Source organism: Ranitomeya variabilis, chromosome 2 (genome assembly GCF_051348905.1).
Source record: "Ranitomeya variabilis isolate aRanVar5 chromosome 2, aRanVar5.hap1, whole genome shotgun sequence".
Lineage (NCBI taxonomy): Eukaryota > Metazoa > Chordata > Amphibia > Anura > Dendrobatidae > Ranitomeya > Ranitomeya variabilis.
In genome coordinates this window covers 997,064,228-997,208,406 of record NC_135233.1, presented here as the reverse complement: position 1 = coordinate 997,208,406, position 144,179 = coordinate 997,064,228, and the positions used below count along the sequence as shown (strand labels likewise).

The 144,179-nt window shown below is 44.9% G+C and overlaps 1 protein-coding gene and 1 long non-coding RNA gene across 3 annotated transcripts; one reads left to right on the top strand and one right to left on the bottom strand.

Moving 5' to 3' along the window:
* Positions 1-62,718: 62,718 nt before the first annotated feature.
* On the bottom strand, positions 62,719-133,831 carry LOC143810104 (uncharacterized). Its single transcript, XM_077293002.1, has 5 exons — positions 133,760-133,831; positions 133,102-133,346; positions 76,480-76,527; positions 76,176-76,232; positions 62,719-63,013 (listed from the first exon to the last, which is right to left on the bottom strand). The coding sequence occupies exons 1-5, from the start codon at positions 133,796-133,798 to the stop codon at positions 62,830-62,832; spliced, it is 573 nt and encodes a 190-aa protein (XP_077149117.1). The 5' UTR covers positions 133,799-133,831; the 3' UTR covers positions 62,719-62,829.
* Positions 133,832-133,994: 163 nt separating this feature from the next.
* Positions 133,995-139,011, top strand: LOC143810103 (uncharacterized). Of its 2 annotated transcripts, XR_013222651.1 has the most exons (4): positions 133,995-134,171; positions 134,982-135,730; positions 135,819-135,982; positions 138,543-139,011. It is a non-coding gene; the product is annotated as an uncharacterized LOC143810103 (long non-coding RNA). The 2 variants fall into 2 exon arrangements; XR_013222650.1 differs by having other exon boundaries at positions 134,982-135,982.
* Positions 139,012-144,179: the final 5,168 nt, after the last annotated feature.

The following is a 144,179-nucleotide window of genomic DNA, read 5'->3' as shown; positions in this document are numbered from 1 at the left end:
GCACCCGGTACCGGGCCTCTGTGTCTCGGTTCTGGGGTTGTCACGGTGGCTAGGCCCGGTCCGTGACCCTGCTGAGGGGCGTCCAGTGAAAGTTGCCAATGTGCAGATGTTGTGGTGTGGTGTAGGTCGCGGTGAATAACGAGGACACCAGGTTGCAGTCTCTTTACCTCTTTACTGAAGGCTTCAGGATCCTCAGTCCGGAATACGGTCAACCGGGCTACCTGAGTCCGGCCGGTCCGATGGCACCTCCAGAGTTCCCTTTGCAGGTGGAAATCTGTGCCTACCTTCTAGCGCTTGTGTGTTGCAGTCCTTCCCTGCTGTGCTTACGGGATAGTCCTCACAACTGTTGTGTCTGTTTCTGAAGTTCCCTCACAACTCGATTATCATGTTCTTCTTCGTCCCCCAGATGATATGGCTAGGACGCACCCGTATGACGGGTAGGCTCGGAGGTCTTCCGGGACCCTAGAGTCGCCCCTCTCAAAATGTTGCCCCCTGTGTCTGCTTAGGTGATGTTGGGTGAGACAGCCCGCCTATAACTGACTGTCCTGCCGTAGGTTTGAAGTAAGGCCTGGAGCTCAATACTTCCTCGGCATTTCCGGCCACCGGCTGCGCGCCTCAGTAGGATGTTGCCTCATCTTACAGCACGACTCCTACTGGTGTTTCTCCATGTTGCGTTGATCTCGTTTCTCACTCAGCACAATAAACCTCGCTTCTTGTCCTTTCTTGGGGTACCGCCGCAATCAAGTGCAGGCGCGGTCCTGTAACGTTCTTTCTGTTCGCTAGGCCTCTGTCAGGATCCCACCCCTGACAGGGACCCCACTGAATCTTCCCCTGCAACACCCTCTGGCACAGGATGTTGCCTGGTTCCAACCCAGTCAGCTTCTCTCTAACTTCCTATCTAACCCCCAGTTTTACCAGACTGTGAGGAGTGGCCTAATACATAGCACCCTTAGCTCCCCCTGGAGGCCAGACCGTGAAGTGTATTGGTGTCTGTGATACCTGGTCAGGTGAACTCCTTCAGTGCCATCAGACGTACCATAGTCCCCCTTAGCGGCGGAGCATCAGTACTGCAACGACCAGGACTCTGGGGCGCTGCAGAGGAACCTTTAGAAAAGGTTTGAAGTTTTCTGTCTGGGAGGCCTGGTAGCAAATTACAGACCCACATTAACGGTATGACTCCCCTCACCTTGTGCCGCCCTCTAACAGATGAGAGTTATAAAGCCACAATCCTTCTATCGGAGTGTCATTAGTGTCATTGCTGGTTTGGTTGGGAAGTGATCGATGCCTTTCGATTAAATGGATGAAGTGGGAGCTTGTAGGATAAGTATATATTCTGGTCTGGGGTCTAAATTAAGTTGGGGGTCTGTTATATAAGCCACGCCCTTCATAAACGCTATTCATATTTTTTATGATCCCTATTGCTCTTGTATCACTGTGTCAAGAGTTATTGGTTGGAATCTTTGCACCCTCGTCATACAGAATTGAATAGGTCATGGCATTATTTTTTCTATATTTGGATTTTGCCAGAAAATTCCTATTTGTGCCACTGCAAGAACCTGGAGGCATATACTGTAGAGGAACAGAACTGCCTAAAACACTACACTGCTGTCATTTTGGAGCATTTGTTCTTTCTAATTGCAAAGTAGCCTGAAAAACAATACAATGCAAATCTCTACAAAATCGTATTAGAGATTATAAATGTATTACAATACTAGATTCTTGTTATTTTGCCCAGATTCATCAATTTTTCATTATTTTTCAGTTAATCATCCCATTATCTGCATTATCTGTATTCCCTGAATACTGAATGAATTATACACTGTGTGACTTACTGAATATAGATAGTGGAGATATAATATGTCCATGTCGGAGAACAGAACCAAATGACAAACCACCCTCCCCCCAAATGAAAGGGAACAGAGAAAGGTATAAATATACTGTGTAGTCCCTGCTGAGATGGTCACCACTGCACAACGCTGTATACACAATTATTTGATTTAATAAATCTCTAATGCACCATATTTTTTTATTGCAAAATTTTAGCATTTAAAACACACACATTAACCCCTTCATGTCACAGAATGCCACAGACTGTTTTTACCTTCCTGACCAGGCCAAATGTTTCAATTCTGACCAGTGTCAATTTATGTGGTAATAAATCTGGAATGATTCTACATACAGTGGGTACGTAAAGTATTCAGACCCCTTTAAATTCTGAGCTTTCCTTCACCCCCCACATCCGATCATTGGCTTGCTCTTCTTATCTGCATCTCAAAAACATTTCTAGAATTCGCCCTTTTCTTACTTTCGACTCTGCAAAAACTCTTACTGTTTCACTCATTCATTCTCATTTGGACTATTGTAACTTTCTCCTAAATGGCCTCCCTCTTACCAAACTCTCCCCACTCCAATCTGTCCTGAATGCTGCAGACAGGATTATATTCCTCACCAACCGTTACACTGATGCCTCTACCCTGTGCCAGTCATTACACTGGTTACCCATTCACTCCAGAATCCAGTACAAAACTATTACCCTCATTCACAAAGCACTCCATGGCTCAGCACCACCCTACATCTCCTCCCTGGTCTCAGTCTACCACCCTACCTGTATCCTCTCCGTAATGACCTGAGATTAACATCCTCAATAATCAGAACCTCCCACTCCCGTCTCCAAGACTTTTCACGTGCTGCGCCAATTCTTTGGAATGCACTACCCAGGAAAATACGATTAATCCCCAATCCCCACAGTTTTACGTGTGCCCTAAAAACTTATTTGTTCAGACTGGCCTACCGACTCAACGCATTAACCTAATTATCCCTGTGTGGCCCATTAAAAAAAAAAAAAAAAAAACTTAAACCATAATCAGGTTCCTCACATCATGTTCTCATACACTTTATGCAGTTAATAGCCTCTGTGTCTGTATTGCTACATACTTAGGCTGATAACTGGTTCATGCAGCGTTACATGAACACTCGATCCTTACACTATGGCTGGTCCAAATAACTAAAGCAATTGTAACCATCCACCTCTCGTGTCTCCCCCTTTTTCCTCATAGTTTGTAAGCAGGACCCTCACTCCTCTTGGTATCTATTTTGAACTGTGATTTCTGTTATGCTGTAATGTCTATTGTCTGTACAAATCCCCTCTATAATTTGTAAAGCGCTGCGGAATATGTTGGCGCTATATAAATAAAAATTATTATTATTATTGTTAAATTTGACACTCTTTGCTTCATTGCAGCCATTTGGTAAATTAAAAAAAACATTTTTTTCTCACTAATGTACACCCTGCAACCGATCTTGACTGAAAAAAACTGAAATGTAGAAATTTTAGCAAATTTAATAAAAAAGAAAAACTGAAATATCACATGATCATAAGTATTCAGACCCTTTGCTCACACACTCATATTTACGTCACATGCTGTCCATTTCCTTGTGATCCTCCTTGAGATGGTTCTACTCCTTCATTGGAGTCCAGCTGTGTTTAAGTAAACTGATAGGACTTGATTTGGAAAGGCGCACACCTGTCTATATAAGACCTCACAGTGCATGTCAGACCAAATGAGAATCATGAGGTCAAAGGAACTGGCCACGGAGCTCAGAAGAGTTGTGGCAAGGCACAGATGTGGCCAAGGTTACAACAGAATTCCTGCAGTACTCAAGGTTCCTAAGAGCACAGTGGCCTCCATAATCCATAAATGGAAGAAGTTTCGGACCACAAGAAGTCTTCCTATACCTGACCGCTTTATTTTTTGGTTCATTTTATTTTTATTTTCATTATTTTTCTCTACTTCTTTCCATTTTCATATTTTTTCTTTTTTCTTCTTTTATTCATTTTTTTCATTTTTCTATTTTTTCTATTTTTTCTATTATTTCCTTCTAATTCACAATCCTTCAATTTTCATATTGTTCCTTTTCATGCCATTATTACCTATTTTTCAATTTTTTATTTTTATTTTTCCACATCCCTTCTCTCATTGTTCCCCCTTTATTTTATTTTCCAATTTTCATTTTTATTTTATTTTTTTTTTAATTTCTCTCTATATTTTCTCGATTTACATTTATTATTATTATTATTTATATTTATTTTTATGTTTATTTTTATTTTCACCTTTATTTTCATAGTTATTTTTCACCTATTTGTTCCTTCCCACTGGATTATCTGTTCCATATCGTCTCTATTCCATTCGTTCCTTTAATTTCATTCATTGTCCCTTTACTTTCATTCAATCTATTTCTCCAGCCCTGATCTCTTCTCCCATACATCATGTAAGCTCTATCTTGACCTCTCCACTGTTTATTCAAGCCTCTCTGCCCATGTCCACCTTTTTCTTGCACTGCTCCCCCAACCCCAACGCGCTTATGCTGACACTACCGTTCCTTTGTGTCGGCCACTCAGCACGGCGCAAGTGCCCGCCAATCTATACACTGCGTAGATGAATCGCCCGCTAGGGCCGTGTGGTACCCGATACCGGGTCCGGTGTACACAGGGGGATGTCACGGTGGCGACCCTGTCCGTGGCCCTGGGCGCCCATGTAAAAGGGAAATTGAATAAAGTTTATGCTCATGACGCCACCTGTGGTGTTCGGTCAGTGGGGACCGATGCCGCTTTAAGGGGTCCTCTGGGGTGATGTTATGGGAGTTAGATGGTATAACTTCCCACAGGTGAAGTATATCCCCAGGGCTCCCGGTGTGTAGATGGAAGATTGTGAATGGTGCAATAAAGAACAAGGACACAGGTTTGCAGTCGCTTTACCTGGTTTAATGAAGACGTCAGGCAGCCACAGTCCAGGGTACCAGATCACAGGGCAGGCAGGGTCCGGCCAGCTTGGAAGCGAATCCAGAGTTCCCCTGTACCAGGTGGAGATGAAAGCCTTCCTCTAGCGCGGTGGTGTTGTAGTCCCTTACTGCATATGGCTTCTGATAAGGTCCTCACAGTTCTCCTCTGTCCCCCATATAGGACACAAACCCGTATGACAGGTGACTCGGGCCGTTTTATAGGGTCTCTATCATGACCCGGGCTCTGTTTGTCACTGTGCCTGCTGGGTATTAGGGCAGACAGGTAACTTGCAGTTCAGCTGTCCTGCCAGTCTCTGCTATAAGTCTTAGAGTCCCTTACAACCTTGGTGATCCGGCTACCGGTGATCTGCGCTTCAGAGGGAGATAGTTAATTCACAGCTGTCCTCCCCTGATATCACTCTCCTGTGCTTCGCTCTCCTGCACGCTCACTGAACAATGTTCTTTCCTTTTGTATATCTCTTTCTCCTGGGGTTGTAGTACTTCAGACTACAGAGCCCCTTCAATCCTTCTGACACTCTATGTCGGTCTGCACTCTTCTCTGTTACTCACTTTCTGACCGTTTTCCCTCCAAATCAAATGTTGTGTGCATTGTGATTAAATGATAAAGAGATATCATTAATCACTCCAAGCGTAACATCACTCTCCCCATGAGGAAAGCAATGTCACTGTGATGACCAGGACCCTGGGCACCACACGCCCCCCCTCCGTTAAATCCAGTACTCCCGGACTGGGAAAAGAAAATAACAGTTACAGGTTAGATAAAAGACATACAAATTTTTGAATGCTTGTAAACAGGTGGAACAAGTTAATTACTGTAAACTGGAGCTTCCCTTTATAGGAGGAATTGATGCTTGAACGTTACAGAACATATTTACAAGTTATCCATACCTATTACAACTGACTGTGAAATGCAATTACCCTCTAAGGGTATACTATCTTTAAGGCTTTAAAGTGCAAAACAAACATTATCTTTATTTTCTTCAAAGTCCAGAACTTTTCCTACAAATGGCAACTACCCCTACGGGTATACTGTATCAGATTCGCTTAATTAAAAAGTGCAACATTAGACATACTATAATCTTCCACACTTTCTGCACATAACACTGTCATGTAGAATACAGTTTTAACTAACTTCACTGACACTATCAGATACTATAATTTTATTAAAGTGCAACGAATTAACATTCCCTTTAAGGGTGCAAACTGTTGTGAATTCCGTTCTCGGACTCCCTCCTGTGGTCATGAATGGTACTTTGGTTAGTTCTGCTCTTGGACTCCCTCTGGTGGCTTTGAGCGGAACTGCTGGTCACTGAGGTTGGCTTTGTCAGCTGCTCTCGTTTATTGCTATGCTGGCTTCCCTATTTAACTCCACTCAGATCGTTACTTCATGCCAGCTGTCAATGTTTCAGTATTGGTTCAGATCTCTCTTGGACTTCTCTGAGGACCTGTCTACTCCAGCAGAAGCTAAGTCTTTGCTAGTTCATTTGTTGTTACTGCTTCCTGAATATATTTCTTAGTACTGCTAATTTCCAGTCCAGCTTGCTATCGTGATATTCCCTTGCTAGCTGGAAGCTCTGGGGGTGCAGAGTGGCACCTCCACACCGTGAGTCGGTGCGGGGAGTCTTTTTGCTTACTCTGCGAGGTTTTTTGTAGTCTTTTGTGCTGACCGCATAGTTCCCTTTTCTATCCTCTGACTATTTAGTGAAGTCTGGCCTCCCTTTGCTAAAACCTGTTTCATTCCTGTGTTTGTGACTTTCCTCTTAACTCACAGTCAATATATGTGGGGGGCTGCCTTTACCTTTGGGGAATTTCTCTGAGGCAAGGTTAGGCTTCTATTTCTATCTTTAGGGGTAGTTAGCTCTTAGGCTGTGAAGAGGCGTCTAGGGAGAGTTAGGTACGCTCCACGGCTATTTCTAGTGTGTGTGATAGGAGTAGGGTTTGCGGTCAGCAGAGTTCCCACTTCCCAGAGCTTGTTCCGATTTTGAGTTTACTCATCAGGTCATTCCGGGTGCTCCTAACCACCAGGTCCATAACAGTACAGCTGGCCATAAAGTGTTAATGCATCTCAAAAGAGGGATAAGAGAAGTTCTGAACCCATTTTTTTTTCTTTGCAGTGTGTTTTGTCTCTCTTTTCCCCTTAACCTCTGGGTGGTTCAGGACTCAGGTGTAGATATGGATATTCAAGGTCTGTCCTCTTGTGTGGATCATCTCACTGCAAGGGTACAAAGCATTCAAGATTATGTAGTTCAGAATCCGATGTTAGAGCCTAGAATTCCAATTCCTGATTTGTTTTCTGGGGATAGATCTAAGTTTCTGAATTTCAAAAATAATTGTAAACTGTTTCTTGCTTTGAAACCCCGCTCCTCTGGTGACCCCATTCAGCAAGTAAAAATTATTATTTCTTTGTTGCGTGGCGACCCTCAAGACTGGGCATTCTCCCTTGCGCCAGGAGATCCTGCATTGCTTAATGTAGATGCGTTTTTTCTGGCGCTTGGATTGCTTTATGACGAACCGAATTCAGTGGATCAGGCTGAGAAAATCTTGCTAGCTTTGTGTCAGGGTCAGGATGAAGCGGAGATATATTGTCAGAAGTTTAGAAAATGGTCTGTGCTTACTCAATGGAATGAGTGTGCCCTGGCAGCAATTTTTAGAAAGGGTCTTTCTGAAGCCCTTAAGGATGTTATGGTGGGATTCCCCACGCCTGCTGGTCTGAATGAATCAATGTCCTTGGCCATCCAAATTGATCTGCGTTTGCGTGAGCGCAAAATTGTGCACCATTTGGCGGTGTCCTCTGAGCAGAGGCCTGAGCTTATGCAATGTGATAGAACTTTGACCAGAACTGAACGGCAAGAACACAGACGTCAGAATAGGCTGTGTTTTTACTGTGGTGACCCCACTCATGCTATCTCTGATTTCACCAAGCGCACTAAGCGGTTCGCTAGGTCAATCACCATTGGTACTGTACAGCCTAAATTTCTTTTGTCTGTTACTCTGATTTGCTCTTTGTCATCCTACTCGGTTATGGCATTTGTGGATTCAGGCGCTGCCCTGAATTTGATGGACTTGGAGTTTGCCAGGCGCTGTGGTTTTTTCTTGGAGCCTTTGCAGTATCCTATTCCATTAAGGGGAATTGATGCCACGCCGTTGGCCAAGAATAAACCTCAGTACTGGACTCAGTTGACCATGTGCATGGCTCCTGCACATCAGGAAGATATTCGCTTTTTGGTGTTGCATAATTTGCATGATGTGGTCGTGTTGGGTTTGCCATGGCTACAGGTTCATAATCCAGTATTGGATTGGAAATCAATGTCTGTGTCTAGTTGGGGTTGTCAAGGGGTACATGGCGATGTTCCATTGGTGTCAATTTCTGCTTCCACTCCTTCTGAAGTCCCTGAGTTTCTGTCGGATTACCAGGATGTATTTGATGAGCCCAAATCCAGTGTCCTACCCCCTCATAGGGATTGTGATTGTTCTATAAATTTGATTCCTGGTAGTAAGTTTCCTAAGGGCCGACTTTTCAATTTATCTGTGCCAGAGCACACCGCTATGCGGAGTTATATAAAGGAGTCCTTGGAGAAAGGGCATATTCGCCCATCTGTTGTGAATTTGCTTTTTGCTCCCTCTAGTGGTTACTAGTTTTTTGACTCTGGTTTTTCTGTATTTCCTTTTATCCGCACCTGGGTCGTTAGTTAGGGGTGTTGCTATATAAGCTCCCTGGACCTTCAGTTCAATGCCTGGCAACGTAGTTATCAGAGCTAGTCTGCTGTGCTCTTGTCTACTGATCCTGGTTCCAGTTATATCAGCTAAGTCTGCCTTTTGCTTTTTGCTATTTGTTTTGGTTTTGTATTTTTGTCCAGCTTGTTCCATATCTATATCCTGACCTTTGCTGGAAGCTCTAGGGGGCTGGTGTTCTCCCCCCGGACCGTTAGACGGTTCGGGGGTTCTTGAATTTCCAGTGTGGATTTTGATAGGGTTTTTGTTGACCATATAAGTTACCTTTCTTTATTCTGCTATCAGTAAGCGGGCCTCTCTGTGCTAAACCTGGTTCATTTCTGTGTTTGTCATTTCCTCTTACCTCACCGTCATTATTTGTGGGGGGCTTCTATCCAGCTTTGGGGTCCCCTTCTCTGGAGGCAAGAAAGGTCTTTGTTTTCCTCTACTAGGGGTAGCTAGATTCTCCGGCTGGCGCGTGTCATCTAGAATCAACGTAGGAATGATCCCCGGCTACTTCTAGTGTTGGCGTTAGGAGTAGATATATGGTCAACCCAGTTACCACTGCCCTATGAGCTGGATTTTTGTATTCTGCAGACTTCCACGTTCCTCTGAGACCCTCGCCATTGGGGTCATAACAGTTTGCCAGGCCAGTATTAAATGTTTAATGCATTGCAGAAGAGGGATTATAAGAAAGAAGATTCTGAGTTTTTTTTTTTTTTTTCTTCTTCCCCTTTACCTCAGAGTGGCTATGCTTGCTGCAGACATGAATGTCCAGACCTTGATTACAAGTGTGGACCAGCTGGCTACTCGTGTGCAGGGCATACAAGACTATGTTATCAGAAATCCTAGGTCAGAACCTAAAATACCGATTCCTGAACTGTTTTCCGGAGACAGGTTTAAGTTTAGGAATTTCGTGAATAATTGTAAATTGTTTTTGTCCCTGAGACCCTGTTCATCTGGAGATTCTGCTCAGCAAGTAAAAATTGTTATTTCGTTCTTACGGGGCGACCCTCAGGATTGGGCTTTTTCGCTGGCGCCAGGAGATCCGGCATTGGCTGATCTTGATGCGTTTTTTCTGGCGCTCGGTTTACTTTATGAGGAACCCAATCTTGAGATTCAGGCAGAAAAGGCCTTGCTGGCTATGTCTCAGGGGCAGGACGAGGCTGAAGTGTATTGCCAAAAATTTCGGAAATGGTCCGTGCTGACACATTGGAACGAGTGTGCACTGGCCGCTAATTTTAGAAATGGCCTTTCTGAAGCCATTAAGAATGTTATGGTGGGTTTTCCCATTCCCACAGGTCTGAATGATACTATGGCACTGGCTATTCAAATTGACCGGCGGTTGCGGGAGCGCAAAACCGCAAATTCCCTCATGGTGTTGTCTGAACAGACACCTAATTCGGTGCAATGTGATAGAAAAACCGCAAATTCTCTCATGGTGTTGTCTGAACAGACACCTGATTTAATGCAATGTGATAGAATCCTGACTAGAAATGAGCGGAAAATTCATAGACGCCAGAATGGCTTGTGCTACTACTGTGGTGATTCTACACATGTTATCTCAGCATGCTCTAAACGTATAGCTAAGGTTGTTAGTCCTGTCGCCATTGGTAATTTGCAACCTAAATTTATTCTGTCTGTAACTTTGATTTGCTCACTGTCATCTTATCCTGTCATGGCGTTTGTAGATTCAGGTGCTGCCCTGAGTCTCATGGATCTCTCATTTGCTAAGCGCTGTGGTTTTACTCTTGAACCATTAGAAAATCCTATTCCTCTTAGGGGTATTGATGCTACACCATTGGCAGCAAATAAACCGCAGTATTGGACACAGGTTACCATGTGCATGACTCCTGAACACCGCGAGGTGATACGTTTCCTGGTTTTACATAAAATGCATGATTTGGTTGTTTTAGGGCTGCCATGGTTACAGACCCATAATCCAGTCCTGGACTGGAAGGCTATGTCAGTCTCAAGTTGGGGCTGTCGTGGTATTCATGGGGATTCCCTGCCTGTGTCTATTGCTTCTTCTACGCCTTCGGAAGTTCCGGAGTATTTGTCTGATTATCAGGATGTCTTCAGTGAGTCCAGTGCACTGCCTCCTCATAGGGACTGTGACTGTGCTATAGATTTGATCCCGGGCAGTAAATTTCCTAAGGGAAGACTGTTTAATCTGTCGGTACCTGAACATACCGCTATGCGTTCATATATCAAGGAGTCTCTGGAGAAAGGACATATTCGTCCGTCTTCTTCCCCTCTTGGTGCGGGATTCTTTTTTGTGGCAAAAAAGGACGGATCTTTGAGACCTTGTATTGATTATCGGCTTTTGAATAAGATCACTGTCAAATTTCAGTATCCTTTACCGCTGTTGTCTGACTTGTTTGCCCGGATTAAGGGTGCCAAGTGGTTCACCAAGATAGACCTTCGTGGTGCGTACAACCTTGTGCGCATTAAGCAAGGTGATGAATGGAAAACCGCATTCAATACGCCCGAAGGTCATTTTGAGTACTTAGTGATGCCTTTTGGGCTCTCCAATGCGCCTTCAGTTTTTCAGTCCTTTATGCATGACATTTTCCGGAAGTATCTGGATAAATTTTTGATTGTTTATCTGGATGATATTTTGGTTTTTTCTGATAATTGGGATTCGCATGTGGAGCAGGTCAGGTTGGTCTTTAAAATTTTGCGTGAAAATTCTTTGTTTGTCAAGGGCTCAAAGTGTCTCTTTGGTGTACAGAAGGTTCCCTTTTTGGGGTTCATTTTTTCCCCTTCTGCTGTGGAGATGGACCCAGTCAAGGTCCGAGCCATTCTTGATTGGACTCAGCCCTCGTCAGTTAAGAGTCTTCAGAAGTTCTTGGGCTTCGCTAACTTCTACCGTCGTTTTATCGCTAATTTTTCTAGCATTGTGAAACCTTTGACGGATATGACCAAGAAGGGCTCCGATGTAGCTAACTGGGCTCCTGCTGCCGTGGAGGCTTTCCAGGAGTTGAAACGCCGGTTTACTTCGGCGCCTGTTTTGTGCCAGCCTGACGTCTCACTTCCCTTTCAGGTTGAGGTGGATGCTTCGGAGATTGGGGCAGGGGCCGTTTTGTCGCAGAGAGGCCCTGGTTGCTCTGTTATGAAACCTTGTGCCTTTTTCTCTAGGAAGTTTTCGCCTGCCGAGCGAAATTATGATGTGGGCAATCGGGAGTTGTTGGCCATGAAATGGGCATTTGAGGAGTGGCGTCATTGGCTCGAGGGTGCTAAGCATCGTGTGGTGGTCTTGACTGATCACAAAAATCTGATGTATCTCGAGTCTGCTAAACGCCTTAATCCGAGACAGGCCCGCTGGTCATTGTTTTTCTCCCGCTTTGATTTTGTTGTCTCGTATTTACCAGGTTCAAAGAATGTGAAGGCCGATGCTCTTTCTAGGAGCTTTGTGCCTGATGCTCCTGGAGTCACTGATCCTGTTGGTATTCTTAAAGATGGAGTTATCTTGTCAGCTATTTCTCCGGATCTGCGACGTGTGTTGCAGAGATTTCAGGCTGATAGGCCTGAGTCTTGTCCACCTGACAGACTGTTTGTCCCGGATAAGTGGACCAGCAGAGTCATTTCCGAGGTTCATTCCTCGGTGTTGGCAGGTCACCCGAGAATTTTTGGCACCAGAGATCTGGTGGCCAGGTCCTTTTGGTGGCCTTCCTTGTCAAGGGATGTGCGGTCATTTGTGCAGTCCTGTGGGACTTGTGCTCGAGCTAAGCCTTGCTGTTCTCGTGCCAGCGGTTTGCTCTTGCCCTTGCCTGTCCCGAAGAGACCTTGGACACATATCTCCATGGATTTCATTTCTGATCTTCCGCTATCTCAGGGCATGTCCGTTATCTGGGTGATATGTGATCGCTTTTCCAAGATGGTCCATTTGGTTCCTTTGCCTAAGCTGCCTTCCTCTTCCGATCTGGTTCCTGTGTTTTTCCAGAACGTGGTTCGTTTGCACGGCATCCCTGAGAATATTGTGTCAGACAGAGGATCCCAGTTCGTTTCCAGGTTCTGGCGATCCTTTTGTAGTAGGATGGGCATTGATTTGTCGTTTTCGTCTGCTTTCCATCCTCAGACTAATGGACAGACGGAGCGAACCAATCAGACTTTGGAGGCTTATTTGAGGTGTTTTGTCTCTGCTGATCAGGACGATTGGGTGACATTCTTGCCGTTGGCTGAGTTTGCCCTTAATAATCGGGCTAGTTCCGCCACCTTGGTTTCGCCTTTTTTCTGCAACTCTGGTTTCCATCCTCGCTTTTCTTCGGGTCATGTGGAGCCTTCTGACTGTCCTGGGGTGGATTCTGTGGTGGATAGGTTGCAGCAGATCTGGAATCATGTGGTGGACAACTTGAAGTTGTCACAGGAGAAGGCTCAGCGCTTTGCCAACCGCCGTCGCGGTGTGGGTCCCCGACTACGCGTTGGGGATTTGGTATGGCTTTCTTCCCGCTTTGTTCCTATGAAGGTCTCCTCTCCCAAATTTAAACCTCGTTTTATTGGGCCTTACAAGATATTGGAAATCCTTAATCCTGTATCTTTTCGTCTGGATCTTCCTGTGTCGTTTGCTATTCACAATGTATTTCATAGGTCCTTGTTGCGGCGGTACATTGTGCCTGTAGTTCCTTCTGCTGAGCCTCCTGCTCCGGTGTTGGTTGAGGGCGAGTTGGAGTACGTGGTGGAGAAGATCTTGGATTCTCGCCTCTCCAGGCGGAGGCTTCAGTACCTGGTCAAGTGGAAGGGCTATGGTCAGGAGGATAATTCCTGGGTGGTCGCCTCTGATGTTCATGCGGCCGATTTAGTTCGTGCCTTTCATGCCGCTCATCCTGATCGCCCTGGTGGTCGTGGTGAGGGTTCGGTGACCCCTCACTAAGGGGGGGGTACTGTTGTGAATTTGCTTTTTGCTCCCTCTAGTGGTTACTAGTTTTTTGACTCTGGTTTTTCTGTCTTTCCTTTTATCCGCACCTGGGTCGTTAGTTAGGGGTGTTGCTATATAAGCTCCCTGGACCTTCAGTTCAATGCCTGGCAACGTAGTTATCAGAGCTAGTCTGCTGTGCTCTTGTCTACTGATCCTGGTTCCAGTTATATCAGCTAAGTCTGCCTTTTGCTTTTTGCTATTTGTTTTGGTTTTGTATTTTTGTCCAGCTTGTTCCATATCTATATCCTGACCTTTGCTGGAAGCTCTAGGGGGCTGGTGTTCTCCCCCCGGACCGTTAGACGGTTCGGGGGTTCTTGAATTTCCAGTGTGGATTTTGATAGGGTTTTTGTTGACCATATAAGTTACCTTTCTTTATTCTGCTATCAGTAAGCGGGCCTCTCTGTGCTAAACCTGGTTCATTTCTGTGTTTGTCATTTCCTCTTACCTCACCGTCATTATTTGTGGGGGGCTTCTATCCAGCTTTGGGGTCCCCTTCTCTGGAGGCAAGAAAGGTCTTTGTTTTCCTCTACTAGGGGTAGCTAGATTCTCCGGCTGGCGCGTGTCATCTAGAATCAACGTAGGAATGATCCCCGGCTACTTCTAGTGTTGGCGTTAGGAGTAGATATATGGTCAACCCAGTTACCACTGCCCTATGAGCTGGATTTTTGTATTCTGCAGACTTCCACGTTCCTCTGAGACCCTCGCCATTGGGGTCATAACACCCGTCTTCATCACCGTTGGGAGCAGGGTTCTTTTTTGTGGCCAAGAAGGATGGTTCTCTGAGACCCTGTATAGATTACCGCCTTCTCAATAAAATCACAGTCAAATTTCAGTACCCTTTGCCTCTGCTGTCTGATTTGTTTGCTCGGATTAAGGGGGCTAGTTGGTTCACCAAGATAGATCTTCGAGGGGTGTATAACCTTGTGCGTATTAAACAGGGCGATGAATGGAAAACAGCATTTAATACGCCCGAGGGCCATTTTGAGTACCTGGTAATGCCATTCGGGCTTTCAAATGCTCCATCTGTGTTTCAGTCCTTTATGCATGACATCTTCCGAAAGTATCTGGATAGATTCATGATTGTATATTTGGATGATATTTTGGTCTTTTCGGATGATTGGGAGTCTCATGTGAAACAGGTCAGAATGGTATTCCAGGTCCTTTGTGCTAATTCCTTGTTTGTGAAGGGGTCTAAATGTCTCTTCGGAGTTCAGAAGGTTTCCTTTTTGGGCTTCATTTTTTCCCCTTCTACTATCGAGATGGACCCTGTTAAAGTTCAGGCCATTTATGATTGGACTCAACCTACATCTGTGAAGAGCCTCCAGAAATTCCTGGGCTTTGCTAATTTTTACCGTCGCTTCATCGCTAATTTTTCTAGTGTGGTTAAACCCTTAAGCCCCGAGGGTGGTTTGCACGTTAATGACCAGGCCAATTTTTACAATTCTGACCACTGTCCCTTTATGAGGTTATAACTCTGGAACGCTTCAACGGATCTTGGCGATTCTGACACTGTTTTCTCGTGACATATTGTACTTCATGTTAGTCATAAAATTTCTTCGATATAACTTGCGTTTATTTGTGAAAAAAACGAATATTTGGCGAAAATTTGGAAAATTTCGCAATTTTCCAACTTTGAATTTTTATGCCCTTAAATCACAGACATATGTCACACAATATACTTAATAAATAACATTTCCCACATATCTACTTTACATTAGCACAATTTTGGAACCAAAATTTTTTTTTGTGACGGAGTTATAAGGGTTAAAAGTTGACCAGCAATTTCTCATTTTTACAACACCATTTTTTTTTAGGGACCACATCTCATTTGAAGTCATTTTGACGGGTCTATATGATAGAAAATACCCAAGTGTGACACCATTCTAAAAACTGCACCCCTCAAGGTACTCAAAACCACTTTCAAGAAGTTTATTAACCCTTCAGGTGTTTCACAGGAATTTTTGGAATGTTTAAATAAAAATGAACATTTAACTTTTTTTCACACAAAATTTATTTCAGCTCCAATTTGTTTTATTTTACCAAGGGTAACAGGAGAAAATAGACCCCAAAAGTTGTTGTACAATTTGTCCTGAGTACGCTGATACCCCATATGTGGGGGTAAACCACAGTTTGGGCGCATGGCAGAGCTTGGAAGCAAAGGAGCGCCATTTGACTTTTCAATGCAAAATTGACTGGAATTGAGATGGGACGCCATGTTGCATTTGGAGAGCCCCTGATGTGCCTAAACATTGAAACCCCTAACAAGTGACACCATTTTGGAAAGTAGACCCCCTAAGGAACTTATCTAGATGTGTGGTGAGCACTAGTGTTGAGCATTCCGATACTGCAAGTATCGGGTATCGGCCGATACTTGCTGTATCGGAATTCCGATACCGAGATCCGATATTTTTGTGATATCGGGTATCGGTATCGAAACAACATTAATGTAAAAATGTGTAAAAGAGAGAATTAAAATAAAAAATATTGCTATACTCACCTCTCCGACGCAGCCTGCACCTTACCGAGGGAAGCGGCAGCGTTCTTTGTTTAAAATTCGCGCTTTTCTTTCCTTTACGTGAGTCCCGGCTTGTGATTGGTTGCGTGCCGCCCATGTGACCGGGACGCAACCAATCACAGCAAGCCGTGACGTAATTTCAGGTCCTTCAGGATTTTAAAATTACGTTCCGGCGTTGTGATTGGTTGCGTCGCAGTCACATGGGCGACGCAACCAATCACAGCAAGCCGTGACGTAATTTCAGGTCCTTAAGGATTTTAAAATTACGTCCCGGCTTTGTGATTGGTTGCGTCGCAGTCACATGGGAGACGCAACCAATCACAAGCCGTGACGTCACGGGAGGCTGGACACGCGCGCATTTTAAAATGGGCGCGTGTCCAGCCTCCCGTGACGTCCCGGCTTGTGATTGGTTGCGCCGCGGTCAACCAATCACAAGCCGGGAGGCTGGACACGCGCCCATTTTAAAATTTTAAAATGCGCGCGTGTCCAGCCTCCCGGCTTGTGATTGGTTGACCGCGGCGCAACCAATCACAAGCCGGGACGTCACGGGAGGCTGGACACGCGCCCATTTTAAAATTTTAAAATGCGCGCGTGTCCAGCCTCCCGGCTTGTGATTGGTTGACCGCGGCGCAACCAATCACAAGCCGGGACGTCACGGGAGGCTGGACACGCGCCCATTTTAAAAAGCGCACGTGTCCAGCCTCCCATGACGTCACGGCTTGTGATTGGTTAATGGCGGCCATGTTGCCGGGACGCGGACCAATCACAGCAAGCCGTGACGTAATTTCGTCACCGCTTGCTGTGATTGGTCCGCGTCCCGGCAACATGGCCGCCCTGACCAATCACAAGCCGGGACTTCACGTAACCAAGTAAAAGCGCGAATTTTAAACAAACAACGCTGCCGGTTCCCTCGCTGAGGTCCAGGCTGCGTCGGAGGGTGAGTATAGCGATATTTTTTATTTTAATTCTTTCTTTTACACATTTATATGGATCCCAGGGCCTGAAGGAGAGTTTCCTCTCCTTCAGACCCTGGGAACCATCAGGAATACCGTCCGATACTTGAGTCCCATTGACTTGTATTGGTATCGGGTATCGGTATCGGATTGGATCCGATACTTTGCCGGTATCGGCCGATACTTTCCGATACCGATACTTTCAAGTATCGGACGGTATCGCTCAACACTAGTGAGCACTTTGACCCAACAAGTGCTTTACAGAAGTTTATAATGCAGAGCCGTAAAAATAAAAAATCATATTTTTTCACAAAAATGATCTTTTCACCCCCAATTTTTTATTTTCCCAAGGGTGAGAGAAGAAATTGGACCCCAAAAATTGTTGTGCAATTTGTCCTGAGTACGCTGATACCCCATATGTGGGTGTAAACCATTGTTTGGGCGCAGGGCAGAGCTCGGAAGGGAAGGAGCGCCATTTGACTTTTCAATGCAAAATTGACTGGAATTGAGATGGGACGCCATGTTGCATTTAGAGAGCCCTTGATGTGCCTAAACATTGAAACCCCTAACAAGTGACACCATTTTGGAAAGTAGACCGCCTAAGGAACTTATCTAGATGTGTGGTGAGCACTTTGACCCAACAAGTGCTTTACAGAAGTTTATAATGCAGAGCCGTAAAAATAAAAAATCATATTTTTTCACAAAAATGATCTTTTCACCCCCAATTTTTTATTTTCCCAAGGGTAAGAGAAGAAATTGGACCCCAAAAATTGTTGTGCAATTTGTCCTGAGTACACTGATACCCCATATGTGGGTGTAAACCATTGTTTGGGCGCAGGGCAGAGCTCAGAAGGGAAGGAGCGCCATTTGACTTTTCAATGCAAAATTGACTGGAATTGAGATGGGACGCCATGTTGCGTTTGGAGAGCCCCTAATGTGCCTAAACATTGAAACCCCCCACGAGTGACACCATTTTGGAAAGTAGACCCCTTAAGGAACTTATCTAGATGTGTGTTGAGCACTTTGACCCAACAAGTGCTTCACAGAAGTTTATAATGCAGAGCCGTAAAAATAAAAAATCATATTTTTTCACAAAAATGATCTTTTCACCCCCATTTTTTTATTTCCCCAAGGTTAAGAGAAGAAATTAGACCACAAAAGTTGTTGTGCAATTTGTTCTGAGTACGACGATACCCCATATGTGGGTGTAAACAATTGTTTGGGCGCATAGCAGAGCTCAGAAGGGAAGAAGCGCTATTTTACTTTTCAATGCAAAATTGACTGGAATTAAGATGGGATGCCATGTTGCGTTTGGAGAGCCCCTGATGTGCCTAAACATTAAACCCCCCCACAAGTGACACCATTTTGGAAAGTAGACCCCCTAAGGAACTTATCTAGATGTGTTTTGAGAGCTTTGAACCCCCAAGTGTTTCACTACAGTTTATAACGCAGAGCCGTGAAAATAAAAATTATTATTTTTTTTCACAAAAATGATTTTTTAGCCCCCAGTTTTGTATTTTCACAAGGGTATCAGGATAAATTGGACCCCAAAAGTTGTTGTCCAATTTGTCTGGAGTACGCTGATACCCCATTTGTGGGGGGGGGACCACAGTTTGGGCGCATGACAGAGCTCGGAAGGGAAGGAGCGCCATTTGGAATGCAGACTTAAATGGATTGGTCAGCAGGCGTCACGTTGCATTTGCAGAGCCCCTGATGTACCCAAACAGTACAAACCCCCCACAAGTGACCCCATATTGGAAACTAGACCCCCCAAGGAACTTATCTAGATGTGTTGTGAGAACTTTGAACCCCCAAGTGTTTCACTACAGTTTATAACGCAGAGCCGTGAAAATAATTTTTTTTTTTTTTCACAAAAATGAAATTTAGCCCCCAGTTTTGTATTTTCACAAGGGTATCAGGATAAATTGGACCCTAAAAGTTGTTGTCCAATTTGTCCTGAGTACGCTGATACCCCCTATGTGGGGGGGAACCACTGTTTGGGCGCATGACAGAGCTCGGAAGGGAAGGAGCGCCATTTGGAATGCAGACTTAAATGGATTGGTCTGCAGGCGTCACGTTGCATTTGCAGAGCCCCTGATGTACCCAAACAGTACAAACCCCCCACAAGTGACCCCATATTGGAAACTAGACCCCCCAAGGAACTTATCTAGATGTGTTGTGAGAACTTTGAACCCCCAAGTGTTTCACTACAGTTTACAACGCAGAGTGTTGTGAAATTGGATTCTGGGCTCCCCCGGTGGCCACTTGTGGAATTGTACTTGTGTGCATCATCCCCTCTGTTCACCTGCTCCTATCAGGATGTGGGAGTCGCTATATAACCTTGCTCCTCTGTCAGTTTCATGCCGGTCAACAATGTAATCAGAAGCCTTCTGTGCATGTTCCTGCTACTAGACAACTCCTAGCTAAGTTGGACTTTTGTCCTTGTGTGTTTTTGCATTTTGTTCCTGTTCACAGCTGCTGTTTCGTTACTGTGTCTGGAAAGCTCTTGTGAGCGGAAATTGCCACTCTGGTGTTATGAGTTAATGCTAGAGTCTTAAAGTAATTTCTGGATGGTGTTTTGATAGGGTTTTCTGCTGACCATGAAAGTGCCCTTTCTGTCTTCATGCTATCTAGTAAGCGGACCTCGATTTTGCTAAACCTATTTTCATACTACGTTTGTCATTTCATCTAAAATCACCGCCAATATATGTGGGGGCCTCTGTCTGCCTTTTGGGAAAATTTCTCTAGAGGTGAGCCAGGACTGTCTTTTCCTCTGCTAGGATTAGGTAGTTCTCCGGCTGGCGCTGGGCATCTAGGGATAAAAAACGTAGGCATGCTACCCGGCCACTTCTAGTTGTGCGGCAGGTTTAGTTCATGGTCAGTATAGTTTCCATCTTCCAAGAGCTAGTTCTCATATATGCTGGGCTATGTTCTCTCGCCATTGAGAATCATGACAGCAGAGCCGTGAAAATAATTTTTTTTTTTTTCTTCACAAAAATGAAATTTAGCCCCCAGTTTTGTATTTTCACAAGGGTATCAGGATAAATTGGACCCTAAAAGTTGTTGTCCAATTTGTCCTGAGTACGCTGATACCCCCTATGTGGGGGGGAACCACTGTTTGGGCGCATGACAGAGCTCGGAAGGGAAGGAGCGCCATTTGGAATGCAGACTTAAATGGATTGGTCTGCAGGCGTCACGTTGCATTTGCAGAGCCCCTGATGTACCCAAACAGTACAAACCCCCCACAAGTGACCCCATATTGGAAACTAGACCCCCCAAGGAACTTATCTAGATGTGTTGTGAGAACTTTGAACCCCCAAGTGTTTCACTACAGTTTACAACGCAGAGCCGTGAAAATATATATATTTTTTTTTCTTCACAAAAATGAAATTTAGCCCCCAGTTTTGTATTTTCACAAGGGTATCAGGATAAATTGGACCCTAAAAGTTGTTGTCCAATTTGTCCTGAGTACGCTGATACCCCCTATGTGGGGGGGAACCACTGTTTGGGCGCATGACAGAGCTCGGAAGGGAAGGAGCGCCATTTGGAATTCAGACTTAAATGGATTGGTCTGCAGGCGTCACGTTGCATTTGCAGAGCCCCTGATGTACCCAAACAGTACAAACCCCCCACAAGTGACCCCATATTGGAAACTAGACCTCCCAAGGAACTTATCTAGATGTGTTGTGAGAACTTTGAACCCCCAAGTGTTTCACTACAGTTTACAACGCAGAGTGTTGTGAAATTGGATTCTGGGCTCCCCCGGTGGCCACTTGTGGAATTGTACTTGTGTGCATCATCCCCTCTGTTCACCTGCTCCTATCAGGATGTGGGAGTCGCTATATAACCTTGCTCCTCTGTCAGTTTCATGCCGGTCAACAATGTAATCAGAAGCCTTCTGTGCATGTTCCTGCTACTAGACAACTCCTAGCTAAGTTGGACTTTTGTCCTTGTGTGTTTTTGCATTTTGTTCCTGTTCACAGCTGCTGTTTCGTTACTGTGTCTGGAAAGCTCTTGTGAGCGGAAATTGCCACTCTGGTGTTATGAGTTAATGCTAGAGTCTTAAAGTAATTTCTGGATGGTGTTTTGATAGGGTTTTCTGCTGACCATGAAAGTGCCCTTTCTGTCTTCATGCTATCTAGTAAGCGGACCTCGATTTTGCTAAACCTATTTTCATACTACGTTTGTCATTTCATCTAAAATCACCGCCAATATATGTGGGGGCCTCTGTCTGCCTTTTGGGAAAATTTCTCTAGAGGTGAGCCAGGACTGTCTTTTCCTCTGCTAGGATTAGGTAGTTCTCCGGCTGGCGCTGGGCATCTAGGGATAAAAAACGTAGGCATGCTACCCGGCCACTTCTAGTTGTGCGGCAGGTTTAGTTCATGGTCAGTATAGTTTCCATCTTCCAAGAGCTAGTTCTCATATATGCTGGGCTATGTTCTCTCGCCATTGAGAATCATGACAGTTTGACCGGCCCAAAAAAGGGTTAAATTACTGGCTGAGAAAGGAGAGAAAAAAGAAGTCTGCTACAATTTTTTTTTTTTTTTTTTTTTTTTCCCTCTAGTTCTGAGTGTGCTCTTAATTGAATCACTTGCTAGTTTGCCTATGCTGCAGCCTTCCTCTCTTTCTCTCCTTCTAATCCTTGAATGGCTCTGTGTTCACCTGTTTCAAATGGATCTTCAGAGTGTAGCTACAGGTTTGAATAATCTCGCCACAAAGGTACAAAATTTGCAAGATTTTGTTGTTCATGCACCTATGTCTGAGCCTAGAATTCCTTTGCCTGAATTCTTCTCGGGGAATAGATCTCACTTTCAAAATTTTAAAAATAATTGCAAATTGTTTTTGTCCCTGAAGTCTCGCTCTGCCGGAGACCCTGCACAGCAGGTCAGGATTGTAATTTCCTTGCTCCGGGGCGACCCTCAGGACTGGGCTTTTGCATTGGCACCAGGGGATCCTGCGTTGCTCAATGTGGATGCGTTTTTTCTGGCCTTGGGGTTGCTTTATGAGGAACCTCATTTAGAGCTTCAGGCGGAAAAGGCCTTGATGTCCTTGTCTCAGGGGCAAGATGAAGCTGAAATATACTGCCAAAAATTCCGCAAATGGTCTGTGCTTACTCAGTGGAATGAGTGCGCCCTGGCGGCGATTTTCAGAGAAGGTCTCTCTGATGCCATTAAGGATGTTATGGTGGGGTTCCCTGTGCCTGCGAGTCTGAATGAGTCCATGACGATGGCTATTCAGATCGATAGGCGTCTGCGGGAGCGCAAACCTGTGCACCATTTGGCGGTGTCTACTGAGAAAACGCCAGAAAATATGCAATGTGATAGAATTCTGTCCAGAAGCGAGCGGCAGAATTTTAGACGAAAAAATGGGTTGTGCTTCTATTGTGGTGATTCAACTCATGTTATATCAGCATGCTTTAAGCGTACTAAGAAGCCTGACAAGTCTGTTTCAATTAGCACTTTACAGTCTAAGTTTATTCTATCTGTGACCCTGATTTGTTCTTTGTCATCTATTACCGCGGACGCCTATGTCGACTCTGGCGCTGCTTTGAGTCTTATGGATTGGTCCTTTGCCAAACGCTGTGGGTATGATTTGGAGCCATTGGAGGCTCCGATACCTCTGAAAGGGATTGACTCCACCCCATTGGCTAGTAATAAACCACAATACTGGACACAAGTGACTATGCGTGTTAATCTGGATCACCAGGAGGTTATTCGCTTTCTGGTGCTGTATAATCTACATGATGTTTTGGTGCTGGGATTGCCATGGCTGCAATCTCATAACCCAGTCCTCGACTGGAGAGCTATGTCTGTGTTAAGCTGGGGATGTAAAGGAACTCATGGGGACGTACCTTTGGTTTCCATTTCATCATCTATTCCCTCTGAGATTCCTGAATTCTTGTCTGACTTTCGTGACGTTTTTGAAGAACCCAAGGTTGGTTCACTACCTCCGCACCGGGAGTGCGATTGTGCCATAGACTTGATCCCGGGTAGTAAATACCCTAAGGGTCGTTTATTTAATCTGTCTGTGCCTGAACACGCGGCTATGCGAGAATATATAAAGGAGTCCTTGGAAAAGGGACATATTCGTCCTTCGTCATCTCCCTTAGGAGCCGGTTTTTTCTTTGTGTCTAAGAAAGACGGCTCTTTGAGGCCGTGTTTTGATTATCGACTTTTGAATAAAATCACGGTTAAATATCAATATCCGTTACCACTGCTTACTGATTTGTTTGCTCGTATAAAGGGGGCCAAGTGGTTCTCTAAGATTGATCTCCGTGGGGCGTATAATTTGGTGCGAATCAAGCAGGGGGATGAGTGGAAAACCGCATTTAATACGCCCGAGGGCCATTTTGAGTATTTGGTGATGCCTTTTGGTCTTTCAAATGCCCCTTCAGTCTTCCAGTCCTTTATGCATGACATTTTCCGCGATTATTTGGATAAATTTATGATTGTGTATCTGGATGATATTCTGATTTTTTCGGATGACTGGGACTCTCATGTCCAGCAGGTCAGGAGGGTTTTTCAGGTTTTGCGGTCTAATTCCTTGTGTGTGAAGGGTTCTAAGTGTGTTTTTGGGGTTCAAAAGATTTCCTTCTTGGGATACATTTTTTCCCCCTCTTCCATCGAGATGGATCCTGTCAAGGTTCAGGCTATTGGTGATTGGACGCAACCCTCTTCTCTTAAGAGTCTTCAGAAATTTTTGGGCTTTGCTAACTTTTATCGTCGATTTATTGCTGGTTTTTCTGATGTTGTAAAACCATTGACTGATTTGACTAAGAAGGGTGCTGATGTTGCTGATTGGTCCCCTGATGCTGTGGAGGCCTTTCGGGAGCTCAAGCGCCGCTTTTCTTCCGCCCCAGTGTTGCGTCAGCCTGATGTTGCTCTTCCTTTTCAGGTTGAGGTCGACGCTTCTGAAATCGGAGCTGGGGCGGTGTTGTCGCAGAGAAGTTCCGACTGCTCCGTGATGAGACCTTGTGCCTTTTTTTCCCGTAAATTTTCGCCCGCCGAGCGGAATTATGATATTGGGAATCGGGAGCTTTTGGCCATGAAGTGGGCTTTTGAGGAGTGGCGTCACTGGCTTGAGGGGGCCAGACATCAGGTGGTGGTATTGACTGACCACAAAAATTTAATTTACCTTGAGTCTGCCAGGCGCCTGAATCCTAGACAGGCGCGCTGGTCGTTGTTTTTCTCTCGGTTTAATTTTGTGGTGTCTTACCTACCGGGTTCTAAGAATGTTAAGGCGGATGCCCTTTCTAGGAGTTTTGAGCCTGACTCCCCTGGTAATTCTGAGCCCACAGGTATCCTTAAAGATGGAGTGATATTGTCTGCCGTTTCTCCAGACCTGCGGCGGGCCTTGCAGGAGTTTCAGGCGGATAGACCTGATCGTTGCCCACCTGGTAGACTGTTTGTTCCTGATGATTGGACCAGTAGAGTCATCTCTGAGGTTCATTCTTCTGCGTTGGCAGGTCATCCTGGAATCTTTGGTACCAGGGATTTGGTGGCAAGGTCCTTCTGGTGGCCTTCCCTGTCACGAGATGTGCGAGGCTTTGTGCAGTCTTGTGACGTTTGTGCTCGGGCCAAGCCTTGTTGTTCTCGGGCTAGTGGATTGTTGTTACCCTTGCCTATCCCGAAGAGGCCTTGGACGCACATCTCGATGGATTTTATTTCGGATCTGCCTGTTTCTCAGAAGATGTCTGTCATCTGGGTGGTGTGTGACCGTTTCTCTAAGATGGTCCATCTGGTTCCCTTGCCTAAGTTGCCTTCTTCTTCCGAGTTGGTTCCTCTGTTTTTTCAAAATGTTGTTCGTTTGCATGGTATTCCGGAGAATATCGTTTCTGACAGAGGGACCCAATTCGTGTCTAGATTTTGGCGGGCATTCTGTGCTAGGATGGGCATAGATTTGTCTTTTTCGTCTGCTTTCCATCCTCAGACTAATGGCCAGACCGAGCGGACTAATCAGACCTTGGAGACATATTTGAGGTGTTTTGTATCTGCGGATCAGGATGATTGGGTTGCTTTTTTGTCTTTGGCGGAGTTCGCCCTCAATAATCGGGCCAGCTCTGCCACCTTGGTGTCCCCGTTTTTCTGTAATTCGAGGTTTCATCCTCGATTTTCCTCCGGTCAAGTGGAATCTTCGGATTGTCCTGGAGTGGATGCTGTGGTGGAGAGGTTGCATCAGATTTGGGGGCAGGTGGTGGACAATTTGAAGTTGTCCCAGGAGAAGACTCAGCTTTTTGCCAACCGCCGTCGTCGTGTTGGTCCTCGGCTTTGTGTTGGGGACTTGGTGTGGTTGTCTTCTCGTTTTGTCCCTATGAGGGTTTCTTCTCCTAAGTTTAAGCCTCGGTTCATCGGCCCGTACAAGATATTGGAGATTCTTAACCCTGTGTCCTTCCGTTTGGACCTCCCTGCATCCTTTTCGATTCATAATGTTTTTCATCGGTCATTGTTGCGCAGGTATGAGGTACCGGCTGTGCCTTCCGTTGAGCCTCCTGCTCCGGTGTTGGTTGAGGGTGAGTTGGAGTACGTTGTGGAAAAGATCTTAGACTCTCGTGTTTCCAGACGGAAACTCCAGTATCTGGTCAAATGGAAGGGATACGGTCAGGAGGATAATTCTTGGGTCACTGCCTCTGATGTTCATGCCTCCGATCTTGTCTGTGCCTTTCATAGGGCTCATCCTGATCGCCCTGGTGGTTCTGGTGAGGGTTCGGTGCCCCCTCCTTGAGGGGGGGGTACTGTTGTGAAATTGGATTCTGGGCTCCCCCGGTGGCCACTTGTGGAATTGTACTTGTGTGCATCATCCCCTCTGTTCACCTGCTCCTATCAGGATGTGGGAGTCGCTATATAACCTTGCTCCTCTGTCAGTTTCATGCCGGTCAACAATGTAATCAGAAGCCTTCTGTGCATGTTCCTGCTACTAGACAACTCCTAGCTAAGTTGGACTTTTGTCCTTGTGTGTTTTTGCATTTTGTTCCTGTTCACAGCTGCTGTTTCGTTACTGTGTCTGGAAAGCTCTTGTGAGCGGAAATTGCCACTCTGGTGTTATGAGTTAATGCTAGAGTCTTAAAGTAATTTCTGGATGGTGTTTTGATAGGGTTTTCTGCTGACCATGAAAGTGCCCTTTCTGTCTTCATGCTATCTAGTAAGCGGACCTCGATTTTGCTAAACCTATTTTCATACTACGTTTGTCATTTCATCTAAAATCACCGCCAATATATGTGGGGGCCTCTGTCTGCCTTTTGGGAAAATTTCTCTAGAGGTGAGCCAGGACTGTCTTTTCCTCTGCTAGGATTAGGTAGTTCTCCGGCTGGCGCTGGGCATCTAGGGATAAAAAACGTAGGCATGCTACCCGGCCACTTCTAGTTGTGCGGCAGGTTTAGTTCATGGTCAGTATAGTTTCCATCTTCCAAGAGCTAGTTCTCATATATGCTGGGCTATGTTCTCTCGCCATTGAGAATCATGACAGCAGAGCCGTGAAAATAATTTTTTTTTTTTTCTTCACAAAAATGAAATTTAGCCCCCAGTTTTGTATTTTCACAAGGGTATCAGGATAAATTGGACCCTAAAAGTTGTTGTCCAATTTGTCCTGAGTACGCTGATACCCCCTATGTGGGGGGGAACCACTGTTTGGGCGCATGACAGAGCTCGGAAGGGAAGGAGCGCCATTTGGAATGCAGACTTAAATGGATTGGTCTGCAGGCGTCACGTTGCATTTGCAGAGCCCCTGATGTACCCAAACAGTACAAACCCCCAACAAGTGACCCCATATTGGAAACTAGACCCCCCAAGGAACTTATCTAGATGTGTTGTGAGAACTTTGAACCCCCAAGTGTTTCACTACAGTTTACAACGCAGAGCCGTGAAAATATATATATTTTTTTTTCTTCACAAAAATGAAATTTAGCCCCCAGTTTTGTATTTTCACAAGGGTATCAGGATAAATTGGACCCTAAAAGTTGTTGTCCAATTTGTCCTGAGTACGCTGATACCCCCTATGTGGGGGGGAACCACTGTTTGGGCGCATGACAGAGCTCGGAAGGGAAGGAGCGCCATTTGGAATTCAGACTTAAATGGATTGGTCTGCAGGCGTCACGTTGCATTTGCAGAGCCCCTGATGTACCCAAACAGTACAAACCCCCCACAAGTGACCCCATATTGGAAACTAGACCTCCCAAGGAACTTATCTAGATGTGTTGTGAGAACTTTGAACCCCCAAGTGTTTCACTACAGTTTACAACGCAGAGCCGTGAAAATAAAACATATTTTTTTTCCCACAAAAATGATTTTTAGCCCCCCAAATTTTTATTTTCCCAAGGATAACAAGAGAACTTGGACCCCAGAAGTTGTTGTTCAATTTGTCCCTAGTACGCTGATACCCCATATGTTGGGGTAAACCCCTTTTTGGACGCACGGGAGAGCTCGGAAGGGAAGGAGCACTGTTTTACTTTTTCAACGCAGAATTGGCTGGAATTGAGATTGGACGCTATGTCGCGTTTGGAGAGCCCGTGATGTGCCTGAACAGTGGAAACTCCCCAATTCTACCTGAAACCCTACCCCTAACCTCACCCCTAACCGTTTACTGAACATTTTCTGACAGTCATAAGTGCCACGTATATAAGTGCCACGTATATAAGTGCCACGTATATAAGTGCCACGTATTTAAGAGCCACGTATTTAAGTGCCACGTATTTAAGTGCCACGTATTTAAGTGCCACGATATTTCAGTGCCACGATATATCAGTGCCACGATATTTCAGTGCCACGTATTTCAGTGCCACGTATTTCAGGCACTGAAAAATACGTGGCACGTAAATACGTGGCACGTAAATACGTGGCACTGAAATACGTGGCACTTAAATACGTGGCACTTAAATACGTGGCACTTAAATACGTGGCACTTAAATACGTGGCACTTATATACGTGGCCACTGAAATATCGTGGCACTTATATACGTATATACGTATATAAACGTATATTTCAGTGCCACGTATTTCAGTGCCACGTATTTCAGGTTAGGGGTAGGGTTAGGGGTAGGGTTAGGGTTTTTTTCTTGTTTTCTTGTGTTTTTCTATAAAAACGCATGCGTTTTACCGCGTTTACATGCATTTTTTCACACATGCGGTTTTTTTTAAAAAACGCATGCAGATAAAAACGCAAGTGTGAAACCAGACTAAAAGACGCTTTTTATAGCAAAAAAGTTTTTGCGTCTCCACATTTTGAGACCTATAATTTTTCCACATTTTGGTCCACAGAGTCATGTGAGGTCTTGTTTTTTGCGGGACGAGTTGACGTTTTTATTGGTAACATTTTCGGACACGTGACCATTTTTTATCACTTTTTATTCTGATTTTTGTGAGGCAGAATAACCAAAAACCAGCTATTCATGAATTTCTTTTGGGAGAGGCGTTTATACCGTTCTGCGCTTGGTAAAATTGATAAAGCAGTTTTATTCTTCAGGTCAGTACGATTACAGCGATACCTCATTTATATCATTTTTTTATGTTTTGACGCTTTTATACGATAAAAACTATTTTATAGAAAAAATAATTATTTTGGCATCGCTTTATTCTGAGGACTATAACTTTTTTATTGATGATGCTGTATGGCGGCTCGTTTTTTGCGGGACAAGATGACGTTTTCAGCGGTACTATGGATATTTATATCAGTCTTTTTGATCGCGTGTTATTCCACTTTTTGTTCGGCGGTATGGTAATAAAGCGTTGTTTTTTGCCTCGTTTTTTTTTTTTTTTTCCTTACGGTGTTTACTGAAGGGGTTAACTAGTGGGCCAGTTTTATAGGTTGGGTCGTTACGGACGCGGCGATACTAAATATGTGTACTTTTATTGTTTTTGTTTGTTTTTTTTAGATAAAGAAATGTATTTATGGGAATAATATTTTTTTTTTTATTATTATTTATTTAGGATTTTTTTTATTTTTTTTTACACATGTGGAATTTTTTTTTTTTACTTTTTTACTTTGTCCCAGGGGGGGACATCACAGATCGCAGATCTGATAGTGTGCACAGCACTCTATCAGATCCGCGATCATACTTTCATCGGAGCAGGCTGCAGCTTTCATCTGCAGCCTGCTCCGATCCGGAAGTGCTCCCTGCAGGACCCGGATACAACCCCTTGGCCATTTTGGATCCGGGGCCTGCAGGGAGAAGACGTTCGGTACGAGGTGAGTACATCACCTTGTACCGATCGTCTCACGGAAGCACGCAGGGAGCCCCCTCCCTGCGCGATGCTTCCCTGTACTGCCGGTGCACCGCGATCATGTTTGATCGCGGTGTGCCGGGGGTTAATGTGCCGGGGGCGGTCCGTGACCGCTCCTGGCACATAGTGCCGGATGTCAGCTGCGATATGCAGCCGACACCCGGCCGCGATCGGCCGCGCTCCCCCCGTGAGCGCGGCCGATCGCGTATGACGTACTATCCCGTCACCGGGAATTAAGGCCCACCCCACCTCGACGGTATAGTACGTCATACGGGCTTAAGGGGTTAAACCTTTGACTGATTTGACAAAGAAAGGTGCTGATGTGGTGAATTGGTCCTCTGCGGCCGTTGAGGCTTTTCAGGAGCTGAAACGTTGTTTTTCTTCGGCCCCTGTGTTGCGTCAGCCAGATGTTTCGCTCCCTTTTCAGGTCGAGGTTGATGCTTCTGAGATTGGAGCAGGGGCTGTTTTGTCTCAAAGAAGCTCTGATGGCTCTGTGATGAAGCCATGTGCCTTCTTTTCTAGAAAGTTTTCGCCTGCTGAGTGTAATTATGATGTTGGCAATCGGGAGCTGCTAGCTATGAAGTGGGCATTCGAGGAGTGGCGACATTGGCTTGAGGGAGCCAAGCACCGCGTGGTGGTCTTGACGGATCACAAAAATCTGACTTATCTCGAGTTTGCCAAGCGGTTGAATCCTAGACAGGCTCGATGGTCGCTGTTTTTCTCCCGTTTCGATTTTGTGGTCTCATACCTTCCAGGTTCTAAGAATGTGAAGGCGGATGCCCTTTCTAGGAGTTTTGTGCCTGATTCTCCGGGAGTCCCTGAGCCGGCTGGTATTCTCAAAGAGGGGGTAATTCTGTCTGCCATCTCCCCTGATTTGCGGCGGGTGCTGCAGTAGTTTCAGGCTGATAGACCTGACCGTTGTCTAGCGGAGAAACTGTTTGTCCCTGATAGATGGACTAGCAGAGTTATTTCTGAGGTTCATTGCTCAGTGTTGGCTGGTCATCCTGGGATTTTTGGGACCAGAGATTTGGTGGCTAGGTCCTTTTGGTGGCCTTCCTTGTCGCGGGATGTGCGTTCTTTTGTGCAGTCCTGTGGGACTTGTGCTCGGGCTAAGCCCTGCTGTTCTCATGCCAGTGGGTTGCTTTTGCCCTTGCCGGTCCCGAAAAGGCCTTGGATGCATGTTTCCATGGATTTTATTTAAGATCTTCCTGTCTCTCAAAGGATGTCTGTCATCTGGGTGGTTTGTGATCGCTTTTCTAAGATGGTCCATTTGGTACCCTTGCCTAAATTACCTTCCTCCTCTGATTTGGTGCCATTATTTTTTCAACATGTGGTTCGTTTGCATGGCATTCCGGAGAACATTGTGTCGGACAGAGGTTCCCAGTTTGTCTCTAGGTTTTGGCGGTCCTTTTGAGCTAAGATGGGCATTGATTTGTCTTTTTCTTCGGCTTTCCATCCTCAAACAAATGGCCAAACCGAATGAACCAACCAGACTTTGGAAACCTATCTGAGATGCTTTGTTTCTGCTGATCAGGATGATTGGGTGACCTTCTTGCCATTGGCTGAGTTCGCCCTTAATAATCGGGCTAGTTTGGCTACTTTGGTTTCGCCTTTTTTTTGCAATTCTGGTTTTCATCCTCGTTTTTCTTCGGGGCAGGTTGAGCCTTCTGACTGTCCTGGTGTGGATTCTGTGGTGGACAGGTTGCAGCAAATTTCGACTCACGAAGTGGACAATCTGACGTTGTCCCAGGAGAAGGCTCAACGTTTCGCTAACCGCCGTCGTTGTGTTGGTCCCCGACTTCGTGTTGGGGATTTGGTTTGGTTGTCTTCTCGTTATGTTCCTATGAAGGTTTCTTCTCCTAAGTTTAAGCCTCGTTTCATTGGTCCTTATAAGATTTCTGAAATTCTCAACCCTGTGTTATTTCGTTTGGTCCTTCCAGCTTCTTTTGCCATCCATAATGTGTTCCATAGGTCGTTGTTGCGGAGGTACGTGGCACCTATGGTTCCCTCCGTTGATCCTCCTGCTCCGGTGTTGGTTGAGGGGGAGTTGGAGTATGTGGTGAAAAAAATTTTGGATTCTCGTATTTCGAGACGGAAGCTTCAGTACCTGGTTAAGTGGAAGGACTATGGTCAGGAGGATAATTCCTGGGTTGTTGCCTCCGATGTCCACGCTGCCGATTTAGTTCATGCCTTTCATTTGGCTCGTCCTGATCGGCCTTGGGGCCCTGGTGAGGGTTCGGTGACCCCTCCTCAAGGGGGGGGTACTGTTGTGAATTCTGTTCTCGGACTCCCTCCTGTGGTCATGAATGGTACTTTGGTTAGTTCTGCTCTTGGACTCCCTCTGGTGGCTTTGAGCGGAACTGCTGGTCACTGAGGTTGGCTTTGTCAGCTGCTCTCGTTTATTGCTATGCTGGCTTCCCTATTTAACTCCACTCAGATCGTTACTTCATGCCAGCTGTCAATGTTTCAGTATTGGTTCAGATCTCTCTTGGACTTCTCTGAGGACCTGTCTACTCCAGCAGAAGCTAAGTCTTTGCTAGTTCATTTGTTGTTACTGCTTCCTGAATATATTTCTTAGTACTGCTAATTTCCAGTCCAGCTTGCTATCATGATATTCCCTTGCTAGCTGGAAGCTCTGGGGGTGCAGAGTGGCACCTCCACACCGTGAGTCGGTGCGGGGAGTCTTTTTGCTTACTCTGCGTAGTTTTTTGTAGTCTTTTGTGCTGACCGCATAGTTCCCTTTTCTATCCTCTGACTATTTAGTGAAGTCTGGCCTCCCTTTGCTAAAACCTGTTTCATTCCTGTGTTTGTGACTTTCCTCTTAACTCACAGTCAATATATGTGGGGGGCTGCCTTTACCTTTGGGGAATTTCTCTGAGGCAAGGTTAGGCTTCTATTTCTATCTTTAGGGGTAGTTAGCTCTTAGGCTGTGAAGAGGCGTCTAGGGAGAGTTAGGTACGCTCCACGGCTATTTCTAGTGTGTGTGATAGGAGTAGGGTTTGCGGTCAGCAGAGTTCCCACTTCCCAGAGCTTGTTCCGATTTTGAGTTTACTCATCAGGTCATTCCGGGTGCTCCTAACCACCAGGTCCATAACAGTACAGCTGGCCATAAAGTGTTAATGCATCTCAAAAGAGGGATAAGAGAAGTTCTGAACCCATTTTTTTTTCTTTGCAGTGTGTTTTGTCTCTCTTTTCCCCTTAACCTCTGGGTGGTTCAGGACTCAGGTGTAGATATGGATATTCAAGGTCTGTCCTCTTGTGTGGATCATCTCACTGCAAGGGTACAAAGCATTCAAGATTATGTAGTTCAGAATCCGATGTTAGAGCCTAGAATTCCAATTCCTGATTTGTTTTCTGGGGATAGATCTAAGTTTCTGAATTTCAAAAATAATTGTAAACTGTTTCTTGCTTTGAAACCCCGCTCCTCTGGTGACCCCATTCAGCAAGTAAAAATTATTATTTCTTTGTTGCGTGGCGACCCTCAAGACTGGGCATTCTCCCTTGCGCCAGGAGATCCTGCATTGCTTAATGTAGATGCGTTTTTTCTGGCGCTTGGATTGCTTTATGACGAACCGAATTCAGTGGATCAGGCTGAGAAAATCTTGCTAGCTTTGTGTCAGGGTCAGGATGAAGCGGAGATATATTGTCAGAAGTTTAGAAAATGGTCTGTGCTTACTCAATGGAATGAGTGTGCCCTGGCAGCAATTTTTAGAAAGGGTCTTTCTGAAGCCCTTAAGGATGTTATGGTGGGATTCCCCACGCCTGCTGGTCTGAATGAATCAATGTCCTTGGCCATCCAAATTGATCGGCGTTTGCGTGAGCGCAAAATTGTGCACCATTTGGCGGTGTCCTCTGAGCAGAGGCCTGAGCTTATGCAATGTGATAGAACTTTGACCAGAACTGAACGGCAAGAACACAGACGTCAGAATAGGCTGTGTTTTTACTGTGGTGACCCCACTCATGCTATCTCTGATTTCCCTAAGCGCACTAAGCGGTTCGCTAGGTCAATCACCATTGGTACTGTACAGCCTAAATTTCTTTTGTCTGTTACTCTGATTTGCTCTTTGTCATCCTACTCGGTTATGGCATTTGTGGATTCAGGCGCTGCCCTGAATTTAATGGACTTGGAGTTTGCCAGGCGCTGTGGTTTTTTCTTGGAGCCTTTGCAGTATCCTATTCCATTAAGGAGAATTGATGCCATGCCGTTGGCCAAGAATAAACCTCAGTACTGGACTCAGTTGACCATGTGCATGGCTCCTGCACATCAGGAAGATATTCGCTTTTTGGTGTTGCATAATTTGCATGATGTGGTCGTGTTGGGTTTGCCATGGCTACAGGTTCATAATCCAGTATTGGATTGGAAATCAATGTCTGTGTCTAGTTGGGGTTGTCAAGGGGTACATGGCGATGTTCCATTGGTGTCAATTTCTGCTTCCACTCCTTCTGAAGTCCCTGAGTTTCTGTCGGATTACCAGGATGTATTTGATGAGCCCAAATCCAGTGTCCTACCCCCTCATAGGGATTGTGATTGTTCTATAAATTTGATTCCTGGTAGTAAGTTTCCTAAGGGCCGACTTTTCAATTTATCTGTGCCAGAGCACGCCGCTATGCGGAGTTATATAAAGGAGTCCTTGGAGAAAGGGCATATTCGCCCGTCTTCATCACCGTTGGGAGCAGGGTTCTTTTTTGTGGCCAAGAAGGATGGTTCTCTGAGACCCTGTATAGATTACCGCCTTCTCAATAAAATCACGGTCAAATTTCAGTACCCTTTGCCTCTGCTGTCTGATTTGTTTGCTCGGATTAAGGGGGCTAGTTGGTTCACCAAGATAGATCTTCGAGGGGCGTATAACCTTGTGCGTATTAAACAGGGCGATGAATGGAAAACAGCATTTAATACGCCCGAGGGCCATTTTGAGTACCTGGTAATGCCATTCGGGCTTTCAAATGCTCCATCTGTGTTTCAGTCCTTTATGCATGACATCTTCCGAAAGTATCTGGATAGATTCATGATTGTATATTTGGATGATATTTTGGTCTTTTCGGATGATTGGGAGTCTCATGTGAAACAGGTCAGAATGGTATTCCAGGTCCTTTGTGCTAATTCCTTGTTTGTGAAGGGGTCTAAATGTCTCTTCGGAGTTCAGAAGGTTTCCTTTTTGGGCTTCATTTTTTCCCCTTCTACTATGGAGATGGACCCTGTTAAAGTTCAGGCCATTTATGATTGGACTCAACCTACATCTGTGAAGAGCCTCCAGAAATTCCTGGGCTTTGCTAATTTTTACCGTCGCTTCATCGCTAATTTTTCTAGTGTGGTTAAACCTTTGACTGATTTGACAAAGAAAGGTGCTGATGTGGTGAATTGGTCCTCTGCGGCCGTTGAGGCTTTTCAGGAGCTGAAACGTTGTTTTTCTTCGGCCTCTGTGTTGCGTCAGCCAGATGTTTCGCTCCCTTTTCAGGTCGAGGTTGATGCTTCTGAGATTGGAGCAGGGGCTGTTTTGTCTCAAAGAAGCTCTGATGGCTCTGTGATGAAGCCATGTGCCTTCTTTTCTAGAAAGTTTTCGCCTGCTGAGTGTAATTATGATGTTGGCAATCGGGAGCTGCTAGCTATGAAGTGGGCATTCGAGGAGTGGCGACATTGGCTTGAGGGAGCCAAGCACCGCGTGGTGGTCTTGACGGATCACAAAAATCTGACTTATCTCGAGTTTGCCAAGCGGTTGAATCCTAGACAGGCTCGATGGTCGCTGTTTTTCTCCCGTTTCGATTTTGTGGTCTCATACCTTCCAGGTTCTAAGAATGTGAAGGCGGATGCCCTTTCTAGGAGTTTTGTGCCTGATTCTCCGGGAGTCCCTGAGCCGGCTGGTATTCTCAAAGAGGGGGTAATTCTGTCTGCCATCTCCCCTGATTTGCGGCGGGTGCTGCAGGAGTTTCAGGCTGATAGACCTGACCGTTGTCTAGCGGAGAAACTGTTTGTCCCTGATAGATGGACTAGCAGAGTTATTTCTGAGGTTCATTGCTCAGTGTTGGCTGGTCATCCTGGGATTTTTGGGACCAGAGATTTGGTGGCTAGGTCCTTTTGGTGGCCTTCCTTGTCACGGGATGTGCGTTCTTTTGTGCAGTCCTGTGGGACTTGTGCTCGGGCTAAGCCCTGCTGTTCTCATGCCAGTGGGTTGCTTTTGCCCTTGCCGGTCCCGAAAAGGCCTTGGATGCATGTTTCCATGGATTTTATTTAAGATCTTCCTGTCTCTCAAAGGATGTCTGTCATCTGGGTGGTTTGTGATCGCTTTTCTAAGATGGTCCATTTGGTACCCTTGCCTAAATTACCTTCCTCCTCTGATTTGGTGCCATTATTTTTTCAACATGTGGTTCGTTTGCATGGCATTCCGGAGAACATTGTGTCGGACAGAGGTTCCCAGTTTGTCTCTAGGTTTTGGCGGTCCTTTTGAGCTAAGATGGGCATTGATTTGTCTTTTTCTTCGGCTTTCCATCCTCAAACAAATGGCCAAACCGAATGAACCAACCAGACTTTGGAAACCTATCTGAGATGCTTTGTTTCTGCTGATCAGGATGATTGGGTGACCTTCTTGCCATTGGCTGAGTTCGCCCTTAATAATCGGGCTAGTTCGGCTACTTTGGTTTCGCCTTTTTTTTGCAATTCTGGTTTTCATCCTCGTTTTTCTTCGGGGCAGGTTGAGCCTTCTGACTGTCCTGGTGTGGATTCTGTGGTGGACAGGTTGCAGCAAATTTCGACTCACGTAGTGGACAATCTGACGTTGTCCCAGGAGAAGGCTCAACGTTTCGCTAACCGCCGTCGTTGTGTTGGTCCCCGACTTCGTGTTGGGGATTTGGTTTGGTTGTCTTCTCGTTATGTTCCTATGAAGGTTTCTTCTCCTAAGTTTAAGCCTCGTTTCATTGGTCCTTATAAGATTTCTGAAATTCTCAACCCTGTGTTATTTCGTTTGGTCCTTCCAGCTTCTTTTGCCATCCATAATGTGTTCCATAGGTCGTTGTTGCGGAGGTACGTGGCACCTATGGTTCCCTCCGTTGATCCTCCTGCTCCGGTGTTGGTTGAGGGGGAGTTGGAGTATGTGGTGAAAAAAATTTTGGATTCTCGTATTTCGAGACGGAAGCTTCAGTACCTGGTTAAGTGGAAGGACTATGGTCAGGAGGATAATTCCTGGGTTGTTGCCTCCAATGTCCACGCTGCCGATTTAGTTCATGCCTTTCATTTGGCTCGTCCTGATCGGCCTTGGGGCCCTGGTGAGGGTTCGGTGACCCCTCCTCAAGGGGGGGTACTGTTGTGAATTCCGTTCTCGGACTCCCTCCTGTGGTCATGAATGGTACTTTGGTTAGTTCTGCTCTTGGACTCCCTCTGGTGGCTTTGAGCGGAACTGCTGGTCACTGAGGTTGGCTTTGTCAGCTGCTCTCGTTTATTGCTATGCTGGCTTCCCTATTTAACTCCACTCAGATCGTTACTTCATGCCAGCTGTCAATGTTTCAGTATTGGTTCAGATCTCTCTTGGACTTCTCTGAGGACCTGTCTACTCCAGCAGAAGCTAAGTCTTTGCTAGTTCATTTGTTGTTACTGCTTCCTGAATATATTTCTTAGTACTGCTAATTTCCAGTCCAGCTTGCTATCATGATATTCCCTTGCTAGCTGGAAGCTCTGGGGGTGCAGAGTGGCACCTCCACACCGTGAGTCGGTGCGGGGAGTCTTTTTGCTTACTCTGCGTAGTTTTTTGTAGTCTTTTGTGCTGACCGCATAGTTCCCTTTTCTATCCTCTGACTATTTAGTGAAGTCTGGCCTCCCTTTGCTAAAACCTGTTTCATTCCTGTGTTTGTGACTTTCCTCTTAACTCACAGTCAATATATGTGGGGGGCTGCCTTTACCTTTGGGGAATTTCTCTGAGGCAAGGTTAGGCTTCTATTTCTATCTTTAAGGGTAGTTAGCTCTTAGGCTGTGAAGAGGCGTCTAGGGAGAGTTAGGTACGCTCCACGGCTATTTCTAGTGTGTGTGATAGGAGTAGGGTTTGCGGTCAGCAGAGTTCCCACTTCCCAGAGCTTGTTCCGATTTTGAGTTTACTCATCATTCCGGGTGCTCCTAACCACCAGGTCCATAATAGCAAACGTTTTTCAAGTCATTAGTATTTTTATCATTTTCTCTAAATAGAGTAAATATTATGGCTACCCTAAAGTGCAACACATTTAACTTTTTTGTACTGAGGTAGCATATTTAAAGGTGCAATTTATCATTTAAGTCAATGTTCAAGTCTATCAATAACATTTTTGAACAGCAGCAACGATGCGAGGGACCCATTATCAATCCCCAACGTAGGTGGTGGGCTACAAGGCATGTATCCAGACCCGGAATCATGCCGCGCCAAACAGGTTTTTTCTTCAGGTCTCTGTAGAACAAGGCAACTTTCACAGCAATATTAGAAGCAGTCTCTTTAAAGCTTCATTGTAAAACCAGTAGGAAGCACCTAAATAGGCCAACTATGTACAATGGAAAGATTTTGGATCACTCACTGTTCATGATGTCACTGTCTTTAAACTAATGATCCCTTTAAACAATTGAACTTCTTAGTGCAAAAATCATGGTCAGGTAAAACAAAACTTTTAAACAGTTAACTTTTAACTATTTGCAGTCACCTTCTTATTTACTTTGATTGTCTCCAAGGCAATATTTGGCATTGGTTGCTTCCTGGCCTGGGAAGATCTTGAGTTAGGGTACCGTCACACAGTGCCATTTTCATCGCTACGACGGCACGATTCGTGACGTTGCAGCGTCGTATGATTATCGCTCCAGCGTCGTAGACTGCGGTCACACGTTGCAATACACGGCGCTGGAGCGATAATTTCATGACGTATTTGCGATGTAGAAGCCATTGGTTACTGTGCGCACATCGTATACAACCTGTGTCACACGATGCAATCATGCCGCCACAGCGGGACACTTGACAACGAAAGAAAGTTTCAAACGATCTGCTACGACGTACGATTCTCAGCGGGGTTCCGGATCGCAGTAGCGTGTCAGACACTACGATATCGTAACGATATTGCTAGAACGTCACGAATCGTGCCGTCGTAGCGATGAAAATGGCACTGTGTGACGGTACCCTTAATGTTAGCTCCAAGTAAACATCATGTGTTTGATCCTCATGTATAGTCAAGTCATGTCCTGCAATTAGGGTTTGCGTAGCATGGGTGTGCGTAATAATTGGTGAGGTTGCCACGGCTGTTTCAGTGGTGGTTATTGTGCACACTGTTGTTTTAGTGATGGCTTTAGAGGCTAGTGTCACAGTAGGAGTAGTAGTGGTGGTGGCTACTTTGGCACTAGGTTGTGCTGTTGATATTTTTGGTCTGATTTCCTTTACTTTTGAAACCGTCTCTGAGTTTAATGACGTTTAAGGTGTACCACCGTCTGGGGTAAGTCACTGTGTCGCCAGGATACAGGTCCCTGTCCGGGTGTCCTTCTCTGAGGTAAGACTCAGCATCTCTCCTGTTAATGAACACTTCCGCATACAAACCTGGCTCCTTAAGAACCCCCAGCCTCTTTTCAGTTTAAAGTTAAAATATCCTGATAAGAACAAAGTGACCCTTTAGAGAAAAGCCTAACAATTAGGCTTACGTGACCATATGCCCCGGAGAGTGAGTACGAAGTGCAGCTAGGATCACACAACCAACGCGTTTTGGAGACGCCTGTCTCCTTCCTCAGGGAAGCCTGAGGAAGGAGACAGGCGTCTCCGAAACGCGTTGGTTCTGTGATCCTAGCTGCACTTCGTACTCACTCACTCTCCAGGGCATACGGTCACGTGACACACCACGTCACTCAGGTCCTGCGCACCGTTTGTACTCAACGCCGCTAGCACACGCGGCATCGGCTCTGCAGGATCCCATCTTCACCCGGAGCTACTGTATGGTGGCTTGCCGCCGGCCGGGGCAGCCACCAGTTTACACCATTTCTACTCACCAGAAAGCCTTTGGAAAAGGTCCTACGTCCCAGACTTCTCAGAAACGTAACGGAGGTAAGAAAAATCTTCCAAGTGCCTCCATAAACTTTCTTGCAGTGTACACACCGCGAGCTCTTGGACAATGGACCCTAATTGTTAGGCTTTTCTCTAAAGGGTCACTTTGTTCTTATCAGGATATTTTAACTTTGTCCTTCTGGTTCCGCTAGTTTTTTCCAGCGCATACCTATATATACCTTGTGTATATAGATAAGCATATGTAGCGCCCCCACTGCCGCAGGGCCGAGGGGGATACCCGGTACCGGGCCTGTGAGTCTCTGCTCTGGGGTTGTCACGGCGGCTAGGCCCGGTCCGTGACCCTGCCGAGGGGCGCACAGTGAAACGATGTGTCGGATGTCGGTAGTAGTGCAGTGCAGTAAATAACGAGGACACCAGGTTGCAGTCTCTTTACCTCTTTACTGAAGATCTCTGAGTCCACAGTCCAGAATACGGTTCACCAGGCTGCGCAAGTCCGGCCGGTCCGATGGCACCTCCAGAGTTCTCCTCACAGGTGGAAATCGGTGCCTTCCTTCTAGCGCTATGTGTTGTGGTCCTTCCCTGCTGTGCTTACGGAAAGTCCCCACAACTGTTGTGTCTGTTTCTTAAGTTCCCTCACAACTCGATTAAATGATGTTCTTCTAATCCTCCGTCCCTCCCTGATGTTCTGGTTGGGACGGCACCCGTTTGACGGGTAGGCTCGGAGCTCTTCCGGGACCCTAGAGTCGCCCCTCTCCACAAGTTGCCCCCCAAGACTGCATAGGTGATTTGAGTTAGACAGCCCACCTTAGACTGACTGTCCTGACGCTGTTTAGAGTATTGCTTGAAGCTGAATGTTATGATACTCCCTCGGCGTTCCGGCCACCGGTAGTGCGCCTCAGTAGGATGTTGCTCCGGTCTTACAGCACGACTCCTACTGGTATTTCTCCTTTGCGTGATCTCGTTTCTCACTCAGCAAAATCTATCTCTCTTCTAATCCTTTCTTGGGCACCGCCGCTACCCGGAGCAGGCACGGTCCCGTTACGTTCGTTCAAGTTGCCAAGCCTCTGTCAGGATCCCACCCCTGACAGAGACCCTACTGTATCTTCCCCCACAACACCCTCTGCCACAAGGTGTTGCCTGGTTCCAACCCAGTCAGCTTTCTGATCTAACTTCCTGCCTGACCCCCAGTTTACCCACTATGGTGGGGAGTGGCCTAATGAATAGCACCCTTAGCTCCCCCCGGAGGCCCAGCTGTGAAATGTATTGGTGTCTGTGATACCTGATCAGATGAACTCCTTCAGTGCCATCAGACGCACCATAGCTCCCCGTAGTGGCGGAGCCACAGTACTGCAACGACCAGGACTCTGGGGCGCTGCACTCCCCCCTGGTTAAACACAGTACTCCGGGACTGGGAAGAAAACAACAATACAAGTTAGCAAAAAGACATACAGTTTTGTTGAGTGTAATAACAATAAGTATACTTGAACAGGCTTCCCTTTATGGGAGGTAAGGACACTTGAACGTTACAAACATGGTTAAATATCATAGCAACATGCTATAAATAACTCTTCTTACCCAACCGGGTATTCTACTAAGTGCAAAATTGTTGAACAATAATTTAACACTGCCTTTAAGGACATACACTCTAAATCCACTAAAGACCTTCTTATAATCATATTATAAGGCAATTTAACTTTTTCATTCTCCTACTTTATATCTGCAGGACCGCCTGTCCTATCGGCACCAGACCTTCTGCCTCTCCTTTCAGTTACAGGACTGCCCCGTTCAGCCAGGGCCTACTGCCTTTTCAACTACTATACACAGTATAGAACATAACATTACTTTCAGTTTAAGAGCACTGAGCCATCTCTTCATGACTCCTATGAGGACTCAGGGTTTACCTTCTATCCTAATTATCTATCAACGTTATCAACCATTTTCTTTATATAACATCAAACCTTCTCATTACCTTCTTCACTAACATGCATGCTGGACACCACGTCTATCCCTACGGGCCCACTGCATCCTTCTTCTATCTTTCACTTTTTCTTCTCAGAGAACATCATCAGTATTTCTTCACAATTTAACTAGTCAAATACATATAACTTATTCATGTAAACATTATCATCACTTCCTTTCGTCAAAACATTATTGCTATTTGTCTTAAAGCAATATCACCATTTACGTGCACAAATGAACATCCCCTTTAAGAGGGGACCAAGTCTCTATGAGGTAGCATATCTTCTCAAGCTACCAGTCCATACTCAGCAAAGGTTCCAGTGTGGTATCTTCACAAAGAGTCCTTTTTGAAGTAAAACCAGTAGGGAGCGCCTTTAATAAGGTGCAAACTATGTACAAAAAGTTCGGATCATGCACTGTTCATGATTTCAGCAGTTCTTTTCAACTAACAACTTGTGCAGAACTTTGGAAAAACAAACAAAAAACAAAAACAATAGGGATCCCGGGTCAACAGAAGGATCCCCTTAAGAGTTAACCCTGAACGGGTTTAGCAGAACAACAGGAAAACAGCAACTATTTACATATCTAAAGCAGTCATGCTTACTCGTGCTTCGGGGAAGGTGGTTTCCTCCCGGGCCTCACCAGACCAACGGGTCGTCCTGCCGGTTCAAGGATCGGGTCCCGCCCCAACAATGACAGTATCCCTCGCCGGGATGTTCTTTTCACCGAGGCTCCGGCACACCCCCAAGGTACATGGTGGGTCCGGGTTCCCCGCTGTTCTTCAGGGCCAGGTTCTGCGGCTTTTTCAGTAGGAGATTCATCCTCTGCTGTTCTGGCAGCGGCTTGGAGTGCGACGCACCGCTGAACGCCCCGCGCCATCCAGCCAGCCTCTCCCGTAGCCCTCCTCCATCTGGTATAAGTTACCGCATCACCTGGCTCCAGGTCGCGAGGGAACCTTCCTTCACAGGGCTCCACCTCCTCCCGGTCCACGTGGACTTGTAGCGGCTCCCCAATCTCCTGTATAACCCCACGTCCATGTCGGGGGTTGAAGGAGACCACTACACCCCAGTGGGACAAGTGGGCCTCCGCAACGGTGGTTAAATCAACCTGGGTTGCCGGTTGTGGTCGGGCTCGCCATGCAGCCATCAAGCGCCGCAGGTGTTCGGCCTCGGGCATGAGCTTCAGGCCCGGTATCTGCAGCGCACCTTCAGCCACGACCGGGTTGGGAGGAGCAGGGGACACGGGAGACAAGCAGACCTCCGTGGGCTGGCCCAGCCGAGCGATCATGCGGGCATCGGCCTCCAAGCGGGCAGCAATCCGTCAGGCCTCGGCCGCGGCCATACACTCTTCCGACAGCGGCCGGGGAGGTCGGCCCATCGTTGGCTCTGCAATGGTCAGCTCCCGTAGCGACGGCGTACCCTGGGCCACATCGGGCTGTCCGGCCTCTCTCTGAGTCCGATCATTCCCCTGCGGTGCTGCCGGCGTCGCCATCTTTATCTCCTCTCCAATGTCTTCTTCCCGCGGTCTCTTTCGTGGGCGGCCCCGTCTCCATGGTCTCCACCCTCCAAACAGGATCAGGAGGCGGACCTCGGCTGTTGATGGACACGTCCGCAGGACACAGAAATATTTAGACTGGGCGGCCATTGTTGTTCGCGCTCTCCAGCTTGCCTCCGCCTACTCCACTCCCCTCCTCTTCTCCTGCGCTCTCCTCAGTGCTGCAATGGCGGCGGGTTTTTGGCGGCAAATGGCGCAGCACACAGTCTCTCAATAAAGTACAGTCTAAGCACAGTAAATCACAGTTCCAAGGCACACATGACCTGATTCTCCAGGCTTAAGTAGATCCTGTTCGTGACGCCAAGTTGTAGCGCCCCCACTGCCGCAGGGCCGAGGGGGATACCCGGTACCGGGCCTGTGAGTCTCTGCTCTGGGGTTGTCACGGCGGCTAGGCCCGGTCCGTGACCCTGCCGAGGGGCGCACAGTGAAACGATGTGTCGGATGTCGGTAGTGGTGCAGTGCAGTAAATAACGAGGACACCAGGTTGCAGTCTCTTTACCTCTTTACTGAAGATCTCTGAGTCCACAGTCCAGAATACGGTTCACCAGGCTGCGCAAGTCCGGCCGGTCCCATGGCACCTCCAGAGTTCTCCTCACAGGTGGAAATCGGTGCCTTCCTTCTAGCGCTATGTGTTGTGGTCCTTCCCTGCTGTGCTTACGGAAAGTCCCCACAACAGTTGTGTCTGTTTCTTAAGTTCCCTCACAACTCGATTAAATGATGTTCTTCTAATCCTCCGTCCCTCCCTGATGTTCTGGTTGGGACGGCACCCGTTTGACGGGTAGGCTCGGAGCTCTTCCGGGACCCTAGAGTCGCCCCTCTCCACAAGTTGCCCCCCAAGACTGCATAGGTGATTTGAGTTAGACAGCCCGCCTTAGACTGACTGTCCTGCCGCTGTTTAGAGTATTGCTTGAAGCTGAATGTTATGATACTCCCTCAGCGTTCCGGCCACCGGTAGTGTGCCTCAGTAGGATGTTGCTCTGGTCTTACAGCACGACTCCTACTGGTATTTCTCCTTTGCGTGATCTCGTTTCTCACTCAGCACAATCTATCTCTCTTCTAATCCTTTCTTGGGCACCGCCGCTACCCGGAGCAGGCACGGTCCCATTACGTTCGTTCAAGTTGCCAAGCCTCTGTCAGGATCCCACCCCTGACAGAGACCCTACTGTATCTTCCCCCACAACACCCTCTGCCATAAGGTGTTGCCTGGTTCCAACCCAGTCAGCTTTCTGATCTAACTTCCTGCCTGACCCCCAGTTTACCCACTATGGTGGGGAGTGGCCTAATGAATAGCACCCTTAGCTCCCCCCGGAGGCCCAGCTGTGAAATGTATTGGTGTCTGTGATACCTGATCAGATGAACTCCTTCAGTGCCATCAGACGCACCATAGCTCCCCGTAGTGGCGGAGCCACAGTACTGCAACGACCAGGACTCTGGGGCGCTGCACATATATTCTGTTTTTTATACTTTTTACAAACTTATTGTGGAGGTTTGTCGGTAGTGCTGCAGGAATCTATAATAGCGGTGACACTTTGCGTCGCCATCACATACGTTTTTACACAGACTCTTTTCAGTTTAAATGCCACTACAGTGCCCTGCCTCAGCGGGGCCTCGTATGTTTGTCCTTGCTTGCCTGAGCATATATACCTTTCATCAAAGGCTTTGCGTCCAGCCTGGTATTCCTTGTCCTTTTCCTCCCACTTATAGGCGAGCTGCTGTTGGTACTCCTCCCAGCTAAGGACTTCCATGACCTCTCCTTCTTTCCTTTCTGTCTCAGGAAACCACATTAGATCTGTCCCAGGGTTCACCCAGCGGTATATAGTCTTTTTGGCGTATACTGGTGGTCTGGATCGCCCGGGGCCCTCATGTGGCTTTCCATCCCCATGGCCTGGTCCCATTCCCCTGGGATCTGAATCCGTCTGGATCCATAATGTGGTGGTGCAGCTAGCGGGCCCACTAGGAGTTCCTCGGCTACCGGGGCAGGGTCAGTCTCCTTACCTGCTGCTGTGGTGTCTCCGGTGCCAGTCTCCTCCGCTGGAATCAGGGGCCGTCAAATGGGACGCTGCTCCTGCAGTTTCACTCCCAGCGCAGCCTTCCACCTGGTCTCAGCGCTCAGCTGCTTCCGCAGGAGTTGGTCGCTCAGCTCCTCCACTTCAGCTTGAAGGAACTTCGGGACTGCTGGTGACAGCTTGCCGCGGCTTCCCTCCTGGTGGCTGGGGGAGTCCTTAGCTTCCACCCCACACTCCGGGTCTGGGCTGCTTGCCATGTCATCCTCCACATTCCTTGCTGCGTCCTCGTCCCTTTCCCGCTCTCTCCTGCGGGGGCAGAGCCTCTTCTTTCTCTTTCTCCCACCATTCAGGATCAAGAGGAGGATCTCAGTTGCTGATGAGCATGTCCGCATGGTACAGAAGTATTTGGAGTGGGCGGCCATTATTTTTGCGCCGTGCAATTATTTCCTGTCCACGATGGCGCACTTTCCTTTTCCAGTGCTCCTCGTGGCATTATAATGGTGGCAGTTTTGGCGGCAATCCACAATTAACAGTCTCTCAGCACAACACAGTCTTTTGGCGCACATGACCCGATTCTCAGGGTCGGCCCATCCTGTTCATGACGCCAAGATGAGTCTGCCGCAAGGGCGTGGGGTACCCGGTACCGGGTCCAGTGTTCACAGGGGGATGTCATGGTGGCGACCCTGTCCGTGGCCCTGGGCGCCCATGTAAAAGGGAAATTGAATAAAGTTTATGTTCATGACGCCACCTGTGGTGTTCGGTCAGTGGGGACCTACGCTGATTTAAGGGGTCCTCTGGGTTGATGTTACGGCAGCTAGATGGTATAACTTCCCACAGGTGAATTATATCCCCAGGGCTCCCGGTGTGTAGATGGAAGGTGGTGAATGGTGCAGTAAAAACAAGGACACAGGTTTGCAGTTGCTTTACCTGGTTTACTGAAGACTTCAGGTAGCCACAGTCCAGGGTACCAGATCACAAGGACAGGCAGGGTCCGGCCAGCTTGGAAGCGAATCCAGAGTTCCCCTTTACCAGGTGGAGATGAAAGCCTTCCTCTAATGCGGTGGTGTTGGAGTCCCTTACTGCATATGGCTTATGTTCTTTCCTACTGTATATCTCTTTCTCCAGGGGTGTAGTACTTCAGACTACAGAGCCCCTTCAGACCTTCTGACACTCTTCTCTGTAACTTACTTTTTGACCCTTTTCCCTCCAAATCAGAATTTATATAGGGAAGCCACCCATAAACAGGGTGTTAGCTCGCCCTTCTGGTCTGGAGTGTGAACATGTGTGCATTGTGATTACCTGATAAAGAGATATCCTTCATCTCTTCCAAGCGTAACATCACTCTCCCCATTAGGAAAGCAATGTTACTGTGACGACCAGGACCCTGGGGCGCCACACAGGCACCCGCCATCACTAGGCAACTTACGGCACATGTGCCTGCCCATCCAAAAACTGCGCAGGCGCCCACCGTCTCTGGACAAACGTCAGCAACTACAGCCTCTTCTCCCTCACACTGCACAGGCGCCTGCGTCCCAAGCCTCTTATTCATACCGCTCGCGCATGCCTCCTCCTACTTCCTTGCCTTTCCTTCATTAACCCACTGACTACCAATGTGTGCGCACGTCACCACAGGCACTGCTACAGTCTTCCCAGGTGTGCTCCCGCAGTTTAGTGCCCGATCACGCACTGTGATAGTACCTCTGCCTTACTTTTCCTCCCCTCTATAAACCTTTTTCTGCAACATTCTCAGGGACATACCCCTTCTGTGCCATACCGAACCCCTATGTGTATTCCTTATAGGTATGTCCCCCACTCTTCCCCATGTTGTGGATTGCATTTGCGCCTTCTCTCTACAACCTGTACTGGGAAACCTTTCAGATTTCTTCTCCGTTTTTTTCCTCTTTTTTCCTCTAAAGGTTAGTTATGTTTACACTTCCCAACTACTTATGGTCTGAATTTACCATATGGAGTTTTGAATTTATGTCCTCTGCCAGCCTCCCTGTTCGTTCTCCCGTAATACTGAGTGTATTCTGCTAAATTATATTCTGCACTCTGTTATGCCGCTATTACGAATCCTTTTGGGCCTGGTTTATATGAACTTCTGTATATATTTCTGTATATATTTTTGTACATATGCCACAACCCCAAAAAATTTTTGTATCCTCTTTCACATGTCTGTGCATAGCTCGTCATCCCCATGCTGGGATGGGCAAAGCAATTTCTTGTATTTATTATTTCTTTTACTCTGCCTCTAATTTTTATGTATACTTGCTTTCTAGTGAGGTTTGATAAAGACCCATCACGGGGTCAAAACGTTACCTACCTTAAACCTACTACGGAGACCTTCTTTAAACTTCCTTAATAATGTGGTGACTTGAATAAACTTTTACTCTTGTTATGCATTCAAAAATCCAAAATCTGAGTGCGACTGTTTTATTAAAAACATACCAGGACAGGATAGGGGGAGCCACATATCAGGACATGGGGAGCTACATATCAGGACATGGGGAGCCACATACTAGGCCAGGATGGGTGGAGCCACATACCAGGCCAAGACGGGTGGAGCCACGCATAGCAGGACAGGGATGAGGGGACAATGCATACCCGGCTCATGTGCATGAAAATGAAGGTATCCAGCTCAGGAAATAAAATCAAAAGTCTTTATTTGGACAAATTTAAAAAATAAGCTGCTTGACAAACCAGTGCATACTGGAAGAAGGAATGTCTTGAATAACTGGATGCGTTTCGAAAATGTATAATGCTCTTAGTCCTCAGTAACTGACTCAGGACTTTTGATTTTATTTCCTGAGCTGGATACCTTCATTTTCATGCACAACTACCTGGCGTCAAGCACAGACGTTTCCTTGCTCGGATCAAATTTCTCATGGTCTGTGAGAATACCATCACAAGGGTGAGCTGAATCATTTTCTTTTTTCTATACCCGGCTCATACTCAAGTCAATAAGCTTACCCAGTTTTCCGTGGCAAAAGTAGGTGCCTTGGCTTATACTCGGGTCGGCTTATTCTTGAGTATATACGGTAAATGGGATAGGTATACTTTCAGATAATTGTCCTATATCATTGACCAGGATTATCTCTGAGGAATGAAACTATGCATAGCTCCCAACCGTCCCTCATTGTGCGGGACTGTCCCGGTTTTAATGCTTTTCCCCGCTGTCCCACACGGGACACTACTTCCCCGCAGACAACAGAAGCAGCCGTCACACGCCCCCTTGTGTTAGGCCACGCCCCTTCCCCATGTTCCTGACTGAGTCTAGTGCCCCCCGGGCCGGTCACTTAGCAGCGATTTGGGCTGCTGGTGGCCGGTGCTGTTCTCTATGTCCTGGCAGCTGTATCACAGTGGAGCAGACACGCCCCCTCCTGCTCCCTGTGCGCGGGCGTCCTGAAGAGGGAAGGGAACATGGCTGCATCTACCTGCAGGAGAGGAGCTGGTGTACGGCTCAGACATCAGTGAGTATTCAGCTCTCTGTATGGTGAGGAGGCGGACGCTGCTGCTCACCTCCCGCTAAGTCCAGGGCCGTGTCCCTCTATAGTATTAGTGGCCGCTGTGCTGATGCTCACAGATTTATTGCAGGAGTCTGAACTTTCACGGTCACCCTGTCAGTGCCAGGTCATCGGCTCCAGGGTCACCAGACTGCAGGAAAGTTCAGTCTCCTGCAATAAATATCCCTATACTGATAGTGACCAAAGACTCTATACAGAACCCAGCACTGGAGTGATCAGTGAGCCTGAACCTGGTGACTGGACATCACATGCTGTATACATGGTCCTGTATATATACAATGCATGTATGTCCAGGGCCAGGTGCAGGATTGATCCATCCAGTGTATATAATATTGTGTGCCCATAGTATACAACTATCAGGGGCGTAAGTACCGTGGTCGCAGCTGCGACGGGGCCTGGAGCACTCTGAGCTACAAAATGGGTCACCGGCCCCTCATATCCTCTGCACAGGCCTTCGTGCGCACTCTCTCTGTACCCGCGCTGACCAAGGCCATGGCGGCTGTTGTGAATTCCGTCTGGGCTCCCTATGGTGGCCTTTAGTGATACTGCGGGTCTGGAGCTGGGCTCAGCTGCCTCATTTCCTGCTATGCTGGTTCCTATTTAATTCCACCTGGACCTTTACTTGTTGCCTGCTGTCGTTGTATTCAGTACTGGTTCTGACCTCTCCTGGATTTTCCTGGTGACCTGTCTATTTCTGAGAAGCTAAGTCTTGCTAGTTCTTTTTGCTCATTGTTTCCTTGAAAATCTTTCTCAGTATATGATGTGTTCAGTCCAGCTTGCTTATATTTGATTTTTCGCTTGCTGGAAGCTCTGGGGAGCAGAGTGCGCCCCTCACATCGTGAGTCGGTGTGGGGGTTCTTGTACTTTCTGCGTGGATAGTTTTTGATAGTTTTGTACCGACTGCACAGATCCCTGCTATCTTCTGTCTATTTAGTGTTAGCGGGCCTCATTTGCTTAAACCTGTTTTTCATTCCTACGTTTGTATTTTCCCCTTAACTCACCGTTATTATTTGTGGGGGGCTGCCTAAACTTTGGGGTTATTTCTCTGAGGCAAGTGAGGCTTTGCTTTCTCTCTAGGGGTAGCCAGTTTCTCAGGCTGTGAAGAGGCGTCTAGGTTTTTAGGTAACGCTCCACGGCTGCCTTTAGTGTGTGTGGATAGGATCAGGATTGCGGTCGGTATAGTTCCCACATCCCCGGAGCTTGTCCTATTATTCAGGTTTACCTATCAGGTCAGTTTGGTGATCCTACCACCGGATCATAACAGTACAGCAGACCTATAAAGAGTTAATGCATCGCAAAAGAGGGATAAGAGAAATCCTGAGTTCCTTTTTTTTTTTTTTCCTCTGCAGTGTGTCTAGCCTCTCTCCTCCCCTTAATCTCTGGGTGGTTCAGAATTCAGCTGCAGCTATGGACCTTCAGAGTCTGTCTTCTAGTGTGGATCATCTCACTGCTAGGGTACAAGGCATTCAGGATTATGTAGTCCGCAGTCCTATGTCAGAGCCTAAGATACCTATTCCTGAGCTGTTCTCCGGAGACAGATCTAGGTTTTTGAACTTTAAAAATAATTGCAAATTATTCCTTTCTCTGAGACCTCGTTCCTCTGGTGATCCGGTTCAGCAAGTTAAAATTATTATTTCTTTGTTGCGTGGTGACCCTCAAGATTGGGCATTCTCTCTGGCGCCGGGAGATTCTGCATTGCAAAATGTGGATGCGTTTTTTCTGGCGCTTGGATTGCTTTATGAGGAACCTAATCTGGTAGACCAAGCAGAAAAGGTTTTGCTGGCTCTCTCCCAGGGTCAGGATGAAGCAGAGGTTTTCTGTCAGAAGTTTAGGAAATGGTCTGTGCTCACTCAATGGAATGAGTGTGCCCTGGCAGCGATTTTCAGAAAGGGTCTTTCTGAAGCCATTAAGGATGTTATGGTGGGGTTCCCCACGCCTGCGGGTCTGAATGAGTCAATGTCTTTGGCCATTCAGATTGATCGGCGCTTACGGGAGCGCAAACCAGTGCACCATCTGGCGGTATTTTCTGAGCAGAAGCCTGAGTCTATGCAATGTGACAGGATTCTGACCAGAATTGAACGGCAAAATCACAGACGTCAGAATGGGTTGTGCTTTTACTGTGGTGATTCTGCTCATGTTATCTCAGATTGTTCTAAGCGCATAAAAAACTTTGCTAAGTCTGTCACCATTGGTACTGTACAGCCTGAATTCATTTTGTCTGTTACTTTGTTTTGCTCTCTGTCATCCTACTCAGTTATGGCTTTTGTGGATTCGGGTGCTGCCCTGAATTTGATGGATTTGTCTTTTGCCAGGCGCTGTGGTTTTATCTTGGAGCCTTTGCAATTCCCTATTCCACTAAAGGGAGTTGATGCCACGCCATTGGCCAAGAATAAACCTAAGTACTGGAATCAAGTGACCATGTGCATGACTCCTGCACATCAGGAGGTGATTCGCTTTCTTGTGTTACATAATTTGCATGATGTTGTCGTGTTAGGTCTGCCATGGTTGCAGGCTCATAATCCAGTCCTGGATTGGAAAGCAATGTCTGTGTCAAGTTGGGGTTGCCAGGGGATTCATGGCGATGCTCCTTTGGTGTCTATTGCTTCTTCTACTCCTTCTGAAGTCCCTGAATTTTTGTCGGACTACCAGGATGTATTTGATGAGCCCAAGTCCAGTGCCCTACCTCCTCATAGGGATTGTGATTGTGCCATAAATTTGATTCCTGGTAGTAAGTTCCCTAAGGGACGACTTTTTAATTTGTCTGTACCAGAACATGCCGCTATGCGGAGTTATATCAAGGAGTCTTTGGAGAAGGGGCATATTCGCCCGTCCTCGTCCCCTTTGGGTGCGGGGTTCTTTTTTGTGGCCAAGAAGGATGGTTCTCTAAGACCCTGTATAGATTATCGCCTTCTAAATAAAATCACGGTCAAATTTCAGTATCCTTTGCCACTGTTGTCCGATCTGTTTGCTCGGATTAGGGGGGCCAGTTGGTTCACCAAGATAGATCTTCGTAGAGCGTATAATCTTGTGCGTATAAAGCAGGGCGATGAATGGAAAACAGCATTCAATACGCCCGAAGGCCATTTTGAGTACTTGGCGATGCCTTTTGGGCTTTCTAATGCCCCTTCTGTGTTTCAGTCCTTCATGCACGATATCTTCCGAGAATATCTGGATAGATTTATGATTGTGTACCTAGACGATATTTTGGTCTTTTCTGATGATTGGGAATCTCATGTGAAGCAGGTCAGGATGGTATTTCAGGTCCTGCGAGCCAATGCCTTGTTTGTGAAGGGCTCTAAATGTCTCTTCGGAGTCCAGAAGGTTTCCTTTTTGGGCTTTATTTTTTCTCCTTCTACCATTGAGATGGATCCAGTCAAGGTCCAGGCTATTTATGACTGGACTCAACCTACATCGGTAAAGAGTCTTCAGAAGTTCTTGGGTTTTGCAAATTTTTACCGTCGCTTCATCACTAATTTTTCCAGTGTGGTTAAACCTTTGACGGATTTGACCAAAAAGGGTTCTGATGTGACGAATTGGTCTCCTGCGGCCGTGGAGGCCTTTCAGGAGCTCAAACGTCAGTTCTCTTCGGCTCCTGTCTTGCGTCAGCCGGATGTCTCTCTGCCCTTTCAGGTCGAGGTTGATGCTTCTGAGATTGGAGCTGGGGCTGTCTTGTCTCAGAGAAGCTCTGATGGCTCTGTGATGAGGCCATGTGCTTTCTTTTCAAGAAAGTTTTCGCCTGCCGAGCGGAATTATGATGTTGGTAATCGGGAGTTGTTGGCAATGAAGTGGGCATTTGAGGAGTGGCGACATTGACTTGAGGGAGCCAAACATCGTGTGGTGGTCTTGACGGATCACAAGAATTTGACTTATCTCAAGTCTGCTAAACGGCTAAATCCTAGACAGGCTTGGTGGTCGCTGTTTTTCTCCCGTTTCGATTTCGTGGTTTCATACCTTCCTGGTTCGAAGAACGTGAAGGCTGATGCTCTTTCTAGGAGCTTTGTGCCTGACTCTCTGGGAGTTTCTGAACCGGCTGGTGTCCTCAGAGAGGGGGTGATTTTGTCTGCCATCTCCCCTGATTTACAACGGGTACTGCAGGAATTTCAGGCCAATAGACCTGACCGTTGTCCACCGGAGAGACTGTTTGTCCCGGATAGATGGACCAGTAGAGTCATTTCCGAGGTTCATTCGTCGGTGTTGGCGGGTCATCCTGGGATTTTTGGTACCAGGGATTTGGTGGCTAGGTCCTTTTGGTGGCCTTCCTTGTCGCGGGATGTGCGTTCCTTTGTGCAGTCCTGTGGGATTTGTGCTCGGGCCAAGCCTTGCTGTTCTCGTGCCAGTGGATTGCTTTTGCCTTTGCCTGTCCCGAAGAGGCCCTGGACGCATATTTCCATGGATTTTATTTCGGATCTTCCAGTCTCTCAGAAGATGTCTGTTATCTAGGTGGTTTGTGATCGTTTTTCTAAAATGGTCCATTTGGTGCCCTTGCCTAAGCTGCCTTCCTCCTCCGATTTGGTTCCACTGTTTTTTCAGAATGTGGTTCGTTTGCATGGTATTCCTGAGAATATTGTGTCTGACAGAGGATCCCAGTTTGTGTCCAGATTTTGGCGGTCCTTTTGTGCTAAGATGGGCATTGAATTATCTTTTTCATCGGCTTTCCATCCTCAGACGAATGGTCAAACCGAACGAACTAATCAGACCTTGGAGACTTATCTGAGATGTTTTGTTTCTGCGGATCAGGATGATTGGGTGACTTTTTTGCCATTGGCTGAGTTCGCCCTCAATAATCGGGCTAGTTCTGCTACTTTGGTTTCGCCTTTTTATTGCAATTCTGGTTTTCATCCTCGTTTTTCCTCGGGTCAGGTTGAGCCTTCTGACTGTCCTGGGGTGGATTCTGTGGTGGATAGGTTGCAGCAGATTTGGAACCACGTGGTGGACAATTTGACGTTGTCACAAGAGAAGGCTCAGCGATTTGCTAACTGCCGTCGCTGTGTGGGTCCCCGACTTCGTGTGGGGGATTTGGTATGGTTGTCTTCTCGTTATGTTCCGATGAAGGTTTCCTCTCGTAAGTTCAAGCCTCGTTTCATCGGTCCTTATAGGATTTTGGAAATCCTCAACCCTGTGTCTTTTCGTTTGGACCTCCCAGCATCATTTGCCATTCACAATGTGTTCCATTGGTCATTGTTGCAGAGATATGTGGTGTCTGTGGTTCCTTCTGTTGACCCTCCTGCTCCGGTCTTGGTCAAGGGAGAATTAGAGTATGTGGTGGAGAAGATCTTGGATTCTCGTGTTTCGAGACGGAAGCTTCAGTACTTAGTTAAATGGAAGGGCTATGGTCAGGATAATTCCTGGGTTGTCGCCTCTGATGTCCATGCGGCCGATTTGGTTCGTGCCTTTCATTCGGCTCATCCTGATCGGCCTGGGGGCTCTGGTGAGGGTTCGGTGACCCCTCCTCAAGGGGGGGTACTGTTGTGAATTCCGTCTGGGCTCCCTCTGGTGGCCTTTAGTGATACTGCGGGTCTGGAGCTGGGCTCAGCTGCCTCATTTCCTGCTATGCTGGTTCCTATTTAATTCCACCTGGACCTTTACTTGTTGCCTGCTGTCGTATTCAGTACTGGTTCTGACCTCTCCTGGATTTTTCTGGTGACCTGTCTATTTCTGAGAAGCTAAGTCTTGCTAGTTCTTTTTGCTCATTGTTTCCTTGAAAATCTTTCTCAGTATATGATGTGTTCAGTCCAGCTTGCTTATATTTGATTTTTCGCTTGCTGGAAGCTCTGGGGAGCAGAGTGCGCCCCTCACATTGTGAGTCGGTGTGGGGGTTCTTGTACTTTCTGCGTGGATAGTTTTTGATAGTTTTGTACCGACCGCACAGATCCCTGCTATCTTCTGTCTATTTAGTGTTAGCGGGCCTCATTTGCTTAAACCTGTTTTTCATTCCTACGTTTGTATTTTCCCCTTAACTCACCGTTATTATTTGTGGGGGGCTGCCTAAACTTTGGGGTTATTTCTCTGAGGCAAGTAAGGCTTTGCTTTCTCTCTAGGGGTAGCCAGTTTCTCAGGCTGTGAAGAGGCGTCTAGGTTTTTAGGTAACGCTCCACGGCTGCCTTTAGTGTGTGTGAATAGGATCAGGATTGCGGTCGGTATAGTTCCCACATCCCCGGAGCTTGTCCTATTATTCAGGTTTACCTATCAGGTCAGTTTGGTGATCCTACCACCGGATCATAACAGGCGGCCCACATGACCGCAGCCCTCATTCGTGCTTGCGCGTATAGCTGCGGCCTTTGTCAGTGAGGGAAAACAGGAAAGCGCACGCACCTGGGCCTGTGCAGAAGTTTGAAAAGGCCGCCACTACGTGCACAGATGCCCGAGCCTCACTGTGTCTGACGTTGGCCAGAACCAGTGTCAGAGAACGGCGCTCTCCTCACCAATCCCCGGCCGGCATCCGCTCCATGTCCATTATATAGGTGATACTGCAACTGATGTGTATATACGTTATATAGGTGATACTGCTGTATATATATATATATATATACTGGAACTATACACTGCAATCACAGTATCACCTATATAAAGGTCCTTCTCAAAAAATTAGCATATAGTGTTAAATTTCATTATTTACCATAATGTAATGATTACAATTAAACTTTCATATATTATAGATTCATTATCCACCAACTGAAATTTGTCAGGTCTTTTATTGTTTTAATACTGATGATTTTGGCATACAACTCCTGATAACCCAAAAAACCTGTCTCAATAAATTAGCATATCAAGAAAAGGTTCTCTAAATGACCTATTACCCTAATCTACTGAATCAACTAATTAACTCTAAACACATGCAAAAGATACCTGAGGCTTTTAAAAACTCCCTGCCTGGTTCATTACTCAAAACCCCCATCATGGGTAAGACTAGCGACCTGACAGATGTCAAGAAGGCCATCATTGACACCCTCAAGCAAGAGGGTAAGACCCAGAAAGAAATTTCTCAACAAATAGGCTGTTCCCAGAGTGCTGTATCAAGGCACCTCAATGGTAAGTCTTTTGGAAGGAAACAATGTGGCAGAAAACGCTGTACAACGAGAAGATGTGACCGGACCCTGAGGAAGATTGTGGAGAAGGACCGATTCCAGACCTTGGGGAACCTGAGGAAGCAGTGGACTGAGTCTGGTGTGGAAACATCCAGAGCCACCGTGCACAGGCGTGTGCAGGAAATGGGCTAAAGGTGCCGCATTCCCCAGGTAAAGCCACTTTTGAACCATAAACAGCGGCAGAAGCGCCTGACCTGGGCTACAGAGAAGCAGCACTGGACTGTTGCTAAGTGGTCCCAAGTACTTTTTTCTGATGAAAGCAAATTTTGCATGTCATTCGGAAATCAAGGTGCCAGAGTCTGGAGGAAGACTGGGGAGAAGGAAATGCCAAAATGCCTGAAGTCCAGTGTCAAGTACCCACAGTCAGTGATGGTGTGGGGTGCCATGTCAGCTGCTGGTGTTGGTCCACTGTGTTTCATCAAGGGCAGGGTCAATGCAGCTAGCTATCAGGAGATTTTGGAGCACTTCATGCTTCCATCGGCTGAAATGCTTTATGGAGATGAAGATTTCATTTTTCAGCACGACCTGGCACCTGCTCACAGTGCCAAAACCACTGGTAAATGGTTTACTGACCATGGTATTACTGTGCTCAATTGGCCTGCCAACTCTCCTGACCTGAACCCCATAGAGAATCTGTGGGATATTGTGAAGAGAAAGTTGAGAGACGCAAGACCCAACACTCTGGATGAGCTTAAGGCCGCTATTGAAGCATCCTGGGCCTCCATAACATCTCAGCAGTGTCACAGGCTGATTGCCTCCATGCCACGCCGCATTGAAGCAGTCATTTCTGCCAAAGGATTCCCGACCAAGTATTGAGTGCATAACTGAACATTATTATTTGATGGTTTTTTTTGTTTGTTATTAAAAAACACTTTTATTTGATTGGACGGGTGAAATATGCTAATTTATTGAGACAGGTTTTTTGGGTTATCAGGAGTTGTATGCCAAAATCATCAGTATTAAAGGGAACCTATCACCCCGTTTTTTAAAGATTAGATAAAAATAGTGTGAAATAGGGGCAGAGCTGGGCTTTACATTACTGCCTTTTTGGTGCCTTTACACCTCCGTTAGGCTGCCGAAATACCTTTGTGAAGTGGCCGTTTTGTCCTGTCACTCAAGTTGGTCAGGTCGGATGGGCGTGGTCACAGCGCTGTTTCTCCCCCAGATCAGGCTCATCATTACGTTGGTGGCGTAGTGGTGTGCGCATGCCCAAGGTCCCGAATCCTGCACAGGGGTGTGAAAATAGCAGCGATGTCCGTTATTCCATTGGTGGTCGGTGGGCGCGGCCATCTTGCTTTGGCCGCGCGTGCGCAGAAGCGGCGCTCTGCTGGCCGCGGCCTCAGGAAAATGGCCGCGGGCATCCGCGCGTGCGCAGATGGCTATCGCGGCGGCCATTTTCGTGAAGCCGAGATGCGAACTCTGCTTCACGAAAATGGCCGCCGCGATAGCCATCTGCGCACGCGCGGATGCCCGCGGCCATTTTCCTGAAGCTGCGGCCAGCAGAGCGCCGCTTCTGCGCACGCGCGGCCAAAGCAAGATGGCCGCGCCCACCGACCACCAATGGAATAACGGACATCGCTGTTATTTTCACACCCCTGTGCAGGATTCGGGACCTTGGACATGCGCACACCACTACGCCACCAACGTAATGATGAGCCTGATCTGGGGGAGAAACAGCGCTGTGACCACGCCCATCCGACCTGACCAACTTGAGTGACAGGACAAAACGGCCACTTCACAAAGGTATTTCGGCAGCCTAACGGGGGTGTAAAGGCACCAAAAAGGCAGTAATGTAAAGCCCAGCTCTGCCCCTATTTCACACTATTTTTATCTAATCTTTAAAAAACGGGGTGATAGGTTCCCTTTAAAACAATAAAAGACCTGACAAATTTCAGTTGGTGGATAATGAATCTATAATATATGAAAGTTTAATTGTAATCATTACATTATGGTAAATAATGAAATTTAACACTATATGCTAATTTTTTGAGAAGGACCTGTACTGCGTCCGCTGTGTATAGCCCATATAGGCCAGCCGCAGTGTATATGTGTGTATATGTATGTATGTATGTATATATACACACACACACACTCTCTGTAGCTGGCCTATATGGGCTATACACAGCGGACGCAGTATATTACACACAGTGGTATAACGTACATACCGCAGTCTCACCTATATAATGTATGTGTGAGTGTATGAGTATGTGTGTCTATGTATGTGTGTGTGTGTAAGTATGTGTGTATATTATACACATACATACACACACACACACACACACACACACACACCTCTCTGATTAATCGTGAAAAAAGTGCGGACTCTTTATTGGCCCAAATGGCAATGTTTCGGATCAATAAAAGACCATTTCCCTGATATGGAACTGAAATGTTGCCACATGGGCTAATAAAGAGTCCACTGCTTTAAGGGATTGTCTCCCACTAGGACAACTTCGTCTTAAACTAAAGCCTATACTCACCTCCTGTGCCAGCGCCGTTCCTACAGCGGCTGTGATGTGTTGTGACACGTGATGCCCAGCGCCAATGAGCGCTGGTGTCACTGTCTCTGCCTTCAGACAAACTGAACATGAAGAGGAAGTCCAGGATGACTGTGTACAAGGTGTATGGAGTGGAGCTGTGTGTGTGTATGAGGTGTATGGAGCGGAGCTGAATGTGTACAAGGTGTATGGAGCGGAGCTGTGTGTGTATGAGGTGTATGGAGCGGAGCTGAATGTGTACGAGGTGTATGGAGCTGAGCTGAATGTGTACGAGGTGTACAGAGCGGAGCCGTGTGTGTATGAGGTGTATGGAGCGGAGCTGTGTGTGTGAGGTGTATGGAGTGGAGCTAAATGTGTACGAGGTGTATGGAGCGGAGCTGAATGTGTACGAGGTGTACGGAGCGGAGCTGATTGTGTACGAGGTGTACGGAGCGGAGCCGTGTGTGTATGAGGTGTATGGAGCAGAGCCGTGTGTGTATGAGGTGCATGGAGCGGAGCCATGTGTACGGAGTGGAGCCGTGTGTGCAAAGTGTACGGAGCGCAGCTTCGTGTGTAGGAGTAGCTATGTGTGGCCATTATACGGTATGAATGTGCAGCCAATATACAGTATGGAGCAACATGTGCGGTCATTATACAGTATGGAGCATCATGTGGGGCTATTATACAGTATGGAGCATCATGTGCAGCCAGTATTCAGTATGGAGCATTATGTGCAGCCAATATATAGTATGGAGCATCATGGGCTGTCATTATACAGTATGGAGCATCATGTGCAGCCAATATACAGTATGGAGCATCATGTGTGGTCATTATACAGTATGGAGCATCATGTGCGGTCATTATACAGTATGGAGCATCATGTGCAGTCATTATACAGTATGGAGCATCATGTGCAGTCATTATACAGTATGGAGCATCATGTGCGATCATTATACAGTATGGAGCATCATGTGGGGCCATTATACAGTATGGAGCATCATGTGGGGCCATTATACAGTATGGAGCATCTCCTCTAAATACTGTGACAGAGTCACTGGCACAGTGCATGAAGGGAGATATGTGTCACTGCGAATACTACAGTCAGTGATGTAGAACAAGATTGTTTTTGCTCCAGCACACTAAGTGATGAGAGGGTTAATCTTAAAGTTACAAAGGGTGAGTACCCGTACAGTGGGAGAGAGGGTGCTCACCGTATCACCTCTTGTAGAGCCAACACCGGCATGTGTACTAGCAGGACCTACGGTGCTGTCACGATCACGTGATCATCACATGGCCCTGGTTAAATACCTGGGCATGAGACAGTCTGGGTGGTGAATTAGGAGGGCAAACACTCCCACATGGCTCCAGGAGGAGCAGAGAACATTTCCAGGTGTCTGCACGTGGAACCTATAGAGAAAGGACCCGGATGAACGTTGTTTTGTTTTCCACTAAGCCAGGAAGGCTCGGCTTTTGTTTTTCTGAACCCTGCCTTGGTCTATGCTGACTTTAATAAAGCAGCAGGAGTTTCACTATCAAAGTGTTCCTGTGTCTACCTGGAGGAGATCCCCCTCACAATACCTATGTGTATATTCCATATATGAATAGGGTTTATATAATCACATAATAGGGTTATATAATCACATAAGCGCAAATGGCAAACAGAATGCATCCTTTAGCTACCTGCCTATTCATAACTAAAACATATTTTTCTGATGGGTCAGAGGTATTTCTGGAGCGCCCCCACTGCCGCAGGGCCGAAGGGGTACCCGATACCGGGCCTCTCTGTCTCGGTTCTGGGATTGTCACAGTGGTTAGACCCGGTCCGTGACCCTGCTGAGGGGCGTCCAGTGAAAGTGTAGAGTGATGATGGTGTGGTGCAGATCGCGATGAATAACGAGGACACCAGGTTGCAGTCTCTTTACCTCTTTACTGAAGGTCTCGAGGTACTCAATCCAGAGCACTGTTAACAGGGCTGGCTGAGACCGGCCGGTCCGAAGGCACATCCGGAGTTCCCTTAACAGGTGGGAATCAGTGTCTACCTTCTAGCGTCTGTGTGTTGTAGTCCTTCCCTGCTGAGCACCCCGGGATAGTCCACTCCTCACAACTTCTGTGTCTGTCTCTGATGTTCGTTCTCTCCGTCCCCCAGATGATATGGTAGGACGCACCCGTATGACGGGGTAGGCCTGGAGTTCTTCCGGGACCCTAGAGTCGCCCCTCTCCCACAGCTGCCTCCGTTGTCTGCTTAGGTGTTTAAGTGAGACAGCCAACCTATAATTGGCTGTCCTGCTGTGGTTTGCAGTAATGCTTAGAGTCTCTTACTTGCTCGGCGTTCCGGCCACCGACTGTTTGCGCCTCAGAAGGATGTTGCCTCAATCTTACAGCATGACTCCTTCTGGTCCTATCGTCTCTTTTCTGTATTTCTGTTTCTCACTTCTTGTCCTTTCTTAGGAATCTGCCAGGATCCCATCCCTAACAGGTCCTCTCTCTAGCTCTTCCCAGTTACTTCTCCCTGTCTTCCTGTCCAACCCCCAGTTTTACCAGAGTGTGAGGAGTGGCCTACTAGATAGAACCACTCCCCCTGGTGGCCGGAGTGTGAAGTGTAGTGTGTGTGATACCTGGTCAAGTGAACTCCTTTAGTGCAGTCAGACGTAACATCACTCCCCTTAGTGGCAGAGCGACATTACTGCAACAACCAGGACTCTGGGGCGCTGCATTTCCACAATGTGGAAAGGGGAAAATGTATCTACAGTCTTAAGGTGAGCAGAGAAAACAGGCTTTCAGAAAAGTAAAGCAAATTAAGTGGAAATAATTTTAGGATAGAACTTGCCCATCTACTGTGTTTGATAGCTATACTGATATATGATCTAATGAAGACAACATAACCTTGGATAAACACAGACCTCACATCCAGCCTATTTTACTGGGAGAAAAACTGAAACATGGAACAGTGTGCCAACTGCATATCTAGGGAATGAATAAATGAATGAATGCAGACTGTATTTTTAACTAAAGGTGGCAACAAATATATAAAATATTTTATTCCACAGTAAAGATGTATTTAAATCAATGATAATTTAACCCCCTCATGTCTCTTTCTAACATGAGAAAATATATATCCACAGTTTTGCACATCTACTATATAATTGTGTAAGAGTACTTCCGTCTGTCCTTCTGTCTGTCACCGTTATTCGTTCGCTGATTGGTCTCGGCAGCTGCCTGTCATGGCTGCCGCGACCAATCAGCGACGCGCGCAGTCCAGAAAAAAATGGCCGCTTACTCCCCGCACTCACTGCCGGCGCCCGCATACACCGCTCACACAGGGTTAATGCCGGCGGTAACGGACCGCGTTATGCCGCGGGTAACGCACTCCGTTACCGCTGCTATTAACCCTGTGTGTCCCCAACTTTGTACTATTGACGCTGCCTATGCGGCATCAATAGTACAAAATGTAATGTTAAAAATAATAAATAAAAAAAAAAAACCTGCTATACTCACCCTCCGCCGCCTTTCTCGCTCCTCGCCACGCTCCCCGGACCGCTCCATTACAAGCGTCAGCTTGCGGTGCGGTCCCGTCCCAGGGCTGGTGTGCAGCAAGGACCTGCCGTGACGTCATGGTCATGTGACCGCGACGTCTTCATAGGTCCTGCTCCCACCAGCCCTGGCACTTGCAATGGAACTCGGCTTCAGGAAAATGGCCGCCGCGATCTCGATCTGCGCACGCGCAGCATCCAGCGGCCATTTTCCTGAAGCCGACCACTACCATCTGCACAGGATCCCAGGAAGAGAAGAGGCAGGACGCAGAGGAGCAGCGACAAGAATGGTGAGTATGATACACTACAAGGGGCCCTCGGATCGTTAGGTGAGTATGTTTATTTTTTATTTTTTGGCCCTATACGTGCCTCGGTAATATACTACGTCACTGGGCAATATCCTACGTGGCTCTGCTGTATACTACAAGGCTGGGCAATATACTACGTGGCTGGGCAATATACTACAAGGCTGGGCAATATACTACAAAGCTGTGCAATATACTATGTGGCTCTGTGCAATATACTACGTAGCTGCGCAATATCCTACGTCGCTGTGCTGTATACTATGTAGCTGGGCAATATACTACGTGGCTGGGCAATATACTACGTGACTGGGCAATATACTACGTAAATGGGCAATATACTACGTGGACATGCATACTCTAGAATACCCGATGCGTTAGAATCGGGCCACCATCTAGTAATATATTGTTTAGAATGAAGAAGGAAACATAAAAATCAAGTAATTATTACCTGTTATGTGAATGATATATGACTAATATCACAATTCAATATTAAAGATCACTGAATTTTTATATTTTGTTTGTGGACTTTAATTTCTTGAATCCTTCTTTTATCGCTTTGTTTCTAATGCTGTAGATTACTGGATTTAATATAGGAGAAAGATAAGTAAAGGTCATTACAAATATCTTGTCCTTATCCAATGAGTAGTCTGTATTAGGTCGGAAATAAATGAATCCAAGGCATCCGTATTCCACTACGACCACAGTGATGTGGGATGAACAGGTGGAGAAGGCCTTCCTTCGGCCTTCCGTGGTTTGGATTTTCATAATGGCTGAAATGATGTACATATATGATGTGATCAAGAATAAAAATGGGATGGTGAACAATCCTAGCCCAAAAAGGTATGTGGTGACTTCTGCTGCCCTGTGACCTTGTACATCGGTACAAGTTAGAAGCAAAACCTGGCCTACATCACAGTAAAAATGAGCAATTTCTGGTTTTCTGCAAAACGGAAGCTTGAAGACTGAATAAACCACTATACTAGCCAAGATGACACTAGTTATGAAAGCCATGACAAGAAGCATGGCACATGTAACCCAGCTCATTACAATTTTATAACGTAGAGGGTTACTTATAGCCACATAGCGGTCGTAAGCCATAGCTGTAATTATTAAGATTTGCATTGCTCCAAAGATAATGGTACAGGACATTTGAGTGGCACAACTGAGAAATGTAATAATGGGTCTACTCCCTAACAAATTGCACAGAGTTTGCGGAATTATCGTTGTAATTTGACATATGTCGAGACAAGACAAGGTAAAAACAAAAAAGTACATTGGTGTGTGGAGCCGAGCGTCAAATTTTATAATCAAAATCATTAAAATATTCACACAAATAATAAGTAAATAGATGATCAGGAAAATTATGGCAAGAAGGATGGGGAATCTGGTGGATTTTGTAAACGAGAGAAAGATAAATTCCGTCACTGATGTATAGTTTGGCCTTTCCATGTGGTCCTTTATGATGAAATTCCGTGTGACTGTGGAAACCAAAATTATGTTTAGCATTTTAATTTTGCATGCAAAAAAATGACAATAAAAATAAGACATTTTGTTTTGTCAAATATTTATGCTGACACAAAACTTTTTCAGCACATGTAGAAGAAGAAAGCACAGAGGGGCACAAGAAGGGCAAAAGAAAAAGAAAAATGTTGGGTTTCAGAAAAAGTAGATAGTAAACCTCAGAATAATACAAAGTTGACAAAGATTCTTGTTCCCATTCAGCTGGAGAAATCAGAAGAACCCCAAAGCTTAAGCTCCTGCATAAGTACAAGGCTGAGCACAAAGCCAAGATCAGGTAGGGAATCTACTTATAAGGAACAAGTAGGAAAAGGAGCCAGATTTGTCCACATTATGAGTACCGTATATACTCGAGTATAAACCGACCCGAGTATAAGCCGACCCCCCTAATTTTGCCACAAAAAACTGGGAAAACTTATTGACTCGAGTATAAGCCTAGGGTGGAAAATGCAGCAGCTACCGGTGAATTTCAAAAATAAAAATAGATGCTCCATACCGTTCATTATGGCCCCATAGCTGTGCCATCTAGTGCTCTGCACCGTTCATTATTGCCCCATAGCTGTACCATAGAAAGCTGTGCCATATAGTGCTCTGCACCGTTCATTATTGCCCCATAGCTGTGCCATATAGTGCTCTGCACCGTTCATTATTGCCCCATAGCTGTGCCATATAGTGCTCTGCACCGTTCATTATTGCCCCATAGCTGTGCCATATAGTGCTCTGCACCGTTCATTATTGCCCCATAGCTGTGCCATATAGTGCTCTGCACCGTTCATTATTGCCCCATAGATGTACCATAGAAAGCTGTGCCATTGCTGCTGCTGCAATAAAAAAAAAATGACATACTCACCTCTCTTGCTTGCAGCTCCTCAGCGTCCCGTCCCGGCGTCTCTCTGCACTGACTGATCAGGCAGAGGGCGGCGTGCACACTATATGCGTCATCGCGCCCTCTGACCTGCACAGTCAGTGCGGAGAGACGCCAGGAAGATGGAGCGGCGCCCGGCGTGTGGAACGCGGACAGGTGAATATGTAATACTTACCTGCTCCCGTCGTCCAGCTCCTTCCCCCGGACAGCTGGTCTTCGGTGCCGCAGCCTCTTCCTCTATCAGCGGTCACTGTTACCGCTCATTAGAGAAATGAATATGCGGCTCCACCCCTATGGGAGTGAAGTCCATATTCATTTCTCTAATGAGCGGTCCCACGTGACCGCTGAACAGGGGAAGAGCTGCGGCACCCGGAGACCGTGGGACTGCAGGGACAGCGCCAGGAGCCCCGGAAGCAGGTAAGTATGCCTCAGCGCCCTCTCCCCCACACCCGCCGACCCTGCCGCCGACCGTGACTCGAGTATAAGCCGAGAGGGGCACTTTCAGCCCAAAAATTTGGGCTGAAAATCTCGGCTTATACTCAAGTATATACGGTATATAGGGGCCACAACTAGGGTCATTATAAGTGTATGGCGGCAAAAACAGAGGATATTATTAATGTATGGGATGACAAAGGGGGACGTTTTTGCGTTTTCGTTTTTCGCTCTCCTCCTTTCCAGAGCCATAACTTTTTTATTTTTCCCTCAATATGGCCATTTTAGGGCTTGTTTTATGCGGGACAAGTTGTACTTTTGAACATCATTGGTTTTACCATGTCGTGTGCTAGAAAATGGGAAAGAAATTCCAAGTGCGGTGAAATTGCAAAAAAAGTGCAGTCCCACACTTGTTTTTTGTTTGCCTTTTTTGCTAGGTTCACTAAATGCTAAAACTGACCTGCCATTTTGATTCTCCAGGTCATTATGAGTTCATAGACTCTAAACATGTCTAGGTTATGCTTTCTCTAAGGCTACTTTCACACTAGCGTCGGGAACAACCCGTCGCTGTGCGTCGGGTCGACGTTCCCGACGCTAGCGTGGTCTCCGCCGCACAACGGGGGCAGCGGATGCATTTTTCCCACGCATCCGCTGCCCCATTGTGAGGTGCGGGGAAGTGCGGGGAGGTGGGGGCGGAGTTCCGGCCGCGCATGCGCGGTCGGAAAAAGCGGACCGTCGGGAGCAAAAAACGTTACATGTAACGTTTTTTTCTCCCGACGGTCCGCTACCACACGCCCAAGTGTCGCAAAACGGACGCAACGTTTGGCAATGCGTCGCAAATGCGTCGCTAATGTTAGTCTATGACGAAAAAACGTATCCAGCAAGAACTTTTGCTGGATGCGTATTTTCGGCAAAACGACGCATTTGCGACGTATTGCAGTTAACGCTAGTGTGAAAGTAGCCTAAGTGGTAAAAAAAAAATCCAAACTTTTTTTAAAAAGAAAAAAAAAAATTGCCATTTTCCGATACCTGTAGTGTCTCAATTTTTCATGATCTGGGGTCGGGTGAGGGCTTATTTTTTGCTTCCCAAGCTGCCGTTTTTAATGATACCATATTGGTGCAGAAACTGCAGATACGTCCATTTGGTCGCCAGTTATTGCATTTTAATGCAATGTCGTGGTGACCAAAAAAACGTAATTCTTTCGAATTATTTTCTCGCTACACCGTTTAGCGATCAGGTTAATCCTTTTTTTATTGATAGTTTGGGCGATTCTGAACGCGATGATACCAAATAGGTGTAGGTTTGATTTTTTTTTTATTGGTTAATTTTGAGTGGGGCGAAAGGGGGGTGATTTAAACTTTTATATATATATATATATTTTTTTTTTTATATTTTTTAAAACTTTGTTTTTTTTACTTTTGCCATGCTTCAATAGCCTCCATGCTCAGATCGCTCCTATGTAGCAGAATTACTGCATTGCTATGAGCGCTGACCACAGGGTGGCGCTCACAGCAATCTGGCATCAACAACCATAGAGGTCTTCAGCAGACCTCTGGTTGTTATGCCAAGCACCGATGACCCCCAATCACGTGTTGGGGGTCTGCGGTGCGTGCATTTCCAGCCGAATGGCCGGAAGCGCTTGTTAAATACTGCTGTCAGAGTTTGACAGCGGCATTTAACTAGTTAATAGGCGTGGGTGTATCGCGATTCCACCTGCGCCTATTACAGGCACATGCCAGCTGTTCAAAACAGTGAAACATGGTGGTGGCAGCATCATGCTATGGGGGTGTTTTTCAGCTGCAGGGACAGGACGACTGGTTGTCATTGAAGGAAACATGAATGCGGCCAAATACAGAGATATCCTGGATGAAAACCTCTTCCAGCGTGCTCTGGACCTCAGACTTGGCCGAAGGTTCACCTTCCAACAAGACAATGACCCTAAGCACACAGCTAAAATAACAAAGGAGTGGCTTCAGAACAACTCTGTGACCATTCTTGACTGGCCCAGCCAGAGCCCTGACCTAAACCCAATTGAGCATCTCTGGAGAGACCTGAAAATGGCTGTCCACCAACGTTCACCATCCAACCTGACGGAACTGGAGAGGATCTGCAAGGAAGAATGGCAGGGGATCCCCAAATCCAGGTGTGAAAAACTTGTTGCATCATTCCCAAGAAGACTCATGGCTGTAATAGCTCAAAAGGGTGCTTCTACTCAAAACTGAGCAAAGGGTCTGAATACTTATGACCATGTGATATTTCAGTTTTTCTTTTTTAATAAATTTGCAAAAATTACTACATTTCTGGGTTATTTTTTTCAGTCACGATGGGGTGCAGAGTGTACATTAATGAGAAAAAAAATGAAATTTGGCTGCAATAAAACAAAAAGTGAAAAATGTAAGGGGGTCTGTTCCCGCCTCTGCATGGGGGAAATCTCGGGCCATCTCTGCTATGGTCTTCCATTCTTCTCCTGCCGCAATGGAGCCTGCTCAGCAGAGACGTCGGCCCCAGCGTCTCGCTCAGTCTGACTCTGTGCAAAGGGTTACTGCTGCTTTTTCAGCTTCTGCCATTGAAGCCAGTGCTGGGCAGCGGCGAGCAGACGCTTTTGGGACTAAGTCCTGCTTTTCTACTTCTGAGCATGCCCAGGGTAAGATCTCTCAATGGAGATCGATGGTCACATGCTTGGATATTGCAACAAAGCCCATTTGTTCTCCAGGAAGGTCCTAAAGGTGCTCAGGCTCTGTGGCAGCCTCTCAATGGTCCTTCTAGGAAGGTCTTGTACTTGCTGCAGCTAAATAAGGTTCGCATGGCCGCACGGCCATGCGCTAGTATCAATGCATGTTATGAGTTTTGCGCCAATGTGGTCACGCTTGTGTGGATTCAGGGACCCGGCTGAAATAAGCCACTTAGAACACCGGCACCTCCGGTGAGGAGATTGTGTGTATGGTTTCAGGGCCCCGGCTGAAATAAGCCACCTAGAATTAGTGTTGAGCATTCCGATACCGCAAGTATCGGGTATCGGCCGATATTTGCGGTATCGGAATTCCGATACCGAGCTCCGATATTTTTGCGATATCGGGAATCGGGATCGGGATGCATATTTATGTGTAAAATAAAGAATAAAAATAAAAAATAGGGATATACTCACCCTCTGACGCGCCCTGGTTGTAACCGCTGCAACCGGCAGCCTCCGTTCCTAAGAATGAGCAAGTGAAGAACCTGCGATGACGTCACGGTCTTGTGATTGGTCGCGTGAGCGGTCACATGAGCGGTCACGCGACCAATCACAAGCCGCCACGTCATCGAAGGTCCTTCACTCGCTCATTCTTTGGAACGGAGGCTGCCGGTTGCAGCGGTTACAACCAGGGCGCGTCAGAGGGTGAGTATATCCCTATTTTTTATTTTTATTCTTTATTTTGCACATGAATATGGATCCCAGGGCCTGAAGGAGAGTTTCCTCTCCTTCAGACCCTGGGAACCATCCAGGATCACTTCCGATATTTGTGTCCCATTGACTTGTATTGGTATCGGGTATCGGTATCGGCGATATCCGATATTTTTCGGGTATCGGCCGATACAATCCGATACCGATACTGTCAAAAATCGGAAGGTATCGCTCAACACTGGAAAAGGAGAAGATCCAGCTCAACGATGCAGTGAAAAATCCATAACTTTATTTCACTTCCAAAAATATAGTGTAAGGATAAAACATCAGCACACAGTTAAAAACCAAGATCAACGCGTTTCTGGTGGCTAAGCACCCTTAATCATGATCATCATGACTATATTTTTGGAAGTGAAATAAAGTTATGGATTTTTCACTGCATCGTTGAGCTGCATCTTCTCCTTTTCCTGTTCGTTCACGCCCTGACACAGCGGTTCCGTGCTCCGAGCTTTTGGGAATGTCGACATGGTGAGCTGGATTTTGTTTTTTCATCGCTCAACACTACCTAGAATACCGGCTCCTCCGGTGAGGAGATTGTATGCTTGCTTCCTTGACTGCATGACCATAAGCTGCTATCTGCTCAGCAGTTACTGTGTATTCCTGTGGAGTCTAACAGGACACAGTCCTTTCTTTATAGCGACTCTGTGAAGCATCAGAGATTGCTTCTACCGCCATATAGTGCCGCCATTTGCCAGCAGCAGGTTCTTTTCCTGCACGGTGGACCCCGGCCTGCGAATGCACCAAATATCATCTCTATATTTACTCGGTGCGTTCCGCCAGCCCTAACAGGGTCTGAAGACTTTACGTACCCATTCCGTACCGATTTTTTTTATTGTCTTATTTTGAATGGGGCGAAAGGGGGGGTGATTTAAACTTTTATTTTTTTTTCATATATTTTAAAACATTTTTTTTGCTTTTGCCATGCTTCAATAGCCTCCATGGGAGGCTAGAATCTGGCACAACTTGATCGGCTCTGCTACATAGGAGCGAAGCATAGATCGCTCCTCTGTAGGAAAATTACAGTATTGCCATGAGCGCCGACCACAGGGTGTTGCTCACAGCAATCCGGCATCAACAACCATAGAGGTCTCAAGGAGACCTCTGGTTGTCATGCCGACACATCGCTGACCACCCGATCACATGACGGGGGTCAGCGATGCTCGCATTCCCAGCCCGATGGCCGGAAGCACTAGTTAAATGCCGCTGTCAGCTTTTGACAGCGGCATTTAGTTAATAGCGGCGGGTAGATAGCGATTCCACCCGCCGCTATTGCGCACACATGTCAGCTGTTCAAAACAGCTGACATGTCGCGGCTTTGATGTGGGCTCACTGCCGGATTCCACATGAAAGGGGGAGATACGACATGCGCCGTACTAGTGCGGCACAGGTCGCAAAGGGGTTAAACTCTACAGGAGAGAAAGAGAGGACCATGCTTATCATTACAGGTGACACTCTACAGGAAAGAGAGAGAGGACCCCACTGAGCATAACAGCTGACACTCTACAGGAGAGAGAGAGAACCCCACTCATTAAAATAACTAACGCTCTACAAGAGAGAGAGAGGACCCTACTCATCATAACATTTGACACTCTACAAGAGAGGGAGAGAGGACCACACTGAGCATAACAGCTGACACTGTACAGGAGGGAGCGAGAGGACATCTCCGAGCACATCAGCTGACACTGTACAGCAGAGAGAGAGAGGACCCCGTAGAGCATAAGAGCTTACTCTGTACAGAAGAGAGAGTTTCAGGCTGCAGTCAGATGGACGTAGATTCTCTAGTGCGAGAGAATAGGGACGATTATGTTAATGATAGTCAGCTCAAACTCTGTCAGAGTCTGAGTCGAGTGTCACATTAGTGTGATCCAATTCTCTTGCATGCGAGAATCATATCACAGGTACGGAGAAGACAAATAACTTAATTTCTCCTTCTTCTCCATTGTCTGGGTCCTCAAAGGTTGGACTGTACTCGGAGGACATTCCGGAGCCACTCACAGCATGCTGAGATTTTTTTCTCATCCCAAATCAACATAAGAAAAAAATAGATTTGCACTGCCCCATAAGTTTTTATTCCAAACTGTGAATCGAATTTCAAAATGTTAAAATTTGCGTGAAATGAAGAATTCCAGGAAGTTCAACTCAAACTCGATTCTGGCTCTTTTATAATAGTGTTATTGGTATTATTTGTCTTTACATACTGGTTTTGCTTAGTAACAGTGTGTTGATAATATATAATGGTTGTATTATTTGGTAACTGTAAGAATATATTATTTACAGCTTTATTATCAGAAGTAAAAAAAAAATATTGTGTCCCTAATTCTAGCAGATATCAACAATGCCGATTCCAGAAATACCTGTCTGCAATTTTGTATACATCTGTGCACACATCTTATCAGTTGCGTAACAGTAGAAGATGGGTGACAATTACTTATGTGTTATGAACTGGTGGCCTAGGAGCAGCATAAGACGTACTCTGGAGAAGGTGGTACCTGTACTGACCGCAGACCCTGAACTTAACACCGCAACTAGAAGTAGCCGTGGAATGTACCTTTCACTCCCTAGACATCTCGACACAGCCGGAGGACTAATTACCCCTAGAGATAGAAAGGGGAAAACTATCTTGCCTCAGAGAAAATCCCCCAAAAGGATAGACAGCCCCCCACAAATATTGACTGTGAGAAGAGAGGGAAATAACAAACGCAGACTGAAATCAGGATATAGCAAAGGAGGCCAATTCTAGCTAAATAGGAAGGATAGGACAGAGTACTATGCGGTCAGTATTAAAACACTAGAAAATATCCACCACAGAAAATACAAAAAACTCCACATCTAACTAAAGGCATGGAGGGTATATCTGCATCTCCAGAGATACCAGCTTGGCTAAGCAAATCCTTATACAGACCAAGCTGGACAAGACAAAACATGGAAAGTAACTAGAATGATCAGGCCCACAGCATGTGGACTGCAGAAAACAAAGCCAGCACTTATCTTTGTTGACATGAACAGCAAGCAAGAGAGACCAGGCAGGGAAGTGAATCCTCCAGGAAACAATGGACAACTGGCACTAACCAAAGGGTCAAGCAAGACTAAATAGCCCAGTCAGAAATGCACTAAGTGGACACACCTGATAACTGCTGCGATCCAAAGACAGCAGCACTACCACTTATAACCACCGGAGGGAGCCCAAGAGCAGAATTCACAACAGTACCCCCCCCCTTGAAGAGGGGTCACCGAACCCTCCCCAGAGCCCCCAGGCCGATCAGGACGAGCCAGATGAAAGGCCCGAACCAAATCAGTAGCATGGACATCCGAGGCAAAAACCCAAGAATTATCCTCCTGGCCGTAACCCTTCCATTTGACAAGATACTGAAGTTTCCGTCTCGAAAAATGAGAATCCAAAATCTTCTCAACCACATACTCCAACTCCCCATCAACCAACACCGGGGCAGGAGGATCAACAGAGGGAACAACAGGCACCACATATTTCCGCAGCAAAGATCTATGAAAAACATTATGGATGGAAAAAGAGGCCGGAAGGGCCAAACGAAAAGACACCGGATTGACAATCTCAGAAATCCTATAAGGACCAATAAACCGAGGCTTAAACTTAGGGGAAGAAACCTTCATAGGAACATGACGGGAAGACAACCAAACCAAATCCCCAACCCGAAGCCGGGAACCAACACACCGACGACGGTTAGCAAAACGCTGAGCCTCCTCCTGAGACAACACCAAATTGTCCACCACATGAGCCCAAATCTGCTGCAACCTGTCAACCACAGAGTCCACCCCAGGACAATCAGAAGGCTCTACCTGCCCTGAAGAAAAACGAGGATGAAAACCAGAATTACAAAAGAAGGGTGAAACCAAGGTAGCAGAACTAGCCCGATTATTAAGGGCAAACTCGGCCAATGGCAAGAAGGCCACCCAATCGTCCTGATCAGCAGACACAAAGCATCTCAAATAAGTTTCCAAGGTCTGATTAGTTCGCTCGGTTTGGCCATTTGTCTGAGGATGAAACACGGAAGAAAAAAACAAATCAATACCCAGTCTAGCACAAAAGGCACGCCAAAACCTAGAAACAAACTGAGACCCTCTGTCGGACACAATATTCTCCGGAATGCCATGCAAACGAACCACATGCTGAAAAAACAACGGAACCAAATCAGAAGAGGAAGGCAATTTAGGCAAAGGTACCAAATGAACCATCTCAGAAAACCGGTCACAAACCACCCAGATAACCGACATCCTCTGGGAAACTGGAAGATCTGAAATAAAATCCATAGAAATATGCGTCCAAGGCCTCTCAGGGACCGGCAAAGGCAAAAGCAACCCACTAGCGTGGGAACAGCAAGGCTTGGCCCGCGCACAAGTCCCACAGGACTGCACAAATGAACGCACATCCCGTGACAAAGAAGGCCACCAAAAGGACCTACCAACCAAATCTCTGGTACCAAAAATCCCAGGATGGCCAGCCAACACAGAACAATGAATCTCAGAAATCACTTTACTAGTCCATCTGTCAGGAACAAACAATTTCCCCACTGGACAGCGATCAGGCTTATCGGTCTGAAACTCCTGAAGAGCCCGACGTAAATCAGGGGAGATGGCAGAAAGAATCACCCCTTCCTTCAGAATGCCGACCGGCTCAAGGACCCCAGGAGAATAAGGCAAAAAGCTCCTAGAGAGGGCATCCGCCTTAACATTCTTAGAACCCGGAAGGAAAGAGACAACAAATTCAAAACGAGAGAAAAACAGGGACCATCGGGCCTGTCTAAGATTCAGCCGTCTGGCAGACTCGAGGTAAATCAGATTCTTATGATCAGTCAAGACCACAATACGGTGCTTGGCCCCCTCAAGCCAATGACACCACTCCTCAAATGCCCACTTCATAGCCAACAACTCACGATTGCCGACATCATAATTGCGTTCCGCAGGCGAAAACTTTCGAGAAAAGAAGGCACACGGTTTCAACAAGGAACCATCAGAATTCCTCTGAGACAAAACGGCCCCTGCCCCAATCTCAGAAGCGTCAACCTCAACCTGAAATGGAAGGGAGACATCCAGCTGACGCAACACAGGGGCAGAAGTAAATCGGCATTTAAGCTCCTGAAAGGCAGAAACAGCCGCAGAGGACCAATTCGCCACATCAGCGCCCTTCTTCGTCAAATCGGTCAGGGGTTTAACCACACTGGAGAAGTTGGCAATAAAGCAGCGATAAAAATTAGCAAAGCCCAAAAATTTCTGAAGGCTCTTCACAGAAGTGGGCTGGATCCAATCATGAATGGCATGAACCTTAACCGGATCCATTTCTATAGATGAGGGAGAAAAAATGAAGCCCAAAAAAGAAACCTTCTGTACTCCAAAAAGGCACTTAGACCCCTTCACGAACAAAGCATTCTCACGAAGGATCTGAAATACCATCCTGACTTGTTTCACATGAGACTCCCAATCATCTGAAAAAATCAAAATATCATCCAAATATACAATCATAAATTTATCAAGATAATTCCGAAATATATCATGCATGAAGGACTGAAACACAGATGGGGCATTAGAGAGCCTCACAAGGTATTCAAAATGGCCTTCGGGCGTATTAAACGCAGTTTTCCATTCGTCACCCTGCTTAATACGAACAAGATTATATGCCCCTCGAAGGTTAATCTTAGTAAACCAACTAGCCCCCTTAATCCTAGCAAACAAATCAGAAAGCAAAGGCAAAGGGTATTGGAATTTGACCGTGATCTTATTCAAGAGGCGATAATCAATACAGGGTCTCAAGGAGCCATCCTTCTTGGCAACAAAAAAAAAAAACCTGCTCCCAATGGTGAAGAAGATGGCCGAATATGCCCCTTCTCCAAAGATTCCTTTACATAGCTCCGCATGGCGGTATGTTCTGGCACAGACAGGTTAAAAAGTCGGCCCTTAGGAAACTTACAACCTGGAATCAAGTCGATAGCACAATCACAGTCCCTATGCGGTGGAAGGGAACTGGACTTGGGGTCATCAAATACATCCTGGAAATCTGACAAAAACTCAGGAATTTCAGAAGAGGGGGAGGAGGTAATTGACATCAAAGGAACGTCACCATGAACCCCATGACAACCCCAACTAGTCACAGACATAGATTTCCAATCTAATACCGGATTATGCACCTGTAACCATGGGAAACCCAGCACAATAGCATCATGCAAATTATGCAACACCAGAAAACGACAATCTTCCTGATGAGCTGGAGCCATACACATGGTCAGCTGTGTCCAAAACTAAGGTTTATTTTTTGCCAGCGGTGTAGCATCAATGCCCCTCAAAGGAATAGGATTCTGCAAAGGCTGCAAAGGAAACCCACAACATCTGGCAAATTCTAAGTCCATTAAGTTTAAAGCGGCGCCTGAATCCACAAATGCCATGACAGAAAATGAAGATAATGAGCAGATCAGGGTCACAGATAACAGAAATTTAGCTTGTACAGTACTGATGGTAACAGAACTAGCGATTCTCTTAGTACGCTTAGGGCAATCAGAAATAACATGAGCAGAAACCGCCGCAGTAAAAACAACCCATTCTGACATCTGAATCCTTGTCGTTCCGCTCTAGACACAATCCTATCACATTGCATAGGCTCAGGACTCAGCTCGGAAGACAATGCCACAGCGCGAACAACTCTGCGCTCGCGTAAGCGCCGATCAATCTGAATGGCCAAAGACATAGAATCACTCAGACCAGCAGGCGTGGGAAACCCCACCATAACATCTTTAACAGATTCCGAAAGACCCTTTCTGAAAATTGCAGCCAAGGCATCCTCATTCCACTTAGTCAGCACAGACCATTTTCTAAATTTCTGGCAATATAATTCTGCCGCTTCTTGACCCTGAGACAGGGCCAACAAGGTCTTCTCAGCATGATCCACTGAATTAGGTTCATCATACAATAACCCTAACGCTTGAAAAAAGGTGTCTACATTAAGCAAAGCAGGATTTCCAGCTTCCAGGGAAAACGCCCAATCCTGAGGGTCACCGCGCAGCAGAGAAATGACTATTTTAACCTGCTGGATGGGATCACCAGAGGAACGGGGTTTCAGAGCTAAAGACAGTTTACAGTTATTTTTAAAGCTCAGAAATTTGGACCTGTCTCCAGAAAACAAATCAGGAGTTGGAATTCTAGGCTCTAAAACCGGAGTCTGAACGATATAATTGGAAATACCCTGTACTCTAGCAGCAAGCTGATCCACACGAGAAGCCAATCCCTGAACGTCCATATCAGCGCCAAACTCCTGAACCACCCAGAGGTAAAGAGGAAAGAAGAGGCACAACAGACTACAGAAAAAAAAAGGCTCAGCACTTTCCTTTCCTTCTTCTGAGATGCAATTAACTCATTGTTGGCCAGTTGTACTGTTATGAACTGGTGGCCTAGGAGCAGCATAAGATGTACTCTGGAGAAGGTGGTACCTGTACTGACCGCAGACCCTGAACTTAACACCGCAACTAGAAGTAGCCGTGGAATGTACCTTTCACTCCCTAGACATCTCGACACAGCCGGAGGACTAATTACCCCTAGAGATAGAAAGGGGAAAACTATCTTGCCTCAGAGAAAATCCCCCAAAAGGATAGACAGCCCCCCACAAATATTGACTGTGAGAAGAGAGGGAAATAACATACGCAGACTGAAATCAGGATTTAGCAAAGGAGGCTAATTCTAGCTAAATAGGAAGGATAGGACAGAGTACTATGCGGTCAGTATTAAAACACTAGAAAATATCCACCACAGAAAATACAAAAAACTCCACATCTAACTAAAGGCATGGAGGGTATATCTGCATCTCCAGAGATACCAGCTTGGCTAAACAAATCCTTATACAGACCAAGCTGGACAAGACAAAACATGGAAAGTAACTAGAACGATCAGGCCCACTGCTTGTGGACTGCAGAAAACAAAGCCAGCACTTATCTTTGTTGACATGAACAGCAAGCAAGAGAGACCAGGCAGGGAAGTGAACACACCTGATAACTGCTGCGTTCCAAAGACAGCAGCACTACCACTTATAACCACTGGAGGGAGCCCAAGAGCAAAATTCACAACACTTATGGCAGTGAATAATGCATCTATAGTAGTTGCCACCCAGGCGCTAAGTGGAACATAAATCAACCTTGTTATGTAGACTGAAAGCCAAATTGCGGCCTCTGTATTCATACTCTGCCCATGAACTTTTGTCATTTCTTTCCAGAATTTCATTTTTAAATGTATATTTTCAGCCTTATTTTCAAAATGCATGTTGTCACCTATATAAGAACTAGATAATGCAATCTCTGTAGGTGTAATCCATAGATGACACCTTGAATTTTTAGAATTATTAATTTTAGCAAGCTGGAGATTGTTACTCACCACAATGCGTAGTATTTAGATAACTTCTTATCCAGACACAGATACGGACAGAAGAGACTTGTAAAATATGAAAGTGTAGACAAGTAAAGTAAATTGTTGCTCCAAATTTCAATCATATGGAAACGCTATTTCTACTAAAATTATTAGAATTATTGTTTAATATCAGTTCCCCATCAAAGATTCTGAGTTAAATAATGCTACATGATGATGAAAATTCTTCTAGAAAAGATATAAGTCGTCATTTCTTGTATAATCAAAAAATTAAAAAGTTAACTGGGCAAATCTTATGTCCTAATAAGCGTACCGTTCATCAACTCTGAGTTTAAATTGCAAGAGATTTCTTCTCTGTAATCTGTGTAATAAATGAAGAACGTAATCAATAATTGCTTATATACATCCAGTATATGACGTATTCTCATTTAAGTATGAAGCAAAACTTGGCCACTGAACTCTATGACTATAGCTAAGGCTACGTTTTCATTGACCGCTGAATTTATCAGATGATTCTCATCCACAAACGTAACTGTCTCCGCGTGCAGGTCTGTGCGCTCGTTATTATATACAGTTTTATAGAGCAAAAAAGTAGTATGCATAGACAGCTTGGGATCACCTAATAATTTTGTTAAGCAACAAAAAAAACACTTGAAGACATGATTAAAAATATTTAAAAAGCCAATGAAGGCGTGCAAAAATAAAGCTAACACCTATCCTCATCTGCTCATCGATAGATACCAACAAGACCGCAGAGAACATTAATGAAAATGATGTAATATCATGATTAATTTATTATTGCAAATATTAGTTACCATTACTGTTAGGGTTGGCAGAACGCACCGATTATAAATATATGTAATACTAGGTGCGTTCGCAGCCCGGGGTCCACCGTGAAGGAGATGAACCTGCTGCTAGCAATTGGCGGCACTATATGGCGGTATAAGCGAACTCTGTTACTTCACAGAATCGATAACATAGGAAAACGCTGTGCCCTGTTAACCTCACAGAGGATCACAGCTACCTAACTGAGCAGAAAGCAAACAGTGGTCATGCAGTCAGCATAACACACAAACAACTCGTCTTCGGTGGAGCCGGAATTCTAGTGGCTATATACCAGCCCTGAATTCAAACACACAAAACTCCTCACTGAGGTGCCGGTATTCTAGGGGCTTATTCCAGCCAACCCTGACCACATGCAGACATGACCACAAAGTAGCAAAGCTCATGACATAGGTTGAAACTAGCGCATGGCGTGCGGCCATGCGAACCTTTTATAGCTGCAGCAGACAAGGACGTTCCTAGGCGTCCAATAGAAGCTGCTACAGAACCTGAGCGTGTGACCCCCAGACCTCCAATGGAAGGTCGTCCCTTGGGCATGCTCAGAAGAGGAAAAGCCGGACTTGGTCCCAGAAGCATCTGCTCGCTGAAGAATAGTGCTAGTTACAATGGCTTAACCTGGAAGATCAGTAGTAACCAAGTGTACATTGTCTGCCTGAGCCAGACGCTGAGATTGACGCCTCCACTGAGCAGGCTCCACTGCAGCTGGAGAAGAATGGGAGACCGCAGCGGAGGTGGCTCGCGATTCCCCCTGTGCAGTGGCGGGAACTCGACACCTAACAATTACTAATGCCTATACAAATAGCCAAATTCTTGATAAATTTGAATGATGTTAAAAATGGTAATCGATACCAAACTGTACCGAAATCCCAATGGTAATGAAATGAATAAGGTTTCCTTGGACACAGGCTACCAATGACAGGGGTGAATCAATGCCCAGCATTCAAATGTGTAGTAAAGAGCTGTCCACAATAGATAGTACAATAGAAACAATAAGAGTGCTGAGCACAAATACAAACCTAGTCGCTGGCACAATACACCGGCCTGCAATTAATAAATCATATCATACTGTCTTATGGATAAGTCAAAAATAAAGATGAGGGTTACCTCCACGTGTATAGCCACCTGCCAAGTGGCTTCCTCAGGGAAAATTGTGATGCTGAGTCACTTCTCACAGCCAAGCTGTGAGATGGGATAGTCAAGGAGTCAGAGGTCAAAAGCCAGGAGGGTATGTTATAAACAGAAGGAAAAGACAAAAGCGTCACGTTTCGAGGTCAGAATATCAAGAGGATAGCGGATCAAAGCAAAAGGGGCTAAACAGACAGATGGTCAGAACAAGGTCCAAGGTCAGGCAACGAAAGATCCATAAACAAAACAGAGACACCACATAATGCAATGCACAGAGAGACATCACCCAGTAGTTGAATGTACATCTGGCAGAGGTCTGGGAGTAATAGACAAGTTAAGTAGCATGGCAATCACCTGGGACAATGAATACCTGGAGATAGCCAGCGCCTCCCAGTCTCAGATTGGATGGCAGAGCTGTCAGACAACACATTGACAGCTCAGCACGCTTCTGCAGCAGACTGGATGACTGAGTTGTCAATCACAGGACTGACAGCTTCAGCACGCCCCTGTACCAGATTGGACAGCTGAGTTGTCAGCAACTGCATCCCAGACACACTGAGGGGTGGAACAGCGACTGGAAGAATGACTTTTAGTCAAAAAGTGTCCATATTATATACATTATTCATGAATGAATAAGTATTACCAGGTGTATACAGTATACTGACTAACCTCTCTAAGACAAACTCAGCTCTTACGGTGTATGCGCCAACAAACATCATGTCATTCCGGCAAATACAGATGTCACCGCTGCACAGGCATGAGCCCGTCACCGCTCCATCCACCACACAGGTGGAAGTACATCTTCTTAACACAGGTGTTTCATTGATCTAGCGCATGCATGTAAAATACACCATGTTTCGACTGCGGCAAGGGTGCCGAAACTTTTGCATTGGCCAATTTTCCTTTTTGTAATTTTTAAAATGTAAAATATGAATTATATATATGTACATATATATATATATATATATATATATATATATATATATATATATATATATATATATATATATATATATATATATCTGTGTGAAAAAGTGTTTGCCATCTTTCCAATTTCCAATTCTTTTGAAAGCTTTTTACAGTTGAATGTTTCTAATCACCAAACAATTTTAGATATTAGACAAAGATAACACAAGCAAACACAAAATGCAGTTTTAAAATGAAGGCCTTTATTATTAAGGGAAAAAAAAATAAAAAACCTACAGGGCCATGTATGAAAAAGTGATTGCCCCTCCTTAAAACATAAATTAATTGTGGTTTTTCACATCTTTGGGAAGCTGAGTTCAAATTCCCTAGCCACACGGAGACCAGATTACTGCCACACCTGTTCTCAAGCAAGAAATCATTTAATATGAACTGCCTGACAAAGTGAAGTAGCCCAAAAGGTCCTCAACAGCTAGACATCATGCCGTGATCCAAAGAAATTATGAAACAAATGAGAAACAAAGTAAGTGAGATCTATTAGTCTGGAAAAGGTTATAAAGCCATTTCTAAAGCGTTTGGACTCAAGCAAACCACAGTGACAGCCATTATCCACAAATGGTAAAAACATGGAACAGTGGTGAACATTCCCAGGAGTGGCTGGCTGACCAAAATTACCCCAAGAGCGCAGCGACAACTCATCCAAGAGGTCGCAAAAGATCCCAAAACAATATTAAAAGAACTGCAGGCGGCTTGGCACAGTTCCAAGATGAAAACCACTACTGAGCAGAAAGAAAATAAGGGCTTGTCTCAATTTTGTTAGAAATCATTTTGGGAGAATACTCAGTGGACTAACGAGACAAAAGTTGAACTGTTTGGAAGCTGTATTTCCCATTACATCTGTCTTAGACGTAACACAGCATTTTAAAAAAGGAACATCATACCAACAGTAAAATATGGTGGTGGTAATGTGATGGTCTGGGACTGTTTTACTGCTTCAGGACCTGTAAGACTTGCTGTGGTAAATGGAACCATGAATTTTGCTGTCTGCCAAAATAATCCTGAAGGAGAATGTCCGACCATCTGTTCGAGACCTCAAGCTGAAGCGCACTTGGCTTATGCAGCAGGACAATGATTCAAAACACACCAGGCAGTCCATCTCTGAATGGCTTAAGAAAAACAAAATTAAGCCTTTGGAGTGGCCTGGTCAAAGTCAGGAGAGAGAAAAAAAACCTATACAGACATTACAGCAGGAGATCGCAAATGTTTCCTTCTTTGAAGTAAAACATTGTTTAAAAACAGGACATGAAATGTTTTACCTCACAAGAAGAATCAGCTGCGATCCTGTGCTGTCCTGTCTGTATAATTCTTTGCTTCCCCCGTGCCCAGGAGCTGTGGTATGATCAGACCATGTTCCTGCATGGTCAGACACAGACATTACACAGTACACAGCAAGGGAACATTTATTTGCTTTCTCTATCCATATTTTATAGGATGTTTAGGGGGCACCTAGAATAAAGAGGACATAAAGTTTCATAATAAATATAGTTTGACTAAAAAAAGCACTCTTAAAGTTGTTTTTAGAAAAAAAATGCTCCTAGGGTACACTTTCCGACATGTCAGCTCACCTGATTTTACAAAAAGTCACCCTTTTTTCAGTTTTCTCATCCGGTTACTCTATGAGATATTGCTTTCACCCTGCTCTCAGAAAAGGGTGCCGGACCCACATTTACAACAATAGTAATAAATATAGCAATTACATTTATAATAATAAAGGCCAGTGCAGGACACCAAAAGTGCAGGGAGGAACCTTTAGAAAAGGTTTGAAGTTTTCTGTCTGGGAGGTCTGGTAGCAAATTACAGACCCACATTAACGATCTGACTCCCCTCACCTTGTGCCGCCCTCTAATAGATGAGAGTTATAAAGCCACATTCCTTCTATCGTAGTGTCATTAGCGTCATTGCTGGTTTGGCTGGGAAGTGACAGATGCCTTTGGATTAAATGGATGAAGTGGGAGCTTGTAGGATAAGTATATATTATGGTCTGGGGTCTAAATTAAGTTGGGGGTCTGTTATATAAGCCTTTGCCTTCATAAACGCTATTCATATTTTTTATGATCCCTATTGGTCTTGTATCACTGTGTCAAGAGTTAATGTTTGGAATCTTTGCACCCTCGTCATACAGAATTGAATAGGTCATGGCATTATTTTTTCTATATTTGGATTTTGCCAGAAAATTCCTATTTGTGCCACTGCAAGAACCTGGAGGCATATACTGTAGAGGAACATAAATGCCTAAAACACTACACTGCTGTCATTTTGGAGCATTTGTTCTTTCTAATTGCAAAGTAGCCTGAAAAACAATACATTGCAAATCTCTACAAAATCGTATTAGAGATTATAAATGTATTACAATACTAGATTCTTGTTATTTTGCCCAGATTCATCAATTTTTCATTATTTTTCAGTTAATCATCCCATTATCTGCATTATCTGTATTCCCTGAATACTGAATGAATTATACACTGTGTGACTTACTGAACATAGATAGTGGAGATATAATATGTCCATGTCGGAGAACAGAACCAAATGATAAACCACCCTCCCCCCAAATGAAAAGTGAACAGAGAAAGGTATAAATATACTCTGTAGTCCCTGCTGAGATGGTCACTAGGGTTGAGCGACTTTCATTTTTTTAAGATCGAGTAGGGTTTTGGGAAACCCGATTTTGTCCAGAGTCGAGTCGAGTGCAGTCGGCCGATTATCGCTAAAAGTCGGGGATCGACCGAAACACGAAACCCAATGCAAGTCAATGGGGAAGCATAGTCGGCAGTGAGTGGAGGCCAGGAAAACACCTACAGTGCCCATTTTAATGCCAAAAACATCCATTCTTGTTTCTGAAGCTTGCCAATCTTAATTAACTGTATAATAATAGTTGGGCATAGGGAATTGGGGGAAAGTTGTGGGGGGAGTAGGGCTGGCTCAAGTTTTTCGTGGGCCCAGGAAATGCGGACTACGTCACGGCGGTGTTGCAGGGAAAGGTAAGTATTTAAAAGTTGCAAGTGCTGTGATCCTGAGCAAGCAGGGGGGGCCCACTCGTTCGCATTGCCACTGGCACAGGGCCCCTCAAAGTACGGCGGTGTGTTTGCATGGCGGGGGCGCCTCCCACCAGCAGCGACACTTTTGCGTACTCTGAGGGGCCCTGTGCCAGTGACGTCGCCAACGAGTATGCCCCCCCACCTGATGAAGGAACCTGCACTTTCATCTGCACCTTCCTCTTTGTCCCTGTGTAAGGTGGTATAACATGCGGGAAGGGGAACCTTACTTTCAGCAGGGACAGATTCTGGCTGTGTAGAGTACAAGGGGAATGTAGTGGTCTAGGTCAATGTACCAGCAGACTCATTTAGCAGTGGCTGGGCAATGGGCAGGATGAGGAGGAAACAGATATAGGGCCAAAGAATAAAGTAGGCTACATGCAGTTCAAAATTGGTAACAGGACTAAACAGGCGGCATTGCTTTGTTCAGTGGAGTAGCAAACCCAAGAGCAGCAGACACTGTTTCAAGGGCCTAACCACACTAGTAGGCCAAATGCAGTTTAATATCTGATAGTATAGGGCGAAAGCCAGAATGTGGAAGCTCAGCTTTGTTCAGTTGAGGACAACACCAGGGAGGGGCAGACACCTTTAGTAGGCCGGAAAAGCCTATTGCATTTTTTAAAATGGTAATTTGGAGCAGAAGGTTGAAGCTCAGCTTTATTTAGTTGAGGGCAACACCAGGGAGGGGCAGAAGCCGTTAGTAGGCCCTAACCACCATTTTTTTTTTTTTTAAAACCACATAATGAGAGCCGGAAGGTTGAAGCTCAGCTTTATTTAGTTGAGGACAACACCAGGGAGGGGCAGAAGCCGTTAGTAGGCCCTAACCACCATTTTTTTTTTTAAAACCACATAATGAGAGCCGGAAGGTTGAAGCTCAGCTTTATTTAGTTGAGGACAACACCAGGGAGGGGCAGAAGCCGTTAGTAGGCCCTAACCACCATTTTTTTTTTTAAAACCACATAATGAGAGCCGGAAGGTTGAAGCTCAGCTTTATTTAGTTGAGGACAACACCAGGGAGGGGCAGAAGCCGTTAGTAGGCCCTAACCACCATTTTTTTTTTTTTTAAAACCACTTAATGAGAGCCGGAAGGTTGAAGCTCAGCTTTATTTAGTTGAGGACAACACCAGGGAGGGGCAGAAGCCGTTAGTAGGCCCTAACCACCATTTTTTTTTTTTTTAAAACCACTTAATGAGAGCCGGAAGGTTGAAGCTCAGCTTTATTTAGTTGAGGGCAACACCAGGGAGGGGCAGAAGCCGTTAGTAGGCCCTAACCACCATTTTTTTTTTAAAACCACATAATGAGAGCCGGAAGGTTGAAGCTCAGCTTTATTTAGTTGAGGACAACACCAGGGAGGGGCAGAAGCCGTTAGTAGGCCCTAACCACCATTTTTTTTTTTTTTAAAACCACTTAATGAGAGCCGGAAGGTTGAAGCTCAGCTTTATTTAGTTGAGGACAACACCAGGGAGGGGCAGAAGCCGTTAGTAGGCCCTAACCACCATTTTTTTTTTTAAAACCACATAATGAGAGCCGGAAGGTTGAAGCTCAGCTTTATTTAGTTGAGGGCAACACCAGGGAGGGGCAGAAGCCGTTAGTAGGCCCTAACCACCATTTTTTTTTTAAAACCACATAATGAGAGCCGGAAGGTTGAAGCTCAGCTTTATTTAGTTGAGGACAACACCAGGGAGGGGCAGAAGCCGTTAGTAGGCCCTAACCACCATTTTTTTTTTAAAACCACTTAATGAGAGCCGGAAGGTTGAAGCTCAGCTTTATTTAGTTGAGGACAACACCAGGGAGGGGCAGAAGCCGTTAGTAGGCCCTAACCACCATTTTTTTTTTTTTTAAAACCACATAATGAGAGCCGGAAGGTTGAAGCTCAGCTTTATTTAGTTGAGGGCAACACCAGGGAGGGGCAGAAGCCGTTAGTAGGCCCTAACCACCATTTTTTTTTTAAACCACATAATGAGAGCCGGAAGGTTGAAGCTCAGCTTTATTTAGTTGAGGACAACACCAGGGAGGGGCAGAAGCCGTTAGTAGGCCCTAACCACCATTTTTTTTTTTAAAACCACATAATGAGAGCCGGAAGGTTGAAGCTCAGCTTTATTTAGTTGAGGGCAACACCAGGGAGGGGCAGAAGCCGTTAGTAGGCCCTAACCAAAGTTGAAGGCCAAATGCAGTTTAATTTCTGATACTATAGGCCGAAAGCCAGAAGGTGGAAGTTCCGATTTAGACAGTGGAGGACAATTTGAATTAGGGACTGCAGACAGACTTAGTAGGCTGTCCCCTGTGGACCATGCATCCACCACATTAACCCATTGCGCCGTAATGGACACGTAATCTTCCGTGGCCATGCCTACAGGTCCATGCGTCTGTTGTCAGGTGCACCTTTGTACTCACAGATTGCCAGAGTGCATGGACAATGCGGTCTTCTACATGCTGGTGGAGGGTTGGGATGGCTTTTCTCGCAAAAGAAGTGTCGACTGGTTAGCTTGTAGCGTGGTACAGCGTAGTCCATCATGGCCTTATTAATAGTAAATAAAATATATAACTAGGCTCTATGAACTTTTAAATAGGTTCCAGGGGTACACGGGCAGCATTGGTGTGGTCAGTGGAGGAGTATTGCAAGTAGGGGCTGCAGACAGGCTATCAAAGGCCTAAAATAACAAACAGTAGGCAGTCATGGCAGTTTTACATCGGTTACATGGATACACAGGCAGGCACTCCAGGCAGCATTGTGCTCAGTGGAGGAGTATTGCAAGTAGGGGCCGCAGACAGGCTATCAAAGGCCTAAAATAACAAACAGTAGGCAGTCATGGCAGTTTTACATCGGTTACATGGATACACAGGCAGGCACTCCAGGCAGCATTGTGGTCAGTGGAGGAGTATTGCAAGTAGGGGCCGCAGACAGGCTATCAAAGGCCTAAAATAACAAACAGTAGGCAGTCATGGCAGTTTTACATCGGTTACATGGATACACAGGCAGCTAGGTGGTGAGTGGAGGAGTATTTAAAGTAAGGACCGCAGACAGGCTATCAAAGGCCTAACATAACAAACAATAGGCTCATGGCAGTTTTACAGCGGTTACATGGATACACGGGCAGGCAGCTTGGTGGTGAGTGGAGGAGTATTTAAAGTATGGACCGCAGACAGGCTTCGAAGGCCTAACACAATAAAATGGGCTGGCTGTAGGCACTTTAAAATTGGTTCCAGGGGTACACGGGCAGCAGTGGTCTGGTCAGTGGAGGCCTAGTGGAAGTATGGACCGCAGACAGGCTTCGAAGGCCTAACACAATAAAATGGGCTGGCTGTAGGCACTTTAAAATTGGTTCCAGGGGTACACGGGCAGCAGTGGTCTGGTCAGTGGAGGCCTAGTGGAAGTATGGACCGCAGACAGGCTTCGAAGGCCTAACACAATAAAATGGGCTGGCTGTAGGCACTTTAAAATTGGTTCCAGGGGTACACGGGCAGCAGTGGTCTGGTCAGTGGAGGACTAGTGGAAGTATGGACCGCAGACAGGCTTCGAAGGCCTAACACAATAAAATGGGCTGGCTGTAGGCACTTTAAAATTGGTTCCAGGGGTACACGGGCAGCAGTGGTCTGGTCAGTGGAGGCCTAGTGGAAGTATGGACCGCAGACAGGCTTCGAAGGCCTAACACAATAAAATGGGCTGGCTGTAGGCACTTTAAAATTGGTTCCAGGGGTACACGGGCAGCAGTGGTCTGGTCAGTGGAGGACTAGTGGAAGTATGGACCGCAGACAGGCTTCGAAGGCCTAACACAATAAAATGGGCTGGCTGTAGGCACTTTAAAATTGGTTCCAGGGGTACACGGGCAGCAGTGGTCTGGTCAGTGGAGGACTAGTGGAAGGAGGGAGCGCAGAAAGGCTTCAAAGGCCTAACATAACAAACAATAGGCTCATGGCAGTTTTACAGCGGTTACATGGATACACGGGCAGGCAGCTTGGTGGTCAGTGGAGGAGTAGGGACCGCAGACAGGCTATCAAAGGCCTAAAATAACAAACAATAGGCTCATGGCAGTTTTACAGCGGTTACATGGATACACGGGCAGGCAGCTTGGTGCTGAGTGGAGGAGTAGTGCAAGGAGTGTCTGTCCCAGTACTCCCAAAATATAAATAGATGTTAATGTCTCGCAAAACAACCAAAACAAAAAAAAAGATGGCATACTTAGGTACAGGGGTGGGCTCATCTGCTGTGTTTCTGACATAGTAATTTGGCAGTAACTATTTAATGGTGCCAATATAGGACACAGACACAGACTACTTTAAGTTGCATCATAGATGTCTACAAATTTGTATTGTCAGTGCCAGACATTGAATGATGTCAGCGAATAGACTAAAGATTGGTGGAGCTGTGCGACATAATTTTGCACGTAGTAGAGCCCAGTTTGAGCTGGGGTAGGGGGGAACTCTCTTGAGGCCGGCGGGACCGCCCCAGGGCCACTCATGTTACAACGGTGTGTCTGACGTTGGGTGCGCACCACCACCGCCAGAGACACTACATTGTACTATGAGGGACCCAGTAGCAATGCCGTCAACCAAAAGCGAGCACACCCACCTCTTCAGACAAACAGCAGTCTCACGGGTGCTTGCGCCAAGTCGCGATACCACGGCCCCGTGTGGGGAGTTTGGCCATTTAGGGAGGTGTAAACATGTCGTATGCTGTACAATCTGCAGCAGCAAATTAGACATTAGAAAAGTAATTCACAGGCAAGAGCTTTTCATAGGAAAGCTAGGTGTCGGCCGGGCAAGGTGGGGCAAAAGATTTTGAAATCCAGTTGTGGTTCATTTTAATGAATGTTAGATCGTCAACATTTTGGGTAGCCAGACGAGTCCTTTTTTCGGTTAATATTGACCCTGCAGCACTGAATACTCTTTCTGATAGGACACTTGCTGCCGGGCAAGCAAGCTCCTGCAATGCATATTCTGCCAATTCTGGCCAGGTGTCTAATTTGGAGGCCCAGTAATCAAATGGGAATGACGGTTGAGGGAGAACATCGATAAGGGATGAAAAATAGTTAGTAACCATACTGGACAAATGTTGTCTCCTGTCACTTTCAATTGATGCAGCAGTACCTGTCCTGTCTGCGGTCATAGCAAAATCACTCCACAACCTGGTCAGAAAACCCCTCTGTCCAACGCCACTTCTGATGTGTGCACCCCTAACACTCCTAGTCTGCTGCCCCCTGGAGCTCGTGTGAGAACGATCACGTGCGCTGTGTGCTGGGAATGCCTGAAGCAAACGGTCAACAAGAGTTGATTGTTTGGTTGCTAATATTAGTTCCAAGTTCTCATGTGGCATAATATTTTGCAATTTGCCTTTATAGCGTGGATCAAGGAGGCAGGCCAACCAGTAATCGTCATCGTTCATCATTTTCGTAATGCGTGTGTCCCTTTGTAGGATACGTAAGGCATAATCCGCCATGTGGGCCAAAGTTCCACTTGTCAAATCTCCGGTTGTGATTGGTTGAGGGGCAGTTGCAGGCAAATCTACGTCACTTGTGTCCCTCAAAAAACCAGAACCCGGCCGTGACACGCAACCAATTTCCTGTGCCCCCGTGAAAGTTTCCGCATTAAAAATATACTCATCCCCATCATCCTCCTCGTCCTCCACCTCCTCTTCACCCGCTACCTCGTCCTGTACACTGCCCTGACCAGACAATGGCTGACTGTCATCAAGGCTTCCCTCTTCCTCTGGTGCAGACGCCTGCTCCTTTATGTGCGTCAAACTTTGCATCAGCAGACGCATTAGGGGGATGCTCATGCTTATTACGGCGTTGTCTGCACTAACCAGCCGTGTGCATTCCTCAAAACACTGAAGGACTTGACACATGTCTTGTATCTTCGACCACTGCACACCTGACAACTCCATGTCTGCCATCCTACTGCCTGCCCGTGTATCCTCCCACAAATAAATAACAGCACGCCTCTGTTCGCACAGTCTCTGAAGCATGTGCAGTGTTGAGTTCCACCTTGTTGCAACGTCTATGATTAGGCGATGCTGGGGAAGGTTCAAAGACCGCTGATAGGTCTGCATACGGCTGGCGTGTACAGGCGAACGTCGGATATGTGAGCAAAGTGCACGCACTTTGAGGAGCAGGTCGGAGAACCCAGGATAAGTTTTCAATAAGCACTGCACCACCAGGTTTAAGGTGTGAGCCAGGCAAGGAATGTGTTTCAGTTGGGAAAGGGAGATGGCAGCCATGAAATTCCTTCCGTTATCACTCACTACCTTGCCTGCCTCAAGATCTACTGTGCCCAGCCACGACTGCGTTTCTTGTTGCAAGAACTCGGACAGAACTTCCGCGGTGTGTCTGTTGTCGCCCAAACACTTCATAGCCAATACAGCCTGCTGACGCTTGGCAGTAGCTGGCCCATAATGGGACAACTGGTGTGCAACAGTGTCATCTGCCGATGGAGTGGTTGGCCGACTGCGTTCTGTGGAAGAGCTGTAGCTTCTGCAGGAGGACGAGGAGGAGGAGGAGGGGGTGCGAACGCCTACAGCCAACTGTTTCCTAGACCGTGGGCTAGGCACAACTGTCCCTAAATTGATGTCGCCTGTGGACCCTGCATCCACCACATTCACCCAGTGTGCCGTGATGGACACATAACGTCCCTGGCCATGCCTACTGGTCCATGCATCTGTAGTCAGGTGCACCTTTGTACTCACAGATTGCCTGAGTGCATGGACGATGCGCTGTTTAACATGCTGGTGCAGGGCTGGGATGGCTTTTCTGGAAAAAAAGTGTCGACTGGGTAGCTCGTATCGTGGTTCAGCGTACTCCATCAGGGCTTTGAAAGCTTCGCTTTCAACTAACCGGTAGGGCATCATCTCTAACGAGATTAGTCTAGCTATGTGGGCGTTAAAACCCTGTGTACGCGGATGCGAGGATAAGTACTTCCTTTTTCTAACCAGAGTCTCATGTAGGGTGAGCTGGACTGGAGAGCTGTAGATCGTGGAACTTTCGGGTGTGCCGGTGGACATGGCAGACTGAGAGACGGTTGGAGACGGTATTGTTTCCGCCGGTGCCCTACATGCAATATTTCCTCCTACAAAACTGGTGATTCCCTGACCCTGACTGCTTTTGGCTGGCAAAGAAACCTGCACAGATACTGCCGGTGGTGCGGAAAATGGTGGCCTTACAGTGACGGAAGGGATGTTGCGTTGCTGACTAGCTTCATTGGCCGAGGGTGCTACAACCTTGAGGGACGTTTGGTAGTTAGTCCAGGCTTGAGAATGCATGGTGGTTAAGTGTCTATGCATGCAACTAGTATTTAGACTTTTCAGATTCTGACCTCTGCTTAAGCTAGTTGAACATTTTTGACAGATGACTTTGCGCTGATCAGTTGGATGTTGTTTAAAAAAATGCCAGACTGCACTCTTCCTAGACTCTGATCCCTTTTCAGGGATTGCAGACTGAGCTTTAACCGGATGGCAACGCTGTGCTCCAACAGGTTTTGGCTTTGACACGCGTTTTGGTCCAGATACGGGCCCGGCAGATGGAACCTGTTGCGATGTTGATGCCTGCTGCGGCCCCTCCTCCACCTCCGCTTCTGAACTACTGCCGCCTGCACCCTGTTCCCCCAATGGCTGCCAATCGGGGTCAATAACTGGGTCATCTATTACCTCCTCTTCGAGCTCGTGTGCAACTTCGTCTGTGTCACTGTGTCGGTCGGTGGTATAGCGTTCGTGGCGGGGCAACATAGTCTCATCAGGGTCTGATTGTGGATCTGTACCCTGAGAGGGCAATGTGGTGGTCTGAGTCAAAGGAGCAGCATAGTACTCTGGCTGTGGCTGTGCATCAGTGCACTCCATGTCAGAATATACTTGTAATGGGCATGGCCTGTTAAATGTTTCACTTTCTAAGCCAGGGACGGTATGTGTAAAGAGCTCCATGGAGTGACCCGTTGTGTCGCCTGCTGCATCCTTCTCTCTTGTTGTAGTTTTTGCTGAGGAGGACAAGGAAGCGACTTGTCCCTGACCGTGAACATCCACAAGCGACGCGCTGCTTTTACATTTACCAGTTTCGGAAGAGGAGGCAAAAGAGCTAGAGGCTGAGTCTGCAATGTAAGCCAAAACTTGCTGTTGCTGCTCCGCCTTTAAAAGCGGTTTTCCTACTCCCAGAAAAGAGAGCGTTCGAGGCCTTGTGTAGCCTGACGACGAAACTGGCTCCACAGCTCCAGACTTAGGTGGAATATTTTTATCCCCACGACCACCTGATGCTCCACTACCACTACCATCATTACCAGCTGACAATGAACGCCCACGACGACCTCTTGCACCAGACTTCCTCATTGTTTTAAAATCTTAACCAAAGTAACTTTATTTGTTGCTATCAAACAACTTACACGGTGAGCTATAACTTCAGTATGATTTCAATATCCCTTAACAGGTTGGTGAGACCACAAGGAAAATCAGGCACAATGTTACACACTCTGTTTTCTGTGGCACAAAATCACAGAGATGACACACACGCAGGACTGTCACTCAAGCACTAATGTCAATATTAATCTCCCACCTAATTTATTTATTTTTTTTTCTCAGGGAGACTTTAGAAACCAAATAATATTAAAAAAAAAAAAAAAAAAGGCTTTCTATGGCCCACAATTAGAGAGAGAGAGGTGGCACAACCAGGAGTCAAGACTGGCGCACAAGCTGAAAGGGCAATATTACTCTCCCACTGTTTTTTATGTTTTTTTTGTTTTTTTCAGGGAGACTTTAGAAACCAAATAATATTAAAAAAACCAAAAAAAAAAAAGGCTTTCTATGGCCCACTGAATGAGAGGGAGAGAGGTGGCACACCCAGGAGTCAAGACTGGCACACAAGCTGAAAGGGCAATATTACTCTCCCACTGTTTTTTTATGTATTTTTTGTTTTTTCAGGGAGACTTTAGAAACCCAATAATATTTAAAAAAAAAAATAAATAGGCTTTCTATGGCCCACTGAATGAGAGGGAGAGAGGTGGCACACCCAGGAGTCAAGACTGGCACACAAGCTGAAAGGGCAATATTACTCTCCCACTGTTTTTTTAGGTTTTTTTTTTTTTTTCAGGGAGAATTAGAAACCAAATAATATTAAAAAAAAAAAAAAAATAGGCTTTCTATGGCCCACTGAATGAAAGGGAGAGAGGTGGCACACCCAGGAGTCAAGACTGGCACACAAGCTGAAAGGGCAATATTACTCTCCCACTGTTTTTTTATGTATTTTTTGTTTTTTCAGGGAGACTTTAGAAACCCAATAATATTTAAAAAAAAAAATAAATAGGCTTTCTATGGCCCACTGAATGAGAGGGAGAGAGGTGGCACACCCAGGAGTCAAGACTGGCACACAAGCTGAAAGGGCAATATTACTCTCCCACTGTTTTTTAGGTTTTTTTTTTTTTTCAGGGAGACTTTAGAAACCAAATAATATTAAAAAAAAAAAAAAAAAAAAAAAAATAGGCTTGCTATAGCCCACTGAATGAGAGATAGCACACACAGCAGTGGCACACAAGCCCTGACTGAGGCCAATATTTTTCTCCCACTGATTGATGTAGTGTTTTTGTGTTGAGGTAGAATTTAGAACACAAATCACGGAAAAAATAAATAGGCTTTCTATGGCCCACTGAATGAAAGGGAGAGAGGTGGCACACCCAGGAGTCAAGACTGGCACACAAGCTGAAAGGGCAATATTACTCTCCCACTGTTTTTTTATGTATTTTTTGTTTTTTTCAGGGAGACTTTAGAAACCCAATAATATTTAAAAAAAAAATAAATAGGCTTTCTATGGCCCACTGAATGAGAGGGAGAGAGGTGGCACACCCAGGAGTCAAGACTGGCACACAAGCTGAAAGGGCAATATTACTCTCCCACTGTTTTTTTAGGTTTTTTTTGTTTTTTCAGGGAGACTTTAGAAACCCAATAATATTTAAAAAAAAAAATAAATAGGCTTTCTATGGCCCACTGAATGAGAGGGAGAGAGGTGGCACACCCAGGAGTCAAGACTGGCACACAAGCTGAAAGGGCAATATTACTCTCCCACTGTTTTTTTATGTATTTTTTGTTTTTTCAGGGAGACTTTAGAAACCCAATAATATTTAAAAAAAAAAATAAATAGGCTTTCTATGGCCCACTGAATGAGAGGGAGAGAGGTGGCACACCCAGGAGTCAAGACTGGCACACAAGCTGAAAGGGCAATATTACTCTCCCACTGTTTTTTTAGGTTTTTTTTTTTTTTCAGGGAGACTTTTGAAACCAAATAATATTAAAAAAAAAAAAAAAAAAAAAATATAGGCTTGCTATAGCCCACTGAATGAGAGATAGCGCACACACAGCAGTGGCACACAAGCCCTGACTGAGGCCAATATTTTTCTCCCACTGATTGATGTAGTGTTTCTGTGTTGAGGTAGATTTTAGAACACAAATCACGGAAAAAATAAATAGGCTTTCTATGGCCCACTCAGTGAGAGATGGCACACACAGGGATGGCACTGTAGCAGAAATGCCAATCTTAATCTCCCACAAAAAAAAAACAAAAAAAAAAAAAAAACTGTCCTACAATTACTATCTCCCTGCAGTAATGTAAGCCAGGTATGGCAGGCAGCAATAGGAGTGGACTGATGCACAAATTAAATAAAAAGTGTGGACAAACAAAAAAGATAGCTGTGCAGAAAGGAAGGAACAAGAGGATATGTGCTTTGAAAAAAGCAGTTGGTTTCCACAGTGGCGTACACACAGCAATACAGCTATCACGGAGCCTTCTAGGGCAGCCCAATGAGCTACAGCGCTGAGGGGAAAAAAAAAAAAAAATAGCTTCCACTGTTCCTGCACACCGAAGGTGGTGTTGGACAGTGGAAATCGCTGCAGCACAAGCGGTTTGGTGGTTAGTGGACCCTGCCTAACGCTCTCCCTGCTTCTGATGAAGCGGCAGCAACCTGTCCCTAAGCTCAGATCAGCAGCAGTAAGATGGCGGTCGGCGGGAACGCCCCTTTATAGCCCCTGTGACGCCGCAGACAGCAAGCCAATCACTGCAATGCCCTTCTCTAAGATGGTGGGGACCAGGATCTATGTCATCACGCTGCCCACACTCTGCGTTCACCTTCATTGGCTGAGAAATGGCGCTTTTCGCGTCATTGAAACGCGACTTTGGCGCGAAAGTCGCGTACCGCATGGCCGACAAGCACAGGGGTCGGATCGGGTTTCATGAGACGCCGACTTAGCCAAAAGTCGGCGACTTTTGAAAATGATCGACCCGTTTCGCTCAACCCTAATGGTCACCACTGCACAAAGCTGTATACACAATTATTTGATTTAATAAATCTCTAATGCACCATATTTTTTTTTTGCTAAATTTTAGCATTTAAAACACATACATTAACCCCTTCATGCCACAGAATGCCACAGGCTGTTTTCACCTTCCTGACCAGGCCAAATGTTTCAATTCTGACCAGTGTCAATTTATGTGGTAATAACTCTGGAATGATTCTACATACAGTGGGTACGAAAGTATTCAGACCCCCTTAAATTTGACACTCTTTGTTTCAATGCAGCCATTTGGTAAATTAAAAAACAATCATTTTTTTCTCAGTAATGTACACTCTGCAACCCATTTTGACTGAAAAAAAACTGAAATGTAGAAAGTTTTGCAAATGTAATAAAAAAGAAAAACTGAAATGTCACATGGTCATAAGTATTAAGATCCTTTGCTCAGACGCTCCTATTTAAGTCACATACTGTCCATTCCCTTGTGATCCTCCTTGAGATGGTTCTACTCCTTCATTGGAGTCCAGCTGTCTTTAGTCTTTAATTAAACCGATAGGACTTGATTTGGAAAGGCGCACACCTGTCTATATAAGAACTCACAGCTCACAGTGCATGTCAGACCAAATGAGAATCATGAGGTCAAAGGAACTGGCCAAGGAGCTCAGAAACAGAACTGTGGGAAGGCACAGATCTGACCAAGGTTACAACAGAATTTCTGCTGTAGGCAAGGTTCCTAAGAGCACAGTGGCCTCCATAATCCTTAAATGGAAGAAGTTTGGGACCACCAGAAGTCTTCCTAGACCTGGCTGTCCAGCCAAACTGAGCACTCGTGGGAGAAGAGCCTTGGTGAGAGAGGTAAAGAAGAACCCCAAGATCACGGTGGCTGAGCTCCAGAGATGCAGTAGGGAGATGGGAGAAAGTTCCACAAAGTCAACTATCACTGCAGCCCTCCACCAGTCAGGCCTTTATGGCAGTGTGGCCCGACTGAAGCCTCTCCTCAGTGCAAGACATATACAGGTCCTTCTCAAAAAATTAGCATATAGTGTTAAATTTCATTATTTACCATAATGTAATGATTACAATTAAACTTTCATATATTATAGATTCGTTATCCACCAACTGAAATTTGTCAGGTTTTTTATTGTTTTAATACTGATGATTTTGGCATACAACTCCTGATAACCCAAAAAACCTGTCTCAATAAATTAACATATCAAGAAAAGGTTCTCTAAACGACCTATTACCCTAATCTTCTGAATCAACTAATTAACTCTAAACACATGCAAAAGATACCTGAGGCTTTTAAAAACTCCCTGCCTGGTTCATTACTCAAAACCCCCATCATGGGTAAGACTAGCGACCTGACAGATGTCAAGAAGGCCATCATTGACACCCTCAAGCAAGAGGGTAAGACCCAGAAAGAAATTTCTCAACAAATAGGCTGTTCCCAGAGTGCTGTATCAAGGCACCTCAATGGTAAGTCTGTTGGAAGGCAAAAATGTGGCAGAAAACGCTGTACAACGAGAAGAGGTGACCGGACCCTGAGGAAGATTGTGGAGAAGGACCGATTCCAGAACTTGGGGAACCTGAGGAAGCAGTGGACTGAGTCTGGTGTGGAAACATCCAGAGCCACCGTGCACAGGCGTGTGCAGGAAATGGGCTACAGGTGCCGCATTCCCCAGGTAAAGCCACTTTTGAACCATAAACAGCGGCAGAAGCGCCTGACCTGGGCTACAGAGAAGCAGCACTGGACTGTTGCTAAGTGGTCCCAAGTACTTTTTTCTGATGAAAGCAAATTTTGCATGTCATTCGGAAATCAAGGTGCCAGAGTCTGGAGGAAGACTGGGGAGAAGGAAATGCCAAAATGCCTGAAGTCCAGTGTCAAGTACCCACAGTCAGTGATGGTGTGGGGTGCCATGTCAGCTGCTGGTGTTGGTCCACTGTGTTTCATCAAGGGCAGGGTCAATGCAGCTAGCTATCAGGAGATTTTGGAGCACTTCATGCTTCCATCGGCTGAAATGCTTTATGGAGATGAAGATTTCATTTTTCAGCACGACCTGGCACCTGCTCACAGTGCCAAAACCACTGGTAAATGGTTTACTGACCATGGTATTACTGTGCTCAATTGGCCTGCCAACTCTCCTGACCTGAACCCCATAGAGAATCTGTGGGATATTGTGAAGAGAAAGTTGAGAGACGCAAGACCCAACACTCTGGATGAGCTTAAGGCCGCTATTGAAGCATCCTGGGCCTCCATAACATCTCAGCAGTGTCACAGGCTGATTGCCTCCATGCCACACCGCATTGAAGCAGTCATTTCTGCCAAAGGATTCCCGACCAAGTATTGAGTGCATAACTGAACATTATTATTTGATGTTTTTTTTGTTTGTTATTAAAAAACACTTTTATTTGATTGGACGGGTGAAATATGCTAATTTATTGAGACAGGTTTTTTGGGTTATCAGGAGTTGTATGCCAAAATCATCAGTATTAAAACAATAAAAGACCTGACAAATTTCAGTTGGTGGATAATGAATCTATAATATATGAAAGTTTAATTGTAATCATTACATTATGGTAAATAATGAAATTTAACACTATATGCTAATTTTTTGAGAAGGACCTGTAAAAGCCCGCATAGAGTTTGCTAAGAAACACATGAAGGAATCCCAGACTATGATAAAGAAGATTCTCTGGTCTGATGAAACAAAGATAGACCTTTTTGGTGACAATTCTAAGCGGTATGTGTGGAGAAAACCAGGCACTGCTCATCACCTGCCCAATACACGCCCAACAGTGAAACATGGTGGTGGCAGCATCATGCTATGGGGGTGTTTTTCATCTGCAGGGACAGGACAACGGGTTGTCACTGAAGATAACATGAATGTGGTCAAGTATAGAGATATCCTGGAAAAAAAACCTCTTCCATAGTGCTCATGACCTCAGACTTGGCCGAAGGTTCACCTTCCAACAAGACAATAACCCTAAGCACACAGCTAAAATAACAAAGGATTGGCTTCAGAACAACTCTATGACCATTCTTGACTGGCCCAGCAAGGGCCCTGACCTAAACCCAATTGAGCATCTCTGGAGAGACCTGAAAATGGCTGTCCACCAACGTTCACCATCCAACATGACGGAATTGGAGAGGATCTGCAAGGAAGAATGGCAGAGGATCCCCAAATCCAGGTGTGAAAAACTTGTTACATACTTTGCAAGAAGACTCATGGCTGTACTAGCTCAAAAGGTGCTTCTACTCAATACTGAACTGAGCAAAGGGTCTGAATACTTATGACCAAGTGATATTTCAGTTTTTCTTTTTAATAAATTTGCAAAAATTTCTACATTTCTGTTATTTTTTTCTGTCAAGATGTGGTGCAGAGTGTACATTAATGAGAAAAAAATGAACTTTTTTGAATTTACCAAATCGCTGCAATGGAACAAAGAGTGTAAAATATAAAGGGCTCTGATTGCTTTTCTGTATTCTTGTGATTCTGATTTTTTTGTGACACATTGTATCATGTTAGTGGTAAATATAGGTGAATATGATTTGCATTTTTTTAAGAAAATATAAAAAAAATTACAGATTTTTAAAAATTCACAATTTTTGAATTTTGATTTTTTATGCCTTCAAAACAAATAGTCATACCACACAGAATAATTAACATAATTGATAATTGATTGACCATTTACCACATGACTACTTTATTACACCATCATTTCTGAAACATTTTTTTCTTTTTGGAAGATAGAAGGATTAAAAAGTCAGCAGTAATTTCTCTTTATACCCATGAAATTTACAAATTCTACTGTATTTTTTAGAACAAATTTCATTTTTGTAGTGACCTTAATGTCAGAAAACCCCAAAACAAGATCCTATTGTAAAAACTGTGCCCTTCACGGCATATAAAAAAAGCATTCAGGAAGGTCGCTACCCTTCAGGTTCTTCACAAGGATAATAGCAGAATAAGAAAATAATGAAAAATGTCAAGTTTTTCCCTAAAATGTTGTTTATCTTAACATTTTTCATTTTCACAAGGGTTGCCAGGAGAATATGAACATCTAATTTGTTGTGCAATTTGTCCTGAGTACACTGATGCTCCATATGTGGTGAGAAACTACAGTTTGGGTACACCAGAGAGCTTTGTAGGGTAAAAATGCTATTTGACTTTTCGAGCGCAAATTTGGCTGGAATAGAGTGCAGATGCCATGTTGCACTAGAAGAGCTGCTATGGTGCCAAAGCAGCAGTAAAACCCCATGAGTGAGTCTATTTTGGAAATTACACCCTTCAAGAAATTTATCTAGGTGTGTGTTAATCATCTTAACCCCTTAACCCCCATGGGTGGTTTGCATGTTAATGACCGGGCCAATTTTTACAATTCTAACCACTGTCCCTTTATGAGGTTATAACTCTGGAACACTTCAATGGATCCTGGTGATTCTGACACTGTTTTCTTGTGACATATTGTACTTCATGTTAGTGGTAAAATTTTCTTGACATTACTTGCGTTTATTTGTGAAAAGAACGGAAATTTGGCGAAAATTTTGAACATTTCGCAATTTTCCAACTTTGATTTTTCATGCCCTTAAATCACAGAGATATGTCACACAAAATACTTAATAAGTAACATTTACCACATGTCTAATTTACATCAGCACAATTTTGGAACCAAAATTTTTTTTGTCAGGGAGTTATAAGGGTTAAAAGTTGACCAGCAATTTCTCATTTTTACAACACCATTTTTTTTGGGACCACATCACATTTGAAGTGACTTTGAGGGGTCTGTATGATAGAAAATACCCAAGTGTGACACCATTCTAAAAACTGCACCCCTCAAGGAGCTCAAAATCACATTCAAGAAGTTTATTAACCCTTCAGGTGTTTCACAGGATTTTTAAACAGGATGTTTAAAAAAAAATGAACATTTAACTTGTCTTCACAAAAAATTTAGTTTAGCTCCAATTTGTTTTATTTTACCAAGGGTAACAGGAGAAATTGGCCCCCAAAAGTTGTTGTACAATTTGTCCTGAGTATGCAGGTACCCCATATGTTGGGAGAACCACTGTTTGGGCGCATAGCAGAGCTCGGAAGGGAAGGAGCGACATTTCACTTTTTGAATGCAAAATTTGCTAGAATAATTAGCGGACACCATGTCTCATTTGGAGAGCCCCTGATGTGCCTAAACAGTGGAAACCCCCCAAAAGTGACCCCATTTTAGAAAGTAGACCCCTAAGGAACTTATCTAGATGTGTGGTGAGCACTTTGAACCCCCAAGTGCTTCACAGAAGTTTATAATGTAGAGCCATAAAAATAAAAAATCTTATTTTTTTCACAAAAATGATTTTTCGCCCCCAATTTTTTATTTTCCCAAGGGTAACAGGGGAAACTGGCTCCAATAGTTGCACAATTTGTCCTGAGTATGCTGATACCCCATATGTGTGGGTAAACCACTGTTTGGGCACATGGCAGAGCTCAGAAGGGAAGGAGCGCCATTTGACTTTTCAATGCAAAATTGAAAGATCAGACGCCATGCCGCATTTGGAGAGCCCCCGATGTGCCTAAACAGTGGAAACCCCCCAATTCTAACTCCAACCCTACCCCAACACACCCCTAACACTAATCCCAACCCTAACCATAACCCTAACCACACCCCTAACCCGAACACGCCCCTAACCCTAATCCCAACCCTAGCCACACACCTAACTCCAACATACCCCTAACCCTAATCCAAACCATAACCCTAACCACACCCCTAACCCTGACACACCCCAAACCCTAATCCCAACCCTAATCCCAACTGTAAAGTAAATGTAACCCAAACCTAACCCTAACTTTAGCCCCAAACCTAACCCTAACTTTAGCCCCAACCCTAATTGTAGCCCTAACCCTAACTTTAGCCCTAACCCTAACCTTAATGGGAAAATAGAAATAAATACATTTTTTTTAATTTTATTATCTTTCCCTAACTAAGGTGGTGATAAAGGGGGGTTTGATTTACTATTTATAGCGGGTTTTTATGTTTGGCAGCTGTCACACTCTAAAAGACGCTTTTTATTGCAAAAAGTAATTTTTACGTTACCACATTTTGAGAGCTATAATTTTTCCATATTTTGGTCCACAGAGTCATGTGCAGTCTTGTTTTTTGCAGAACGAGTTGATGTTTTTATTGGTACCATTTTCAGGCACATGACATTTTTTGATCACTTTTTATTCTGATTTTTGTTATGCAGAATGAACAAAAACCAGCAATTCATGAATTTCTTTTGGGGGGCGTTTAAATCGTTCCGCGTTTGGTAAAATTGATAAAGCAGTTTTATTCTTCGGGTCAGTGCGATTACAGCGATACCTCATTTATATTTTTTTATGTTTTGGCGCTTTTATACAATAAAAACTATTTTATAGAAAAAATAATTCTTTTTGCATCGCTTTATTCTGAGGGCTATAACTTTTTTATTTTTTCACTGATGATGCTGTATGGCAGCTCGTTTTTTGTGGGACAAGATGACATTTTCAGCGGTACCATAATTATTTGTATCCATCTTTTTGATCACGTGTTATTCCACTTTTTGTTCGGCGGTATGATGATAAAGCATTGTTTTTTGCCTCTTTTTTTTTTTACGTTGGTCACTGAAGAGGTTAACTAGTGTGACAGTTTTATATATTGGGTCGTTACGGACGCGGTGATACTAAATATGTGCGCATTTTTTTTTTTTATTATTTGCATAAAGAAATGTATTTATTGGAACAATATATATATATATACTGTATATATTTTCTTTATTTAGGGATTTTTTTTTTTACACATGTTAATATTTTTTTTTAAACTTTTTTACTTTGTCCCAGGGTGGGACACTATTGTATAGTGTCAGATCGCTGATCTGACACTTTGCAAAGCACTGTGTCACATCAGCGATCTGAGAGCAGGTGCTTGCAAGCCACCTCCCTGCAGGACCCAGAAGGCCTCCCGTGGACATCTTGGATCGGGGGTCTGCAGGGAGGACGGAGGAGATGCTCGGAACAACGTGATCACATTGTGTCGTTCCGAGGGTCTCAGGGAAGTACGCAGGGAGCACCCTCGCTGCGCGATGCTTCCTTATGCCGCTGGAACGCTGCGATCATGTTTGATCACAGTGTTCCGGGGGTTAATGTGCCGGGAGCGGTCCGTTACCGCTCCTGGCACATAGTGCCGGATGTCAGCTGTAATAATCAGCTGACATGCGGTCGCGATCGGCCGCGCCTCCCCCCGTGAGCGCGGCTGATCGCACAGGACGTACTATCCCGTCCCTGGGAATTAAGTCCCAGGTCACTTCGACGGGATAGTACGTCAGATGGCAGAAAGGGGTTAAACAAAAATGAAAAATTATTTTTTTTGCACAAAAATATTGTTTTATTGCCAATATTTTTTATTTTCATAAATTTAACAGAATAAATTGCACAACAAATAGGGTGGTCCATTTTCTCTTGAGTATGCCGATATCCCATATGTGTGGGAAAGCTACTGTTTGGGCACATGGCAGGGTTCGGAAGGGAAAGAGTGCTATTTGACTTTTCATGTTCAGATTTGGCTGTAACAGACTGCAGATGCCATGTCCCACTTAGGAGCTGCTATGGCACCAAAATAGCAGAAAACCCCACAAGTAACCCAATTTTGGAAACAACATATCTTAAGGAATTTATCTAGGTGTGTGGTAACCATGTTGAACCCACAGGGTCTTACCAGATTTTTATTGGGCTGTAAAAATGAAAAATTATGTTTTCTCTTCGCCACGACAGCACCCACTGAGAGAGAGGATCTGCCCCTAGGAACAGGAAACCTACAGAGAGCTCCCTCAGTTGGTTTCCTGTTCCTAAGGGAACCTATGGAGAAGGTTACAAGATGATACCTGGGCTGTGATGCCGCCTGTGCGGTCTCTGTGGGAGCGGTAGGGGCTCCCACGCCGGATGCAGCGTCGGGGGACTCCTGAATTCAGCTCCCCCTCAGCTGAAAGGACACCGTGAGGCCAGGATCAGGGAGAGGCCGCCCTGGCTCACGTGGAGAGCGCGGTATGGCAGGATGGGCCGGTACCTGTCCGTGACTGCGAAGTAGCAGGGTGCAGGCATCGGCCGCCCAGCTTTCTGGGGATTTCTTCCCATGATAACAGGTAAGGCGCTTGGCCTGTCTGATCCAGTCTACACATGGTGGGACAGAGCCGGTGCACGCATGCACAGAGACCCAAGAGAGCGCTCTCCTCTCAAAGTACTTACTTTAGCTTCCGGTGGTACCGGGGAGGCAGGAGAGTCTGTGCGCCTGTACAGAGCGGCTAGAGCCATGCAGATGCATAGAGCGGGAGCGCAGGACCTGGAAGTGATGGTAGCACTCCCAGGTGAAGTTTTTTTAAAAAAAGGATAATTCCGACGCTAATAGGGGGAAAGCTGTATGAAAGCACCGTCTTCAGTCTTACCGGTGTGCAGCGATGTCGTCCCCAAATGACCCCCCTATGGGAAAGTGGTGGTGTCTAAGCACAGCAGCAGGAAAAGCGGCAGTGGATGCTTCAGACAGAGCAGTTCCACGAATAAGAGTGGAAAAGACAAGAAATCAAGTCACTCCACATCTCAGCCTCTGCCTCCGCAACCGGTACCAAATTGACAAGCTTCATTGGGTGACTGTTACTAATCACACCTATTAAGCTGACAGCACCTTATTTCTGTATACCTCTTCAGGATAAAAAGACTGGAAAATCTAAGCATAAAGAAGGTGCCCTGTGCTCCCAGCCCCTTCCGGACACTTATCCCAAAAGGCTGTATCAGATCTGTATTGGGCATACCCTGCAGAAGGAGTCCTCAGTAAGAACAGAGGACATTAGGCTTATGAACAGGGAAGAGCTAAAGGCTCTAGGGGGTTCCGGCAGGACCAGAGGGCAGGGGCCTAGCAGGGAATATACATCCCCTAGGTCCAAATCATCTTTGGACAGTGGCGAGCTTGACTCAGATTCCTTCTGAGAGTCATTGTCTTCAGAGGAGGAGCAGCATACTTGTTTTCTAACTGACAGCATTAATAACCTGGTCAGATCGGTTCGGAAGACTATGGGGTTGATGAATACCAAAGACCCAAAACTCCTCTGGAAATTATGTTTGCAGGTCTCTCTCAGAGGAAAAGGCGAGCATTCCCGGTAATACCAGCAGTAAAAAAAACTGGTGAAAAAAGAATGGGAGAAGCAGGGGCAAAGAGGTTTCCTTCCCTCAACATCTAAGCGGTGATATCCCTTTGATGATGAAGTTCTAGCTTCTTGGGCAAAAGCTCCCAAAGTAGATGCAGCCGTAGCCTCCACCTCGTCGTTTTTCTTTACCAGTGGAGGACTCAGGAATACTATCTGATCCCCTGGATCATAAAGCAGATACGCTACTTAAAAGGTCCTGGGAGTCATGCATGGGAGCCTTCAAGCCAGCAATATTGGCTACTTGTACCATGAGATCCATGCTGGTTTGTTTAGATGAGTTAGAGGAGAATATGAAAAGCGGTTTATCCAGAGACAAATTATGCTCCTCCATCCCTCTAATCAGAGGCGCAGCAGCCTTTCTGGCAGATGCCTCGGATGATTCCCTGCACTTAGCGGCCAAATCGGCAGGACTAACCAATGCAGCCCGTCGGGCCTTATGGTTAAAATGCTGGAGATGTGACACCCAGACCAAATCGAAACTCTGCGCTATACCTTGCCAGGGTGAGTACCTGTTTGGTACGGTTTTGGATTAAATTCTTACCAAAGGGGGCGAAAGAAAGAAGGGGTTTCTTAATGCATATATTCCATCCTATAGGAGAGCTTTCAGGAAGACGTCATTCGGCAGAAAGAGGGACTATAGGAACCAGGACTGCTGGGGTAGCAAAGAAGCCAAACATAGGGGGCGCTGTTTGGCAGATGTTCCTTTAAGAGTGGAGATAAGTCCCGGGAGCTCCAACCTGCCAGTGGGTGGCAGGTTATTACTCTTCTGCCAGCAATGGAAGGCAATAACATCCAACTCCTGGGCCGTTAGCCTCGTGACATCTGGCTTAAGATTAGAGTTTTCTGTGTTTCCTCCAGACGCCATAAAAATTTTATTTCCCAGGTGCTTCACGGCAGTCCTGGATCTCAAGGATGCATATTATCATCTCCCAAAACATATTTTGCATCAACAATACCTCCTACTGGCAGTCGTGTTAGAAGGTCAAGTCCATCATCTTCAGTCCACGGCAATGCCCTTCGGGTTGTCCATGGCGCCCCAGGTCTTCACCAAATTAATGCTGGAGGTGATGTTGCACTTGCGGTTAAAAGACACTCTAATAGTTCCATACCTGGACGATCTTCTGGTGGTAGGAAACTCCACCTTCCAATGTGAGAAGTGGCTGGTTGATGTAATTTTTGCAGGCTTTGGGTTGGCTGATCAACTGGAACAAATCCAGATTGCTCCCGATAACCTGCCAGACGTTTCTGGGCCTTCATCCAGACTCTGTAAATCAGAAATGCCTCCTTCCAAAAGCGGAGATTAACAATAGTTAATAGAGTACGTTCAGCAATTGACAATCCTAGAATGTCCCTGAGGGAGGGTATGTCTCTGCTCGGCTCCCTTACTTCATGTATTCCTGCAGTACAGTGGGCCCAGTTTCATACTAGGAAGTTACAGCAGGCCATTCTACAAGAGGTGGAAAGGCTGCAGTGACAATTAGAGGGAATAATATCCTTATCAATGGACGTAGTTAGATCCCTGGCATGGTGGCTAGATCCAAACCACCTCTCGGCAGGAGTTCCGTGGGTAGTAAGACCCTCAAAGTTAATTTCTACAGACGCTAGTCCCTTCGGGTGGGGAGCGCATTTAGGGGAAGACGTAGTTCTGGGTCAGTGGTCCATAATTGAAGCAGAGGACTCATCAAATTTGAGGGAGCTAAAAGCTATTTACCACACCATATGTAAATTTCTTCCACAGCTGCGAAGAACTCATACAAGAGTTCTATCGGACAACATCACCGCAGTAGCATATTTAAATCATCAAGGTGGAACATGATCAGGAACTCTCATGTCTACCGTAGACAGAATCCTAAGAATGGATGAAAAACATCTTTTGTCCCTTTCAGCTCTGCTCATCAGGGGAGTAGACAACTCCAGAGCAGACTTCCTTAGCTGCCATACCCTGCATCAAGGGGAATGGATGCTCAGCCGTTGCATTTTCAAGAAGATAGCGGACATGTGGGGCATGCCAGAAATAGACCTCTTTGCTACAAGGAACAACAGGCAGGTCAAAAGGTTCGCTTCGCTATGCAGGGCGGATTGTCAGGATATACTCAACTCTCTTCAATCCCCTTGGACCTTTCATCAGGCTTATGTCTTTCCCCCACTAGTAATTCTGCAGTTAGTCATCAGAAAAATAAGGGTAGAAGGAAAGAAAGTGATCGTGATAGCCCCGTTTTGGCCCAAAAGGCCATGGTTTTCATGGCTCAGAGCCATTTCAGTCTCCGACCCGTGGATCCTCCCTTGGGATCGAGACCTGCTCTCTCAGGGGCCCTTTAAACATCTTCAGGAGAAGGGTCTACACCTGATGGCATGGAATTTGAGAGGCAGCTACTGAGACTAAGGGGATTCTCAGAGAATTTAGTTGATACTCTCCTGCACAGTAGGAAAGAGACCATGACCAGAATTTACACTAAAGTGTGGAAAAGAGTTTCTTAGTTTACATTCAGCAGCCCTTTCTAATGAGGTACCCATCCCTGCTATCTTAGAGTTCCTGCAGAGAAGTCGTGAGTTAGGACTATCAGTAAACACCTTGAAGGTTCAAATATCGGCTCTGGGAGCCTTGCATAGATTCAATGTTTCTGGGGACAGATGGGTAGCTTGGCTTGTTTCAGCATGTCAGCGAGCGAACCCAGTACATATTGCCCAAATATCACCTTGGGATCTCAACCTAGGTTTGGATGCATTGACAGGGGCTCCATTTGAACCATTACACTCAGCCTCAATGAAGTGTGTTTCATTAACGACAGCCTTATTAGTGGCCTTAGTATCAGCAAGAAGAGTAAGTGATATTCAGGCCTTGCCAGTAGATCCCCCCCCTTTCTATCAGTATTTCACAATAGGATAGTGTTAAAAACAGACCTTTCCTACCTTCCTAAGATGTCTACTAAATTCCATAGATCTCAGGAGATCTATCTTCCCTCCTTTTATGATAACCCGACAACTCCAGAGGAGGAAAGATTTCACACATTAGACATGAAGAGAAGTGATGAGCGAATATACTCATCGCTCGGGTTTTCACAAGCACGCTCGGGTTTTTCCGAGCACACTTGGGTGACCTCCGAGTATTTGTTAGTGTTCGGAGATTAAGTTTTCATTGCCTCAGCTGAATGATTTACAGCTATTAGCCAGGCTAAGTACATGTGGGGGTTGCCTGGTTGCTAGGGAATCTCCACATGTAATCAACCTGGCTAATAGCTGTAAATCATTCAGCTGCCGCGATGAAAACGTAATCTCCGAACACTAACAAATACTCGGAGGTCACCCGAGCGTGCTCGGGAAAACCCGAGCATCGAGTACACTCGCTCATCACTAGTAAAGAGAGCTGTCTTAGCCTATTTAGATAGGACTAGACCCTGGAGGAGGAGCAGGGCTCTCTTTGTGTCCTTTCAGGGCCAAAACAAGGGGTCTGGAATCACGAAAGGCACGCTATCTAGATGGATCAGAGACGTGATTGGTCTGGCATACTCGGCGAAGGGGGAAAATCCCCCGCAGGGCGTGAAAGCGCATTCTGCATGAGCTGTAGCATCCTCCTGGGCTGAAAGAGCAGATGTCCTGATTGACCTTATATGTAAGGCCGCAATTTGGTCTTCACCTTCCACCTTCTACAGTCACTACAGGCTTGACTTGTCTTCCTCTGCTGGCTTAGCCTTTGGTAGATCAATTCTTGACAAAGTGGTCCCTCCCAGGTGATTGTCTCTGAAAATTTCTCAGTGGCTGCTGTTGTGGAGAAGAGGAAAAAGTGGATTACTTACCGATTAATGCTCTTTTATAGAGGCCAGGACAGCACCCACTCACTTCCCTCCCTTAGTTTATAGTTGCACATGGTTCTCTCCATTTGGTGACGGATTACTGGTATATACACAAGAAAATCCCATGGCAGACAATATGAGCAGTGATAACAAAACTTCCCCATTAAATGTCGTCACCTGCTTAACCCAGCAGGAAGTACGGTGGCGTCTAAAAATCACTAAAATTGACAAATCTCCGGGATACACCCCCGAGTACTACAGGAATTAAGTACAGTCATTGATAGACCATTATTTTATTCTTTAAAGACTCCATAATAACAGGGTCTGTACCACAGGACTGGCGTATAGCAAATGTGGTGCCAATATTCAAAAAGGGGACAAAAACTGAACTCGGTAATTATAGGCCAGTAAGCTTAACCTCTACTGTGGGTAAAATCCTGGAGGGTATTCTAAGAGATGCTATGCTGGAATATCTGAAGAGAAATAACCTCATGGCCCAATATCAGCACGGGTTTACTAGGGACCGTTCTTGTCAGACTAAACTGATCAATTTCTATGAAGAGGTATGTTCCGGACTAGACCAAGGGAACGCAGTGGACGTAGTGTACATGGACTTTTCAAAAGCTTTTGCCACTCAAAAGGTTGATACATAAAATGGGGATAAATGTAAGGTCATGCACTTGGGTAGAAGTGATAAGATGTATAATTATGTGCTTAATCGTAAAACACTGAGCAAAACCATCAATGAAAAAGACCTGGGTGTATGGTGGATGACAAACTCACATTTAGTGGCCAGTGTCAGGCAGCTGCTATAAAGGCAAATAAAATAATGGGATGCATTAAAAGAGGCATAGATGCTCATGAGGAGAACATAATTTTATCTCTATACAAGTCACCAGTTTGACCACACTTAGAATATTGTGCACAGTTCTGGTCTCCGGTGTATAAGAAAGACATAGCTGAACTAGAGCGGGTGCAGAGAAGAGCGACCAAGGTTATTAGAGAACTGGGGGTCTGCAATACCAAGATAGGTTATTACACTTGGGGCTATTTAGTTTGGAAAAACGAAGGCTAAGGGGTGGTCTTATGTTAATGTATAAATATATGAGGGGACAGTACAAAGACCTTTCTGATGATCTTTTTAATCATAGCCCTGAGACAGGGACAAGGGGGCATCCTCTACGTCTGGAGGAAAGAAGGTTTAAGCATAATAGCAGACGCGGATTCTTTACTGTAAGAGCAGTGAGACTATGGAACTCTCTGCCATATGATGTTGTAATGAGTGATTCATTTCTAAAATTTAAGAGGGGACTGGATACCTTTCTTGAAAAGTATAATATTACAGGTTATATATACTAGATTCCTTTATAGGGCGCTGATCCAGGGAACTAGTCTGATTGCCGTATGTGGAGTCGGGAAGGAATTTTTTTCCCCAATGTGGAGCTTACTCTTTGCCACATGGTTTTTTTTGCCTTCCTCTGGATCAACATGTTAGGGCATGTTAGGTTAGGCTATGGGTTGAACTAGATGGACTTAAGTCTTCCTTCAACCTTAATAACTATGTTACTATAGAGAAAGATATACAGATTTGTATAGAGCTAGAGATGTACAGTATATATGTACATGTACATACTTTAAATGACTTGTGGAGCAATTAACTAAAGCTTGTATGGCTGTTCTTCTCATTCTCTGTAATCCAACTGAGAGAGCGAGTGGGGCCACCCCTTTTATCTCTCTGCAGGTTTCCTGTTTCTAAGGGCGGATCCTCTCTCTCCGTGGGTGCTGTCGTGGACTTTATAAAAGAGCATTACCAGTAAGTAATCCATTTTTTTCCCCAATAATGGCAGCAGATTAATGTCTGTATTGTCCAGTTATTCAAGTGTGAATAGAACAGGAACAAAGATAACACAGTTTGCAACAGGCAATTCTTATAGCTTCAGATCTTAGCATCTTATCCTTCAGCTTACAAAGTGAAAGTAAAATGTGCTCCAGCTAAACACACGGTGAACAGGAACTTCCTGGTTCTTTTTTTTAACAATTCATTACTGGCAATATAATACTATTGCTGGAGACAGAAACTCATGTTAAACAGTAGTAAATAGTAGTTTATGCAATATATACAATAATAAGCATTATTCCAACGCCCCGACTCAACAACTACTTATCCTGTTAGTCCCATAGTTTTTCTGAATTCTTCAAATTTGGCTCTCGGAAGTGGCTTTGTCATAACATCAGCTACAATATGGTCAGTCTCACAGTAATCAAACTCAATTATGCTACATTCTATCAAATCACGCAGGTGATAATATTTAATGTCTATGTGTTTGGTTCTCGCATTGATCTCACTGCATGTAAGTTTAATTCATTCTTGTTTGTCGCTTTAGTTGATGGTTTATCAAGATCACCTAATAATTGGTTTAACTAAATGATCTCTTGAATTAATGGGTTTGCCATGACAGGGTGGGCCAGTAGACAGCGGTGTCTAATTTCACATACTCCTGCACTACTTAGAAGCACTTCACAATGCTGGCTTCTGCTAGCAGTGAAGGAGTTAATCTGTCCAGTTGAGAGCTCCTGGAGCTTTCCTGCTTTGATGATCTCAGCTGTTCAGGTTTGGTCACTCCCCTGCTATATATATTCGCCTCTGGCAATTAGGGATTGTTTCATACTGCCTGTATCGGTAGTTGAAGGTGTTCCTTGTTTGAGGAGGCATTTGGAGTGTTGTTCAGGAAACTGTTGTTTGGTGATTTGTCTATGTGCTTATCCTCATCCTCTCCTATTTGGTTTATCCTTCCTTTACTATCCAGTTTTCCACTCTGATGTTTGTGAGTGCATATTTGCATGATTGGTATTTTCATTTATCCCTATATGTCTTCCCTTGTTAGTTTGGTTTGTGTATTCTTATACAAAACAACTCCCCACTTCCCTGGGTGGGGGAGGGGACAGATAAAAGCTGATTTAGGAGCTCAGCAAGGCACGAGGCCCCGGCATCTTTACCATCAGAAGAAATCCGGGGAGCAGGGATAGCTAGGGTTCCCCTAGCTTTAGAGAAGGAGCCCCTAGCCCTGAAATATTCTGTAACAATGCCGTGACACTTAACTTCTAGGAGCTGCAGACACATACTCTGCTTCCATAGATGACAAGTCTACAGACACCTGTTCTCTGCTAGATCAAGAAATTTAAGTTTCTCCAAGCTTGAACAAATAGCAGCTTGTCAATTTATGATCACTTAAGTCACCAGCCCAGTCTGCATCCACATAGCCTGTGAGTTGTAGATCTCCTTTAGCAGATATCCTTAAAATGGATATTTTGAGTCTCTTTCAAATATCAAAGAACTCTCTTAATGGCATTCCAGTCTTTTTGGCATGATTTGTCCACATATCTGCAGAGAATGTCAATTGTTGCTGGGATATCCAGTTGAGTCAACACTGTTCTGCCCATTCATGAGCAGCAAGATAAATTCATAGCGTAGTACCAGTTACAACCCTTAGAGGTCATTAGTTAGCCATTTATCCTGTTTCTACATACACGAGTGTTTTCTCCTTCAAGTAAGCAGTGTATTCTGGTTAGAATCTCCTCTCAGCTCTACGAGGAGAAAGCATTTTGCAGACATGTTTTTCCGGGCTTTCTGAAGAGATAGACGTGTGCCCTGGCTCTCTCTTCACTACAATCACCCCCCTTACCTGTGGTTCCTGGAAAGAGTCTGCATTTGTGTTAGTGTTAGAATCAGCTGTGCAGCCACCGTGTAGTCTCTTTATCTTCTAGTTTAGTTAATGCTCTTTGCACTACATACAGATAGATCCATTCCTGTATAGAGTAGATCAGTGTTGCAGCATGTACTTTGCCTTAGATAGATATTATAACTGCATTCCTGTGTTGTAATGTTACTGTGCAGCCTCTGTAATGGGAGTTACTGATGTAATTACACTCTGTATCTTGCTCCGGATATGAAGCGCGCTGCTCACCCTGCTGTCCACGCTCCGTCCGTGGGAAACTCTGCCTCACTTGCGTGTTTTTCCCTTGATTTCTGGTTCACCTGGGCCCCCTCCTTCCTGGTCATGGGACCTGTCCAAACTTCTGTTCCTTTCCCCGGGCAGCATGGGATGCAGCCTCAACAGTTCCGGACTCGGCGCAGTACAGGCACCCGCAGCTTGGTCTTCCTCCTTACTATCTCATAATTATATATATGCATATTTATTTATGCTAGACAATACAAGTCATTTGGAAATCTGGTCATTTTGCATACTTCACCTCCAGTGATACCCACCCTCTGTTCTGCTTACTGTCTTGTTGTGATTGGATCATAGTAATTCGAAATATATGAATCAGTTAAGCACGTACAGTGTTGTCTATTTCACGCAGAATCACTGCTGAGCATTTGTGGTGACAGATCATGTCTGTTTCACTTGCAGTCATGTATGCTCATCTGTCTGCTGACTTTCCAGCTTTCAGCTCCTTTCTCCCACCACCTTTGACATTTGGTGCATCGTCAAGCTAGTCTATGAATAAGATATAACTTATTACTCTGTACCTGTGTGCCCCATACACAATTTTGACAATACCATTTTATGCTCTGCAAAATACACCTATAAATCAGCCTGTGCAGTTTTGCAGGACAAAAATGTAAGGCTATGTGCACACGGTGCGGATTTGAAAAACGCTGCAGATCCGCACTGTGATGTACAGTACAATATTGTTCAATGGAAAAATAAAAAAACCTGTGCAGATGGTGCAGAAAAATCCGCGCAGAAACGCTGCGGATTTAAAAGAAGTGCATGTCTCTTCTTTTGTGCGGTTCTGCAGCGTTTCTGCACCCATTGACTTCCATTTTGTGGGTCAAATCTGCAGATAAACCGCAGATGTAAAAACCATCTGCGGATTATCTGTGGATTTGGGTGTCAAAACCGCTGCAGAAGGAAGTGATGTCAGATGTGGAGGAAGTGTGTTGGCGGAGTGTAGTGAAAATGGAGTCGTACCGTCGCATGGGGATCGATGTGAAGCATATGGTGGAAATGGTATGTAGTGTCTCTCTGAGTGTCTGTGTCTGTGTGTATGTCTGTGTGTCTGTCTGTCAGTAGTGACCCATTGTAGTCATTCGTCGGATGGGACTACTTCTCCCATCGAAATCTGATGATGGGAGAGTTGTCCCAATGTCAGGTGACTGACTACAATGGGTTAAAAACACAAACACACATAAAACATACATTACATACAACATATAACATGTAGTACATACTCACCACATACGTCCCCGAAGGCCACCATCCACGATCATCCAGTTCCAATAATAATAAAAAAAAAATTAAAAAAATCCGGAGTAATCCATAACATTGCTTGTCCCACGATGATCGCTCCTGCAGTGTATCGGAGCTGCCCGTTCATTACCTGTAGTTAAATGAACTCCGGGAGCTCACTTTACTGCAGTTGACCTGCTGTGAAATTTTCTCACAAAGCAGTGTTGTAAAGTGAGAATCCTGGAGTTCTTTGAACTCCGGTAAACTCTTGCACATGCGCAAACACACTGCAGGAGCTTTTGCTCCTGTCAGTGTGTTTTGGTAGCCGTGGAGAGCAGTCACATCTCCTGATGTGGCTGTTCTCCATGGCAGATTGTCGTGGGACAATCGATATTAATGGACTACGTCGGAAAAGACTACAGATCATCAAATTTAGAATATTAAAATAATTTTTTCTGTGTCTTTTTTTTGTGTTTCAGTAATTTGAGGTTAATAATGGATAAGCATCTTATTGATGCCTCTCCATTATTAACCAGGGTTAAGGTCACCTTACAATAGCAAGGTGACATTAACCTCTTATTACCCCATATCCCACCGCTACTCGGGAGTGGGAAGAGAGAGGCTAAGCAACAGATTTGGCGCATGTTACTCATCCGCCATTTCTGGGGTGGCTGCGGGCTGGTATTTGTAGCTGGGGGAGGGGGGAGCAATATCCATAGCCCCTCTCTAGGCTATGAATACAAGCCCGCAGCTGTCTGCGTAGCCTTTTCTGGCTATAAAATATAGGGGGACCCCATGGCATTTTATTTCTAGGGTCCTCCTATTTTTAATAGCCTAGCTATTACTATCTTTTTTTATTTTTTTATTACCAGCTATTACTACATTTTTGTACCAGGAGTGGCATAAGGTCACCCAAAAGCAGTGTGAAAGACTGGTGGCAATCATGCCAAGACGCATGAAAGCTGTGATTAAAAATCATGGTTATTCCACAAAATATTGATTTCTGAACTCTTCCTGAGTTAAAACATTAGTATTGTTGTTTCTAAATGATTATGAAATTGTTTTTTTTTGCATTATTTGAAGTCTGCAAGCAATGCATTCTTTTGTTATTTTGACCATTTCTCATTTTCAGAAAATAAATGCAAAATTTATAGCTTGGAAATTCTGAGGCATGTGGTCAGTTGTATATAGAATTAAATAACAATTTACATGTTACTCAAAAATATACCTATAAAGAGAAAAATCAGACAAACTGAAAATTTTGCAGTGGTCTCTTAATTTTTGCCAGAGCTGTATACGTGTGTGTGTGTTTTGAAGAATATTTCATTTGAAAACAATGTGTCAATGACAGAGAAATGCTGTATGTAAAAGCTCGCATTTCATACGGATGTCATACAGATACATAGATGCGAGGAAATGGCATCATCGCATTGAAAACGGATTACTCATGGATGACCATACGAAGGACACTCGTGAGACTCTCGGCCGAGAGAATCGGACCGATTTTTAATACGTTAAGTGTGACGCCGGCCTTAAAGAGACTTCCGGCTCACTTATAGACCCTAGAATGAGCCGATTTGTTGCAACTGTGGTGATGTCACTGAGAAGAGGAGCAGAATGGCATTGAACACTGAACAGAGCTGCAGTAGGTGAGTATATTAATACGCTCACACTACATTACGAGCACACACGTTTAATGAATAAAAAACTGACTGTGAATGCTTCTTTAAAGCCATAAATGCTGCTTTATAGATGTATGTGGAATAAGATCAAATGGGTGATTTTACCTTCTATTCAAATCTGTAATTGACAGCTGCAGTTTTATAGTATTGATCTATTAAGTGGCATTTAGAACAGCTCAGCTGTGCTGCACATTACTCTGCTTAGATCAAAGTGGAAGATGCACAGCAGGGCTGAGTACAGCACAGCTGAGCTGTGCTTTATTCCTGGAAACATAAAAAGCTGTATAGCTGCACCTGCATGCGTTATATTTTACAGAGCATAAAATGGTACTGACAGTGTAGTGTACAGGGGCATACAGAGGCATACACTATAATCTATTCAGACATTAGTTTGAGGATGCGCTGAATATCAATGGTTTGAGACAGACAAGCTGAGTGCAGAGGACCAAATGACAGAGCATGCGCAGCAGAAGGAGGTGTTAGAGCATTGCGAAACAGCAGCTAAAAGGGAATCGCCGATTCGTCTTTTTAAAGTTGGATGCACTAAGGGGCAGAAGGAGATGACAAAGGTGCATGAAAGAGCATTTCTGTTGGTTTGCGTATATTAGTTATTATAGTAATGCAGATACTGTGATTCCTAAAAAATTAAAACCCCTTTAAAAAACCTTTTTTGGAAACTAATTTCTTAAATCCGTTCAGTATTGCTTTATTCCTAACGGTGTAGACAACAGGATTCAATATAGGGGTGAGATATGTGAAAATCATCACAAATACCTTGTTCTTATCCAAATAATAAGCCTCAGCGGGCCGAAAATACATGAACCCAAGGCAGCCATATTCAACTATGACAACAGTCAGGTGAGATGAGCAAGTAGAAAAAGCCTTCTTTCTACCCTCTGTGGTACGGATTTTCAGTACTGCATTAATAATATAGATATAGCTTGTAACTAGAATAATAAGTGGGATAGTGAAAATGCCAATTCCAAGGAGGAAGACGGTTGCTTCGCTTATCTTATAAAATCTGTGACTGTGACAAGTCAAAAGTAATATCTGTCCCATATCACAAAAGAAATGTTCAATCTGAGGAGTCTGACAAAACGGGAGTTTGAATATGAAATAAACAATTATAAATGATATTATGGAGCAAAGGAGGAATGCTAAACCAAGAAACTTTATGCAAGCCTCCAGCCCCATTATAGTTGTATAATGCAAAGGATGACCTATGGCAACATAGCGGTCGTATGCCATCACTGTCACAATTGTAATTTGGACTTCTCCGAGCATGGTAAAAATGAACATTTGAGTGACACAGTTACGATATAATATAGTAGGGGTCGTAGCTAACAGATTGCACAGGGTCTGTGGGACTATGGCAGTAAGATAGAAAATGTCTAGGCAGGATAATATAAAAACAAAATAGTACATCGGTGTATGAAGCCGAGAGTCATATCTTATGGCCAGTATCATAAATATATTCCCGCTGATTATAAATAAGTAGAGGAAAAAGAAAATAATAGAGAGGAGGACCGAATATCTGGAGGACTTTGTGAACACCAGAAAGATGAATTCTGTCACTATCACTTCTGTCTCATTAAGGATTTCCATGTGTTTCAACAGAATTAAATGTAGTGAAAATTTTATGCCTGAAAAAAAGGAGAATAAATTAGTAGTAATTGCATTCTTCTTTATTTGAAAGCTGCAACATCATGCTGTCATGCTGGGTGAGTGGAAAGCAAGGTGCACAACAATGGGGAGAGGAAGCCCAAACACTAGGGAGGGATAGAGTGTTGTCCCCTAGGCAGATCTAACAACACCCTGTCTCACCTGATGTCCCTAAATAGATTTTGCACCTATCACCGAGCAGGAACCTAATCCCTGCCTGACACTAGCGAAAGGCCCGGGATAGGGAGGGGATGGGTGAGCACTAGTCAGCCCCCACTACAACTAACAACAGAGAGGGTGGACAAACGAGGGGATACACTTAGCTTGAGAAGACCACTGAGATATCATGCCAGCAATCATCCAAGAGTACTCCAAGGAGACACTAGCCGACTGCTAGTACTTCCAACCAGACAGAGGGAAATTAAGCTAACACCAGCACCTTGCTAAAGACACTGAAAGTATTTAAACCCTCAGCAATTAGCAGCAAAAGGTGGAGGTAACAGTTGGGTCCTAGAGGGAAAATAATATCACTCCACAACAGAGATGCAAAAATCAAGACAGTGTTTGTAGAGCTAATCGCAAAGACCTTCTACAGCGGGATCCAGGATGACTGCCTGTCACACTTGACACGCCCATGACACATGCTTAATGGTGGGCAATGTTGTCTCTGTTCATGAACACTCCTTTTTCTGGTGTGGCTAGTGCACATTAGTAATTGCCGATGTCAACAAACAACCAGTAGATGGGGAGGTGAGTTTGTGGCACCCCAGGAGTCCGGTTGCCACAGTGGCATTGCCTCCCTCACAGGAGTCAAGGAGGGGTCCCCTTACCAGGTAATACCAGCATCCAACAGGGGGAGCTCTAACACCTGGTTTCAGGGGAACTTTCCTAGAAGTTCTGGCCTAGAGGCTGGGTTAGTCAGTTTGAGTCAGATAGTGAGAGGAGAGAAGTCGAAGAGAACCTGGGGAGTGCATCTGTAACCAAGCTCACCCCAGAACAGAGCGCTGACAAAATAGGATGCCAGAGTCCTTGGCTGTGTGGGTGCTGTATGCCCCAACAGCTGAATCTGGAGGGCAGGAAACTGCAAGTTCCCTGGCCACACTGAACACCCTTAGGCACCACAGCAGACCAAAAGCCGGGGCTGCCAGTGAAAAGGCAGTGCCGGTGATAGGCTCATGCTGTCTGCCATACAGGTTAGAAGCAACACGCAGGAGAGGAACTTGAGCAGAGCTTAAAGCAGCAAGGACCTAATAGAATAGCGCAAAAGGAAGGCCTCCAAACCCACCTGGCTATGTGGATCCTAAGTTGCTTCCAGGCTGCCCGGACCCCATCATCAGCTGTTACCCATGCCCCGGACTGCACCTGCAACTAACAAGTAAAGGTAAAGGAAATTGCAATCCTTGTGTCCTCCAGTCATTTCCCGCACCCTCATTCCTGCACCCCATCATCTACTCTCCCTTACCAACTATACCGGTAGCCATGGGGCCCCGCTCCACCTGTGGGGAGCAGAACCATTTCAGCTGCATCACCATCGGCCCCAGTGGTCCCCTTAAGCAGCATTGGCCATCCATTGCCGAACACCTTAGGTGGAGGTGGCGTCACGAACTAACTCCCTATAGACTTTATGTCTTCTTCATTTCATTAATTTTATTGGATGCCCAAGGCCACGGACTGGGTCACTGTTGCCGTGACAACCCCAAGAAGAACCGTCGGACCCGGCCCGAGTACCCCACGACCCTAGCGGGCACTCCAAGTCCACGTGTAGTTACAACTGCTTTGGTAAATTTCGGGAAAATCTGTGGCTAGACCTCAAAATAGCAGTGCATGCAAGATGACCCAGCAATCTCATAGAACTGGAAGAATTTTCCAAGGAAGAATGGATGAAAATTCCTTACACAAAAATTGAAAGACTCTTGGCTGGCTACAAAAATTGTTTACCATCTATGATCCTTGGAAAAGGGGGTGTTTGTAGATACAAACTATGCAGTGCCCCAAAACTTTTGCATGGGTCCATTTTCATTTTTGTAATTTTAATTTGTTAATTTATTTCAGTTCTTCAATACAAAAAGTGAAAATCGTATATTATATAGAGTCATTACAAACAGAGTGATCTATTTCAAGTGTTTATTTCTGTTAATGTTGATGACTATGGCTTACAGCCAATGAAAACCCAAAAGTCATTATCTCAGTAAATTAGAATAATTATCAAAAAACACCAGCAAAGGCTTCCTAAGCATTTAAAAAGGTCCCTTAGTCTGTTTCAGTAGGCTCCACAATCATGGGGAAGACTGCTGACTTAGCAGATGTCCAAAAGACAGTCATTGACACACTCCACAAGGAGGGTAAGCAACTATAGGTTATTGCTAAAGAAGCTGGCTGTTCACAGACTGCTGTATCCAAGCATATTAATGGAAAGTTGAGTGGAAGGAAAAAGTGTGGTAAAAAAAGGTGCACAAGCAACCGGGATAACCGCAGCCTTGAAAAGATTATTAAGAAAAGGCCAATTCAAACATTTGGGGAGATTCACAAGGAGAGGACTGCTGCTGGAGTCATTACTTCAAGAGCCACATACACAGGTGTATCCGGGACATGGGCTACAAGTGTCACATTCCTTGTGTCAAGCCACTCACGACCAATAGACAACGCCAGAAGCGTCTTACCTGGGCCAAGGAGAAAAAAAAACTAAACTGTTGCTCAGTGGTCCAAGGTGTTGTTTTCAGATGAAAGTAAATTTTGCATTTCATTTGGAAATCAAGGTCCCAGAGTCTGGAGGAATATTGGAGAGGTTCACAATCCAAGGTGCTTGAGGTCTAGTGTGAAGTTTCCACAATCAGTGATGGTTTGGGGAGCCATATCATCTGCTGGTGTAGGTCCACTGTGTTTTATCAAGACCAAAGTCAGCGCAGCTGTCTGCCGGGAAATTTTCGAGCACTTCATTCTTCCCTCTTCTAACATGCATTTTGGAGATGGAACTTTCATTCTCCAGCAGGACTTGGCAGCTGTCCACATTGACAAAAGTACCAATACCTGGTTTAAAAACAACAGTATCACACTGTGCTTGATTGGCCATCAAACTCTCCTGACCTTAACCACATAGAGAATCTATGGGGCATTTTCAAGAGGAAGATGAGAGACACCAGACCCAACAATGCAGATGAGCTGAAGGCTGCTATCAAAGCAACCTGGGCTTCCATAACACCTCAGTAGTGCCACAAGCTGATCGCCTCCATGCCACGCCGCATTGACGCAGTAATTGATGCAAATGGAGCCCCAATTAAGTATTGAGGGCATTTACTGAACATACATTTCAGTAGACCAACATTTCAGATTTTAAAATCATTTTTCAAGCTGGTGATATAAAGTATTCTATTTTACAGAGATAATGACTTTTCGGTTTTCATTGCTTCTAAGCCATAATCATCAACATTAACAGAAATAAACACTTGAAATAGATCACTCTGTTTGTAATAAAGTTTCACTTTTTGCATTGAAGAGAGAACTGAAATACATGAACTTTTTGATGCTATTCTAATTTTGTGAGAAGCACCTGTATATCTCCTCTTTTTATGCATTCATTCTTTTGGCACAAATATAACTGCTGCAAAATCTGAGTCCAGCGTTAACAAAGCTAAAATCCTTGCTTAATTTTTTTCATATAATTGTAATTTGTTTGGGTAGGATTACAAGGGGACTTTGAAAGTGATCACCTATCCCAGAGACAGGCTACAAATGTAAGATTATATTCACTTAGTGAAAGGGGCCAAGCTGCAATGTGATACAGAATATTGTACATTTTGTAGCAGCAGATCACTAATAATACCAAACAGCAAGCTGACTAATGGGACATTTCCTAAAGTGAATGACTTTAATGCATTTCTGAAGAAATTATTAAAGTGTTAGTTACCTAAATGATTTAAAGGGAACCTGTCACCTGAATTTGGCGGGACCGGTTTGCGGTCACATGGGCGGGGTTTTCGGGTGTTTGATTCACCCTTTCCTTACCCGCTGGCTGCATGCTGGCCGCAATATTGGATTGAAGTTCATGCTGTGTCCTCCGTAGTACAGGCCTGCGCAAGGCAATCTTGCCTTGCGCACGCGCAGTATGCTTTGCCCAACTGCGGGCACATGATAATTGTGTTTCAATAAGTGACAGGCCAGGATTTTTCATTGCGTTGTTCTCCAGAGATAGGATCAATAACTACTCAAGATTTTTGCTACCATTCTTTATTGATGTCGTTATATATCTACATAAAAACAAACCAGTTTTTGTCTCTGTTCTGGAGCCTGAAAATTGGTTTGTGTTTTATATAGATATTTGAAGACATCAATAAAGAATTGTAGCAAAATTCTTAGAGAGTTATGGATTTTTTCTCTGGAGAACAGCACAATGAAAAATCCTAAAGTGTCATTTATCATTTATGGGAATGCAAATGTTCATTCTGCGGAAGAGTTAAGTGACTTTTCCATCAGAATTAGAGTGGACACTTACTTACAATAGGATTTTTTCATGGACAATGTGCAGGTTAGATTACACTGTGTCATCAACCTTGAGATAAGATGATTTGTAAAACTCTGTAGAAAACTTGGGACTTACTGAATATAGAAGGATATGAAAACAGTCAAAGGTACAGGGCAGTGAGCAGAGGAAAGTGGTAAACCACCCTTCCCCTGCTGCCCGTGTAACCAACTACAGTGGATTAAATAAACCATGTATTCCCGACTGGCCAGCTCCCTTTGCTTACCACTGTCCCTACAATAGCTAAACAATTACTTTTAATAAATCTCTAGTGCTTATTTATGGATAACTGACAACACTTTGTGTTTACCATATTGGAGTAAATTTTTGGTATATAGTGAAATGGTCACTGATGAGAGAGAAAGTTTAATTATATTGGCATCCCATCAATTTTCAAAGATTTCCTCCTGCTCTATGGCAGAACATGTAGAAAATGTCATATGTGTGATGGTCAATTGTTGTATGTATTTGGAGGAGGGGTTACATTGAGTCTCAGTTTGACGTTTAACAAGACCATTGTCATGAACATCAACAGTCGCACTCAAGAAAGATGTCTTCAGAATCTTGTTAGCAGAACACGTGCTTTTTTTATCATTTTGAAAAAACACCAAAATTAGAGGTATCAATGCAGTGTTGCAAGGTAACGTTTCGACCCTCTGGGTCTTTCTCAAACCTTACTTCTAACAGTAGATACGGAGAGGAGGGCACAGATCCCTGGAGAGGTGCAGGAGTCCCATTAGGGGCTATCACGTGGCAGCTTCTGGTGTCTGCGGTGTCCAGTTAACCCCTTATTACCCCATATGCCATCGCTACAGGGCAATAGAAAGAGAGAGGCTAAGTGCCAGAATTGGCGCATCTTATAGATGCGCTTTCTCTGGGGCGGCCGGGTGCTGGTATTTTTAGCTGGGGGGGGTCAATATCCATGGCCCCTTCCTAGGCTATGAATATCAGCCCACAGCTGTCTACATAACCTTTCTGGCTATTAATTATAGGGGACCCCACGTCATTTTTTTGGGGGGTACCCCTATTACAATAGCCAGTAAAGGCTAAATATACAGCTGCGGGCTGATATTCATAGCCTGGGAAGATCCATGGGTATTAACTCCTTCCCAGGCTAAAAATATTGGCCATGGCTGTCGGCTTTCCCTCTCTGGGGAGACCACCCTACATAAGACATATTAATGGAAAGTTGAGTGGAAGGAAAAAGTGTGGTAAAAAAAGGTGCACAAGCAACCGGGATAACCGCAGCCTTGAAAAGATTATTAAGAAAAGGCCAATTCAAACATTTGGGGAGATTCACAAGGAGAGGACTGCTGCTGGAGTCATTACTTCAAGAGCCACATACACAGGTGTATCCGGGACATGGGCTACAAGTGTCACATTCCTTGTGTCAAGCCACTCACGACCAATAGACAACGCCAGAAGCGTCTTACCTGGGCCAAGGAGAAAAAGAACTAAACTGTTGCTCAGTGGTCCAAGGTGTTGTTTTCAGATGAAAGTAAATTTTGCATTTCATTTGGAAATCAAGGTCCCAGAGTCTGGAGGAATATTGGAGAGGTTCACAATCCAAGGTGCTTGAGGTCTAGTGTGAAGTTTCCACAATCAGTGATGGTTTGGGGAGCCATATCATCTGCTGGTGTAGGTCCACTGTGTTTTATCAAGACCAAAGTCAGCGCAGCTGTCTGCCGGGAAATTTTCGAGCACTTCATTCTTCCCTCTGCTAACATGCATTTTGGAGATGGAACTTTCATTCTCCAGCAGGACTTGGCAGCTGTCCACATTGACAAAAGTACCAATACCTGGTTTAAAAACAACAGTATCACACTGTGCTTGATTGGCCATCAAACTCTCCCGACCTTAACCACATAGAGAATCTATGGGGCATTTTCAAGAGGAAGATGAGAGACACCAGACCCAACAATGCAGATGAGCTGAAGGCTGCTATCAAAGCAACCTGGGCTTCCATAACACCTCAGTAGTGCCACAAGCTGATCGCCTCCATGCCACGCCGCATTGACGCAGTAATTGATGCAAATGGAGCCCCAATTAAGTATTGAGGGCATTTACTGAACATACATTTCAGTAGACCAACATTTCAGATTTTAAAATCATTTTTCAAGCTGGTGATATAAAGTATTCTATTTTACAGAGATAATTTTCGGTTTTCATTGCTTCTAAGCCATAATCATCAACATTAACAGAAATAAACACTTGAAATAGATCACTCTGTTTGTAATAAAGTTTCACTTTTTGCATTGAAGAGAGAACTGAAATACATGAACTTTTTGATGCTATTCTAATTTTGTGAGAAGCACCTGTATATCTCCTCTTTTTATGCATTCATTCTTTTGGCACAAATATAACTGCTGCAAAATCTGAGTCCAGCGTTAACAAAGCTAAAATCCTTGCTTAATTTTTTTCATATAATTGTAATTTGTTTGGGTAGGATTACAAGGGGACTTTGAAAGTGATCACCTATCCCAGAGACAGGCTACAAATGTAAGATTATATTCACTTAGTGAAAGGGGCCAAGCTGCAATGTGATACAGAATATTGTACATTTTGTAGCAGCAGATCACTAATAATACCAAACAGCAAGCTGACTAATGGGACATTTCCTAAAGTGAATGACTTTAACCCCTTAGTGACAGAGCCAATTTGGTACTTAATGACCGAGCCAATTTTTACTATTCTGACCAGTGTCACTTTATGAGGTTATAACTCTGGAACGCTTTATCGGATCCCGCTGATTCTGAGATTGTTTTTTCGTGACATGTTGTACTTCAAGTTAGTGGTAACATTTCTTCGATATTACTTGCGATTATTTATGAAAAAAATGGAAATATGGCGAAAATTTTAAAAATTTTGCAATTTTCAAACTTTGTATTTTTATGCCCTTAAATCAGAGAGATATGTCACAAAAAATAGTTAATAAATAACATTTCTCACATGTCTACTTTACATCAGCACAATTTTGGAAACAATTTTTTTTTTTGTTAGGGAGTTATAAGGGTTAAAAGTTGACCAGCAATTTCTCATTTTTACAACACCATGTTTTTTTTAGGGACCACATCACCTTTGAAGTGATTTTGAGGGGTCTATATGATAGAAAATAACCAAGTGTGACACCATTCTAAAAACTGCACCCCTCAAGCTGCTCAAAACCACATTCAAGAAGTTTATTAACCCTTTACGTACTTCACAGGAACTAAAACAATGTGGAAGAAAAAAATGAACATTTTACTTTTTTTTGCAAACATTTTACTTCAGAACCATTTTTTTAAATTTTCACAAGTGTAAAAACAGAAATTTAACCACAAATTTTGTTGTGCAATTTTTCCTGAGTACACCGATACCCCATATGTGGAGGTAAACCACTGTTTGGGCGCACCGCAGAGCTTGGAAGTGAAGGAGCACCGTTTGATTGTTTCAATGCAGAATTGGCTGGAATTGAGATCGGACGCCATGTCGCGTTTGGAGAGCCCCTAATGTGCCTAAACAGTGGAAACCCCCCACAAGTGACACCATTTTGGAAACTAGACCCCCCAAGGAACTTATCTAGATGTGTGGTGAGCACTTTGAACCCCCAAGTGCTTCACAGAAGTTTATAACGTAGAGCCGTGAAAATAAAAAATCGCATTTGTTTTCACAAAAATGATTTTTTCACCCACAAATTCTTATTTTCACAAGGGTAACAGGAGAAATTAGACCACAAAAGTTGTTGTGCAATTTCTCCTGAGTACGTCGATACCCCATATGTGGAGGTAAACCACTGTTTGGGCGCACCGCAGAGCTTGGAAGTGAAGGAGCACCGTTTGACTTTTTCAATGCAGAATTGGCTGGAATTGAGATCGGATGCCATGTCGCGTTTGGAGAGTCCCTGATGTGCCTAAACAGTGGAAACCCCCCACAAGTGATACCATTTTGGAAACTAGACCCCTTAAGGAACTTATCTAGATGTGTGGTGAGCACTTTGAACCCCCAAGTGCTTCACAGAAGTTTATAACGTAGAGCCGTGAAAATAAAAAATCTCATTTTTTCTACAAAAATGATCTTTTTGCCCCCAAATTTTTATTTTCACAAGGGTAACAGGAGAAATTAGGCCACAAAAGTTGTTGTGCAATTTCTCCTGAGTACGTCGATACCCCATATATGGGGGTAAACCACTGTTTGGGCGCACCGCAGAGCTTGGAAGAGAAGGAGTGTCGTTTTACTTTTTCAATGTAGAATTGGCTGGAATTGAGATCGGACGCCATGTCACGTTTGGATAGCCGCTGATGTGCCTAAACAGTAGAGACCCCCCACATATGACACCATTTTGGAAACTAGACCCCTTAAGGAACTTATCTAGATGTGTGGTGAGCACTTTAAACCCCCAGGTGCTTCACAGAAGTTTATAACGTAGAGCCGTGAAAATAAAAAAATCGCATTTTTTCTACAAAAATGATCTTTTTGCCTCCAAATTTTTATTTTACCAAGGGTAACAGGAGAAAATGGACCCCAGAAGCTGTTGTACAATTTGTCTTGAGTACGCCGACACCCCATATGTGGGGGTAAACCACTGTTTGGGCGCATGGCTGAGCTCGGAAGCAAAGGAGCGCCATTTGACTTTTCAATGCAAAATTGACTGGAATTGAGATCGGACGCCATGTCGCGTTTGGAGAGCCCCTGATGTGCCTAAACAGCAGAAACCCCCCAAAAGTGACCCCATTTTGGAAACTAGACCCCCCATGGAACTTATCTAGATGTGTAGTGAGAACTTTGAATGCCCAAGTGCATCACAGAAGTTTATAATGCAGAGTCGTGAAAATAAAAAATATATATTTTTTAACAATAAAGATTTTTTAGCCCCCAAGTTTTTATTTTCACAAGGGTAACAAGAGAAATTGGACCCCAAAAGTTGTTGTCCAATTTGTCCTGAGTATGCTGGTACCCCATATGTGGGGGTAAACCACTGTTTGGGCGCACGGCAGAGCTCGGAAGGGAAGGAGTGCCATTTTGGAATGCAGACTTTGATAGAATTGTCTGCGGGCGTTATGTTGCCTTTGCAGACCCCTAATGTACCTAAACAGTAGAAACCCCCAACAAGTGACCCCATTTTGGAAAATAGACCCCCCAAGGAACTTATCTAGATATGTGGTGAGAACTTTGAATGCCCAAGTGCTTCACAGAAGTTTATAATGCAGAGTAGTGAAAATAAAAGATATTTTTTTTCCCACAAAAAAGATTTTTTTAGCCCCCAAATTTTTATTTTCACAAGGGTAACAAGAGAAATTGGACCCCAAAAGTTGTTGTCCAATTTGTCCTGAGTATGCTGGTACCCCATATGTGGGGGTAAACCACTGTTTGGGTGCACGGCAGAGCTCGGAAGGGAAGGAGCGCCATTTTGGAATGCAGACTTTGATAGAATTGTCTGCGGGCGTTATGTTGCGTTTGCAGACCCCTAATGTACCTAAACAGTAGAAACCCCCACAAGTGACCAAATTTTGGAAACTAGACCCCCTAAGGAACTTATCTAGATATGTGGTGAGAACTTTGAAAGCTCAAGTGCTTCACAGAAATTTATAATGCAGAGTAGTGAAAATAAAAAAATATATTTTTTTCCAACAAAAAAGATTTTTAGCCCCCAAGTTTTTATTTTCACAAGGGTAACAGGAGAAATTGGACCCCAAAAGTTGTTGTCCAATTTATCCCGAGTACGCTTATGCCCCATATGTGGGGGTAAACCACTGTTTGGGCGCACGGCAGAGCTCAGAAGGGAGGGAGTACCATTTGACTTTTTTAGCGCAAAATTGGCTGTCGTGTTTGGAGACCCCCTGATGTACCTAAACAGTGGAAACCCCCCAATTCTAACTCCAACCCTAACCCCAACACAGCCCTAACCCTAATCTCAACCCGATCCATAATCCTAATCACAACCCTAACGATAATCACAACCCTAACCCCAAAACAGCCCTAATCTCAACCCTAACCATAACCCTAATCAAAACCCTAAATCCAACACACCCCTAACCCTAATCCCAACCCTAACCCTAATCCCAACCCTAATCCCAAACGTAACACTAATCCCAACCCTAATCCAAACCCTAACCCTAATCCCAACTCTAACCCTAACTTTAGCCCCAACCCTAACTTTAGCCCCAACCCTAACTTTAGCCCCAACCCTAACCATAACTTTAGCCCCCGTCGTCACAAAAAAAGTTCAATGTAACCTTTTTTTTGTACGTCGCGTCCGCCATTTCCGCGGATGCGTGGCCGTAACTCTGCCCCCTCCTCCCCAGGACATAGACTGGGCAGCGGATGCGTTGAAAAACTGCATCCGCTGCCCACGTTGTGCACAATTTTCACAACGTGCGTCGGTACATCGGGCCGACGCATTGCGACCGCCCCGTACCGACGCAAGTGTGAAAGAAGCCTAAGGCTACTTTCACACTAGCGTCGTACTCGGCCCATCGCAGTGTGTCGGGCCGACGTACCGACGCTAGCATTGTAAGCGCCGCACAACGGGTGCAGCGGATGCTGTTTTTTCAACGCATCCGCTGCCCCATTGTGAGGTGCGGGGAGGCGGGGGCGGAGTTCCGGCCACGCATGCGCGGTCGGAAATGGCGGACACGTCGCACAAAAAAGTTACATGTAGTTTTTTTTGTGTCGACGGTCCGCCGAAGCACGACGCATCCGTCGCACGACGGATGCGACATGTGGCAATCCGTCGCAATGCGTCGCTAATGCAAGCCAATGGAGAAAAAACGCATCCTGCAAGCACTTTTGCAGGATGCGTTTTTTCTCCAACGACGCATTGCGAAGGAAGCCAAAAAACGCTAGTGTGAAAGTAGCCTAACCCTAACCCTAGCCCTAACCCTAACCCTAAATTTAACCCCAACCCTAACCCTAACTCTAACCCTAACTCTAACCCTAACTCTAACTCTAACCCTAACTCTAACCCTAACCCTAACCCTAACCCTAACCCTAACTCTAACCCTAACCCTAACTCTAACCCTAACCCTAACCCTAACCCTAATTTTAGCCCCAACTTGTCTTCTCCTGCCGGCCGGCAGATGGCAGCAGATGGCGGGCGCACTGCGCATGCGCCCGCCATGATGAAAAAGCCGGCTGGCAGGAGAAGACAGAAGAGGACCCAGGGACCCCGGGTGAGTATGATAGGGTCCCCGAATCCCCCTATTTCTCTGTCCTCTGATGTGCGATCACATCAGAGGACAGAGAAATAACTGATCGCTTTTTTTTTTTTTTGCGGTCGCCGGTAAACTGTTAATTACCGGCGGTCGCAAAGCAGGGGTCGGTGCAAACCGACCCCGATCATGTTCTTTGGGGTCTCGGCTACCCCCGGCAGCCGAGACCCCAAAGAACATCCGGGTGCCGGGCGGCGGGCGCACTGCGCGTGCGCCCGCCATTTTTTCCCGGAAGAAAGATGGCGGCGCCCATGGGGAGACACGAGGAGCACCGGGGGAGGTAGGTAAGTATTGGGGGGCTATTGGGGGCCATCGGGGACCACATTTCTCTGTCCTCCGATGTGCGATCACATCGGAGGACAGAGAAATTAAACGGCAAATCGCGTTTTTTTTTTTTTTGTTGCGACCGCCGGTAAACGGTTAATTACCGGCGATCGCAACTCGGGGGTCGGTAAAAACCCCCCGAATCATGTTCTCTGGGGTCTCGGCTACCCTCGGCAACCGAGACCCCAGAGAAAATCCGACTCTGGGGGGCGCTATTCACTTTTTCCACAGCGCCGTTAAGTAACGGCGCTGTGGATTAAGTACCCTTAGCGGCCGCCGTTAAAAGGCGTATCGGCGGTCGTTAAGGGGTTAATGCATTTCTGAAGAAATTATTAAAGTGTTAGTTACCTAAATGATTTAAAGGGAACCTGTCACCTGAATTTGGCGGGACCGGTTTGCCGTCACATGGGCGGGGTTTTCGGGTGTTTGATTCACCCTTTCCTTACCCGCTGGCTGCATGCTGGCCGCAATATTGGATTGAAGTTCATGCTGTGTCCTCCGTAGTACAGGCCTGCGCAAGGCAATCTTGCCTTGCGCATGCGCAGTATGCTTTGCCCAACTGCGGGCACATGATAATTGTGTTTCAATAAGTAACAGGCCAGGATTTTTCATTGCGTTGTTCTCCAGAGATAGGATCAATAACTACTCAAGATTTTTGCTACCATTCTTTATTGATGTCGTTATATATCTACATAAAAACAAACCAGTTTTTGTCTCTGTTCTGGAGCCTGAAAATTGGTTTGTGTTTTATATAGATATTTGAAGACATCAATAAAGAATTGTAGCAAAATTCTTAGAGAGTTATGGATTTTTTCTCTGGAGAACAGCACAATGAAAAATCCTAAAGTGTCATTTATCATTTATGGGAATGCAAATGTTCATTCTGCGGAAGAGTTAAGTGACTTTTCCATCAGAATTAGAGTGGACACTTACTTACAATAGGATTTTTCCATGGACAATGTGCAGGTTAGATTACACTGTGTCATCAACCTTGAGATAAGATGATTTGTAAAACTCTGTAGAAAACTTGGGACTTACTGAATATATAAGGATATGAAAACAGTCAAAGGTACAGGGCAGTGAGCAGAGGAAAGTGGTAAACCACCCTTCCCCTGCTGCCCGTGTAACCAACTACAGTGGATTAAATAAACCATGTATTCCCGACTGGCCAGCTCCCTTTGCTTACCACTGTCCCTACAATAGCTAAACAATTACTTTTAATAAATCTCTAGTGCTTATTTATGGATAACTGACAACACTTTGTGTTTACCATATTGGAGTAAATTTTTGGTATATAGTGAAATGGTCACTGATGAGAGAGGAAGTTTAATTATATTGGCATCCCATCAATTTTCAAAGATTTCCTCCTGCTCTATGGCAGAACATGTAGAAAATGTCATATGTGTGATGGTCAATTGTTGTATGTATTTGGAGGAAGGGTTACATTGAGTCTCAGTTTGACGTTTAACAAGACCATTGTCATGAACATCAACAGTCGCACTCAAGAAAGATGTCTTCAGAATCTTGTTAGCAAAACACGTGCTTTTTTTATTATTTTGAAAAAACACCAAAATTAGAGGTATCAACGCAGTGTTGCAAGGTAACGTTTCGACCCTCTGGGTCTTTCTCAAACCTTACTTCTAACAGTAGATACGGAGAGGAGGGCACAGATCCCTGGAGAGGTGCAAGAGTCCCATTAGGGGCTATCACGTGGCAGCTTCTGGTGTCTGCGGTGTCCAGTTAACCCCTTATTACCCCATATGCCATCGCTACAGGGCAATAGAAAGAGAGAGGCTAAGTGCCAGAATTGGCGCATCTTATAGATGCGCCTTCTCTGGGGTGGCCGGGTGCTGGTATTTTTAGCTGGGGGGGTCAATATCCATGGCCCCTTCCTAGGCTATGAATATCAGCCCACAGCTGTCTACGTAACCTTTCTGGCTATTAATTATAGGGGATCCCACGTCATTTTTTTGGGGGGTACCCCTATTACAATAGCCAGTAAAGGCTAAATATACAGCTGCGGGCTGATATTCATAGCCTGGGAAGATCCATGGGTATTAACCCCTTCCCAGGCTAAAAATATTGGCCATGGCCATCGGCTTTCCCTCTCTGGGGAGACCACCCTTTTTTTCACTAAATAGGCTTCCACATTATTTATTCATAATTTTCTGGGTCGGGATCCATTATATGTACATTTTGCAAGCCGGTGAGAAAAACTCGCCATACGGATGCCTTACGGATGACATACAGATCACTGTTCGTGAACATTTGTGCGATTCTCGGCTGTGAAAAACGGACCGATTTTTTATACGTTATGTGTGACTGCAGCCTTAGGCAGGGGTCACACTGGCGACTAAAACGGACGAGTGCAATGCGATAAAAAATCGCATTGCACTCGGACCAATGTTAAACTATGGGGCAGCTCCCAGCAGCCGATTTTTTTGTCAGCCATTTTCCTCGGTCCGAGACAATCACAGCATGCTGCGATTGTCACTGACACTCGGCTGACTCTCAGCTCACTCGCACCCATATAATGGGTGTGAGTGAGACAGCGCACATCACTTGGATATCATCCAAGTGATGTGCATTAAACGCTGACTCCGGCAATGGAAGAGATGGAGAAATTAGTTTCTCCACCTCCTCCGCAGCTGTGCTCCGATCCGCTCTCTGCGAGAGGCTCGGAGCACAGACACTCGGCTCACACTCGCAGCAGATCAGGAGCAGAGGGTCATTAGCATATCGCATCCGATGCTCTCGCATCGGATACAATAAGCTAGTGTGACCCCGGCCTTAGAGTCAAAACCGACTCCCTCCCCAGGAGTCAGGAAAACCACATGTGAGCATTGCATTCTGATTTACCCCATATTAGCTGTTTTAGTAGGAGTATCCTGACATTTTCTTAGGTGTATTTACAGGAAAAGCCATGGTGTGAAAACATCTTACAGCACAGCAAATGGATCTCATTGTTCAACCCCTTCATGAACTTTGATGTATGTTTACGTCATGGTGGGGAAGGGTTCACAACCTATGATGTAAACTAACATCATAATGATCATGCGTTTAATGGAGCTGTGCCCACACGATCATCGCTGGGAGCTCAGCGTAAGTGATATCCATGCTCCGGCTCTCACTGCCAGGAGTGGTGTCCACACTGCCCCAGGCCATTTAGCCCCCTAAATGCCGTGATCAATAGCAACTGCAGCATGTACGGGGCTAGGAGAGGGAGTGGGCTCTGACTCCCGTCCGTTCAGCACCCTAGGGATGTCATCATGAGGGCCCGATCATTGCTATGGCAACTTGAGTTTGTCATGACTAGAGATGGGTGAACCTGAACAGTACAGTTCGGTGTCTGTACCAAACACCTACTGTTCGGGCACGGACTCCAAACTCAGACTTCACCAAGAAGTCCATTTTACCGTTCAGATTTGACCCCCTGAACATCGGGTGTCTATTGTGCTGTCATCTGCATGACTGCATGACTCCTTGAAAAAGCCACGTCCAGGCGAAACGTGCGTTGGAGCTAGCAGGATACTATTGGGTATGGATTGTATAATGTTGTAGGATACTTGTTTTTATCTCATTCCTTTTTGCCTTTTTGACTCTCTGAATGCATACTTGCAAACATATGTAGGCTATGTGATATGGGATATACTTTATGTTTATTTAATACTGTCTCTGAGCCCACTCCAATTATTACACTAGAGTTTTTTTGTTGTTTGTATTGCTCTGTTGTTTTTCTTTCCCCTTTTTTATGTGTATTTTAATATTACTAAATACATTTATACATTTTTACCATATTGGTTTTGCATTTTTGTTTTTTTCACCCTTTCTGTTTGAGTAGGTGGTATTAGTCACATGGGGTGATACCTGATATATATTTATTTCCTATTGATTGTGCAGTTGTATTCAACATTTTTTAAATCAAGACAAAAAGATGATTCAGAAAAGTACAAAGTCGCCTGCGATGCTTACAAAAAATATTTTTTGTACACAGGTGTAATTGGACTAGTTTCAGATGTTATTCAATTTCTAACAATAAAAGTCAAGTTTTATTCACAATCCCTAAAATAGGGCCTTTTCCCCCCTAGTATAGGGACCAGGAAGGATGACATTATTAACCCTTTCATGACGGGAGGTATTTTTATTTTTGCGTTTTCGTTTTGTGCTCCCCTTCTTCCCAGAGCCATAACTTTTTTATTTTTCTGTCAAAATAGCCATGTGTGGCTTTTTTTGTGGGACAAGTTGTGCTTTTGAGCAATACCATTGGTTTTAACATATTGTGTACTGGAAAACGGGAAAAAAAATTCCAAGTGCAGTGGAATTGCAAAAAAAGTGGAATTTCACAGTTGTTTTTTTTTTTTAACCATGTTCACTAAATGCTAAAACTGCTCTACCATTATGATTCTTGAGGTAATTACAAGTTCATAGACACCAAACATGTTCTTTTTTATTTAAGTGAAGAGAAAAAATCCAAACATTGGTAAAAAAAAATAAAAAAAATTGTGCCATTTTCCGAGACCTGTAGTGTCTCCATTTTTCCAGATCTGGAGCTGGGTGAGGGCTTATTTTTTGGGCACCAATCTGGTGTTTTTATTGATACCATTTTGGTGTAGATACGATTTGTTGTTCTCCCATTATTGCATTTTATTGCAATGTAGCGTGACCAAAAAAAAACATAATTCTGACGTTTTGAATTTTTTCTCGCTACGCCGTTTAGCGATCGGGATAATTCTTTTTTTTATATTGATAGATTGGGCGATTTTGAATGTGGTGATACCAAATAAGTATATGCTTGATTTTTTTTATTGTTTTATTTTGAATGGGGAGAACTTTTATATTTGTTTATTTTTTTATATTTTTAAAAGCATTTTTTTTACTTTTTGCATGCTTTAATAGTTTCAATGGTAGACTAGAAGCTGCACTTGTCTGATTGCCTCTGCTACATATAGGTGATAATCAGATCGCCTGTGTATAGCAGAAATGCTCACTTGCTATGAGCGCCGACCATCGGGCAATCTAGCTATGACAACCATAGAAGTATTCTGGAGACCTCTGGTTGTCATGCCAACCCATCAGTGACCTGCGATTACGTGAGGGGGTCACCGATGGGTGGTATTTCCGGCGTGATTCCTGTGAGCGCGAGTTAAATGCCAAATTTGGCCCCTACGCCCATAGGAATCTGGTTATGCCAGTGGGCACTAAATCAATTTCATTATACAGTAGCTAGACTTATTTAATCCTAGTTATGATTCTTGTGGGTTTGTTTCACAAGTAGGTGGATTTTTTCTTTTAAATCTTTGATTTTAAAACTTTCCATGTATCTGTGGTCAAGATTTATAGATAAGATGAAATGCATGCATCCGGCAGAAAATAATAATCTGTCACATTGCTGAAGTCTGTATGGTTTATTAAAAGAATGGCGCCAGGTGGTCCGATGTGGCAACTCTTTCACTTCTGTTCTGCAGTATCCGTGAGATCAATTACAAAACAGCATTGTCTAGATTTTATTTTATGAGATCTTATGAAAAAAATGGAGGCAGATAGCATGTTAAATCATAAATCATGTATTACTTTATACCTCAGACTATTTGTACAGACTAACCACTTCCACTTCTCTTGAGGTTTTTCACAACAGATTAAAGGAACAACTATGTACCACACTTTTTTGTACAAACAGAGTAATGGTTGTCACATACATCTCTTTATTTAGCTCATTGTGGCTAAATTTTTGTAGCCAAGGTAATTGGGGTTCACGAACATGGCAGACCCCAATCATGGAGGTCATATGGCAGCCTATATGTAATGTTAGCAGTCACTGGAGCCAATCAATGTTGCATGCTATGATTAAAATAAAAATCTTCTGAAATAAGATGCATACAGATAATTTTCAGGAGGCTTTATGGACCTTCATGACATCCTAATAACCGCTGCGTATAAGATCGACAGATCCATGAGATCGAAATGTAAATTACCCGTATTTCGCGGACTATAAGACGCACCGGACCATAAGACGCACCCCAAATTTGGGGTGAAAATTGCAGAAAAAAAAATTTTTTTATAAGATGGGGGTCCGTCTTATTGTCCGAATTTACAGTATCTTACCTGAGGGCTGGCGGTGGCAGAGCAGGGTCACAGGAGGCATGGTGTCGGCAGAGGTGGGGTGATGCGGTACGGCGTGCACCTGAGCAGGGTCCCGTCCTGACGCCATGGCCTGATGTGCTGGGATGAGGAGGCGCTGGGATGAGGAGGCGCTGGGATGAGGAGGCGCTGGGATGAGGAGGTCCTGGGATGAGGAGGTCCTGGGATGAGGAGGTCCTGGGATGAGGAGGCGCTGGGATGAGGAGGCGCTGGAATGAGGAGGTATAGTGTAAGAGGGGTCCCTTTCCCCGGTGAGGTGATGCAGCAGCCCGGTAATGCAGCAGAGCCGGGTGAATCCTGTTATTAATAACATCAAACTTAGATGCTGCGCTACAAGGGGATGCTACTACTTCGTAGAGCAACACAAATAATGCAATAAACAAATCCTAAGGTGAGTTACCTTGTGGCCGTCACTGATGTGTCCCCGTAAGGCAGTGGGCTATTGTAATAACTGTGTTCTCCTTGCTGATGAGAGCAACGTTCCTCAGACAACACAGACAAGGGAGCGTCCTCCCAGTCTGTAGAAACCCCTGCGCGCACGCTGCTGATAGTGCCGGCACAGTTATCACAGTAGCCCACTGCCTTACGGGGACACATCAGTGACGGCCACAAGGTAACTCACCTTAGGATAGCACAGTCTCACTTTAGCGCCGGTGTTCATTCTGAGTATCTGAATCCTGTTATCACCGGTGGTGGCGGCCATCTTGCGGAGGCCGCGAGTGCGCAGATGGAGCCTCTGCTGCCCGGGGCTTCAGGAAAATGGCCGCCGTGATCCCCATCTGCGCACGCGCGGCATCCCGCGGCCATTTTCCTGAAGCCCCGGGCTGCAGAGGCTCCATCTGCGCACGCGCGGACTCCGCAAGATGGCCGCCACCACCGGTAATAACAGGATTCACCCGGCTCTGCTGTATTACCGGGCTGCTGCATCACCTTACCGGGGAAAGGGACCCCTCTCACTGCGCCTCCTCATCTCCGCACGCCTGCCGCCGCACCTCTGCCACCGCACCTCTGCCACTGCACCTCTGCCGAAACGGGTAAGCCTGCATTTCGACTATTAGACGCACCCCCCATTTTCCCCCCTTTTTTTGGGGGGAAAAAGTGCGTCTAATAGTCCGAAAAATACGGTATGCAACAGTGAGACTGACTAAAAATCCATACAACTGAAGCAGGTGAACATAGATTTTGTTGGCAGCGGATTAATCTCTGTACTGTCCAGCCGTTCAACAGTGCATATATATTTATTCAGGAACAACAATAACACAGTTTACAACTGGGTATTTCTTATATGTTGGCATATTTGTATCCTGCCTGTCAGCCTGCAAAGTGAAAATAAAATGGGATCCAACTACACACACAGTGAACAGGAACTTCCTGGGTCTTTCTTTAATGGCTCATTTACACATGCGAGACATACGTCCGAGTCTCGCAGGTTAAAACCCTCTTCTGGCGCCGGCACTTGGGAGCGGAGCGTGCAGCTCCATGTGTTGCTATGTAGCCGTAGACATGTATATAAATAAGGGATACTTTCAGCATTTGGTGGATTGATTTGTTTATGTATACTCTGGATCCCACAATAGATTAATTGGATGAACAAACATAATTGAATCCTATCTGTCAGTTTTGCCCTCCATGGGATATGTTTTTTAAATAATGGATATGTGGCTTTTATATAAATTTTTAATTTTCCAATAAAAGATAATTCATTTTATATTGATGGTTTGCTTAATTTAGGTGTTGGTATACTTTACTGCCCATTTTGAGTTGTTTCTACTATTTAGAAGAGCCATTTGGTGATTTGGGACATTAATTTAAATTGTGTATTTTGCTGTTTTTGTCATAAACAGATTGTCCAGGTATGGATTTAAAGGCCAGGGAGAACGCCTGGCTCTCTAAGGCCACTGACGTTTTTTCCCGGAACACTCCTGTTGTTTTGTTAGATACCTTCCATGAGACTAAAGACCTTATACATAAGTCCACATACTCCCTTCAACGTAAAACAAGATTATGGTGGAATAGATCTTCACTTGAAAATTATTTGGAGAAAAAAATAGTCCCTAGAAGACTGGGGATTCAATTGTATCCTACGTATGAGTTGGGGGAGCAAGATCTTATAACAAGATGGACATCTGCGGCATCAAAATGTTCTTTCGAATTTCTACAAATTTTGATTGATAATAGCACAGCATCTTTATTGAGAATTGATAAGGAATTGGAAAGCATATCTAAATCTCTGGCTAAGGACATGTCGAGTGTTTAGTTTAATAAATGGACCAAAGATCTTGAAAAGGATATTTTGAAATGGGAAGTAAAAATTAATCAGGAGAAACTCAAAAAATATCAGCGAGATGTAGATGATTCTGATTCGAACAAGCTCTTTAAATGGCAATTAGGTGGTACCAAAGCTAATTTAAGGAAAAAGAGAGTAAGAACACAATCTGCTATTTCCAATATCTCCGAATTGGACAGCAATGCATCTACTAGTGATGTTGAATTACCTCGGGATGTTCACCCTAGGGGTAATGATAAAAAGAAGAAATTTCCAGAAACGTTCCAAAAATCCCAAAGAGGTCATAATGCGAGAGATCAATGCCAGGTACTCAATCTTTCTAGTGATATGTTAACCCCGGCCCAGATTTTGGTATTACAACATGGACTAACTTTCTCTCCCTCAAAAAACTTAGACTCGTTCACATCGGTAAAAGTCCTGCATATATTTGCACGGAAATTGATTTTGAAAAAACTTCATGCCAGAAAATTGGATAACGATCCTATATCTACTGTAGCGGAAAGGAATGCATTGGAGGCCTTAATTTCTTTGGAGAATGAAAATACCACCACATCAGAGGTAAATATGATTCCAAAACATTTATTTACTAAATGTAAGACCTTTCCTTCTTTGTCTTTATGTCCAGCAGTGGACATTTTTTACCAAAAGGGTTACTTATGACATTGTCCAAAGACAGGGAGGAAATTTTAATCTACCTAAGTCAGAGAGGTTAGCTTTGGAAGAATTGAAATCTTGGAATGATGTGGTCTTTAAACCAGCGGACAAGGGGGCAACCTGGTCATTTGGCCTATACATCAGTATGAGAGACAGGCTAATAAGCTGCTAAGTGACTCGAAGTGTTACCAAAAATTGACGTTTAACCCCCTGTCCTCTTTTCAGAATCTGTTGGTGGATATTTTGGATAAAGCCCTCATGCAAGGTATCATTTCCAAAAAATTGCTGGACCATATTTAAGACAGTCACCCCAAACTACCTACCCTGTAGTTAATCCCCAAAATACATAAAAATCCGTTGGACCCTCCGGGCCACCCCATTATATCAGGTAATGATGGGCAATATTGCCTTGCGCAGGCGTGTACTCCGGAGGACAGAGAATGAACTTCAATCCAATATTGTGGCCAGCATGCAGCCAGCGGGTAAGGAAAGGGTGAATCAAACACCTGAAAACCCCGCCCATATGACCCCAAATTCAGGTGACAGGTTCCCTTTAATAATCAGATTTATTTGCAAATACTGGGTACAAAATCAGGGAGATCAAGTAAGATTCATCACTCAGTACATACAGTAGCAAATGGAATGACCTAAAAGAAGTTATATGGAAACACTGGGGAATCTTGCTCGTGGATTCTACCTTATGTCATATACTACCCAAACAGCTGTCTTTTGTGGCCAAAAGGTCTGGGAATTTAAAAGATGCTTTAGTCCAGTGTTCCCCAACTCTGGTCCTCAAGAGCCACCAACAGGTCATGATTTCAGTATTTCCTTAGTATTGCACAGGTGATAATTGCATCACTTGGACAGGCAAGCATTCAATCACCTGTGCAATACTAAGGAAATCCTGAAAACATGACCTGTTGGTGGCTCTTGAGGACCGGAGTTGGGGAACACTGCTTTAGTCCATAGTCATTTTGAAACTAAAACTAGGTCAGAACCAGGAGCGCCAGGTTTCTACCCCTGTGGCCTGTGTAAAGGCTGCCTAAATTATATTAACCCCTTCAAGACCTTGTCCTTTTCCGTTTTTGCGTTCTCGTTTTTCGCTCCCCTCCTTCCCAAAGCCATAACTTTTTTATTTTTCCGTCAATATGGTCATGTGAGGGCTTGTTTTTTGCGGGACAAGTTGCACTTTTGAACAACATTTTTTAGCATGTCATGTACTAGAAAACGGGAAAAAAATTCCAAGTGCGGTGAAATTGCAAAAAAAGTGCAATCCCACACTAGTTTTTTGTTTGGCTTTTTGTTTTTGCTAGGTTTACTAAATGCTAAAACTGACCTGCCATTATGATTCTCCAGGTCATTACGAGTTCATAGACACCAAACATGTCTAGGTTATGGTTTATCTAAGTGGTAAAAAAAAATTCCAAACTTTGTTAAAAAAAGAAATTACGCACAGGGTGGCACTCACAGCAGGCCGGCATCAGTAACCATAGAGGTCTCAAGCCAGAAGCGCAGGTTAAATGCCGCTGTCAGCATTTGACAGCGGCATTTAACTAGTTAATAGCAGCGGGTGAATCACAATTTCACCCGCCGCTATTGCGGGCACGTCAGCTGTTCAAAACAGCTGACATGTCCTGGCTTTGATGCGAGCTCACCGCCAGAGCCCACATCAAAGCAGGGGACCCGACCTCAGCTGTAATAGTACGGCGGACGTTGGGAAGGGGTTAAATCTACAACTTTTCCCAACCATGATGGATTTCGACTTTTCAACATCAGGAAGCATCTGAGATGTAATTCCCAAGGGTTTATTTATCACGCACAATGCACCTGTGGAAAAGTATACGTGAGCCTCACTACTAGAGAGTTGAAGGTAAGAACCAGGGAGCACATTAAAGATATTGAGAAAGCAAAAAATGCTAATGAAGTCTCCTCATTAAAACCTCTCCCTAGGCATTTTAAATTAAACCATAACTGCAATGCTAGGGGCCTGATTTTCAGAGCCATAGATCAGGTCAGCTTGGGATTTCAGGGTGGGGACTTGGCTAAGATCCTCGCAAAAGTTGAAAGTAGGTGGATCTTTTGACCGGGGACTTTGAGCCCCAATGGGCTAAATGAAAACCTGCATTTTTCAGCCTTTCTTTAGGGCAGGGGTCCCCAACTCCAGTCCTCAAGGCCCACCAACAGGTCATGTTTTCAGGATTTCCTTAGTCTTAGATAATTGCATCACCTGTGCAATACAAAGGAAATCCTGAAAACATGATCTGTTGGTGGGCCTTGAGGACTGGAGTTGGGGAACACTGCTTTAGGGTATATATGTTTCATTTTGGCCGTTCTTATATAGTTCATCAGGTATCTATTCTTGTCTCAGGGAGGTATTTTTATAGGTTAGGGCTTTTTTTTTTTTTTCCTGTTATTAAACATTAATGTATTTCATATATTTATTTGGGTTATTCATTTATTTCAGTCTATACTTACATGGGGTTTTTCTGGCTGCTGGCTCTTCGGGTTCGTGTGTCCTTCCGTTTGGTGGTGCTGAGGACTGTGACCTGTTTTGGAAGGGGAAAGAAGAATTTGTTATTATTGTCATTGTCATTATTATGGATATTTAATATGATATTATATTTATTATTATATACATTATTCATATTCACGTATGTTATTTAATACTTATTAACATTGGGTTGTTATTTATTTTTTTGTATATTATGTATGTATAATATTGCACTTTTGTATTTATCTGTATATCATCGCTTGCTTGCACTAGGACACTTTATTTCCTTCTTCAGTCCCTCCAATATAAAAGTCTACACAATGATCATTTTTTGCACATCTCACTTTAATAACATCCGTTATTTAGTAAATCTTAGCTTGGGTGTTTATTATTAATTATCACTATATTTGGTATTATGTCAGTAATAGATCAATGCAGTCAACTTATAATGTATTAGCACCCATCCACTTTTCTGAATAAAATTGATATAGTTAATAATTTTATCAAATATCGGTATTTATTCACTTCTTCGCGGCTCAATTTGTGTTGTAATTATCTTTATCACTCCTCTAAGGCACATGGCTATGTGTACATTCAGGGCCGTATTTAGAGTTTCTGCTGCCCTAGGCACTTTTAGTGCTGCCCCCCCCCCCATTGGTGAGTATGACACTATCGGCAGTGACTTTAGCAAGAATCGCTGATGTGAAAGTCGCTTTTTGCAGCAGATCGGGAAGTTTTTCTGCATGTGCCGCGTAACGGATCACTTACGGCAACACTGCGTTCGGCCTCATTCATTCCTTATGGTATTTGCGGCACTTGCCATGATCTGGCAAATGCGGTACCATACCTCCCAACTTTTGAAGAAGGGAAGGAGGTACAAAGTGTGCGGCACGCGTAGTGCGCCGCGGCAAATTTTAGGCCACGCCTCTGACCACACCCATTTCACAACTAGTCACACCCATATCCACGTCCCAACCACAGCCATTTAGCACTGCTGATCACACTGTTTTATATACAATAATTATAAACGAAAAAATATGACCACAGTGCTCCATACTGTATAATGGCCACACATGATGCTCCATACTGTATAATGACCACACATGATGCTCCATACTGTATAATGGCCACACATGATGCTCCATACTGTATAATGGCCACACATGATGCTCCATACTGTATAATGACCACATGATGCTCCATACTGTATAATGGCCACACATGATGCTCAATATTGTATAATGGCCACACATGATGCTCAATACTGTATAATGGCCACACATGATGCTCAATACTGTATAACGGCCACACACAGTTCTCCATGATACTGTTTAATGGCCACAGTGCTCCATACTGTATAACGGCCATACATGATGCTCCATATTGTATAATGGCCACACATGATGCTCAATACTGTACAACGGCCACACATGATGCTCAATACTGTACAACGGCCACACACAGTTCTCCATGATACTGTATAATGACCCCCCCTCCTGTATGCATGGCTCATATTCCCCCCCTGTATGCATGGCTCACACTCCCCCCTGTATGCATGGCTCACACTCCCCCCCCCCGTGTGCATGGCTCATATTCACCCCCCCCGTATACATGGCTCATATTCACCCCCCTGTATGCATGGCTCATATACACCCCCCCCTCTGTATGCATGGCTCATATTCACCCCCCCTGTATGCATGGCTCATATTCACCCCCCCATATGCATGGCTCATATTCATCCCCCCCGTGTGCATGGCTCATATACACCCCCCCTGTATGCATGGCTCATATACACCCCCCCCTGTATGCATGGGTCATATTCACCCCCCCTGTATACATGGCTCATATTCACCCCCCCCTCTGTATGCATGGCTCATATTCACCCCCCCCGTGTGCATGGCTCATATTCACCCCCCCCGTGTGCATGGCTCATATTCACCCCCCCCCGTATGCATGGCTCATATTCTTCCCCCCTTCTGTATGCATGGCTCATATTCACCCCCCCTGTATGCATGGCTCATATTCACCCCCCCTGTATGCATGGCTCATATACACCCCCCCCGTATGCATGGCTCATATACACCCCCCCTGTATGCATGGCTCATATTCACCCCCCCCTGTATGCATGGCTCATATACACCCCCCCGTATGCATGGCTCATATACACCCCCCCCCGTATGCATGGCTCATATACACCCCCCCCTGTATGCATGGGTCATCTCTCCACCCCTCCCTCTGTATGCATGGCTCATATTCCACCCCCCCCATATGCATGGCTCATATTCACCCCCCCCTGTATGCATGGCTCATATACACCCCCCCCGTATGCATGGCGGCATATACACCCGCTCGGCTCTGCTATATCTGCGCAGCACTCACCTTCAGGTCGTGCGGGTCCCGGTCCGGCTGACTGTCATACGATTTCTCCGGCGTCAGCATCGGGGCAGAGGAGCCGTTGAACTCGTCCATGAAGATGCGAGCGTCGGCTTCCTCCTTAGGGGGAGACGGCCGCCCGCGACTGCTCCGAGCTGCGGCGCGAGAAGACACTTCCTGGCTGGATGGTGCACCTGCTCTCCGCGCCCCCCTCCTACCCGCCCGGTGTGATTTGTGAGTATTGTTTTCAAGGAGGGCGGGTGGGACTCGGAGGCGGGGGGCGGGAGGTGGGGGGGCGGGGCGGTCGGTCGCTTGTGACCTGGGACTTAAAAAAAAAAAAACAACCCTTGCTCAGGTGCCGCCCCCCCGCAATGTCGCCGCCCTAGGCACGTGCCCTCGAGTGCCTAGTGGCAAATACGGCCCTGTGTACATTCATAAATCCAGTCTATGGGACGGTGCGCATGCGCATTCTGTCACTGCTCTGTGCTCCTCCGACAGCGCCATCTACAGAACCGCTATGCATGTCACCATGCGGTCCACCTGGCGCATGTTTGGAAGAGATTGATTCTATTTCCGCGGCATTATGATGGGCGCATGCACCATGGAGTCCTTTTTTAGACTGGCGATATGATTTAATGTATTTAATTTATCCGGCACGCTTATTGGCCCCATTATAGTATATAAGCACCCCCCTAATCTATCTAGGCACGCCCCCGGAAAAAGCAAAAAGGACGAAATGCACGTCGGGGCACGGAGGGTCACTGGCAGATCACGGACATCACATTGTATTTACCAACCAAGGAGGTAATGTCACTTATACATTTGCAATGCGAATCCTTGTAAATGGGTTATTTTACCCTTTATGTTTGAAGCATATGCTGTCCTAAATATTTGTATTGGGATATATTTGTATTGGGATATAGTAGTAGACATCTATATAAATAAGAGATGCTTTCAGCACTTGGTGAATTGATTTGTTTATGTATACTCTGGATCCCACAATAGATTAATTGGATGAACAAACATAATTGAATCCTATCTGCCAGTTTTGCCCTCCATGGGGTATGTTTCTTGAATAATGCAAATGTGGCTTTTATATACATTTTTAATTTTTCAATAAAAGATAATTAATTTTATATTGATGGTTCGCTTCATGTAGGTGGTGGTATACTTTACTGCCCCTTTTGAGTTGTTTCTACTATTTAGAAGTGCTATTTTGTGATTTGGGTCATTAATTTTAATTTTTTTTAACAGTAGTAAATAGTAGTTGTTGCAATATATATGTTAATCCTTTTATATTATTTCTAAACACTCTTTTTCGGTGATTACCTTTGTATCTCCATTCATACTGCACCCACACACACAAATGATACACCATTTGAAAGGTAAACTTGCCCCTTCAGCAAAAAAAATAGCCAAACAAACCACACATCCATGATATGATCATAAAATACAGTTTAAACATGAATTTTCATAAACCTGCAGTAAGGATAAATGACCTGCAAGTGGCACCACACTGCCCCAAAGCACACTACCACAAAGCTGCTTATAGACATCACAAACAAATCCTAACATTTGCCTTAGGGGCTTTCCACCTTGCCGAACTCCTTGCCCAGCCGATTTCAGTCACATTGGAGGATTGTACACTTCTCTGCAGGTGAGTCAAGTATGCAAACACATTTGTAAACATGCACTGCCTATTCAATTGCACACTTGCTCCATTTATACTCCACTGACACACACAAATGATACACCATTTCAAAGGTCAAATTACCTGCAGGTGGCATTTGCCTTGGGGTCTTTCCAGCTTGCCGAGGTGCTTGCCCAGCCTATTTCAGGCAAATTCGAGGATTACACACTTCACTGCAGGTGAGTCACATATGCAAACACATTTGTAAACATGCACTGCTTTTTCAGTGATTACTTCGCCCTCCACACACAAATGGTGAGTCACATATGCAAACACATTTGTAAACATGCACTACTTTTTCGGTTATTTCTTTGCCCCACATACACAAATAATACAACATTTGAAAGGTAAACTTCCCCCTTCAGCAAGGAAAGACACAAACAAACCACACATTCATGATTTGATCAATAAATACAGTTTCAACATTCATTTTCAGAAACCTTAAAAAAAACGATAACCTGCAAGTGGCACTACAACCTCAAGACATTTTTTTAGCCTTTCCTTATTAAATCAATTTATTGTATTACCAATCTACATATATAAATACCTCTCTGTGTTCATCATCTCATTAAATACATTAGCATTTGACTAGCTTGATTTTCCTGAAATTGCCTGCACCCTCGACAACCAATGTGCAAAAATTTCGCATGGGCTAACTAGTAAGCATTATTCCAATTCCCCTTCTCAACAATTATTTATCCTGTTAGTCCCATAGTGGTCCTGAATTTTTAAAATTTGGCTTCTGGAAGTGGCTTTGTCCTAACATCAGCTATCATCTGGTCAATTTATGTGATCAAGATAGCCTAACAATTTATTTAACCAAATGACCTCTTGACTTGCATGGGCTGGAGACTCATACTCTGCTTCTGTGGATGACAAGGCTACCGACACCTGCTTTCTGCTTGACAAAGAAATTGAACTTTCGTCAAGTTTGAACAAATAGCCGCTTGTCGATTTACGATCACTAACAGTGGGGTGCAAAAGTATTCACCCCCTGCCATTTTGCATGGTTTGCTACCTCACAACCTGGAATTTCACTGTTTCTTTTGAGGGTTTACATCAGATCATGTAAAGAACATGCCTACAACTGTGAACATTTGGTTTTCTGTTTAGTGTGAAGCAATCAGCAAATAGAACAAACGTATTTACCTCTCTAAAGTCAATAGTTTGTACAGCCTCCTTCAGCTGAAATTACAGCTGCAAATTGCTTTGGATAAGTCTCTATGAACTTTTAACATCTTGCCACTGGGATTTTTGTGCATTCCTCAAGGCAAAACTGCTCTGCTTCCTTCAAGTTAGATGGTTTCCTGTAGCTATCTGTATCCCCACTAGATCTGCCACACCTGCTAGTGCCTATCTGTATACCAACCAGACCTGCCTGCACCTGCCAGTGCTTACCTGTATACCAGCCTTACCAATCTGCATCTGTAATTCATGTGTTCTTGCTGAGCCTGCCTGTACCAGCTGTTCTCTCCTACAAGGCCATTCCAGCTACGTGTCCCTTGCGGGTCAGCTGCCATGCATCCAAAGTCTGTCCTGGAGTAGAA

What these genes read in the sequence shown, in the direction of transcription:
- LOC143810104 (XM_077293002.1), bottom strand. Translation starts at nt 133,798, where the DNA reads ATGAACACCGGCGCTAAAGTGAGACTGTGCTATCCTAAG. An exon ending in TGAGACTGTGCTATCCTAAG is followed by an intron (nt 133,347 to 133,759) that starts GTGAGTTACCTT and finishes TCCTCATTCCAG; the next exon opens with CGCCTCCTCATCCCAGCGCC. An exon ending in AAACTCAGAGTTGATGAACG is followed by an intron (nt 76,233 to 76,479) that starts GTACGCTTATTA and finishes ATATTTTACAAG; the next exon opens with TCTCTTCTGTCCGTATCTGT.